The sequence below is a fragment of the Aquila chrysaetos genome, chromosome 9 (assembly GCF_900496995.4).
Source record: "Aquila chrysaetos chrysaetos chromosome 9, bAquChr1.4, whole genome shotgun sequence".
NCBI lineage: Eukaryota > Metazoa > Chordata > Aves > Accipitriformes > Accipitridae > Aquila > Aquila chrysaetos.
The window spans coordinates 3,727,972-3,862,622 of NC_044012.1; the positions used below are offsets into that span (position 1 = coordinate 3,727,972).

Consider the following 134,651-nt stretch of genomic DNA (forward strand, 5'->3'; position numbering starts at 1 on the left):
CATTGTCCAGCTAGGGCAGTCACATTACCGTCACACTTTACTTACAACCTCAATTGGTTTGATCTAAACATTAGTATGTGGTGGAATTTGTTATGATTGTGAAAAGTCTCATCTTTTGTTAAAAGTGCTCCTTAAGCTGGCTTTGAGAAAGAGTTAACGTTGGTGGCACATACAGCATTGGTGCCTTGTTTTTCTTTGTAAATCAGAAATGAGTATTCAAGCAGAATCAAATTCACCAAGACACAACTAGAGTGGTTTTTGGGGGGGAAATGCCTTTTTTTCACTGGGGGGAGTGAGTCCTTTAAATTTCTACAGACATTTGAAGTGAAATATTTCCAAAGCATAGAACATTTTTTTGTTTATTTGTGTTTTAAAAGTACTTCTATCTGTGTGGGGTTTTTTTCCCCTAACTAGTTAGAAAGTGTATTGATCCCTGGACTACATTCTACTCTATTGCAACTCCGTCAACTAAACAGTGGAGACGTGATCCAAACCCACTGGAACTGAGCAACATCAATGCGAAAACAATGGTAGATACCAACTCACTTGGTAGTTTGACTATTCAAACTGGATTAGAAAAGAAAACAAAAAAGAAAATGTCATTTTCAGTCAGGCCACATGATCCTGTATCGCACCAGTTTCATTCTTCCTCCCCAAATATATAAATGTTTGCAGCACTTTACTCAGATTATTAAAACTGCTTTCAGAATGTATAATGAGTAAGTTGGTTTCTGGTTTACCAGATAAAAACAGAGCAGAAAGAAACCCCGTCTTTTTTAACCGACTAACATCCAGCCAGACAAAACTGGATTGGTGGCCACAAAATACCATTATAATCAAATCTGATATAAACAAAGATTTTTTTATTTGCTATATACCACTGGTAATTTTATGCCCACCACCAGATAAAAATTAACAACAAATATCTAATGTGTCTTGAAATGTGTTTTTCCACTGGCTCATGGAATATCTGTGAGCAGTTTCCAATGCCCTTGAATTTATTTGTTCTCCTGCTTTGTTTGATGATGATCTATATGGATATTTTATTTCATCAGACCCTAAGTTTGTTCAGAAATGTTGGAATACAGAACTTTGTTGGTCAGTTTTGACAGACCACATAGTATTTTTCACCGAAAGAGTATAGCAAGGATATTTGAACCTGCAAATTTAAGGTCTGGTTTCTATAATACCTTGCAAATTGCTTTCCACAAATGTTGTCCCAATATACTTCAATCCTTATAGTCCCTTATAAAGCAAAGTGCTTAAGGATTTATTTAGATGCTGAAATGTGTTGATGAGCAGGAGATGGACTTAAGAACATCCTTAAAGTTAAGTACATAAGTAAATACTTTGCTGAATAAGCCCAAATGATTGCAAAGTGTGATTCCACCCGCCCTTAAATTCAAATGAATACTCAAGGAAATATTTTGCATTAATTTCCCATATGGTATTTGGACAAGCAAGCAGGGAGGCAGCACGGTCTACTGTAGCCACAAGTAAATACTGCAAAGAAGGTTTCACGCTCTGGACCCATCCTTCCCTGGGCAGACCGTTTGGGGAATGGGGCGTCCGGCAGGTTTTGGCACCCGGGAGGAGCAGCAGCCCCAAGGGAGCTGCCTACATCACTAATTACCTGGCAGTTACCGGTTGGGGAACATTAGCATGATCCAAAGAAGACAGATGCAAAGATTTCTATTTATATTAAAATGCAAATATTTAAGAAGACCCATTTAAAATAATGGTCATATGCATGAGCATAAATTTGCATTATTTAGATAGCTTGCTTCTCTGGGAGCTAATTGTATAGCTAATTATCGTATTTCCTAATGCTGCTATGATATAGTTTCCTGGACCATTGCACAGGAGACGTAACACTGTGACCTTGCTGAAACAAATCTGTTGGTCAACAAACTCGGTTCAGGCTGTAACTCGATGGCCATGGGCTCACTAATGTCGTCCTTATCCAGGTGAGCTTTCTGCTGGCTCCCGAGAGCGTTTTGCCTTGGTGAAAGAATAATTAAGAGCTTCAGGATCAAGCCCGGGGCTGCTCCCAAACAACACAGCGAGCCTTTTTCGAATGACTTTGTCTCCTGTACTTCCCCTGCACCATCATTGTGTTTTGCAGCCCCTTTGTGGAAAGAGAGCAGGAGGAAGGATTTCTTTCCAGAAGATGAAGGATTTCTCTGATCTTTAGGGGGTCTGTCATGCCCAAAGCAAGGTCAGCAGCTCGTGTGCTCTTGCTCCTATGACTGACCGATGGGCATGCACTGCTTTCCTTTATTAAACTGGAGACCTTGGTGGGCTGCTGGAAAAAAAAAAAAAAGATTGGGAAAGGGGTACCGGGGAGGGCGAGCGCGTGAGAGAACCACATGTTAACATTGCCTGTGTATGAACAGCAAGCTTTCTGGCTTGACATTTATTGAAAAAATAGATCTTACACTGTATCCACCCAACACCTGTTGAGAAACACTGACCCCATTACAGAGGTTGGATTTACACTGGCTCTGTATAACACCCTATAAAGGAGGCCACTGGTGCAAAAGATTAAAGAATGCTGTTAAGTAAGTTGTTTTATTTCTTTTGAGACTGAAAGAAAGCTGCAAAGTGAGAGAAAGCTTTCCTCGGTTATTTACTCTTCATTACTGGGGATCTTGAAGGGCCTTGTATAAACTGCTCTAGTCGGGTCATGACAACACTTTATAAGGTGCAAATGTTGAGGTGGAGCCAGTGCTATACTGCCGGGGAAGCAAATGGAAAGGTCCCTCCCGACTAAATGGAAAGTTAGTGCTAATAAAAGCTCATGACTTTGGCACGGCTTCCCAGGCACAAGGGGCCCATGAACACGGGTTTGCACCAGGACTGCCGAGCCCCGAGCAAGTGCCCCAGCCCCGCGCACGGCCGACGGCGGTCCGCGCTGCCCTTGGTGAATTTTCTCCACGTGAACTTCGTAAAGTCCTTGTTGGAGCTAAAAATCATATGTTTAAGGGCTGGGGGGAAAAAAACCTTCTTTTTTACTAGCTGCTGTATAATGAATAGCCCATTTCAAGGAATGTGTGAGTTCCTATTAGGGCTGAGTGAATGCTGCAAAATATTTTCAGGCAATGTGTGTCCCAGTTTTCAAACAAATGGCTTTCTGTGTATTCGCTGCCCTCTGCTCTCTGCCTTCCCCAGTCATTTGTGGTATCTGGTTCTACCTGGGCAAAGGCTGACGGAGACGGCTCGCCTGCGTTCACCAGCGGTGAGATAAGGCTGTGCCTGCCTCTCACCCCCTTTTCGTTCAGTGAACTCTTGCTGGTGATGGGAACCTCCAGCTTTTTGGGGCCAAGCAGACTGGAAGGTGAAGCAAGGCTTGCGAGGGGTCATGGACATTGAATAGTTACGTCCAATGAGGGCAGTGGAGAATTGACCTTGACCCAGCCATAGACTTTTGGGGCTTGAATATATTGCCTAGAGACATCCTGAAATATCTGAGGCACCTACAAGGGGCTGCCAGATTTGATTCAGGACCTGTGGGAGATCCATATCATTTGGGAGTAACTGTTGGGGCCAGAGAGACCCCTGAGGAGCTCCCAAACATTAAACAGGTACATGTGGGTTGATAACTCGATCCCTTTAATCACCCTCTGTCCAAAGACTGGCTGGAAGTGTGGAGACTCAGAAAATCCCCAGCCGAAGAAGATAAACAGAAAAGAGATGAGTCTACTGCTCAAAAGAGGAAAATGCGAAGGAGACACAAAGGCAGGAGGTATTTGCTTTCATCAGCAAAGATGAAGACTCCTCAGAAGGGTGAGGACCCCGGTAGGAGACTGTTTTGCTCTGTCATCATTTGGTAGAAACCTGCAGCTCTTCCGCACTGCCTCAGAATAAGCCCTTTGCTTCGGAGAAGGTACAATGCAAAGCCTGAATTTCTTCTTCTATTTTCCCATGTGTCTGAAAAAAAATTGAACCACAGCTACAAAAAAAAAACTCTGGAGAAGTGGGCAAAGCAGGACAGAAGCCTCCGGAGGTTCTCTGCTGGCTTCGGGATGTCTCATGTTTGAGCTGTGACACGTTGCATCAAAAGGGCCACTTTAGGCAATGAGTTCCTGTCCCTCCCCCAGTTGCTCCCATCACCAAGCTCTCTCTCTGGGCAGGGATGGACGGACTCTGGGCAGCAGATGTCAGGGTGTGAGAAAGTCTCCCTTTAGTCAGCAGGCCTTTGAGGCAAGCTTCTTTCTCACCCCACCCTTTCCACAGCTTTGTTTGGACACAAACACAATTTTTGTGTAGGAATAATTTCTTCATAGCCAGGAAACATACTCTCAATGAAACCTTCTCTTAAAAAAAAAAAAAGAAATATTTTTTTCTTTTAGTCCCTCCGGGCTGGGAATAGTCCCTTATTTCCCACGTAGAGATGTAAGGCTGGCATGTGCTCTGCATTTGCAATAGGCAGAGCAGCTGTGTGGAGCTCGCAGAGTTGGGCTCCTTGTGTGTTAGGAGAACTAAGCCCTGCAGGTTCAATTAATAGACTTTGGAAATGAACCAAGGCCTGACGATCCCCAGGCTTGTTTTAAGTGAAGGAAGGTGGCCGTCGGAGAAGAATTAGACCTGCCAGGATCTTAATGCAGCTGGGACACACAGCGAGAGCCTGAAAAGCCAAGAGTCTGGAACCTGTGCTCCGATGGCTGCCGAGCCAAGAAGTCCCATTGCTGGGACAATAAACAAACAGGAACGGTCTGTGCAGATGAATGCCTCGTCTTTCGGTTTGCATGGACTGTAAAAGCCATATGCTTCCCAAGACACAAGCCCCAGCACTTAGCTCTGAGGTCTTTAGTGAGAAGGATGAATAGAAAGCAGTTTCACAAAGTGGGAAAAGGGTGGGATTTATATTAAAAAAAAAAAATCCAACAGTGCTTTTCAAACACTTAAGGGCCCATTAAGTTAAAAAAATCTTTCCATTACTAATTTCAGCTAATTACCATCTTAAACAAATAAAGACCTTGGTGACTAGGATCAAAGGCTGGTGCTTCAAACTAAGGCAAATTCTCTTGAAGTCGCAGATTTGGAAAAGCGCCTAAACACACAGCGCGGAGCTGGTGATGCAGAAGGCCAGGGAAGGTGAGCATCACGAGAGCTGATGGGGAAGACAGACCTGTCCCCGCCAACCCCCCCCCCCTTCTCCTTCACCTGGAATGTGGGCACGCTCCCCTGCTGTTTCCACCATCCAGATCCAGAAGAAATCACGGGGCTCTTTGCCGGCTGCTGGTCGGCTGGGTGTTACTGTTCCCATCCTTCTCGTTAAACCTCTGCCTTTTGGCTCTGGCAAAGCCCAAGGTCAGAGTAAAATGTACTTGGTTGTTGATGATTGATGACTAATTTGGGGTGAAAAGTCCTGCATAAGGAGTTTTCCACCCAAGAACCTAAATTCTCCACTCTGACACTACTTCTTTTAGAAGAAGTCCATTCAAAAACCAGAGTTCAGGATGAATCAACCGAGCAAGAAGAAACTGGCATGCCGGCTGAATATTTAATTGTTGTATCTGTGCAAGCAGTAAAAGACTAGGAGGGGAGGCAAGGAGGGAGGAACAGAAATACTCTGGGACGACTGGGAAATGCACAAGTTTTTATTTATCAACTCTGTTTACTTTAAAATACATCCAACTGGAACACTAGGTGCAGACATAAAAATTAAAATAGAAAACATCCTGGGCCAGGCTCTTAGAGGATGCAAATTGGCATGGGACTTCCCATGGCTTCCAGCAAAGCCTGCTGCATTCACACCAGCTGCACTCAGTTGCTCTCAGTTAAGTCAAATAAAGTCAGCTCCACCACTGCAGTCAATTTTGCAAGGAGAGAGAGGGAGGGGAAAAGAGAGGAGGTCTTTGAGGTACCTGTGAGCTGAACCATTCGGGGCACGGTTGGTCTGAATGAGACCAAAAAATGAAGGGGAAGCCAACACAGGTCAAGGAGCGCAGGTGTGCTCCAGATACGAGCAGGGCTACGGCTCGCTGCCATTCCTGGGTGGTCCAAAGGTGTAGTCCCACCGAGTGCTTGTTGCAGTAAACCAAGCCCTCGCCTCCTGGACTTGCCATGGACTCAAGGGAAGGAAGTTCAAGTGAGGTCAGCAGAAAGAATACAATCATTGAGTGGTAACAATGCATACAAATTACCAACAGGCTGTGAAATTCAGCCTCAGTCTGTTAAAAATGCTGGAAATTCAGAAAAAAACAGCACAGTTAAACTTCATCTGCCCAAAAGGTGATGTTGGGGCCTTTCTTAAAGTCTGGATGATACTTGTTGCACATTATTTATATGGCATTGATAGGAATAATCCCATGTTTCTTTATTGCATGGATTAATCCCTTGCTGCAGCATCAGAACGGCTGGCCCAGGCTCTGATGGAGCTCTGTGGGGCACCAAGATTTGAGTGACTACGAATGGCCAGATCTGCAACTGGAAATGCATTTTCCGTCACCTCAAACACGCAGGAGTCTCCAGGGAGAGTGGAGGTGCAGAAAGACCATTTTCTGCAGTAGCCTGGACTGTAAATCATGCGTTAGTCCCTTCTGGGCATTTCCCTCAATTTATAAATACTTTGCTCTTCTCCTAGCAAGGACTTCACACTTGCTGTGGTGTACTGGAGAGCTTTTTCACCAGGAACATATGGACCTTTCTGAATTACCATTACCATTACCATTACATTGGTGCTAGTGGCTGTGAAGAACTGACACAGACACTCAAATAGTCCTCAAGTTTTTAGGTAGGGAAAGCAAAGCAGAACCATTTAAAACTGAACAAAAGAAGTAAGAAATAGAATCTTTACTTTACAGAAAAAGCTCAAATGAAATTATGGTCAATGCACATTTGATCAGTTTTGCCTGCTTAATGCACCTTTATTAGCTGAAGATAAACAGCCAGCCGACTGCGCTTGCAATAATACCGTCACAGAAAAATGCCCCAGTGAACTCTCTCTGAGATAACATCTTCAATAATCTTTCCGGTGTTAAATAAACAGCCAGAAAGGAAAACAAGAACGGATCCAAATATTCATTTCTCCCTAGCAGTTGTGTTTTTGGGAGTGGAATGGTTCTGGATGGAGGATCCTACATATGGCTTAGTTAATGGATCGTGATATGAGTGAAAACCTTCCTAAAGAGGAATTTAAAAATGAGGGCTCAAAGAAGAGCCTTTCTTGTTGTAATTTATGGGCTGAATGCTTGCTTAAGGAATGCAAATAATCCCTAGCAGACATGACTGCCATTGACATCTATGGGAGCAGGCGCTGCAACAAGGGGAGCTGGGTTTGGGCTGCCGAGAGAGATTAGAGAAATGTGGCGGCATGTGGTAGTGCCTTTAAGGAAACTATTAGCTGAGGAAGCGAGTCACATTTCTCTAATTTTATTAGTATTGGCCAAATCTGGGAGTTCTCACCTAGACTTTAATTGGCCAAAATTTCTCTTGAAGTCAGTTGGAATTTGCCTGAGTTAGGGGCTCCGTAACAGCTCAAAAAGGTCTTCAGGACTAAAACCCACTGCCCTTTCTTGTACCAGATGCTCTGATTAAGTGTCAAGAAGTCTCCACAAGGCAGTTTATAGGCAAAGTATATGGGCTTGAAGCTGTACAACCACTGTGGCTGACTGAACAATATTTTCCCTCGCATCTGAACACTATTAGAGAGAGAAAAGAAGACCAAACCGTACTTGAAAATGTGAAGCACAAGCAAAAATTTAGATGGCGACATCTCTGGGTCTGCCAACACCATTAAGAGCACATATTTTGCTGTTTCATCTCCATTTCTACCATTTTCCATAAAACAGCATGTTAACTTATTCTGGTCCTCAGGGGTGAAGATAGAGAAGTAACTTCCATGAAAATTAACCACTTGAGGAGCAAGGTCAGTAACACTTGCTTTGGGTTTTCTTAATGGGCTTTCAGATTTTTAATCTCCATGATGAAAAAAGTTACTTCTCCAAACAACGTCTTCAAAGAAGAAGGGTCAGAGAGTATAGGGGAACTAAGCTATGCCCATGATCATTTGGGCACTGCAGATGGAGAACAGATTGCTGCTTCTCAGGCACATTTGTAGAAGAGGACAACACATGAGGTCCATGATACACTCAGCGCATTCAAGGATTCCCTCTGAGCTAGATCTGACAAAATTATATACATTTATTGATGGAACCAAACCTTCAGCCATTTCTCTAAGCAAGATGCTGAAGACTGTTATACATTTGTAAATGAAGGCTCTAAAATCAAAGCATGAAGATAAAAAGCAATTCAAAAGTGAACAAAACTAATCATGAAAAGTCTACCAAAGAGAAATCTTGACAAAACCCAGAGAAAAGATTGAATGAAAATTATCAAGCTTTTCTTCTTTTCTCCCTGGAAGCAGTTGTAATTTGGTGTCCCCCTGGAAGCCACTCACATCTGAGATTTGGAAGCCATGGAAAATGATCAACAATGAATCCAAATGAATGAAATTTGGAAGGAAAATTCTATGGGTACGTTTGGAACTTGCAACGGAATTTTTTAAAGACCTTTAAAATAATGATGGGCGCAGTTTCAACTCCATTGAGCTATGCTACTTATACCACTTCTATGCTTGACCTAAACAGCTGTTTGATAGCTTATATTTCAGCATGGTTTATCCACTCTCTATTTTTTTTTTTCATTTCCCCATAGATTTTTGTTATAAAAACATCAGTGCATGTGTTTTGATTTAAACAGCTAAAATGCTGGTTAACATTGGTTATTTTAAATGGTTGAGGCTTGTTTAAATACATGGAACTTTCCTTTTCTATGGAAAATTGTAGGAAATTAAGAAAATGTTCTTACCTTGGACTCTCTAAGCTTATATATGTTAAGATTTGGGTGATGGTCTTGTATGAGTGTGTAGGCACACACATGTATGTGCCTGTACGTATGCATGCATGTATGTGTGTATGTGAACGGAGGAGAATAACCTTGAACATATCGGGTATTACCTAGCAGTAGAAGTGGTAGGCCATTTTTCTTAAGACTTTTATTGGGATCTTTTTTTGGGCTAAGGTGTGAAAATTGGCAGCTCGTTGCATTTTCTGACAGACTGCTGAAGATTGGCTAATTAGAAATCAAGTCTGATTCCAAGTCAAACAAGCTGAGGCCACTAAGACTTCATAGGATGTTTATCTGAAACATTTCAGTGAGCGCTAACATTTTCAGAAAGAACAATATTGTTAACCCATGTTCACAAGTGCAGTACAACACTTGTTATAAAGCAAAACTGGGATAAAATTTGGTTTATGTGAGTGATCAGTCTTCACGCTCCTTCCAGCCAGGAAATAGAGCCCAAACCATGTGATTTGTTTGTTATTTATGTAAGTGATAACACCGATTTAAGTGCATAAGCTGCCTTTTTAGCTAGGGTTTGATGGTTTATTCGATTTCCCAGCTGGGGTGATTAAAGGCAAAGGATTTCCCAAAGGTCACAAAATTCAGTGATGCACCAGCCCCCGTAGAAGCCCCCCATTCTCCACCCCTTGTCATTCAGCCGGCTCCTCTGCGCTCTAACAAGCACCACACCGGTGAGGCTGAAGACAGAATTTTGGCCCCGTTTCCTCAACCTTATTAATTTCAAAGTGCTCTTCTACTAAATACACACCGCAGGCTTCACGAATCCACATTCTGGCCTGAGAGACCTGGTAGACAGTGAAATAATTTTCCCCAAAGACATGATGGAAGCTTCGTAACTCAAATCACGCAGAATTGGGTCTGACAAAGCATGGGCGAACACGCTAGTGTGAACAGAGTTACTTTGGCAGAAGGAGCAGGAGCGGAGGACTTAACATGCAATGTGCTCTTGTGCACCATTACTCACCCTGTGGTCTGCAAACCACTGGTGGTCCATAAGGCATCAGCACATGGCCCAAGACATGATAGAAATTTCTTTGTTGTGTTTTTTTTTTTTTAATAAAAAGGCATATTCTGAAACAAAAATAAATGAAAGGGGAGAAAATGTAAGCCCAAAGTACTTAAAACTTAGCCTCATTTTTATTTGATTATAAAGGAAAGCCCTCGCAGCAGCACCACACAGGATGGCCCTTGGATTTCACATCCTGCAAAAGTGAGGTTGTCCATGGATTTGAGGATACTGAAAAGCACTGAGGCAGCAGATGAAGACTGGCACGAGAGAAGCCTTCTGCTCTCGTTCTGCACTGGGAGTGATAGCAAGCTTTCCAAATGATTGGGTCATATAATTCCTCATTTCTGTGTCATATCGGGGTGTTGATTATAATACTATGTCCGCTTTGGGAGTCAAGAGTTCTGCTTTCTTCCCACCACATCTGCTTTTATTTGGCTCACCACTCTACGTGCCTTCTCGTACCTCTATTTGCTTGTAGTAAAATCAGGATCATTTTAGCGAGGGTCACATCCTTCTCCGGTTTTGAGGACTGAACTGTGCAAACCACCTGCAAATGCCTGAGATGCTGTTGGAAAGTCTCTTCCAATCGTGCTGCCTGAATCTCTGGTCCATCACAGCCCTTTAATATCATGAATGATGCTGGCTGAAAGGTTTGTGATGAAATTCTGGATTTGGTGGGCAAGGGACGGGTACTATGAAAAGTGAGATTATTGTGAAAAACAGCTTTGACAATTTGCATTTTTCCACAAACGGACAAACTAACAATTTCATTAATTGTGATGCTACCTGCATTCACAACTGCAACACAGAGGGGGTTATCCTAAATTATTTTAAGGATGAGACAAGGCTTTAGGAGAAAGCAAAGAGGGCAATTCTTTGTCTCTGAAATCAGCTATTTTTATTCATTCCACGTTGAGACTGAACCCACACAGAAAGAAACATCCATTTTTTCCACTGTGAACAGTTAGCCAGAATAATGCCAAAAGAATGGGAGCATCCCCCATCCTCTCATATCAGAACTGTTGGATTCCTTAGGCTTTGTACCTCAGCGTGAAGTTAAAATGATATTAAAGTGTCTGTGATTTCATGGCCACCACGGAGCCATGCTGAGGTGGCCTCGGAGGCGATCTACATTCCCGAGTTGTGTGGTCTGTACCATGCAGGCTTAAGAATGCTCTTTGTGGTACAAAAGTTAGCCTTAAGCCTGTTTTATTTATTCTGACCATTTAAACCACTATCTCTTTTTGAACATGGCCATTTTTTATAGATTGTGGAGATCATTATTTGTGCAGTTAACTGCTCTCTCTTTCGTTTTTAACTGTTTTTCTTATATACATATGAAGTACTGTGAATCCAGCAGAGTTCATAGAGTACAAAGACTTGTGCTGGAAAAAAATATTTGCACTTCACTAGTATTCAAGAGAAAGGTCAATAAAATAAAGCAAGATGAGAAATCATGGGGTGAAATGCTGGCCCCACCGTAGTCAATGGGAGTTTTGCCATTGACTTTAACGGGGGCCAGAATTTCACCCGTGTTGCCTCAGACATGGTGAATGACTCCTTTTTGTCCACATATTTCAAGCCTTAGGAGGCAAATGGAATAGAAATAAATCAATATCCCATCAGAAATGCAGATTTCACCTTGTCCTCTATGTTTCTGAATCCATAAAACATAAATTCTGGGCAAACTTTGATCTCTCTGGGTTTGACTTAGAATTTTGTTATTCCTGAAGGTTGACTATTACAGAGGTTGCCTGGATGGGCTCTATAGGTGGAACAACCTGACCGACAGAAATGCACAGCATTCTTATAAGATGAAAGCATCCCTCGTATAGATCCAGGACCGGACAGGCTGTCTGCTCCACACAGTAACAAAGACTGAAACCATATTGGCGTGGTGCCTGATACAACACTAAAATGCTTCCCTGTGGCTTTCTACTCCCAGGGAGAAAGAGCAAAGAAATCAGCGGGGAGACCAGTGGAAGTCATGGTTTGACAACATCAAAGAGCAGCTTGGACCCTATCCTTATAGAGAGAAAAAGGTTGCCAGGATCCCATGAGTTGGCTGACTAATAAGTGAAGTGCTGCCAATGCTCCGATTCAGGACAACTTGGGGTGACCCAGTGAGTGATGGCCATTGCCGGTGGAAGAAGTTAACAGAAAAAAGCTGGGAGATAAAGAAAAATAACCAAGCAAATACAGGAATTGTGAACGCAGAGGAGCACAGGGGGAGTCGCCTCTTGAATCAGAAACGTCTGTGTAGTAGTAAGGTCAACAGTGACTTCTGAGAAGGCATTTGCAGCCTTCGTTACCGCTTCCGTCCTCTGACAGAGACACATTGGTGTGTGGTGCTATTTGTCTTGTCCACGCTGGTCAGGATAACGGGCAACGTTGTGGGGGGAAGGAAGAAAATACATCATTTAAAAACCAAGGTGGCCAGATGTACATTTGCACTGGGGTTTCACATCTTGCATGTGGATCAGCCCCTGCTTGTTATTATAAATGGTTCTGTGCTCCATTATGAAGACCAAGTCCCCAGTGAGGGCTGAGTGACTTGATTTGCTCGTTTGTGTGAGAGAAAGCAACTACAGAGTGTGGTGGTCCAAGGCACGCTGCTACGGACAAGGGACAGGCAGCTGCCTTTGGGCAAGGAAAGGCTTAGTGACTGTTTATTGGGTGAAGGACTGCTCAGGGTGTAGAGAAAATGTTTCCTAGCTCTCCAAAGGTTGAAAAATCCATAAAATGGATGAAAGGTATTGTAATCTGCAAGTTCATTTTCTGAAATGAGATATTCAGAGGAATGTGATGAGCAGGGTGGCTCCCAGTCTGCGGTAAATCATTTCTCCTTCTGCTATATGCCAATATGCTCTGTCCCTGCAGCTCCTGAATTTCAACACGGTGAACAACATTGCAAGACCTTGTTTTCTCCAAAGGGGATCCCAAGGCAGTATTAAAGTCAACATCTAAGAAAGAGGAATGATTTTGGCTACAGCTACACCTGTGGCAGCTGGGTCTTGTCTTTAGCTGGACCATTGGGTGACCAAAGCAATGGGGAGGGAGGGCTGCTCCCAGCCTCCTTTTATTTGTGGCAGATCACTTCCCTGTATTTCCATACCTCTGATTTTTGCCTTAGCTGTTTAAATTGTCAGTTCTTCAGAGAGGTTTTGTACAGCACCTATTGCAACAGGACCCCAATCTCTTCTGAGGCCTCTGAACACCGCAGTAATATAAATAATAAGAAAGCATTTATCAAAGCATACAAAGGAAACTCTCTGTGCTATGATTTAAAGCATGTAAAATGAGGCTTGGAAAACATTCCTCCAAAGGAGTGGAGGATTAATTAACACTTGCCCAGCCCATTGTGACCACAGGCCATGCTAGGAGCCCTCAGCACCCGCTGACTTGCCACCAGGATTAGCTTTAATCAAGATGGGATACAGACCGGCACTGGATCTTACGGGGCATCGCAGACATAATGGCATCTCCTTGCTTTAACTGGGTTTGCTCTTCTGCACAAAGAACTCAAAGGAAAATAAAGGGGCACAAAATTACATCATATTTCAAGAGATGAGAAAGGGATAGTTTAGCATCCTTGAGGCTTAGAGTGCTTATTGCTAAACCTCGATAACCTGCTGCATATTTGATCAACAACCGCCTTCAAAAACCGAAATCAATGAATCTCCTCCTGGCCTGAGGTGTGCCCACAGAGCATCCAGCTCTGCCCCCCGACTTCTCCACCGCAGGTCTGGAGGAGCCGTGCTGTGACACCGAGCAGCATCCGCGGGGAAATCGGGAGTCCTCGCAGCTGCTGAGAGCCAAAATCCCCAACGCCATTTGGTCCGAGTTCATCAGACTTCCTCGCTGAAAGACTCAAAGTTGGGCTTTATTGTCTGAGCTGGTTCAAATTGCAGAGCACAAGAAGGGAGAATGGTTTTCCAGCTTTTAAGCCAGGATAATTTGTTTGCTTTATTTTTTTTTTTTTTTAAATTGTAAAAATGGTTTAAATCCATCAAGTCACTCTCCAGAGTTATAGAGCTGCAATAAATCCTAATCTGTTTGGACTCAGTTTCCGATTAATTTTTTTGCCAAGCACCCTAATAAAAATGGATTAATTTAAAGCTATGCGGAGAAAATATATATAGAATTTTACAGCAGCCATTTCTTTAGCTGGACTATGCTTTTTTTGTATGCATGTTTGAATCATTATAATAGCAATAAAAAGAACTGGTAATTACATTGCCTGTAAAAAGTCATTAGACAGGAATGGAAATTTATAAAACCCCACAATTAATGGTAGATGAGTACATACACACACATACACACATGTACTTGAAAAAATATTAATATAGAGGATAATTATGGGATATGGACAGGAAAGGAGACTGCTCTGAGGTTTAAATGAGTTATCTTCTAGGTTTGTGGGACTCTAGCAGTCTTGAGGAGCCTCATACGTTACTTAAAAATGAAATTCATGCCGTACCACCCCCAAGCACATCCCTGCAGCAGATTCCTGGGCAAGGAGCCATGTGGGGTGCAGGGGGATGAAAGGAGGGCACCCCATTCAAGTGTGAGGAGCATTGTACCCTGAAAAGCTTGCTGGATGGGAATGCCCATGTCCACAGCAGATCCTGAGAGCTGGACAGACGGGTTAAAATGAGGAGGGACTGCGCCAGTTCTGTAGCCAGCCACAAAAGCAACCTGCCCTAATTTCTCATATGGACTTTGTATAAAACTATGAATGCCAGGGCTTGACATTTATTGTCCACAGTCCCAATCGCTGTCTCAAATCAGGGACAGCAAATAAACACTCCTGGCTTGAAAGAATCAGTTGTCTGCAGAGTATTTCTCCCTGGGAGTATTTATGAACCTCAGTGTGATAGCAACTGCCTGGACAGGCAAAAATCCTCCTTTGGATAATCTGGAAGCAAACACAACCTGCTGCAGGCTTTTTTAGCCTAAGGGAAGCGAAACGCTGCTGACCCCGTGGGACCCCTCCACGATTTTGCACGGGTGTGATGCTGCAGCGGGATCTTGCCAAGCCTCCGCTCCTGCCCTGCCACGGGGTGTTGCTGGGATCCTGCACGCGCAGATGATGGGAAACCGCATCGCGACATTTCGGTTGCGGTTACGAGGCAGCCACCCCCCTGTTGCGGGAGAGGAAGGTGGGAGTGAAGCTACGGGTCTTGGGAAAGAAGAATCGGTGTCATCTCTGTTTAACTACTCAGATTCCACCTCTCCAGAGAAACGCGTTCAGGAAAGATAGGGATATGTGTTTCAGGGAGTGAAACCGTGGAAAGAGATGGGATCTCGTCACCTGGGAGCAAAGCAGGGAGACCTCCGGGTTACACCTCACGTAGGTGGTCTGGGCCAGTCTTAATGAATACATGGGAAATGAAAAGGAAAGGCCAGGGGAGAGAATCATCCCTCTTTCACTCAGCCATCACACTACAAAAGGATTATTCTTAAACTTATTCTTTAAAAGCAATGTCAGTCCTTGAGGCCATTTGTTAAATTTTAAAAGGAGCAGCAGAAGCTCAAAAGTTGAATATGGGAGTGCATTTACATGCTCAATTCAAAGAAAATTAAAAAGAAAAACCAAACTTCAAGAAAAATAATCTCAAACAAGTGAGATTTTCTTGCCAAATTCATTCAAAGAATTTTTTCCCTCCTATCAGTTGCTCTTGTATCCAAGGACAATGTTCTTTTCCTCTTTTTGGAAAAGCTTTGGACTGACATTTGTTTATAATATCTTATTAGAATTTACTAAAATATTTTCAGCATAAGACCCATGGCGTCAACTCATCTTTCCTCACTAAACCAATAAGCAAGCATTAAGGCGCAACGCGTTGGGCTTCCTGTTTACTTCCACAGATGGCAAATTAATGCCTGCTCATTCCTCCGATGTATTAATCTCGCCTTTTCCCACATAATTGGTAAATGAAGCCCAGATGGAAGGAATTAGCTTGAAATCTCCCCCTCCTCCTGCGCCCCACAAAAAATGTTGGGAGAAGGGGTTTTGGTAGCACTGATTACACTGCAAAATTGTTCTGTGATTCCTTAAGTTCTTAAGCATATTGCTATCTCCCAATAGCAATATAGGATTATACTGCTGGTATAATATAGCACATGATGTATTATGGTTCCTATGCTACTTCTCTGCTTACAAGACCAGGGATATTAAAAAGAAACTATTGAAAATTTATAAAGCAAGTAGCTAGAAACTAACAGACACTAATGCGAGCTTAGTGAATTCAGTGAAGAGACTTCCAAACAACAGACATGGGATTAAACTTTTCCAAGTCTTACAAAGCTAGGCTTGGTGTGGCTTGTAAGATCTTACATTGTTTATATGCTTTTGACAATGGTCTTGCTGGATATAAGATTGTGTTCTATATTCCTTATTTTTCAAGGGAAAAACTTTTCATGGCTGTCTATGATGCCTTTTGTAGAGAGCTGCTTCAAAGGCTTTGGATGGCTGTTTCTTACGGTAGCTTTGCCAGGTGACAGACTATCAAATCAGTATTATCAGTTGTGTTTTAATCACACTGGCATTGCAAATTGGTTCACAGTGTATATCTATGCGGTAGTTTACAGGACTTAAAGCACAATCTCATGATGGATGCCTTCCCCGTGCAGTTTGGAAGTGGAGGAATTACAACAAGAGCTTGTGCCCTAAGAAAATGGACCGGGAAGAGAATCGTGTCCAGCACCCTCTCCTCCATACCATAAATTTCTTGTGCCTGTTAGGACACACCTGCCTTATTAACAATATTCACCACTTTCCAGGCTTCAGAGGCATTCCTAGACCCCTTGGTATTCTTTCCGCACCTACTCCACTTGGTTATCTCCAGCTCCAGAGAAGTTGTGTTGATCAACACTTTATGGGTGGGGATACCCCATAGAATTCATTTTCTGCAACCACAATTATGTCATGGCCAATTCCTGATCATCCTGCTGGGAAGAGCTGAACCTCAAGTGAGTCTGCGCTTACATAAAGGTTTTCCAAACTGACAATGAATTTTACCTGGCTAGTGCATACCATGGGAAAAATTCATCAAAGGGAATTAAAGAACTGGTCCAGCTACACATTTATCTCATCCTAGTAAAAGCAAAACCACAGATACATTATTTTAATCCTCAATTATTAAATTGCTTAAAGGAGTTTACTGCACTGGGGAACTCTGAAACATTTTAGACACGACTCCAGCAATTTGTTTGAAGCCCTGCATGCCGCCGCATGCACTGAACTACCCATGAACTCGGGGTGGCTTCAGCGTTCCTAATACCCAGGTCATGCAGCAGCATCAGCTCAGACCACAGAGGAATTTGAATCCCAAGCGGAAGAAATTGCTTTGTAGAGAGTGCAGGAGCAGGCACGGCTCCGAAACTGTGTGCCAGGGGTTGAGCCAACAGAAATATAAGCCAAGAAGCCACCTCTTTTTGGTTTTATACCACCATACTGACCTCAAGGCAGGACATCTTCCTGCAGAAGTTGGTAAATTCGATGGAGAAAGGATGCTTTCTTCAGTAGCTAATGAATAGGAAAAGCTGAAAGATCGGAATTCATTGCCATGAAAATTGCAACATTTGTAAAAGGTTTTTTGTATGGGTGATTTTAGAGTTCTTTGGAGTTTTTATTTTATTTTATGAGCACTGTAATAGTCAGAAATGTTATTGTTCTGTTTGAATGCGAGTGTTTTATTTCAAAACATTTTTTTTAACTTGAGAAACAACCCCCTCGGTGAGGAAGCTGAGAAATCCGTGCAAGCAATGAGGAACTGAAAGCCAAATGAAAAATGAGAATCAAAACGAGCAAATGAAAATTAACAAAAATATAGAAGTAAACCCAATTTAATAATGAGCAGTGAGCTTTAGCCTTCATAAAGGGGAAAAATGTCTAGACAAAATGTTTGCAAAAAAATTTGCAATAAAAATACTCACCTGTACTCCACTAAACATCAAGGTAGGATCCAGTAGAGCGTTCATTAGTTCTCATCCACAAACGCTCTGAAAAAAAAGGAGTAAAAGAAAAGAGTTATGCAACTTTAGTCTGAGTAGTTAATTGTTCAAGGAAACAGAATTTCCTCCAAGACTGATAAATACCATAGGCTATTTCAAACAACCGAGTAGTAAATCAAAGAGAAGTGCTGTTACATTATACAATGAAATCAAAGTGATTTGCAGAACCCTGAATGTTTCTTCATTACCCTTAATCCTATACCATTAAAGTAATGAGGAACTCTGATAAGGTTTTCAGACAGTGACGAGGGAACCGGAAAATTATGGGCATTTTTATTTAAAGCATTTTCTTTCAGCGCTTTTGCTTTAAAATGTAATGAAATATTGCAAATACTTTTATGAGGTTGTAATATAAAACCCCTGTAATTGAACCTAAAACTGTAAGCTTTGTCAAAGTTGAGAACAGGACCGAGTCATGCTGCTATCCTAGATTTAAAAAAAAAAAAAAGAGTATTTTATATCTTAGTATGCTTTTTGCATGACAAAAATTCAGAATATTAAAAAAAAACTAAGCCATTACTGTTCAGTGGCACAGAACACGTCTTCACAATGTAGATAACTAAACCCTAGGTTTTTATAACCAGTGTAGAGAAGACAAGTGAATAATGAGTTATTTGTTTCCTTAAATCACAGATGTCGTGTGTACTTTTGACACAGTATATAACAGAAACATATGTTACACTAGATCTCTGTCATAGATAGACATGTACAGAATGACTTGTAGAGATATGATATAGTTAATACATGTAGTGGACGTGCTAGGATAGAGATCATACCTATTTTTGTATAATCAAACTGTGTGTACAGTCATAGTGGAAATAAATATGTGTTGTGCTCACTTTATGCTATAGACGTAAGGGCATCTGTACCAATATCTGCATCTATATGGCTGTACACGCATATGGAAAGAAATTCAGAGCATCAGGCGTTACTCTACTTTCCTTTTCTCATGAAGTTGGCCTTACCTCCTTGGCAGGAGAAGGCATTGCTTACTTTCTGGTTCGGTTTGGGCTTTGCCAACTCCTTGGAGATTTTCACAATAAACAGATGATTTTCTCCATCAGATCCAAGTGGGGCCGCACGTGTGATTAGGTCTGAGCATCTCCTCTGCACGCAGCGAGAGGGGACCGCGGACAAACCCTTGTGACTATTTACCGGCAGCAAAAGGCCGCCTGGGCAGAACTTAATCTGGATAGTTTATAAAACGCCACGCTCCCCAATGCAGGGAACACTGCTTTAATTCTTCTGAACTGGATTAAAAGAAACATATGCTAATAGAGGGGTTGCTGTTAGTGCAGCTGCTGTATACAACCCTGCGTAGCAGTGACAGAAAAGCCATAACTCACTGCTACTAGTGAGCTTTCTGCTATTTATTTATTGAGTTCAGCCAACAGACTTCTAAGTGATTTAGATGTTCCTCAAGATAAAAACAGTATAGTAGTCAGGATTTTTTACAAATCTAGCATTGCATCAGCAACGGAAAGGGAGCAGGCGGGAGAGCAGAGAGGGGGAAATGACTTGGGTGTAAATGGGCATGAGACTTTCTGCTGACCAGCATTAGCAAAGATCAGGAGGTTTTACTGCTCTTCAGGCATGTCTTTTATTTGTTTTTAGTACAGAAAAGGAGACAATATATGTATGAAGGGACAGAGCAGCACACTAGTGGAATGGCAACACTTTCCCGAGATGCCAAGCGAAAAGAAAAGTAATAAATGGCAAGAATCAAAATAAGGGAGGGTCTGGAGAAAGGAAAGAAAATCAGTTACTAAAGGGAATAAAAATGTCACTGTCAGAGGATGACAGGAATTCCTAATGTAAGGGATTTAGCAGTGAAGGACAGATTCCTTTTTTTTTTTTTTTTTACTTACAGGCAAAATATATGTTAACTCTGACGAGCATTTTTGAACTTTGAACTCTCTGACCTTTAAAGCCTCCAAAATAAAACCCAGCCAACTCCGAAGAAATGGCAACAAACAGCAGAGTCGGTCCCTCGGGCGGCTTTGGCCGCACACCCGTGGCATCGTTTGGCTGCGTCCAGCACCACCGCGGTGGCAGCGGCTCCTGCAGACGGACAGACAGACAGACAGCAGCCAAACTTTGCTCCTGTGTCCCAGCCTCCAACCGGAGTCACCCGGTGGATTTTTCCAGGATTATCCCGGCATTACGGCAGCGGGTGAAAGAATTAGGCTGGGGAGACAGACTGTTATTATCTCTGCTTTACAATGGATACCAGAAAAGTCACATTTTGCCCCATTTTGCACCTTTCCTCTCTCCTCCAGTTTGCCTAAGTGAGGTTACAAGACAGTATTAATCATAGAATAATTTATGCCAAGGTATAAAACACCCAGAGCCATTTTACATTAGAGAGACCCATAAGTCCTGCCCAGCTGAAAAAAAAGCTGTTCTCAATCACTCCGTAAGCAACTCTGGGCCTCAGAGGAATAAAAATGTCACCCCTTTTAGCCCACTTTGAGCAAGTTTCTGGGAGCAAAGGAGATCATCTGCAGCCGTTTGCAGTGACGCGAATATTTTCCGAGCAGAGTTAGCTAGAGATGTTTAATAAGCAAACGAAAACCTCTCTGCCTTCACGTGGCAATGGGAGCTTAGCATCCCAAGAACCATAAAGGACAGAGATCATCCTTAAGCCTTAACCTTTGCAAAAGGCTCAGTACAAGCAAAGGGCAGAGAGGAAATCACAAACCCCTCACCTCTTCTGCACTGATCTTCGTGGAGCATTTTTGCACTGAGTGAGAAAGAGAAAATCTGCGTTTCCAACATCTCCTGAGCTTTACAGCTCCCTCCCTACCTGTACTGGGTCCTCATAAAGTATAAAATAGTGCCATCTACTGACACTGCATTTTAAAAACTCCTGTGTACTCGGCACAGACCTTGAAAGCTGATTTTTCTATCCCTTCATCATCCTATTAACTCTCTAACCGGGGCATGCCGCTCAGATGGTACTAAAGCAGCCATAAACTGATACTGGAAGCAAATATACTAGTGCTAGCAGGGCTGTTGCAAGGGATTAAATCTCCTGGTGTCAATCCAAAATCCTTAGTAATAAAGCAAAGATACTGGGCTATTGGATTTTTTTCTGCAAACTGCAGGAAGAGGGAGCGAAGAGTAATGGGGAATGCAAGGATGGTTAGTTGTCTTCAGCAGTGCTCAAAAGGCATGTTGTCGTGCGAGGTGCACGTGAAATCCCTTTTCACGTTATTTAAGAGAAGAGGAAACACCTGAACGGAAGGACCAGAGAGAAGGCAATGTGGCAGTAACATGAGCGGGGCCACCGGTGTCTTATATATGGGGAAAAAAGCCTGCTTGGGAGCTGCAGACCTGCGGAGGAGGATGTGTCATCTCCTGCCATCCACTGCCAGTCAAGGCACCTTACAGAAAGTTACATCACAGAGTTAATGTTTCCCATATAGGTTTAAAAAAAAAAACCAAAGAGGAAAGGGAGCGTGTTTTCCCTGGTTCGGAGATCTGTGGTTAGAACTGGTCAGTGTTGATATGAAAATTAGTTTCTGATAACACCAAAATCACGAGGTAAAAACGAGATCGGCCCCAAACGTAGAAATAGTCTGTGTACTTTCACATTGCTCATAACCGCTCTACACCCAAATGCCAGTCATGAGAGAAATACAATGTGCCATGTGCACATCTAATACTGCTGAGGGGGGGGGGTATTTTGAGACATATGTATAACCCAGGTTTTCAAAGCATATAAACTGCATAGAAAACATGTAGACATCTCAGGACGACCTTGATTTGGGAATAACTTTAGCCTGCAGCACCTACGGTAGCACGTCCCAGAGGGTGGTTTCCCATTTCCCGACAGAGTTACTTAAAACTCGGCATTTCCCACATCTCCCTGTGCTGGCTGAGGTGCACCCCACGCCTGCCGGCACGCAGTCCTCCTGCAAGCCATCCACATTACTGCTCCTCCATCCTCCCACCCATCTCATTGCAACAGGCTTTGGCTCCTTGTCCAGAAGTCCCCGAGTGACAAATGAAGCTGTGTAATTTTCCATTTACCAGCCTCCTCAAAGAGGATATGCAAGCGCTTGATTACAGCACGTTATCAGATACCAGCACTGGGATTTTTCCCTCTCCTGTTGTTTTTACGATGACGATAAGTTGTTACAATCTTTATTTTACAAGACAGCGCTCACTGGCCAGGCCGACTGAGCGGGGTCGCTGATTGCCATGACTTCCCTGCAGGTATAAAGGCTGGTGATTTATGGCAGGGGAAATTCATATTAACCATAAATATCTTAATAACTAGCCATCTGGGAGAGAGAGCAGGCTATGCATCCAACACAGACTAATTGCTGTTTAATGGGCAGCATCTACAGCACTCTGTAAAACAATGCTTTTGGCAGCGGGTGTTGCTGAGGTTATAGAAAGGGCTTTTAATCTGCAAGAGGAAATATGCCACAGTGGTGCCGACTGCTGCCCTCGGCTCAGCCCTGCTAGCCCGCGTCCCACAAGAGCTAATTATCTCATACGTAACAGAGAGACGCGTTCTCCCACCCCCGGCCGACAACGGGACCCGAAACACCCAGCCACAGCCTGGTTTGCCATCAGCGTGGCTGTGGCCACCCTCCAGCTCCCACGTGCCCAAAAGGGGACTCGCATCTCCCAACCTCGGGATGAGGGTTGTAAACTCAGCTAAAGGCTCGTTAATATTTTGGATCTCCTTCATTCAGGAAGGCGTACAGGTAGTTTGGTGCTAAGTTGGCAGAGGAGGTGGAAGGTGGACACTGGGACACCATGGTTTTCTACGTGAACTTCCCGCACAGTAAGATGGGAGGTCTGGAGAGCTCTCAGCTCTGCGTGACCACCCTGTGGGCCCCGTGTCCAAAAAGAGCTGCTTCTTACCAGCTCACCCATTGCTATTTTGTTCTTAACCCAGGAGAGACGGCTCTTTGGATCAACGCCTACCCCCAGATATCGACCTCCCTGCTCCTCTCTTAACTCGGACTTCAAAGGAACCAAATCCCTTTGGCACTTTCACTGCAGGGGGAGATAAATGAGTCTGAGGATAGTTCTCATTTTTTTAAACATAAATCCCATAGCTTTTGGTTCACAGGGTCTCTTTCAACCCATAGGGAGGTTTCATCTGTATCGCATCCTCCGCAGAGGTCTAAGCCAAAGGACCTCCTCAGGGTTTACACCCAACTAAGGTATTAATGAAAATAAAATGACTGCGATGCAACCCGTGGTTCTGCCTAGATGTAGGATCATTTACAACTTCTTTGAGATCAGCTAAGGTCCGGCAGGAAACACTGCTCATGTATTAAATATGTCTTCTGCCTTTCTATTCAGAATCATTGTTATGAGAGAGTCCTGTGCAGAAGTGAGTGATGAGGAGCCACAAAAATAGTTCAAAGGTCTGGCCATTTCCCTGTTTAGCCACACTATTTGATGGAGTGTAGCTGAAAACATTATTAAAGAACTCTACTGTTTTAGCAAAACTCTTCAAAGATCCCTGGACCAAGAGGAAAATAGCTTTCCACTGATCTTCCCTTTCCTCACTTGTGATGAATTTAAAAGCAAGAGCTTTGAAATACTCGTTATCAAATTTTTTGGACTTCAAAAGGAATCTAACGTTCTGGAAATAGTCTACAAAAAGATTGTCTGGGTTACCTACGGTACATGAACAGTAGACACTGAAATAACTAAATCTCAGGGTGACTAGGAAAGTCCCCATACAGGAAAAAAAGGGACGAGAACCAGCGTATCCCTGGAGAGCAGAACATGCCCATCAAGGCATTCACGAGGCATCAGGTTTCTTTAAGCTAACAGTCAAAACAAGATGTCGCCAAGGAGTAAGGCAGTTGGTGAAACACTTGTGGAAGGTGACAAATGCTCCGTCGTGCTGTATTTATTTTCCAGCCCTGCAGCTAGTTTGTGTACGCTGCACACAGCTGTCCTGAGCTCCTGGAGAGCACGTCCTCAAACACACCCGAGCAATAAATGTGGGCTGCAGATGCTGCTTTACGGGACATATGCCCAACAAATCCTTTCTGATAAGTACAGAAGGTGTGGACATGTTGCTCCTCCTTCTCCATGCCTCTTTTTTTTGCTACTTGTCGCTCAGTTCTCACTCAACGCTTTCGCTTTGAGCATTAGTATCGACAGGCCAGTGTGTTGGCTGCAGATAATTTTAATTGTTTAGGTGTTTAAATCCCCTCATAGTCTCCTCAGAGTCACCCAGAAGAGTTTAACATGTCAGAACCTGATAGGAAAATTGCCACATTCATCACCACGACGTACAGAACCAGCCTCTTCCACAACCACCTGGAAAAATAAAGCCCAGATCCGTTCTTCCCAGCACAAATCAGCGTTTCCTGCAGAGATATTACTGCCTCATGATGCACTCTGCAACTCTGGCACATGGGATGGCAGATGCTGCCACACCTCGATGCTGGTTTTTATGGACTAAAAAGCAGATTTTTCAACTCTTCTGGAATGAGGATGCAATGCAAAACCTCATCAAGCTCTGACTTCGCTGGGTGAGGTGACTTGTCTGTGTCGAAGGTTGGTTACCTGCATGAACAACCCTCCCTTCAAAGCCATTTATTGGAAGTGAACACATTACTTTCCTGCCCCTATTTAGATGATCAAACTGGAAATTACTCCAGTGCAGTTGCATATTTGCCTTTTGGAAGCAAAGCCACTGCAAGAGCACCAAGAAAAGAATCAAATCACCCGACGTGTGCAGGTTAAACATGCTCCTGCACCACGGTGCAGACACTCATGTGCCAGGAAACAAAAGGGCGATGAACTCATACCGGTTCATGTCATGACTTTTTGGCTTAGCGCTCCTAGACATCAGAGAGGACGTGTGGTCCCACCCGGCTATAAAACGGCAGCAGTGTCTGTGACTGGGAGGCGCAGTGATTGATGTCACACCCTGCCCCAGTGCATCGCTGGGAGCGGCGGGTGGAGGACACACAGCAGCGGCACCTTGGATCCACCTCTTACCTAAAGCTTGGATGAAAACCCAATAAAGCACAAGCAATGGGAACAACCTGCACCTTAGCAAGTACATCCTCATCGTTTTGTCTTTACAAAACTACCACAGACCTGGCACCGAGCTGAGAGGAGAGGAAGTCAACGCTGCCCGTGAATATCCAGCCTGGTTGGGGTGGAGGTTTCAACCCTCCATTACCTGTCCCCCTCCTGCCTCCTCTTGGTCCGTTTTGTTTTCAAACACTAACACAGGCATTATCACACTGTAAAGTCTGAAATGGAGGTGGAGGAGGTAGGGTTTGTGGAGAGAAGAAATGGATTTCATGAGATCAAGCGAAGACAGGTGAGGCTCCAGGTGCGCTGACAGTGAGCTCCATCTGCGAGATGGACCTAGTGCCACCATAGCTGAGTTTACTCTACTGAAACACTGAATTTTCTCAACTCCATTATGGTTTTGCAGTGGGACAGCTAATGTTTAACCCAGGGGATTGGAAAACCAACAACCCCGTCTTCCCTAGGCAAGACAAAGACTGAGAGGTGGAGGTTTACCAAGCTGTCGTTGTTAGATGTCCTCCCAAATCCGTGTTGTCTCAGCAGGTCTGGAGACTGCTTTTCAGCACGTTGCCTGAAGTTACAGCACACCCCAGCTGTCTTCACCAGCTTTTCCTCTGTCCTGCAATCAGTGCCCAGTAAATGCACGAGGCACTGCCATGCCCACGCAGGGTGCCCGGTGCTATGCATTAACCTTCTCTGAAAACCTCACCATAATTTGAGCAATTTCTAGCCCACGCCTTGTTTTCTTCTTTGAAATAAATCTGACTTGAAGAATCACTATGATAAATTAACAAGTAGATTCATGGCATGGAGGGTAGTCCCTAAGAGGAATGGAAAGAATACGGTTTGGCAGTAAAATGGTGGGCAGTTGGTACATAAATTTCTCACAAGCACGAAGACAACTGGCAAGCAATGTCAAAGGCATTAACACCTACCATTGAGTGTAATTATTTCAGTCTGTTACCAGTCTTGGGGTTAATATGCATTTCAAAAACTCTGCAAGAAATCAAAGCCTGGGAGGTCTGTGCAAGCCATTTCAGGAGGCTGTAAATTTTATTTTAAAAGGATGAATTTAGAATTGCATAAACAGTGAACCTTTTTCTACCAAAGAGTGGAGCATTTTACAGCATCAGCTTTAGCCAATAATCGAGTCATCTTTTGTATTAAAAAAACCCTTGAAATTCAAAATCATATGCACATTTCAGGGAAATATACCTACAGTAAGACTAAAGCACTGACAGAGAAACCCTCAACAAAATGTCTCTTCCCACATACATGCTTTGCCCTTTAAACGCAGTGTGCGGATTTTAATAAAACCCATTTGTAGATGCTTTACTCACGCAAACCACTCCTATTCCCAAAAAATGTTATCCTCAGATACAGCCACTTCAGCTACTCATGACCACCAGGGACTTCACGAGCAGCCAGCTCATGACCATGTCTTCTTCCAAATAAGAGCAAGTATAGTACTTTAACAACAGCGGCAACAGGAAAAAACCTCAGTTGATGGCTGCAGGGAGGATTATCTACACTGAAGAGCCGCGCTGCAGGGAAGAGTTTGCTGTCAGTGTTTTGCACTAGTGTTTTACACCTGCAGATCAGCTATACTTAGCTATGGCGATGTGAAGCTCAGGGCAGGCTTTAAAACTCCTCTGAGATGTGGGGCACATATTTTGGAGCTTAGCTAGTGACCAGTTCAAAGCTGATGTAGTTGCGGCTAACTACACCATGGTCACATCCCAAGGACTTCTTCTGTGACTGTGATCTCAGGGGACTTCAGCATCCATCTCTTGGCAGACAGAGAAATGCCCTGCGGAAATCTCATTTCCAATAAGACCTTCTTTCGTCTCCTTGCATTGTTTTTATTGATATTTTGAGATTTTTAAAGACTGGGGATATTTTCTCCCAGGTTATAGTCAACCTTATAAGACCATTCTGCCATTGCAGCAGGTGTGCAGGGAAGAAGGACTAGATGTTCATCAAGTTCAGATAGCAATAGAAAACACCTTGTTTTCTCCAGAAAAAATGGAAAATAGAGACTATCCTTTACTCTGAAGGACAATCCAGGATGATTTCTGAAGAAATTTCTACTTAGAAGTGACACAAACCCTATCAGGGATGCGAGCGGAGTACAGGAGCTCCAAACAGCAATTTCAATGGTGTTTAATAAGCATACACATAAGGGAAGAATGGCCGGTGGTCAGAGAAGATTATTTTTTTAAATAGGGGATTAAAAAAACCCAAACTGTCACTATTTTTCCTTCATGAATTTGCAAAAAACAGCGACACCTTTGTTGTAAGACACACTGCTCTTCCTCTCTGCTGTAACAACAACCTTTTTGTACGCATGCGGGAAAATCCATCAATCCCCTAGCAGTCTTTCTGCACTTTGTCCTTTTGGAGTGAGGAATCACAGAAAGGAACATGAGAAATCTTTGTCATTCTGCAAGACTCTTATCTCGGTTTCTCCGCTTCAATTCTGACACATCTTTGCCCGTCGGTACCCGCAGCCCCGGGGATGCCAGTTCAAGGCTGTAGCACTACCAGTTGCAAAAATCTATATTTATTAGTCTCCACAGAACTTAATTTCTCAATGCCAAGCACATTTTTACAAGGTTCAGAGACCACTTTTCCAAATACCAGTCTCATTGTTTTTTTCTTTTTTCTCCCCAGCCTAGGACAGCAATCTGGCTGCACTTAAAACACTTCTCTTCCCATCTTTTATCCCTTGGAAGGAACTGGGGAGGTTTATTGCATACTGTGATCTTATCACCAGCTACTCCAGCACAGTCCTTGGCAGTAAATGGGGAGGGCGTCTGGGGTGTCCCACGGCAGCTGCGATTGCACCCTGGCATCCATGCAAGGGATCCCTTCCCACCACAAGCTACTGCAAAGTACCTCTGCACCTATATATATATATATATAATCCTTTATATATATATATATATATATATATATATATATATATATATAATCCTTTTCAAGCAATGTTGGCAGTTTATTTCAGCTCCGAATGGTCACTGGAAAATTTTGATGGGATATTTATGAGGGCTTTAAACTACTTTGTCATAGTAATGGTGATGTTACACGGCACGCTGAAAGCCCTTCTAGTTAAAGGCTGTTCAGCACTCGTAATGCTTATGGCAGTTACAGCAGAAAGAAATTAATCTCATTTTTACGTTATCTGTGTCATTAATTGTCTGTATAGCCAGTGGGTCGGGTAGCCCTAATGTATCAGTTACCCATGAAATAGCTTTAATATCTGAGGAGAAACACTGAGAAAGGAAATAAAGCGATCTGAAAATTATCTACTTTCAGTGTGTTCAGCACCTACCAGGATCTGGGGAGGATATAATTTCATGTTTTCCAGCATACAAATTCACCAAGATTAAAGACCACAAGCTAAACCCTTGTCTGACGGAAGCCAACTTCTGTGGGATAATGTTGATTTACACCTGCCCAGGAGCTAATCCTCTGAATCCAGCCAGAAAGCTTTTTCAGATCTTTGAGAAAAATAAAACACACAACAGCAATTTGTTCTATTTAAAAAAAAAAAAAAAGGATAAATAGATTAAGTGATACACGGGAGGAGAAAGAACTCCCCCATGCAAAATCAAAGCTCAGGCAATAGCCAAAAAGAAATGGTATCTTTTAGGGGCAGATGAAAGAACATGTAAGTTCAGCATGATGTCATGGCTGTTTATGCAGTTAAATCGCTCTTTATCATATACCAGACACATAATGACTTTCTAAGGCTCCCACTGGACGGATGGTCCGTCTCTGTAATAAATGTTGACAAGTTTTATATAAAACTGTATATCATTTTCAATTCCCAGTGTAGCCATTTGAACCTGTGATTAATAACCTCGCAAATCTTATCTGTTTGAAAATAAGAGGAGCTGGGTTTGTTTCCTTCAGATTAGGGTTCAGGGCTTAACAACAGGAAAATAGCCTGCTGAGATCACTCTGGTTTTCATGGCACATAAAAGTAAAAACCAAGAAAATAGAATTTAAAAATACGCTAAACATTCATATCACAAAGCAAATAAGATACTTCACGAGTCGTGATAACATTGATTCATGAAGTCTGTAACCGAACAATTGTTTTATATCAGGCAGAATAACTGTGAACGGAGAGATAGGCACTTGTACATTTAAATTAAAACACTAATTGGCCGATAAGATGTACCACAAAAAATAATATCCAGACTCAAACTTCTTGGTGGTTTGTCAAACTGAAATGAGAAAGCTTTAGGCAAAAATAGAGAGCAAAATGGGGCAAGAATTTGGGATTCCAGATCAGTGTCTGGCCTGGACACAGCTGACATCCAGGACTGCGATAAAAGGGAGAAAAAACAGAAAAAAAAATAAATTAAAAAATCCCACTACCACATTGCTCCAGCCTTTCCCTGATGTCTGAAAAATACCCAGAATTTTATTGTGAGAATATGCTGGCTTATAGTCAGCACAGGGACAAGAATAAATTAAAAAGCGGTGTTAAAATTACACAGGTGTAGGGGCTGACTTGAGCAACCCACTGAAGAGAGACATTTCCTCTAAAATCCACTTAAAAATCCACTTAAAATCTGCTTAGAGCACAGTATATAAAGCATTCCTAGCACGGTTTGGGAAAAGGGGAGCTAGCTCTACACCTCAACAGCTTTATCCTCTTCTTCCCAATTGCCCCATTAGAGCTTTGCACCTACAACCAAAGCCATGGAGGACAATGAAAAAATATTGCTGGGTCCTTTCTCCTGCAGAAAAATGGCAGAAAAGCATTAAAAAGGAAGCACCCAATCTGTGTTTTTCCCCTGGCAAAAATCAAAGTGTATTCAGCTGAAATATGTCCCGCTAGTTTGGTTTTCAGCTCTCCGGTACATCGAAATTTTCCTGCGAAATCAGGCGCTTCCTGCCAAGATTTTAATTTATTTTTGAAATGTAGCTTTCTGTCCAAAATTGTCAGCGGATTTTCTCTTAAAATAGCTTAGAGTTATTGCAATATTAAAAAGAAAAATTACCTTGCCTTTGACTTCCACACAGTGGGCTGCTCACAGAGGCTGGAGATAAGCACTGAGAACTGAGTGCACTCCTTAATTATATCTCCTTAATATAAAACTTTTTGTCTGCCTTTAATTTTACAGCACTTTCATGCAAAGCCAGGGCAGTGAAGAAAACAGCCATTTCTCCTTATGCTTTTCGTTAAGTGAAAACATCAAGGGTCACCAATAATTCACCTAAGTGAGGAAAGGATGGAACTGGAAAATGAGGCGGATTGTGGAAAAAATTGAATAATCTCTGGAGAAAAAGCAATTTATCCCTGCATTGGCAGATGGGTACAGACATGTGGATTTTGGTATAACATTCGTCTCATGGGACGCACCTCCCGGGGCCTGGACCCAACCAGGTTAACACATTTCTCAGGGAAAAATTTTGAATTTTTTTCATCAGTAAATAAAAATTCAATCACTGATTTATTTCTTGTTCAAGAGTGGTGCTTTTCAACCATTGAACAACTCCTGCCAGCCTGAGAAATGCTTGGTAACCCCAGATTTCTTTCTGGTTGATGGAAATTTTCTGCTTTGTGACAGAGGAATAAATTGTCAATAAAAAATGGGGGGGGGGGGGGGGAAGTCAACAAAATTGATGAATCGTGATAGGTTTTTAGGATGAGAAAAAATAGCACATTCTAAATAATTTCTGGTCAACAATATGTACATAGGAATAAAATTTAGTGTCACCGTTTTAATTCTTCCTCCCACAGAATCTATATTGTCTAACAAGTAAAAATATTAAGAAAAAAAACAAACCCATTTTGGTCAAGAGCTATAAGGCAGCTACGTGAATTTGAATGATTTTCACTCTCGTATACCACTTCAGAATACAAAGATCATAACATACAAATAAATTGCAGAACAAGGCAAAGTGAGAAAGTAGATAAAAAGTATTCAAAGTATTATTTGCTTGATCGTCACCATAGGGCCAGAATCAGCCTTTGCGTCACTGTGGACTGCTAATAATACCACACTGGGTTAAGGCTTGGGAAATAAATGCAACCTATCTCTAATGCAAACACGTAACATGAAGGAAACAAATGTGTTTGTCCACGAGAGGTCTCTAGAGCCTTGTATAATCTCAGGATATTTCCATATATTCCTCTTCTCCTGCTTTGAAATGAGAGGGATGTTTGGATGCTCATGTCCCTTCACCGGCTCATGAGGATTTCCCCATGTGTGCCCCCTCTGGATCCGGCACATTTTGGCCTTCCTCAGCCAGGAGGAGGAGGAGGATGGATGGGGCATCTGCAGAAGGAGTGGGCAAATGTCTCCAAAGGGGAGGAAGAAGTAATTTGGGGCAGCAAGGGTTTGCATCCATGCTCCCCTTTGATAGAAAAAGTATACATTAGCCCCTGGCTTATGAGAGCAGCTAAGGCAAAGAGCACGTATTGCTTGCTTGACCCGTAGATAAAGAGGGGAAGAGGTATTCGTTCTTGTGAAAACATCTTATTTACTACCAAACAACTGGTCAGTCAACGGTGGCACTGCTGGCACTGCAAGCTGTGGGGAGGACAGGAAAAGTGTCAAGTACTTTTTTAAGTTTTAACTGGAGACCTCTAATACGCTGGAGGATATTTGTAAAAGATGCTGTCTTAGCAAATGAGTGGTTACTTTAGCAATTTCTCTGCTGAAATAATGGGAATTCCCTACAAGCCGTTGACCTTTCTAGATTGTCAACATCATTAAGGGTTTGTACAACTTTACTATTGAAACACTAATATCGATTTTGACCTCCTTACAAACATTTGTCCTATTCTTGCAGACTAGTTAATAAAAGGTACATTTTGATTTGGAACATTCAGAAATCAAATGAAATTACATTTTGGTTGTATAATTACCAACTATTTCTGCTTTAGTCAGTTCCTGACCAGGAGACAGAAGAATTACCAAATGTTCACAGCACAAATGCTTTTATATGTAAATCCCACTGCAAGAAAACTTTGTAGAACAAACATATTCTGAAAGTATTTATAGATGATAGTGGACACATTTGGAGAATCCGTTCTCACAATTTCACAAGAAAAGATTATGCTTCTTTCTGTTTGTCTAAACAGTGAGTTGTAACTTGTTGGCCAGTACCACCATTTACTTCCTGTGGGACATTGTTTCTTCAGTCTCCGTAACTGTTCTGAGTACAGGTGAGATTAAATCCAGTCTCTGCGTATCCTTCCCACAAAATATATCTCCTTGCTGAAGAGCTGGAGCATTCTCAGCACCTGGCAATTCCTCTTACCACCCTGTGACCAAAGACTAAAGCAGAAGACACATATTAAACAGCTCGCTTAAAGACAGCAGACTTTAATTTTGGAGCTCTTAATTTTTCTATGTCAGTAACAGTGGCTGGGATTCGCAGAGGGTACGAACGGAGAACGTGAAGGGAAGACAGAAGCTGCAATGCACTGAATTAACGCTGGTTTTACCAAGCACTTTTGAAAATCCCAGCAACCATTTTTGTCTTGGCCAACCTCGGTAACTGTTAAGTCTTATCAAAGGATGTCACGAGGAGAGTGGAATTCTGCTCTAGGAGTTTTAAAGAGGAATAAAATAAGTCTTTACCTCTTCTAACACACATTTCACCAAATCCCCGTTGGCTGTCATAAGCAGGGCATAAATCTCCATAGCTAATACCTTCGCATATTCTTCCTTGGAAATATTTTTGCTTGCTTCCTTTACCAAAAATGGAAACGTATCCCTGAAAGATAAACACTGTGTGCCTGAGAGCGGCACCCCCACCCAGCCCTGGGCGAGCGGGGTCTCGGAGTCGGATCTCAGCACAGACTTCCTCAGATCACGGCCCCGTGGAGCTTTCGCGAAGACGGCGGCCCCCAGAAGATCTGGGCTTTGAACAATGAATGCCTTAAGTGTGGTTTTCAACTTTTTTTTTTTTTTTTCCCCTGATTTGTGGACCATTAAAAATGTTCCAGCAGGGATACAGGATACCCTTTAAAAATATGGAGATTTCTGTGTAGCATATGTGAACTCTTCTTCCTTACTCCCCTTTCATGGAGCCCCAGGGAGCTGCTGGAAACGCTGGCCCTGGGAGATCAAACAAGCTCGGGCTCTGTGAATCAGACAGGGGAAACAAATTCAAGAGACAAGGTCCTCCCGGAAACACCCTCCGGCGTCGTTTGAGAAGACAAATTGGAAGTGCAAGTCCCAGGAGACTGAAGGGGGAGAGACAGCAAAACCATCCCGAACTCATGAAAAGAGAAAGAAGCAACCTGAAGTGAGCAAAGAGACGGCCAGGGTGATGCTTTCCTCTGGGACGGCATTGCCAAGAGATGCGCAGGAGCTTTCCACCACGACTGACTGTGCTGTGGCAACGCAGCTCCAGCTAACGTGGAAGACAACGAACACATCTGGGTGCTTTCCTGCTCCCGGCACCCGTTCGTCCGTGCACTTGCACAAAATTGCCCAGGGTCCTTGCTCCTCAGTCAGTGAGAACTAATAAAGTGCCATAAACTATATTGTTTTCTATGAAATAGTGCATTTAAATCATGTCTGGTGTGAGTGAGGGAGGGTTTAAATAAAATAAATGCAGAAAAGAATCTCCATGTAATGATTTGATATTTTTCCCTTGAGACAGAGTCAGTTGAGTCCATGTAAAAGAGGGTGCAGAATCACAGCTCATCAATGAAGCTGAGAAAGCCTGAGGGAGAAAGAGATGGTTAGAAATGGGTCTTCATCATCCAGCTTATACCAGTTACAGAAGAGCCTCAAACATCAGCAGAGCTTCTCTGTGCTCCAGCACTTCCCAACTGTTACATGAGCCTTTGAAGGGCTTAGCGTTGGCCAAAGTCAGGATCCAAGAGCTGAAACCAAACTCCATAACCACTTCCTACAGCAGAAACATTTGGTATTCTGGTTATATCAGGACTGCCTTGTCCATGGGAAACTACTGTGTTTTGGAGATCATAAGTGTGAACACAGATCCCGAGTCTTCTTGTGAGCATCACTCCATGCTTGTTCATTTGCGTGTAGAGCTGCACATCTTTTGCATGCTTTGCCACTATGTCCTTTTCTCGCTGAGACAAATGTAAAAACATGGAAATATTGTTTAAGGAACATTTCATCCACAATTCATTAAGGCAAGGGATAACTGAGCTAATCATCACTCATTTCAGTGCTTTTCCATCATTTCCAGAATACCAAATTATCCAGGAACAAGGTGCTCCACTAAATATCCTGATAATGCTAACTGTGCTGCTTGAGCTGATCCAGTCATCACTATGAAACCCAAAGACTAGCAGTGATCTGAAGGAAAAACTTTGGTATTATCATCATGGTATATTCACACTATATATTAAAACTGAGGATTCTTCATAGCCATTGGGCTCTCCACAGTCCAAAGCAACTATTTCCAAAAGATAACGTGCAACACAACTTCTGCAAAATTATTTCATCATTCTTTGCAGTCACAGTTTTAACTATTTTACTGGGAGCGATTGCACAGCATTTATGTGATGTAACACACATCAGATATCTACAGCGGGTGCTACCTTGTTTCGCTCACGGGTTTGACTGCGTTCTGTTTCTTTTGCAGACTTTCCCCCCCTTCTTCATCTTGCCTGCTCCATGTCCCACCCCAAAAGGCGTGAAGGCTCCTGTAGGTCTGGGCAGAGCTCACAAGAGGCTGCGAGGGCGTATGGGAAGCTGCGACGAACGTAAAGTAAACTCTCGGGTTAATATTTAAAGAATGCTGCTATAGAATTGGCCAGACAATTTCTTCCCCCGAGTTTTCCCATGGGTAAAAGACAGACCATAGCTCTTCCTTCCCATGAAAGGCACTTTGATCTCCCTTGATGAAATGCTTTATGTATTTTGGCAGTTTAGTGTAATTGGCTCTGATGGCTCAAGGCTCTTCCCCATCCCCAAAATTCTTCTATGTCGGTGTTTGTTCTGAAAGCCTCACACAACACACGGCTCTTCTAAGTGCACGACAGATCAAGAGCAGCGTATTTATGGCTTTGGGAAAATCTCATTAGAGATCATTTAAAAAACTCCTTCTTCATTATGAAAAGCATTTTGTGTGGCTGCTTTGTCTTAATGGGAGTCAAACCCCATGTCGTCAGAAAGCTGCCTGACATGTACAATTATGAATTGCTCAACAGCAGCTGCAGAAGGACTCGGTCATGTCTGATGGGACTTATTCTTAGATATTTGAACTAAACATTATGTCACCCCTCCTGTCACGGCTGAGGGTTGCCAGCTCAGCAAAGCAGTGGTGCGATACCGGGGCTCCCGCGAGAAGACCGCCGTCAGGAGAGGAGAACATTTCTCATCAGCATGGAGATGCAGAGATACATCTCACATCGGCATTTACACCGAGCAACTCTTATTTTCTCACCTCTCCGTGAGTTATGACATTTATTCACAACTATTGTTTTGGTGTAGAGAGTATGGTCAACAGGGCTGTATCTGAAAAGTCACTTATTTTGTTAATCTAATAGAGGAAGGAAAACATTCCTGGCATTATGGTTTTATCAGCTTATAAACATGTGGTAGAAGCCTGCATGCCTTAGAATAACAGCAGAAACAAGACTGGGAAAGGAAACATTGAGATCTGGATGCTTTAGTAAAGACAACCAACAGCACAGCACATTGTGTAACCTCAGAGCTTTTCCCACTCCTCATCTCTGCAAAACGCTATTAAATATTCTTAAACTTTGGGGGCCTGTAATTAATTTTTTAAATTCCTTATCAACTGATTAGCCAGCCCTTACTCAAAGGACATTTATGATTGACAACAAAAACAACAAACAGTGGAATTTCCCGTGCTTCATCCAAAAGGAAGGTTTAAAAAGTTAATCAAAACGTATCAAGTGTGCATAATTTGGGTTGTTTTGCCGAAGGAAAAAACTGAGATTTCCACTGAAAAGGGGTGACGGGACTAAAAACCATCATTGTCTCCTTGCCTGAATAGTTGCTACTTTCACGGCCTTAAGAGCAGAGAAAAAATACAAATAGCATTTTTGACCTGTAGAAAGGTGTAAGTCAGTCAGTTTCCAGATGTCCTCATGGTCACTTTTTCTCTGTTTATAGATATATACACAACATTGGCTCATGTCACCACAGACGTGTGCTTGCTTCCATGCCTTCAACCATGACATTGCCCTTGCTCCTGCCCCAGCTGCTTCACCCTGCCCTGGCACCTTGGTTTACTGGGATTTCTAGGGAGCTGAATTTTTATCCTACTGGTGCTGAGCTGCATAGTCCTGTCTGGATGTGTCGTATCTTATCCCCCTAGACATGGGATGTGACCAAACCTGGTGTCAAGCAACTTAGATTTTATGGTGGAACTTCTGAAAGAGATGACGACCGCTTTCACTCACACTGAGATATCAGCATATTTAGGCACCCACAACAGCACTTCTTCTGCACTGGATGCGATATGCAGAATGCAGGTCTGTCCCTTCAAGGTGCAAACAGGATGAGACCAAAGGCCTTTCATCTTTTTCCCATCCTTTTCATCCTCTCATCCAAAAGCATTCATGCCTCCTGACACATGGAAATTTGCTGGGTTCGGTGAACAAACTCAAACGACAGAGTCATATGAGGGTTGAAATCAAGGCAGCATCTGTGCTGAGGTTTTTTTGCTTATGAAAGTCTCCATTTGTGATGGTTAAAGGCACCAGCTTAAGGCTACTGTAATTATTGAGGGCTGTCTTCTCCTTATGTGGGTGTTTTTTTCACCAATAGTGGAGTTCATGCTTTGGCAGAGATCGGCTAAGAGCCCCTTTCAGCTCTATTTTTAAAAATCAAACTTTAAAGGGATATGGGCAGTCTATTTATCCTTGCAATTGAAAACATCTAATTAGCATTTTATAACGCCAGTTTTATGGGGTGAGGTCTCTACGTGCTGCAGAAGATTCCTCCATAATCATAAGACCACAAAGGCTGGAGATCTACAATGTATTTCAGAAAAAGAAAGACAAACAGATGACAATTAAAAAAAATCCCCAAACCCAAGAAGATGCTTCAAGCCAACGGTACAGGTAGGAGAATTAAGGTCATCTCTCAAGCAGAAGGGAAAAATGAGGCTATAGAGTTAGTCAAGGTGGTGGGGCCCAGATGTGCCAGAGATGCCCCTGAATGCAGAAACCAAAGTCACTTGGTCACATCCAAAAGAAATTTCCACCTTGTCGAGTCTCTCCAGACAAATAATTGCAGAAGAGACACTCTGTAGAGGTAAAACTTCTCTCCCTCACGCCCCAGCCCTCCAGGGCTGGCACAGCCATGGGCTGCACCCAGACCCTCACTCCTGCCAACATCTTCTTGCTCAAATGGCATCTGATGGACCTCCTTCTGCAAATCACATTTCTAACACCTATAGGAACCAGAAGTCCTGCACAGGTCTCAGATGTCCCAGGAGATGTGACAAGGACTTCAGCCATGAACCATTCCCAGGTTTATTGTGCACGGGACCATTTCTAAGTTACTTTGACCAAAGCATTTGGGGTCAGCACTTAAGAAATGCTGTCCCATGCACAGCTACCAAGCAATGTAGGAGGACACTCCAGAAGAGCATGGCACTCCTACTTACCCCTCTATATCTTTCCTGGAAAACATGACAAATATGTCAGCGAAGCTGCTGGGATATGTCAGCTATGCATCTCCACCCCCATGCTGTGGATCAAGAAAAAAAAGTCATTCACCACTCAGCGTATTTGGAAAGTCTCTTGTGCACAGAGCAGACACCTCCAGACGTCTCCATTGGTGACGTTATTTATAAGTGGACCAAACAGCTTGTTAGGCTAATTGCTCCTGGAGGGATTTAACCCTACTGAGAAAACTTGAACAGGGCTCAACTCTTCCAGAGCATTAGCTGCCACTCCTCCCTTTGATTTACATCCCTCGTAAAATTTTATGGCCAGATTAGAATGAACTTCATTTGCACTGTGGTTTTAGTAAAGCTTTTTATGCTGAATAAAAGCAAAAATCAATGCTGTAACTAGTTACAGCCTCAACCGGGAAAGGAAAATGCCTCAAAACAGGGGGGAGGACGCAAAAAGCCCCCCAGAACAGATCCCTTTGGAGGCCCTGCTTCAGACACCTGAGCTCTGAGTCCAAGTACGTTAGGAGAGCAGCAACAATAAAAAAGCCACAGTTTAGGGAAGAGCAATTTTGGATGGAGAAAGACTGATATGGCTTTTTATGGCAAACAAGAGGGAGCTTGAGGCAGTCGGGGTTCCAGTACATGGGAGAAGGGAGTGGGTTGTTATCAGTCATTTTGTCTGGAATGTCTTTGAGTCATTTGGCTGCTGAGCTTGTTCTTACGGAGGGAAAAGTCTACTTTTGAAATAATTGGTTGCTTTGCAGAGATAATTCAGCCATATAGCACTTTTTTTTTTTAATAAATTACAGAACTCCCTGGGCTACATTTTGCTTCACCAACTGTAAAGCTAGGACATAAATCCAAAGAGAAAAAAAGATTTCTTTTCACCAGTGAAATACAGTGTCACTGAAAATGGCCTTTACATCTATACTACGAATACATGAAAGATTGCAAAAAGGAAGGAGAATAAATAAGCCTAGTAAAATATTTACCATTCTAGACATCAGTAGCCAAGGCCAGATTGATGGGAACTGCTTAGTTTGGGGCTGACAGCCTTTAAATGACCTCTTTACAAGTGCCTGAGTCTTGAAATCCAATGTGCATGTGAGCTCCAGTGGGACGCACAAGTATTTTATGCAAGTATTTTGCCGTGTCAGGCGCTGGCCCATTGACAGCAGCAGGAATTACAGGTGTTCAGTTCCTCCCAGACGTGCAAAATGCAGATGCTGGAAAGCAGCTCATCCCGACAAGGCTCCAGCTGCCTCTCTTCATGCCGGACGAGAGCAGATCATATGCTACATTTCACTTCTGGCCAGGACTTGCCTCCATTTACTGCTTTTTTTTGCTCAAAATTAATGCTTTTGGGCTGCAGAAGCATTTCCCAAGATGGATTTTTCCACCGAGAAAGGAGCCACAAGAGAAGGACCACTTCATATGGTCAAAGCGTGGGGCTTGGTAGATTTATTTTAAATTAAATAAGTTATTCCATGTGTCCTGGACACAAGCTCACTATAAACTAATTTGAAATCCAGAGAGAAAACCCCCGACAGTCAATTTTTCAGTCCTTCAAGCTGAAATACCGTACCAGTAGTTCATCACCTGGCAAATAAACCTGCCAGCTCAAAACTTTATTAATCATTTTCTGTACCCTGCTTGAACTTTTCCAAACTGAACTCAGGAGTGCTCTAATTCTCCATCCACTGGTACCAAAAGAAACAAGGGGACAAAAGGAGAGATATGAAGGTTACATCATCCTCCTCTGCCTCCTCCACTGCAGGAACATGAACTTCAGAGACTACAATTCGGGGGAGATACCTGCCATTTGCCCCACAGCATCCCCAGTTGTAACCCAGTTTCTGTGGGTCAGAAACAGCCAGGTCAATACCTTCCTTGATGGGATGGATTTTTAATTTTTGGCCTGGACAGGGAATTTTTTTACATCAATTTCTCAAACTATCATTCCAGAGTAATAATTAACAATTTTTCTTATTATCTACATTGTCCAACACTTCCAAAGAGGCACCTGATTATGTGCCTGTATTCCTTCTTCTAAATGGTAATGTTTCAGTCTTCAAGAAAAAAAAAAAAAGGAAAGAGATGACCAAAACTCCACAGAAAAAAGGAACAGACATTCCTGGGATCATAGCAAAACAAGCCACATACTTAGTAGGAACAAACTGTAATGTATAACATAGTTATTTTTCTAACCTTTCTAAAATTACCTATTTGACTGATTTCTTATGTGTAAAAAGAGGCATAAGGCCTTCCCTTCTGTCAGAGTACCATTGTCTCGCGTAATTTAGAAGCTCCCTGTTTTACCAGCGCACAGACAGATTGAAGACATCTTTAAGTTTATGCAAGACTCACAAGAATGCGTTTCTTAATACCACTGTAACTAAGGAAGTATTTATAGAAGTCCAGCTAAAATCCAAAGGTCTGAATCAATGACTATACCGAAAGAAATGCAATTGTAAGTCTGCTTTACCCATACAGCTGATGGTTTGGGTTGCAAGGAGGGGCACGGCACTTGGACCACAAATCTGTGCATTCGGTGGGGTACAGCTCACAGGCACAAATGCAGAACAGGGACAATGTTATTCATCAGGGAGTGGGAATCTCTCTACCCTACTGCACAGCTGTAGAAGAGACTGCTGATAAAATCAGCCTGTTGCATCATATCAGGCTGTTGCTGGCATCATCCCAGCCTTGTTCAGTAATGCATCCCAAATTTGAACATGCAGTCATTGCCATGATATATATAGGCTGAATAATTTTACATTTGTGCACCTATTCTGCATATAATGCTGTTATAGTAATAGTGTAAGGACTATCTCAGAAAGGGGAAAGTCTTCTTTAAAGTCTGTTAAAGTCTCCTCCAGTGTCAGCCTAAGCAGAGATTATAAATATATATATACGCGCCCAGATTTCACTACATTCTTAAATGGAGTGGAGGTACTATTACAACACATCCTCATGATGCTCCCAGCAGTTGCGTAGCGTTGCTGCCTGGTATAGAGAATGAGGCATCTTTCCTTAATTCCTTCTATCCAGATCTTCCAATATAACCATTTTTTCTTGACATATCATAAGTATTGTTTAATTTTCAGTACTTAATGGCAAGATGCATCTAGGTGGGGAATACACTGTAGGCTACCTTGGCCCAGCAGCTATCAGTGACTAACAGGAATGTTGTGATCAATATGGCATCTAAGTTCAAGAGAATGATGAGAAATTCAGATCTTCTAAATTGGACTACCAGGCCCTTGCTTTCCTTCAGACCAGGGAAAAATACGTTTGTACCACTTATTTAATTGGCCATTAATGCTACTCCTAGAAGACACTTCATTTAGATGTGCTTTCTCCTACTTGTTCCAGTTCAGCTCTCATACAGTCATAGAGAAGACTATCAAATCAGTGTCGTTTCCTCTAATAGCTTTTTCCCATGTTTTAACGACTATAAAAACCAGAGTTCAGAAAGATAGAGCTTTTATTTCAAAAACAAATCTGAAAGAACAGAGGAACTGCTAAATTGGGTCAGAGATCCACGTAGCCCAGTGTCCTGGTCTTCACGGTGGGGAGCAGCTGGCAGTTTAGGAAAAATACCAAAAGACAGAGCATAGAGCGATCCCTCCTAGTGCACTCTTCCTGCAATCGGCTGTTCAGAGGTTTCCTTTAAATTGCCTCCAGACCACCATGGTTAGCAACCACTAAAAGCTGCACAACTAAAAATGTATATCTCATTTCTCTCCAAATCCTTTTATACCCTTGACCTCCACAGCATCCTGTGACAATGAGTTCCACACCCAAAACTGTGCATTTTGCAGGGAGTAACATTTTTTTTTTGAAAGCTGCTGCTTGCTAACGATGCTGGGACAAGCTTGCAAATGCTCACGGGGGAGAGCTGTCGGTCGCAGGGTGCCAGGAGGAAAGGTCGGGTCATTTGGCTTTTGAACCAAGCTGCAAATTTGGAACCAGCTGGGCGGCTTCATCCCTGTAAGAAGAGCAGCGATGGTGAGTTGGCGTCCTGCGGCGAGGGGGAAGAACCAGACACCCACTCTTTAATTTCTAACATGGTTTTGATTTGGAAGCAGATATGAGATGGGAGCCTACGGGAATTTTGTCAGCGTTGCCAAATTAAGCCTTCCTGGGGCGGACCTAGAAATGTCCAGGACTGTCCAGACTTGCAGAAGGTGCCTTGTTTGGGTTTTAGCTGAGATTTTTTGTGCTGGGTCACTTCCTTCACCACGCAGGTTTTGACAGTCAGTGAAGGGAGTGGAGCAGGTACCTGGCAGCAGCTACAGCCACGGTTCTTAAGTTCAACCAGCGGGCATTTGGCAGTTTAGTGGCCTATTTGATGTGCTTCAAATATGTCTGGTTTTCAGAAGAAGCTGAGCTCTCAATCTCCTGAAAGTCATCTATGGCACTTCCTCTGACAGCCAAGAATTAGTGTTTATTTTAAAAAGCAAACTGAATGTAAACAACCAAGCTTGCCTTTTTTTCATGAGAGAAACAACTCAATAGGGAAAAGGCTCCAGTAAAAGACTGTGACAATCACGTGGCAGGAGAAACAGCACTTCACTGAGAAGCACATACTTTCTCGATATAATCCTTTCCCCTAAAAGAGGCATTCCTGTATTGATTTTCTGAACATTTATCTGTTCTGTGCTCTAGTCTGACAAATACTTGTGTGAGCAAATTTCACCCTGTAAACAGTTAGCCTGCTGTTTGGGGTAGAGGACTCATTATTTTTATAATGTGACCGATTGCCTAAATAAGAGTCTCCAGAATGGGCCATCCACCAACTCATGTATGGAGACCTACACAAAATCCTACATAAAACTATACCACAAACAACTGAACAAGTGCCCAGGGTTTGTCTGTATATATGAAGTGCTTGCACAATCATTCTTTTTCAAATAATATATAGAGTGTTTGTCAATTTAACTAAGTGAACAACATATCTTTACATCAGATAAAAAATCTGTGCATTTATGCTTCAAATATCTGTGGAGCTGTAGCCACATACATCAATATAGGAGGATGGGAATTCTTTACCTCTTCTTGCCTGTCATTATTTTACCTGTAATAAAATTCGACCAAGCCCCAGCCTTGCGTTAACCCATTCAGTCGGAAATCTGCAATGCACTCGTGGAAAACGCCGCTTCCAGTCAGGCCGTTATACACCATGGGGCAAGCTTGCTTATCCAGCGTTGCAGAAACATCAAAGTGCTTGCCACCTTTGATAAGAGTAAAAAGGGAAGAATGTCTCCAACCTTCAGGAGTATTTTACCTCAAAAAATCCCAAGATCTATTATTTTTGCATGTGGTTTCTTCTTATGCAATAAGAATAAGAGCAATAGTTTTCCTGTCTGCTTTGTAAATTAAGTAAAATCTTTGATCAAGCCGTATTTCCAGAGCAGCTGAATCCGCCTCATAATACACGTTTTGACATCCAAAAAAGCGAAAATCACATCATTTATCTGGATTAGCATAAGCAACAGTCACCACAAATAGAAACTGTAACTCTCCCTCTGGTACAACTGCCTGTGGCCCTGATCCTGCAGTGGACACAACACCGTTTCACCAATGACACACTACATATGACTTAACTTAAGCACAGAGGTAAATTTCTCAGGGTGTAGGATGATGCATTTAGCTTTCCAATTTACTCCAAGGATCACATGGAATTTCACTGAATAGTCTTTCCTCCAGCAAATTAGCTGCATGCCAAAAAGCTGAAGGCAGATATAGTTGGGCTACATTTAGCTTACCGGCAGTAAAACTGACTCCATATTCATCCTTGATAACACCATCATCAGCCATCTCAGCCAGTGAGGCATTGGACCACTCGATGCCAGCCTTCCTCCCATCGGGGAAAAAGACATAACCTACAGTGAGGCTGAAGGGGAAAGAAATGGAGCAGATTTAAAGTTCAACCAAAACTCAAGTGGACTAGCACATTGGCCTTCCAGGGGAGCTCAACGCTGAGCATGGCCTTCATCCCTGGAAAGCAGCAGGAATAAATAAAAAAGGTTATATTGTGGGATATTGCAAATGCTGAGCGGGGGAAGCCACGCATGCGGGAAAGATGAGGCTTGCAGGAAGGATTGTGGTGGGCACGTGAGACAGGCAGGTGACTTGGTCCCACTTGGTCCCACGGCCATGAACGCTGGTCTTTAAGCTTCTGGATGCAGAGAACACCAGTCAGCGAGGCAGGGCTCCCTGCATAATGCCCCACTACAGAGACACACCTTCTTAAATAGCTGGAAGTGCTCAATTTGTACCTCTAACTCATCTAGACAGAAAGACAGGCAGCTGAATCAGCCAAATAGTAATTGAATGGAAAGGAAGTAATTGAACGTAAAAGCTGTCCTTGTGACTGATTTCAAATGGAAAATTGGGTGGAGGGAGTGGGGAGCAAGAAGGTGTGGATAGAAATCGGGCTGTACAGGTTCAAAGCAAGAATGTGCATATAAGCATCCTGCAAAGCAACTTCTGCCACCTTTAAGACATATGTTTTTAGCAGCCTAAACTTCTGTGGTTACTTACTTAGTTGTGGTAGCTGGCATATTAATAACTGTTAAATGTGCCGCAGTCCCATCCTGTAAGAGAGCGATAAAGAAAAAGCAGTCTAATTTGACCGGACTCATTTCTGTGGGTCATACATTGACTTGACCAAGACGACACTGGATATATCTCAGGTTATGCAACGTGCTATGACTTTATACTTTTAAATCTTCTCAATACATCATCCTTGAAAATCTGGCTGCAAATGAGAGTCCAAGAATATAAACCAAACACATTAAGGACAAATTAAGGACGTTAAGGACAACAGAGAGTCCACAGCAAGCAGACATAAGAGGAGGAGGGAAACAATACCTGCATAGATGTCAGCTAGCCATGTTCAAAACTGATGGGCAAGCTACCAAAGTTGGCCCTGCTTTGACCAGAAATCTCTTTTAACCTATATTATTCTATGCCTGAGAGCAGCATACAGGAAAAATGTTAACTAAGAAAGAGGAATCTCATGTTTTTATTCATTTCTCTTCCATCCTTGAGTCTGAATCTCATCATGCTGCACTTGGGCTGCTCTGAGGCAAATAAAAGCCTAGGCTGTGATGTTATATATGTACAGACACTCAGGGTATGAGGACTCCAAACTTCAATCAGCAGTAAACTTTAATTCCTTCTTAACAAACAGTCAGATAGCTTTTAATTAGGAGAGGAAGAGCCACAGTTATTTTGAGTCCTGAATAACTATGAAGAAAAGGGAGAGGTTACTACCTGATTATATACATCGCAGTGCAAAAGCACAGTCTTATTAAAAGGTACACAGGCATATGTTCAATCACAGCAGCTACCGAATTTGCACATACGCGGGATTTTCCAAGGTGAGTTTTTGTGCTGGCCACCACATATCTGGGAAAAGCACTTTTATTCTGAATTCAGCCTTAACTCCTGCAATGCTGCCTATAATAGAGAGTTCAGATTTCTTTACGCCTGTGTCGGCAAAGGAAGGCCTTTTCAGGAGCATCTGTTTGGTTTGCTTGCCAGCTTGTAAGGTCAGCATTCAGCATTTCCCCAGGCTGTGTGCTCCCAGCAGCCACAGCGCTGACTCTCCTCCAGCATAGCCACAACGGCAAAGCAGAGAATTAGAGCTCAGCACAGGCAGAAATATTTGCCGACTGCTGTCATGAAGGCTTAGGATGCCTTCAAACACCTCAAGCTCTCAATCAGTGTGAATCAGCACTGCACCAACTCCACAGAGTGCTGGATATTTGTGGCAGCTGAGAATCTGTCCTGTAAAGCTGCCTGTCTAATTTTTCTTAAAAAAAGCCAAAACAAACAGTTGCAAGTTACCAAAACAACTTTTGGTTCAACCCGTGCAGCAAAATCTCAGTTTTTACAAACACGGCTCTGCTTTTGAGAGCTGCTCCCAACACTGATACGGGCTCATGATGGCACCAGTTAGAACTTCTGACTGCACACTGTGGATGCTCCCAATGCCTTATTTCTAGTTATTTAAATACAACTGACAAGCTCAGGAACATCACCATTTTCATGGTGAAGAAGCATATTGGCATGTTAATACCCACCTCAAAGTGTGCCAAAATCATGACGTAACGGTAAATCTCAGACCAGTCCCGGATACCTGCAAAAAAGAACAAAATCACCCACCCCTAAAGTTCACCATTGCTGGAAAACATGAACTAATAGTACCTGACTTGACGTTAACTTTGGATAAAGAGATATCCAGTAATTGATAACACGGGAAGCATATGCATGTCCCCAGAACAGTAATGGCATTTCCTCTGAAATGTCTTAACTCCAAGCCCAGTCATGAAATTGGTTATTTTTAAAGATAATCTTTAGTCCCACTGTCCTACCAGTACCAGCTATAGGGAAGGTAACCAAGTGAGTGAATTGCTTCTGGTACTGTTACCGTAAGAGTGGCTCCGAACGCCTTTGAGGGAAAGTTCGGTTTTCTCATGATTTTCTATTTCAATTTCTCCAACAGACTGGCCCCACTGCTCATGTCGGAAATGTTGTTCCCTTTGCCTGGAAGAAAGAAAAGAGTGAATTGGCACAGGCAAAATCAACAGTTCTCCTATTCGAGCAGCCTCAATGCCAATCTGATGGATTTATATCCCAAAATGAAGGAGATAGAGCATCTGGATCATGGCTATGCCAGATTTTCCACATTAGTAACCACTTTTACATTTCCCAGTTATCACTACATATTGTCTATGAGACACCTGAGAATGAAACAGCAACAAATTCCCACCCTGACAGACTACAAAAATGCCCTTTGTTTGAAAAAGTGCTGTACTACCAAACAGTTGCTGCTTAGAAGTCATCAGGTATCACCAAAGACAACACACTATTGGTATACGTACTCTCTGCTTGTATTTAGACAACATTGATACTTATATTTTCTTCTCGTATTTTCAGCTCTCTGAAGCTTGTATAGTAATTAAAACACCCACTTTGGCTCTCCTTTCACATGATTATATTCAATCCTTTGCTTTGATATACCTGTACCATTGACTTTGGAAGCGACCTAAATCAGGTTGTTAGCAATGAAAAAAGACTGAATAAGAAATACTCCTTAATGCTCAAGGTTTTAGAGACCAAAACTGTGGGCAGATCCCTCCACCCACATATTAGGAAGATTCTCCTTAAAGGTTGCCAGGTCCGGTGTGGTGATGAATCCAGGAGACACCTGACAGGAGCCATGTTCTTTATTAGCTCAATTCAAGTTAAACTCACCTTCTAAAATCACCTAAAACAACACATGACAGACCCTGAAGAGATCCGTAGAAAAATTATTATTAACCCCAGAAGAAATTAATCTCGCCTCTCACTTTTTGACCCTCTGGAAGAACTCGATGGTCCACGGTTCCTGGGCAAATGCATGTGCAAATGTGCTGGGGTGACTGTCGACACTAAAGTTAAAGACTTCTGTGAAGTTCTCCCAACTAGGAAAAGAGGGGAAAAAAATAAAAGACATTATTAGCTTTCAGGTCATACTAGGCCAAATTGTGCACTTGCTACCCTGACAGTGGCACTCTTTGTATTTTATGATTATTGGAAAATTCTGATTTTCATCATTTTAAATATGTAACTACTTTTCAAGGAGGCAAACAAAAGGAAACCGAGAAGAGCAACAACGGCCTACAAGAGTCAACACAGATTACCTAGGAAGGGAAGCCGGCAGGGCAGAGCCCCAAGGAAAAGCATGCTGCTTTCTCTCATGTAGTCTGTTCAGAGGTACAAATGCAGCATTACTCCAGACATGCCATACTACTTTGACAGCAAATAATTTTTTATCAGACAGAGTCCATAAACAGAAAGATAAAGCAGAGGCGAGGGCTTCATGTGTTACTTTGTGCACTTGACTGTTTGAAAACTGTAACCAAATCTCTAACCATGAACTCACTATACATCCCAAAGCAAATGTGAAACACTCTTACTGGAAAGAGAATTTAACTGGTACAAGTTCACCTTCCTCTTCACTCCACTGCTGTCGGTAGGGTCCTTTTCTGTAAGGCAAAGCACTATGATTGCGTATCATTCCTAAACAAACAGCAAAATGTTTCTTACATCTTTGTAAATGGATGCAATAGGAGAGACTGCAGAAGAATGATACTGTTGTGTGCTAAGGTAGAATAGTAATGCTATGTATTAGTAGTTGTATTTTCATTCCATAAAAAACAATGCATGCTATTGTTACCAAATAGCTTTTGGTTCAAGTCGGTTAAATGTATTTCCAGACAGTGTTCAAAAAGCCTTAGTCTTCAATGTAGATAAATGAAACTATAGAGTGCTGCAATACCTGAGTAATCCATCGAAGCTTATTTTCCAGCATGTTTGGGGCTCTAAGTATTCAATAGTAAGCCCTCCTCCACTCCAAATCTCTTCAGATTCATCACTCACCATCATGTTTGGATGTTGTGGGTGCTAAAAAGACATTTCAGGAAAACATTTGCTTAATTCAATTGTGAGGATGCAATGTGGGTCAACTCCTGCTCTGACAGTCCTCTGCAGGAGGAACATTTAGTTGAATTGGCTTTTCAGTTCTACCTGCTTTCTGGTAATCAGATTTTCAGAGAAGGAAAATTGCATCTAAACCACCTGAGTTATAAGATAACACATTATTGTTTCAGATAATACAACTGAATTACCTGTGTGACAGGAGGTCACTGCAAGAACTCAGCTCCTTACGCTAGTGACTGTCAAGCTTACAGCCAAGCTGATACAGGGCTTTGGGGGAAAATTTATTTTTAGACTGAATCTGATGAAACTCTAAAATGATTTAAATTTCTACTGCATGCAAGCTCCCCAAACTCTTCAGCCGCTCTTTGAAAACCATGTCTTGTTTCCTTAAGCTGCCACCTTACTAAAAGAGAGCTTATGCCTGTTGCTGTAGGGAAGGATCTAAGAAGGTCCTGAACTTGGCTGGCAGTTCTAAGTAACAAAGCCACAAAGTAGTATCGTTATACTAAATATTACTAGAAAACAAAATAATGCATATCATTCTTCTCTTTTATTATTTTCTGCAAATAGGATGTCTCTTGCTTTTTCTGGTCATGGCTACTCAGCGAAACAAATTTGTGAACATAAACATAGTTGAATGAAAAGGGATTTATGCCAGATCTTCCCTCCTTCTTTACTATGTAGTCAGCTATTAAGAAAAAAGAAAATCCACAGTCAAAATATATGATTAACACTGTTTTCTTTTTAGCAGGAATGAAGCAGATGTACATATAACTCCCTAAAAGCTTTCCTTTCTCTTTTATGGAGGCAATTCCACAACGTTTTCTATAGCATTCACTCATTAAAAAGGGGGAAAAAAATCAACCATAACCATACAACGTAACTTATTAACCATGTGCTGCACATTATCAGAAAGACTGAATGCTCGAATTCTTCCTGGAAGACTTACCAAGACACTTTTCAGAAAATATGTTTTGTGCACATTATGGGAAAAAGGGAATGAGTGTCAGGTACCTACTCAAAAAATTAGACATAACCAGTAATCTGGCCAGTTCTACACTGCCTTTAGACACAGCACTGATGCACTTACTGTTAGGATGTTAATGTAGTGAAGATGCAGAGGACATGAATTTTTGCTTGGGATCTTAACATGGCTTCAAGATAGGAGTTAAGCACTGCTCTTGAATGTCATCCCACATCCACCACTTACTTCAAACTCTCCTATTCCATCCACCCGCAGGAAGAGCCACATCTCACAGATCCCATCGGGACGTTTCGCAAGACGAGCAATCACAAAGGTCTTGTTGGTCTCTGCAAAGCCGGTGAAGTAAACCGAATCAAGTGCCTAGGGAAAGGGAAATGGATTTTAGCTCCAGGTGGAGGCAGGAAAGGAGGGGGAGAAGATGAGTAATTCTTTGTTTTCTGTAGGTTTCTTCTCGGGAATCAAATTTTACTTTCACTTTTTATATTTAATAGCAGGCAGCCCAGCGAACGGCCAGAGAGTTTTGCTAGCAGCAGTGAAGCCTCACTCATAACACAGGACAGTCCATGGGCTCAGAAAATGACAGAGGTCCATAACATTTAGGCAATCTGGCGTACAATAATCACATTGACACAAAAGCCTTTTTCCTTTCTCATTTGCCCATTTCCTCATAAGGGCAGACACAGAAAGCAGAGAGGGAGCAGATGAGAAGCAGTTTTAGAGAGGGAACATAATTACTGCATGATAGCCACGGACAAGGTGAAATATTATCCTGAATTAAGATGATTATTTTGCAATGAGAAGTTCCCTTGACCAAAATCCTTATGAAATGTGCCCTCTAAAAAGAGCGTCTGCGAGGATGAAATTGAGCCACAACCATGCTGTTTCCCCTCCTAGCTTCAAACTGTATATAGGACAACTTATACTTAGGGGAAATGTAGAACTAAAATGGGAAAAGGAACAGAAAGAAAGAAAATCAGAGGAAAACCAGCACTTTACTAACATGATTAGCAGCTGGGCTGCTGTAGGGCCAGTTAACACCACGAATCTCAAAAACTATTAGGCACAGAAGTCCACAACTTCAAATGCAGATGTAAATCTTCACGTATTTGTGCAGAACTCGCTCAAAGGGATGTTTTACAAGCTGGAACATGGAAATTAAGATTTATGAATGCGTCTTTGGGCATGGATGAAGTTCTGCTTCTGAAAAATTATTCACTGTAAAATGCAAAAAAAATACTAAAATCAGATTATTATTGCCCTTATGCATACAGATAAGGTGGGATTTTGAGGGCACAGAGTCTGGAAATACACACAGAGTGAGCCTGCTGGATGCTGGTGCAAAAATTCAGAGACATCATTTCTGGAAGTATTTTCCAGATCCATTTTTAGACCTCTCTTGTAAGTGTTGCTCCAGTGCTGCTGCTTGGAGGAGCAGAGAGGAAAGCACAGAGCCCTTGGCTATATCTCAAACCACCCTGGATGTCAGTTTGATTTGGAAGGTGGTGTCACTCCTGCCCTATCAAATCTGGTCAAGACTGGCAAAACACTTCAAAACGCTCCAAGCAGCAGCTTAATTAGTAGAAAGGAAAAGCTAGAGAAGGAGCTTCTTTTTTTAAATGCTAAGCAGAAGCCTCAATGCATTTGTTAAATAATATGACTTAAGGATTCCCAGAAGGCTCCAGGAAATGTTAGCAAGAAGTTGATTTTTCACAGAAATTACTTAGCATCCAAAATCTCAGCTGGCATCTGCAAGCTGAATCTTGATGAGGCAAGGAAAACCGAGGGAAATCCTGTCTCATCAGCCTTTCTGCTTCCCCCTCGCACCAAATAATACAGCAAAGCCCACCCAAATCTCCCCGTTAGGCACAGTGAGTATTTTGACGGGATGGTACATGAACACAGGCAAGGTGCAGGTTGTAGGTAGAAGGTTTATTATTTATTAAGCAGAAAAGTCCACCTGGAAAATTAGATTCAATTCACTTAAGTGTGCTAAAATCAAAGGCTTCTCTGTCCCGCAGTGTGCCTGCTTTTTCCCATCGACATCAGCTGGTCTGATTAGAGATAACCCTTCTCCCTGCAAGGGACAGCCAAGGTGACATCCCCAACCTGCCCTCCCTGGGATGTGTTGAAGCGACGGCGGGGGGAGAAAAGGTGCGGGTCCCAAGGCTTCAGGGGTTGGGCAGTGGGGGTGCCAGGCACCAGGATGCAGGGAATGGGGGTACCCGAGGGATGCAGGTCCCAGAAGGATGCTGGGGCGCAGGGGGTGCAGAGGGCTGCAGGTCCCTGATGGTCGTGGGTTCCGCAGATGGAAGTGGCGTGGCTCCAGGGGGGTGCAAGGTCCCAGGGGATGGGGGTTCCGGGGATCGGGGAGGGGGGGAGATGCTGGGGATGGGGTGCCAGGGTGCAGGGAGATAACAGGGGGGGACCAGGGAAGGGAGTCCCGGAGAGGGGGGTCCCGGGCAAGGGGGTCCCGGGGAAGGGGGTCCCAGGATTGGGGATAGCGGGGGGTTAAGGGGGGGTGGACGGGACACTCACGTGGGGGTCGGGGCGAAGCGGGCGCGGCCGCCGTGGCTCCGCGGGACCTCCGCCGGCCGCCCGCTGCCTCCCGGCGCCGTGGAAAAGCAGGAGGCAGCCCAGGGCCCAGCGCTTCAGCGGGGCCCAGGCGCCGCCGGGGGCGGCCGCCCGCCGTCCCCCGAGCAGGGCCAGCAGCACCAGCAGCCCCAGCAGCCCCAGCAGCCCCAGCATGGTGGGGAGCGGAGCGGAGGAGCGCGGTGCTGGGTCCCCGGCAGCCGCCAGACCCCGCCTCGGGGCCGCGGTGTCCCGGGACCGGTCGCGGTCGTTTCCGCGAGGGGGATTGTCCCGGCTGCCGGAGCGCTGAGGTCATGCTGGGGAGTTGTATTTGCTCCTTTTTTTTTTTTTTTTAATTTTTTTTTTTTTTTTTTAACTTTTTAAATTTTTTCCTCCCGAGAAACGTGATGTCGGCGCGCGTTTTGCTCTCAAAGGGAAGTTCAGGCAGTTCCCACTGGAGGGGCACGGCCAATTTTCTAGGAAATCCTCCGGGTTAAGTGTTGTGGTGCAGGAGAGGTGGGTTTGGGGTCTCCCCCCTGGGGCTATCATGGGTTATGAGGGCAGTATCAGCAGCTTTTCCCCGAGGCTGAAGGTTGTGGATGTTCCCAGCTCTTTGATTCGGATCCCTATTCCAGTTGTAGATTTTTATTGGGCTCTCAGCGTAAGGGGGTCCTTCGCTTGCTCCCACTGCCAGCTCTGGCCAACGGGCAGGGAAAAGGCTTGGCAGCCCATTTCATCCAACGTACCAAAAAAAAATTAAAAAAATAATCGCAGTGGGCATCCCTTCAGCACCTCTTGTAGGTACCATTTCTACAAGCTGTATTTTTGAAGGCTTTTTTTTTTGGCTGGCTGCACGATAGATCTTTTTATTCCTTTTGCAATTAGCAAGCATTTAGTCTCATTTCCCTGCACTAAAATAAACCCAACCTCTCAGGAGTGGTTGAAGTGTAGCTGACCTCACTTTGGAGAATGATGGGGCTCTCGGAACCCATGCTTGCTTTTGTTTTCTGAGTGTTTTGACTCCCTGTTAGCTATACAGAGTTATCAGCGGACTTCCTGTTACTTGAAGAAGCATTTCTTGTACATTTTTATGCCTCGTCTCAGTTGTCCCTCAATTTGGTTTTAGAGCCACCTCTGCTGTGGTTTATGTTTAACGGATCAGTGCCTATGGTTCTTTCGGTTTTCTTCTTTGAATGCAACTTGCTTTTAATAACTCCTTGGCTCTGCTGCTTCTTCTTGCCCTTTATCTAGTCTTTTTTGATACTGATGCGCACTTACTCTGCCTCTATGACCATGTTTCTATCTATCCTTCAAAAGCTTTTAGTGTCTTAGATGTTCCTTTTACCTTCTTAAAAAGCTTCCTTATTTTTACACAGTTCCCCTTTTCTGAGACCAGGCACAACTCTTCTGTATTGCTTTATTGCTATCCATGGACCACATCAAATCAAAAGCTGAAGGGCAGGGACTAAAAAGCAGAAGGCACCAGAGATTAAGACAATGAGGCTCAGAAATTTATTTCTGTAAATCGCCATTGCTTCAGTTAATATTCAAGGGGTAGGTCTTAAAGTTAACCGCAGACAGTAGGCAGAGAGCCAGAGAGATAATAAGGTTGTTTTCTTACTTCAGATTGTGTCGTGGAGGGACTGAAAACGGTCTAAAAATAGGAGATGTGTCACAATGTTATCACCCTGCACCTGCAGCACAGCAGATATGGTTCAGTCCAGAGAAAGGCTGCAAAGGGAATGAATTATGAAAAACTGCATTTATTTTTAGTTAAAATTTAAGCACAGCATTGACACAAAGCAATATTCAATGGGGAAAGATCCACACACATGACAAACCTTTGGGACTTTACAAACATGCCCATAATTAAACCCTCAGCAGCTCTAGTCTGCTTGAGATGTAAGGGCCTATGGCAAATGAGAGATTCTTGTAAACTCTTCCTTTTTTTCCTAATGCAATCCACCAGCAGCTTTACTGCCCTTTGCCAAACTGTTGGAGTCCTTATACAAATCATCTGAATTTCAGTGTTTGCATTTCTGAGCGGAGGATAAACGGGGCATGAATATTTCATATGTTCCTCTGATATGTGAAGTATTCAAAAACTCCCATAGTCTAACCAACGCATCGGTGAAGGTATTGTGGTTGTCTCTATGGAATTTGTAACAGAGATAAGCTTCGTTCCTTCCTATGAGGACAGGAAGCATGGAAACAATTTGCTTCATGCAGCATTATGTTTCAACATTTCTTAGGTAATTTGTTTGAGGACTTGAAGTTATCTCTGGCAAACAATTTATCTTGGCAATATTGTTTGCTGTGGAAATGGGTTCCAAACCAGCAGGACTTGCAGCAGAACCAAAGTCCTGACATGTCTGGTAATGTTTTTAGCATGGCAAAACCAGCACTGTGCATATTAAAACAAGTCTAAGGTCTGCTCCACACACTTAGCAAAAATGTGGGCAGGACAATATTCACCCGATTTGTTTAAGTTCAGGAGGAATGAGGAACCTGTGACTGGTGCACAGCGCTAAAAATACTGTGAACAAAGCAAGCTGAATTTAACCATTTCTGGTTGGCATAAATTTGCTAACTTGCTCTTAAGCATCTGCAATATTGACCGTCAAACTTCTCATTGCATAGTGAACACCTTAAACAGCACTGCCTCTTTTAAATCCATCTGCCTGGCAAAGGAAATTGGTATGTTAGGACTATGTTCCATCAGAAAAAATACTTTGGCACCCTCAGAAATCAAGGGCCAGCAAAATCAGATTAAGTGTAGCTCTGAGGTCCAAACTGGTTCTCAAGGTCTTTGCACTGCAGTGAGCACTGACTGTAGTTCCTGTGCAAAGCTATCCAGTCTCTCTAGCAGTGTCTGCACAGAAATCAAAGCCAAGAGAAAAAAACTGCATCATGGCCTCTCCTCCTCAGAGAGCTGCAAATATAACTGGATTTTCAGAACTATGTCCAGAAATAATGGCTAGACTCACATCTCTAATATATACAGGAGAACCAGACATGCCTGTATTTCAAGAAAGCTCAGATCTGGGAAAGAATTTCCCACTTTCAGCCTATATTTAAGTTGCACGTCATTGTATGTGATGTTTCTTTAAAAAATTGTCAGATAACTGCCTTGTCTATAGATCTTTTCTCCCTGCATTAGCATCTGGAGATACACTGTTTGCCAATATGTCATATGGCCAGTATGACTAACACTATTTAGGCTCCCCCAGGGCTGCAGAAATAAGTGATGCACCATCCAGTGGACAAACGTGCTAGCTACACTGCGGTGACAAGTTACTAAACATCAGTTCCGCCAAAATCGACTGCAAAACCTCCACTGAATTAGAAGTTCTCACTGATAAAGTGGGTGTGGGAACTGCTGAAGTATACAACCTCCTGGGTATGACAACACGCAGAGTCCTGTCTAGCTGACAGGGCTAAAAAACCACAACACAGTACCTAACTTTTTTGTAACTTCTGGGTAACTGTCATCTATCGGCCATCCTGAGATAAAAGCACAAGGAAGGCAATGCGTTTCAGTTTTCTCAAGGGTTAAGCTCACTATAATCAGCACTGCACCCCTATAAGTACATACCCAAGAAAAAATGCTTTTCTTCATTTCGTTTTTATTCCTGGGTAAATGACATATTAGTTATATTAAGGGAAAACATGGAGGGAGATGGAAGTTTTAGAAAAAGATCAGCTGTTGTGATTTTGTATCTACAGATGTTCACATACTTTTATTTGAACAGCAGAGACATTGGCACCGACTAATTTCTTTTAGTATGTAAAACCCAGCTATTGGGAAACAGAGGACTACACACAAAACCCAAGCTTTTCTAAGTCCCTAGTATTTCAGCACAGAAGCAGAAGGAAATGAAAAAAAAAAAAAAGTAGAAACACACCTAGACACGTGGGCAGCTGTATTTTATTGTACTTATCAGCGTACACAACCCCTTATGTGCTTGCTGCCCATGTCCCACTAGATGGTGTTCATGCTACAAGAGAAAAACAGGATGCAGAAGCATGCCCGAGTTATCCTGATTTGTTTGTCACCCTTCAGCTTTTTTATCTTTATGTTTTAAATGTATCCTCAGCTCACACACTGCAAGGTTTGCTATTTTGCATCTAATTTTTAAAGCTACTGGGTATCTATTTTTCCCAACAGGCAGTGGGAAATTCTGAATGAGTCTCATGCAGTAGTATTTCCATCTAAGACAATTTGTCTAACTTCACAGCTGATGCTGAAGCCTAGGTTGACCAAATTTAGTAAACGGCCACAGAACAGGCTCTTGACTTAGGTGCCAATCACCCTCCTGAGACTCCCTGAAGCAACGAGGGACTGTAATGAAGCAGCACCATGAAACCGTGTGTAGATGTAAAGCAAAAACCCTTCACGGAAGGACTGGAGTAAACGCCGCTGGATCTGTATTCGGTTATCGCAGGTGCAGGTAGACGTGCTGCCGCTGCGACGCTGCTGGTGAGGAAGACTCGAGCGGGATGGAGGCAGGACTGTCCCTCGGGTGCCTGCTCCCCAGGGGGACACAGTAACGCGGTGGCTTCGGGCAGGCCGCGGCCCGTAGCCCACCCTCACGGCCCCGGGGCTCTGCCTGGGGAGCGTGAGGCAGAGGCCTCCCCGTCAGCAGGCCCCGCGCCTTTGCTCTGCGGCCGAGGCGTCACCTCAGAAGCCTACGAGGCCACTTTTGCCCTTGAATCGTCATTCTCCGGAAAATCTGAGAGAAAAACGTCCAGCCACAGCGGCCGGGGAGGGTGACACACACTGGACATAGGCGACCTCCCGCCCACAGGCCCCTCAGGCCAAGGGTGCTCGGCGCTGCGCGGCGCCCGGCGCCGCACGCATGCGCACTGACGGTCCGTCCCCCCCCCGTCCCCGGCCGGACAGTCGGCGCCAAGGACGTCCAGCCTCGGGCGCGCATGCGCGCAGCGGACTGCTCCCCCCCCCCCCGCGCCTATTCCTCCGTCCGCGGGCGCCTGCGCAGTGCGCGTTTCCCGGTTTCCGCCTCCTGCGGCGCTGCCCTTCCCGCTTCCGGGAGTCCTCGGTTCCGCGGAGCGGCCGGCGGCGGGCACGGTGGCGGCGGTGAGGGTTCAGCGGCGGGGGGGCTCGGCCCCGGCCCCGGCTCCGGCTCGCCCCACCGCGCCGCCGGTACGGCGCCAGCCGCAGCTCTGAGGGCAGCGGGGCCGCCGCCGCTGAGGTAAATCCGCTCCCGTTCCTTCCCCGGGCCACCTTCTCCTCACCGAGCCGGTTCCCCCCCCCCCTCCCCCCACCACCGGCCCTCCTCAGGGCGCCCGCCGCCGCGGGCCTTCCCTGTTCTCCCGGCCCTCGCCTCAGGCTCCTCTTTTGGGGCAGATCGGGCGGAGGGGCTGGGCGCCCCGTCGGTCCCCGTCCCCGCTGGTGTTTGGTGCCAGTTCTTAACGGGGTCTTTCCTAGGGTTTGGCTGTGCTCCTGCCTCTTTTCGGGTTATTTTAAAAAAAAAAAAAAAAAAAAAGATGGAAGTCATCCGTGGAAACAAGTGCGTGGAAGTGTCCCTGTGCCCCAGCACCGTTGTGTTGTAGAGTCTCAGCTGCCGCCGTGGGAAGCTGGAAGGGAAGGGAACGGCAACCATTTGACACACCGTGCTTTTCGGTAGTGCCCTGGCACTTGCTCTAGGGAGTTCTGCTGATTTATGTGGTGCTCGTTTTCCTTATTTCCAGGAGGGAAGAACAGCGCTGGCAGGAAGTGGGAACGCAGATAGTTCACGCTCTGAAAAACGAGAGGGTAGATTCGTACAGCACAGCACGTATGTGATCCGTGCCGTGAAAAAAGGATTGGGAAATCATTGGCTGTTTTTTGTACTACATATACAGTTGTATGATGGTATCAGGATGCTGAATTACAGTGATGTAACTGTTCGCTGTGCTGAAGACATAATTAGGTTGAAGTCGCTGTGACTGTTCACATTAACAGACTTAAATTGGATCTTTTGAAGTGGATGCTCTCGGACTTTGGAAATTGACAGATAAAGTAGAGCTGTACTGATTCGTTAGTAGATGAAACTGATGTAAAATTTTAGTGGTTTTAGATTAGAGTTAAATAGCTGAAAGCTCTTTGTGGCTAAAAGAAATTGATAATATTTTTCATCTCTCTAAAACTTGCTTGGTTTTGCTCTAACGTAGTGTATTTTGTATCATGTATATCTGATGGATTTCTTTTTTATGCCTTTTATGAAGACATAGAACTTTTGAGGAAAGTAAACTGATAGAATTCCGCAGCGGTTGAAAGGCTGAAGATGAAGAATATAGAGGAAATATGAGGCTTTACATGCGTCTGATGTGAGGAACCATTGAAACAAAGGCCTTAACACTCCTTTAATCAATATTGAAAATTGCTAGTGAAAATAGTTCAGCTTTGGTCTGTGCTCATTTTGGCTGGCCTAGAGTTAATTAGCTTGTATGGGACTATGGTTTGGATTTGTGCTGAAAACAGTGTTGATAATACAGAGATGGTTTTGTTACTGCTGAGCAGTGCTTACACAGAGCCAAGGCCTTTTCTGCTTCTCGCCTCACCCCACCAGCGAGTAGACTGGGGGGCACAAGGAGCTGGGAGGCGACACAGCCGGGACAGCTGACCCAAACTGACCCAAGGGATATCCCAGACCATACGACATCATGCTCAGCATATAAAGCTGGGGGAAGAAGAAGGAAGGGGGGGACGTTCGGAGCGATGGCGTTTGTCTTCCTAAGTCACCGTTACAGGTGAAGGAGCCCTGCTTTCCTGGAGATGGCTGAACACCTGCCTCCCCATGGGAAGTGGTGAATGAATTCCTTGTTTTGCTTTGCTTGCGTGCACAGCTTTTGCTTTACCTATTAAACTGTCTTTATCTCAGCCCACAAGTTTTTCTCACTTTTAGTGTTCTGATTCTCTCCCCCATCCCACTGTGAGGGAGGTGAGTGAGCGGCTGCGTGGTGCTTAGTTGCCGGCTGGGGTTAAACCACGACAGTCTATGACATTACTTTTTGGAACCTGGAAGGAAGTCACATGTGGATATGGATATAATAACTGACAGAAAAATGTGCTTGCCAGCCTGATATCACAGTGCAATCAGTGAATGTGATACCCAAGCTATCTTCAATTGAGTGTGAGGATATAGCGTATATTGATGAATGCAAAAATTAGAATTGAAAAAGTATCCTCTAAAGTAGAATGTGATTCATCCAGTTGCCGTTGGCAAAGGAGTAAAACTTTCAGTTTCCACATAACAATACTGATACTGGTTTAAGCATCTAGCTTTCTGGAGTCTAATCTGAATTTTACTTTATGGCCCTATTCCAAAAGCGCTAAGATACAAAGCCCAGCCATAGATTGTGTTCATGTCCTTCTCTCAAGTAAAGGTTGTTCTTTAATCTAGAAGTGTTCCGTCCTTCCTGTTGTAGCTCTGAACTCTTTGTGTATTGGACAGTGTGTATCTTTGCTGGGCACCAAAGTCTTGTGAAATATGTTTTCTTTGACTTCCACATCTGTGGGGGAAAAAATCTGTTATCAAAAAGATACCTTGCTGAACACCTCGGATGTTATTTTTGTGCTTATGGAAAAGTGACTTGGTGTCACAAATCTATCGGGTTTATTGCCGATAGCAAAGCTCTTCAATACTTTCTCTAAATATGTGTTCTGAAGACATGCCTAGTTTTTTTTCTTTCATTTTGCATAACTTGTTTTACCCTGCATTGTCATTGCTGGGTTTTGAGGATGTTTATAAAGATGCCACTGGCATAAAGACATAAATAATTAGATGACCAGCTTCCTAGTAAGACATCCATAGTTATGCTTAAGTACTTCTTCTATATACCCTTTTTCTGAGATTATTTAGAAGAAGCATATCCCTTTTCAAAGCCGCAAAGAAACAATTCCAGTGTTTTTCTATGGTCTGGCACTTGCTGTATAATAAGAGACTGGCGTAAGGAGAATCATTACAATAGCTTGAAACTTGACTGTGTTAAATAGGTACTTACTGAAGATTGTCTCTTGAATGTGTTGCCAGGTGTTTGTGTATAAACAGCATCACATTAGTTATGTGTTTCCACTGTAAATTATCACTGTATGCCTGCAGTAGAGCAGGTATGGGTCAGTACAAAGAAGGGCTAGAAGGCATAAACAGGAAATTCTTGGGATAAATATGGTACAAAATATATTAAGTTAGAGCAAAAGCAACAAAGATTTAGAGAGATAATGAGCTATGCCACTGAGGGTCTGGGATAGATTTGGGGATAAGCTGATGATAACACTTTGGGGTTGTATCATGGGTTGCCATCATAAGCTGTTTCAGCTGCTCTTCTTCGGAGTTACCTATGTCCCAGATTCTTGAAATTGGGCCTATCTCTTTGTAATTAGAGATAAAAAAAGTTGAGTCTGTCAGGGCTAAACTGGGATTGTAGTTGATGGACTGGTTCTTCTGAATACTTGCTACTCCAGCCGTTCTTGCACATTATGGTTGCTGAGAAAGGTCAACCTTGAAGCCCTAGCGAAGGGCTCCTTGTACAGAGTTAGGCTGTTGCTGGGGCTGAGCTAAGGGGTTTTCAGTGCAGTTACTGGTTGATGTAGTTATTGGAGTAGTTTTATTTGTTTGCTGTGAAGTCATTGAGAGGTTGAAATGACCCACAGTTTACTTATTAAATGGCTTTGCAGTTTGGATTGCATGTATCTGTAATAAAAAGTAGGTTATTCACCTAAATTAGGCGTGATTATGTCTAGACATTATCTGATGGATATTTAGCTGTCTGCAATGAATGGTCCAAACTGCCCATGGAATTGGATGTAGTAGTAGGTGTGCCCATTTAGTTTACTTAAAATTTTTGCAGGTTTTGAAGTTAATATTTACACTCTAACCTTTTAATGAGGCTACAGTTCTGTGATTTTGATTTGCCACCAATGGTGTGCTTTCTAGGTGGGATTTCAATCCATTGTATGTAAGTGCTGTGGGATTATTATTCTACTGTGCAGTATCTGTTAGTGTCCCTACAACTATTGACATATCAGTACACAGTCAGAAATGTTGAAGTAAAGGCATTCTCTTTATTGCGTTGTAACTGAAATATGAGGAATCTTAGGAACTTTCTGTTGTATAGCTTGAAGGAAAAAGTGACCAAAAAAAGATTTAGGCTTTGACAGCTGATGGATTTTTAGCCTGTATAGAAATTCTTATCTGTATATCTGTTTAAAAAAAAAAAAAATTAGATTTTTTTTTTATTTCCCCCTACAAAGTTTTTCCTTTCTGCCTCAAAAAAAATAGCGGGGAAAAGGACTGTGCTTAACCGTGAAGTGCCCTTTTTTTTAATTTAATTAACAGTGCAGGGGCCTCCTGATACAATAGTTGTATGGTAACATTCGTCTTCCTAATGCCCTTGGTAACCTTCTTCCAGTAAACTTAGAGAAGGGAGATTTGGTGTTCCTGTGGATCTTCTTTAGCCCAACTGGAAAACTAAAAACATCTTAGGCACAGTCATTTTACAAGACCATCTTTGCAGTGATCATGAGTTTGTAATGTAGTATCTTCAAAAGTTGTTGGTTTGGGTTTTTTTATTCTAGTAATACATCTGCATTTTGGGCCTACATTTTGTTAACAATGAGGTGCAGGTCAGATGAGACATTCTCAACCTGAGAATTTCAAATAACACCTAAGAGTGGAACTGCATTGGGTTAGGTTTAATACAATCACCTGTGCAAACATGACATTTTGCATGAAACATTGAATAATTTAGTGTTATCTTCCAATGCTAGATAAAGATTTTTAAAAGGTCAAAATAAAAGCTGTTGCTTGGCATGTTAGAGGTTGAAGTGTCATTCTTTGTCCTGGTGGTTTGTACTTCAAGTATACAACAAGGACTCAATGTAAATTTGGTTAGGACAGGCATTGAAGCAAATAAATTAATAGTCTAGAGGAAAGCTGTGAGCATCTCAGTGGGGGTGCTTAGCTCTTCATAAAGTTTAAGTGCTTTTCAAACATTGATCTTCTTCCCCTTGAAGGGGACCAAGGTGGGGGGTAATGGTGTAGGCAGCTAGAGAAGAGAATGACATACAGGAGCAGGGGAGATGGAAAGGGAGGGGGAAATCACATGAGAATGACTAAATCTATTATTCTTGCAAAAGCTGAACTATGGTGGCACTTCCACATAAACCAATAACTGATGAGGCTACAATAAACACTGAAATTTTGCACAGAATTGCATCTACAATTAGGGAACTGACTGAACAAATAATGTCCCTGTCTGGTCAATAAATTCTCCGTTAACAATTTCAGATGGTTACTCTGCCTTTAATTTTTCCCTTGCAGAGGCTTAGCATGTCTTCTTCTACTGCTTGTCATCTTCACCTCAGAGAACGGGTGGGTGACATTGCAAATTAATGTGATACACTCAACCTGTCGTCTTTTTGTGTGTTTGTACTTAGCTTCCACAAAATACCGTGTCAATGACAACTTAATGATTGTGGATTTCACAATATTGTGAAAACTTGTTTAACAAAAGTATAAAAGCTTATTTGTAAAGCAAAAGTGAAAGCAATCAGTAGCTTCATGCAGTTATATGTGCATAAAAAGCATTTGCATTACCTTTTAGGCTTGCAGTGGAATATATGAGTTTAAATAACACAAGAGGCTTCTCATTTTCAGGGGAAATCTGCATTGGTATAATTCCCCTTGAATTGGGAAAATTTGAAAATGTATACTGAAGAACTCCATCAGTAATGTTGTATTTTGAGTATTTTTTCTAAGAAGCTAGTTTCAGAAGCTTTCCTTTACAAGTAAGTGGCTTCATATTTTCTGTAGCTGTTAAATGTCAGAATCCTTACATTACTGTCAAAATATATTAATTTAAATTAACCTTCCAAATAAAAGAATGAAGCTTCCGTGTCACAAACCTTATTTTAAATACTAGAAAATAAAACAACTGAAGAAATAAACCTAGGTACTTCTTTAGCCAACTTTAATCAGACACAAATTTGAAATTCCTACTGCGAGCTAGTCATTTTATCCCGTAATATATAAAACAAAGCAAGAAAATTTTCCTTGATCACGTATTGGGGATTTAATTGCCAGACAGATGTTACAGTTGGCAGCAGTAGGACTGAGTGAGAGAACGGCAATGGCAGTCAATGTTGTTGTGCAGAACAGGGATCCCAACTTAATTTGTGAGGAACCAGCGCAGCAGTGCTTTCTGTGCAGTATGCATGTGATCACTAACTTTACCAGTCAGAAATTCAGGCCCACACCTCTTCTGTTCTCTTCCCCAAATAGACATCTAACTCAAGGGTTTGTGCTGCAGTCCTGCTCCAAATGCCATGTGGTGATTTCCAAAAGTTAACTGCTAAAATTTTCAAGCTTTGAAGTATCTGGTTTTCTAAATAAAAAAAATTTTTCCTCCTCTTCTTTCATTATGAAAAAAGGAAATCTTCTACACTTTTAAAACTACTGATGCTCATTTACTTTACAGAATCTGTGTTGGATTTGAGTATTATGTCCTTGTGAAAAGGAAGGAATGTGATTCAAGATCGTGGAACATTCATACTGTCAAATCAAGCATGGTTAGAACAGCTTATGCTAGCATTTCAGTCCTTATACTGATTTGTATGTCATAAGTTGTATGGTAATTATTTGCCTATGTGGTGGAATTCTAGCAAGGAGAACTTGTTAAGTGTATATTCTCTTTGGCATAGTTGTGGGTCATTTTCTTTTATATACAGATTCTGGAATGAGTAGCTTATTAAAATTTATACTAAATTGGCCATAGCTTGGTCTAATAATTAGAGTTAAAACAATTTTTCTTATCTTACAATTCTAAAAATAGTGATAGACATGTATACTTGTTATTAATAAAAAACCAAAAACCTTGCTGTAGGCTCTGAAGACAATCAAGTAAGATTATTATTTTTTGCACATTCTTAGTCATACAGGAGTGGCAAACAGGAAACAGGAGTAGGTCTTTGGATACATTAGTTTGTAATGCTAAAACCTGCATATCCAACTCATCTTAAAAAGCAATGAACAGGACAGATGTAATGTTACTTGAAACACTGGTTAGAGTTTTTTTGTTTGTTCTTTGATAGCTTAGTCTAAAAGGTTTTTTCCTCTTGGTCAGAAGCTTGTTTGCTGTAAGTACATGCAGTGTATTTCAAAGTACTACTATCTATGTATATTATTTGTGCTTAACATTATTTTCCTGATGAAGCAAGAGTGCTTTACTAATCAGTTCGTTGATGATGTCTTTTCAGATTACATCAGATATGACTATGTGAATAGCCTAGGATAGCCCAAAGGAAGGACATGATGTCAGAATAACATACAAAACGTTTGTGAGGTATGTGGGGTTTTTTTCTGTTGCATTAAAAAATTTCTTGGCTGTCTTATACAGTTAAACAAAACGAATACAATAATTTTGTGCCATTTCATTTGTATGCTAAAGGAGTTGCTTGCAGAATTGATTTACAATTCACATTTGTCATGACATACACAAATACTGAATTTTTATTTTTTTTTTCAGAATCTTGAAGTCTGTTCTGATTTAAGGTAACTTGTTGATTTGAGCAGCTGAAAACTTGCCTTGATTGAAAAATAATTGTATATTTCTTCTTCTGAGGTATTGCACCTTAACTGGAAGGAATTCCAAATTTGTGTTCTATAAGAAGTTTCAGAATTGGGAGGTTGGTTTTGATTCATTGATTCCTCTCAGACACTTCAAAACATCTGTGCAGCAGGAGGTCTTGAAGGACTAGGGTTTCTAAATAGTCCTTTGGTGGGAAAAAAAACCCAATCCAAACATTTTGTTTGAAAAAATGTTCCAAATGACTTATGTATTGACTTATTTTAAACAAAAAGAAAAAGGGGGGAGGGGAATACTTAAAAAATGGCAAAGTTAGTACTTTTGCCATTGTGAATTTGGTTGAATTTACCCTAAATGTGAATGCACTGTATTTGACTGTTTCTGCAGTACTGCCACTAGATCCAAGCACCAGAGCTGTATTTCAGCTTGTTCTGTTTCACAACCAGAGAATGTAGCCCACACTTAACTGTGTCCTATGAGTATCTCAGCTAGCTATTTTAACTGTTGCTCTGGGATCCCTACACTGCAATCTGCATATACTTGTTTTCATTTTTAGTCTCTTGGATTATTCCTGCCTAGTTCTAGCATTAAGGCTTAAGGATCAGAAAGATTTACTGGGCAGAATATGTTTATCTGATTCCTGGTAGATGGGACTGAGAGTTTTTTAAAGGGTTTAGAAATACATAGCTTCATCTGAAAACTATCTCAGTGTGAGTCTCTTTACCTGGTAACGGTCACTTTGACCATTTTAGATTAACAAAGTGATCCTATATTCAAGGTCTTGGGATGTAAATTGAAGTGCCATATTTCCTGCCAGTCATATATGCTACCATTAATAAGGGTAAAAAACAGAGACTTCTGCGTGGCTGTCATCAATCAATATAAATGCTTTCAAGTTTCTCTCAGACATGGCCTTTAATAGCATGAATCAATACAATTTTTAGAACACAGTATACTTTTAAAGGAGCAAGCTATTCCTGATGCATAATGTTTCAGCTTTAATTTGTCTCCTGTTTGTTGATAGCACTTCAGTTCTGCCATTCCATATCTTTGCTTGTTAGGGATGTCTGGAAAATAATTCTGTTTTCATGAAAACTATTAAGGTTTCAAGTCTTGTTTTGGTTCCACATTGGAACAACAACAAAGCCCTAAAAGAGTTTTCATGAACTTAATTAATTAATGTGTTCTTTGAAAATCTGATTCGTGTAATCCAATGCCATGCTAATTTAACCACTGCTGTTTATTTCCCTTAAGCTTGGTCTGATCTGAGACCATTTTGTCAGTTATCCAATATATCTTTGTAACAGGTTTGTGGTTTTTTCAACACAATAGCACTTTTGTCAACAAATTTAGCTGCTTTCTAACTTGCTGTGTTTTTTGTTGTGAACAATGTACTAGAACGGCTTTATTTCCATTCTGTTTCTTCCTTCTGCTCTTCCCTGGGTTGCTGGAGCAGTGTGAAAAGTCAACAGTCTGGTGCCATAATTTGCTGTTTTCTGAGAGACATGAGCTGTAATTTAATGAAGACTTTGCCATTTTAGTTTGAGATAAAAGAAAGAAGTTGCATTTTTAACAAAACAGGAAGAATGGTTTATGGGCACAAGAAGATGGAAATGAAACCATTCTAAAATCCCTTTGTCAAGCACTGAAGTTGCATGATTGTGGTGGGTTGACCCTGGCTGGATGCCAGGTACCCACCAAAGCCACTCTATCGCTCTCCCCACCATCAGCTGAACAGGGGAGAGAAAATATAGCGAAAGGCTCGTGGGCCAAGATAAGGGCAGGGAGAGATCACTCACCAATTACTGTCATGGGCAAAATGGACTTGACTTGGGGAAATTAGTTTAACTTATTACCAATCAAATCAGAGTAGAATTACAAGAAATAAAAACCAAATCTTACAACACCTTCCCCCCACCCCTCCCTTCTTCCCGGGCTTAACTTTACTCCCAATTTTCTCTACCTTCTCCCCCTGCAGAGGGACAGGGAATGGGGGTTGCAGTCAGCTCATCACACCTTGTCTCTGCTGCTCCTTCCTTCTCCGGGAGGGGAGGACTCCTCACACTCTTCCTCTGCTCCAGCATGGGGTCCCTCCCACAGGAGACAGTCCTCCACGAACTTCTCCAGCATGGGTCCCTTCCACGGGCTGCAGTCCTTCAGGCACAGACTGCTCCAGCGTGGGTCCCCTGCGGGGTCACAAGTCCTGCCAGCAAACTTGTTCCAGTGTGGGCTCCTCTCTCCACAGATCCGCAGGTCCTGCCAGGAGCCTGCTCCAGTGCAGGCTTCCCACGGGGTCACAGCCTCCTTCAGGCATCCCCCTGCTCTGGCGTGGGGTCCTCCACGGGCTGCAGGTGGAGATCTGCTCCACCGTGGACCTCCCTGGGCTGCAGGGGGACAGCCTGCCTCACCAGGGTCTTCCCCACGGGCTGCAGGGGAATCTCTGCTCCGGCGCCTGGAGCATCTCCTCCCCTCCTTCTGCACTGACCTGGGGGTCTGCAGGGCTGTTTCTCTTACATGTTCTCACTCCTCTCTGCCTGCAGTTGCACAGCAACTTTTCCTCCTCCTTAAATCTGTTCTCCCAGAGGCACTACCACCGTCGCTGATGGGCTCGGCCTTGGCCAGCGGCAGGTCTGTCTTGGAGCCGGCTGGCATTGGCTCTGTTGGATATAGGGGAAGCTTCTAGCAGCTTCTCACAGAAGCCACCCCTGTAGCCCCCCCCCCCGCTACCAAGATCTTGCCACGCAAACCCAATACAGTGATATATAAATAAAAGTTACGGGTTTATAAAACTCAGTAAATGGCTTAACAATTGTTGATGAAACTTTAAATTAGTATCTTTTGATTATGGAAATATTTCATCTTTATGTAGTCATAGAATTGTTCAGGTTTAGATCAAAAAAAATCTCAGTAATCTATTTTACACTTGGATATGTTTTATCTTACAGAAATAAAAAACAAGAGCCACCTATATTTCCAGTTTCCTCATGCATAATAATGGTATCTTTACTTCCTGCAGGGCAAGGCCAGAAAACCATGCAGTCATCAGGGCACAGATTCCGTGATGTTGAGCACCACCCGCTTCTTGCTGAAAATGACAGCTACGATTCCTCTTCCTCAGAGGCCGACATGGCAGAGAGGGTTTGGTTCATCCGAGATGGCTGTGGTATGGTCTGTGCTATAATGACATGGCTTCTGGTTGTCTATGCAGACTTCGTAGTGACTTTTGTGATGTTGCTGCCTTCCAAAGACTTCTGGTACTCTGTGATCAACGGTGTTCTCTTTAACTGCTTGGCAGTACTAGCTTTGTCATCGCATCTGAGAACTATGCTAACTGATCCAGTAAGTATGCGATCGTTCCTTGACGTTGGATTGTTCTCTCATGTGGCTCATCACATGCAGAGAAATTATATCAGTCTTCTCCTGCTAGGAAAAGTAGTGTTAAATTCAAAACCCTCAAAGTGAAGGGATGATATCTGTACTTTTCCTGTTGTTCTGTTAATGAAACCATAAATAATTTTTGACTTGAGGAGCAGGCAGTATAAAATTAATTTATAAGGGAGAGATAGGGTCATGAGAAATACAGTTTATTTGTAAAATATTAACCCAGGTTCTGAAGAAGCTAATAAAGCTTTATTCTTTTCTGTCCTAATTTTTCTTACTTTTTTTTGTCAGATATATTTTCAAAACTTCATAAGAAGTTGTAGCTTCATCCTGTTGTGTCGTTTGAAATGTATCTTCCATTTATGGCACATGAAAGAACTTTTAGAGGTAGACATGGTGAAAAACGTCAGTCACATATTGGCCTAAAGTAAGAACTACTGTCCTACATGATTCATGCATTTTTGTGTTTAGGTATTTGGAGTCAGTGGGAAGGGAGATTTAAGTTGAACCCACACTGGAACGGCGTAGGCGTAAGAGGTCTTGAAAGTACTTATTTCTTAGGACTTTTCAATTCAAGAGTTCAAGAGATTAATTTGTTTATTTTGGACTAAAATCTATTATTCTTTTTAGGGAATAGATCTGGGGAGAGAAGGGTGAGGGGAAAAACATCTATTTTCTCCAGATTTTTGAGACGCTAACAGTGTATGTAGAAGTTATGGGAGTGTTCAAAAAAACAGCAGGGTGTTGTAGTTAATGGTTTTCTACGTGTTTGATTTGCTTATGAGCCCACACCCAGTGATGAAATGTTACGACTTCTACAGACTGTGACAGCTAAGAAAGTTAATGGTTTAAGGATAGATTGCTTAAAAATATGTCCTGGTAAAACTATGTGTCTTTCTAGACCTATGTTGTTCTTTATGGATAAAACATGATAGAAATTGAGATGAATCACTACCTTTTTTCCTCCACTGCTTTCCTGCTGACTCCCAAAATGGAAGACATGACTGTGTGATAGAAACTAAGATTGAAGGAAAAAGGGAATAAACTGCCTCAAAACATACGTGAATTAAATTTCCTCTTATAACTATAAAAATAGATTTTTAATTGAAAGGAATTGGTGACTGTCTGAGATGATGAAAGATGTTTTTGAAGTAGAGCATATTTTTATCAGCAAAATGCTAAAAGCACGGCCTGAAGTTAACATCCTTAGTGACAGATGAAGAGGTGAATGTGAGATGTGTTTTATAAGCATAAATTTACTTGGAACAAGGTAAAATTGTGCTTCAGGAGTTCTCTCTGAGATAATTCACCATGTTTATACCAAAGTATTAACTTTAATGAGAACATTTATATTGCAAAAAATACTTCAGCAATACAACATGAGTGTTTAAGAAACTCTTTCAGTTCGTACCCCTGCAAAGGCCAGCTGGCTCAAGTTTGAAGCACCACTTAGCCAAAGAGTTCATCTGGGGCAGAACTTGGTCTGTGTCAGGCAATACAAATACAAACACAAAATTTATTCGGGTCTGTAGGCAACAAAAACTTTCTGCCTAAGTAGAGAGGTATTTTGCAATTAATCTGAAGTGCCTGCTGGTTTCTTGTTTCTGTCCTGAAAACTTCCTTAAGGTGTCTGTGTAAAATTATGATGTTGCCAGTGGGCTTTTTTGAATGAGAAATAATTATAGAATGTTGCAGGTAATTTAAGCCAACCTGGAGAAGGCTATCCCTGTGTGAAGTAAGTGCTGGCCTGGAGGAGTTGGTACAGAAAGGCAATTGCACTTTCATTTTGCATTACAGTTTATTTCAAAACCGATTCCTGTCACAGATGAGCTTTTAACTCTATAAATAAGCAAGGTGACAGCTGTACTGTCCATTGTTTTCTTCTTACTAATCCAAAGTTAGATTCCAATCTTGCGAGGTTCTAGATTAATATTGTTACTGGAAGAAGCAATCCTGCCTACTATTCCTGTCTGTTGATCATCTTCCTCATTGTGTTGAAACAGCTGCTAATGCGGCTCTGTGGTGAACAGCTCAGAGAACTAATCACTAAGAAATAATTTCTTTTACTGATGGATTATTTTTCTTCTGGATCAGTGCCTTCAACTGTTCACCATGTAGCTACACTAACACAGTAGCAGAAGGCAGCAGAGGATAGTAGATGTAGAATAAAGAAGCCAGTGGCGGTTCATGGTGACAGTGTCCAAGCTAAAAGCTTAAGTATAAAGGAAAAAAGGATGACTGTTGGTTCTCAAAAAGTTGTGTATGTGGGGCAGGTGGCTAAATCTTGGATTCAGAGAGTTAAAATAACATCTTTCAAGCAGTTGTTGCTAATTTAACTTTTGTGGCTGGCTTGGCCTAATAATCGAACATCACAACAATTAACATATGCTGCTCTAAGAAAGCACGTCTCTTTTAGTAGTGCTTGTTCAGAGTAACTTCTCAGCAGATATTGTACCTGTAGTGCTTGTATCTGCATGTAAAGATGTGTCTTCCTCTTCATTTTATGTATGCGGGTGGCAGTAGATTCCATCAGAATTATGCTAATACTTGGCCATAGATGAGTCTTGCTGAAATGAAACTGAATTTGAGGTCAAGCAGAGGTAATTTATTCTTTTGGAAATGATCCTGGCTTATGGCAGACTAGCTTTGAATAAATGAACTTATTTCAGCAATTATCCTGAAATTACTGGTGTGAAGTCTATAAAATGTATTTTTAAACACTGTCATACCATTTAAGAAGCTTTCTGTCCTTTAATGGAAATGATTTCAGGGGGCTGTACCCAAAGGAAATGCCACTAAAGAATACATGGATAATTTGCAACTGAAACCAGGAGAAGTGATCTACAAATGTCCAAAGTGCTGTAGTATCAAACCTGAACGTGCACACCATTGCAGGTATGCCATAGTTTTCTTTAAAGCAGTTACGCATATTGAGTCTTGGACTAATGTTCCTAATATTTATGTGTCAATTATTTTCCCACAAATTTCTTCTTCTTTCAAATTCATACATTGCAGAGTATTCTATAACTATAATATACTATGGCCAAAAATGAATGTGGTTGAGGGGAAAGAAGCAAGAGACTTGAGAGTTTTTAAAAGTAATCATACTGTGGTGTCTTAAATACTTTTTGATCTGTGAATATTTTTTCCTGTGCATCATTCTAATTATTGTGCCATAGTGTTGATAATGGAGGGCAAAGGGAGGAACCTCAAGGAAATTTCTGATAGAAGCTGATTTAAGAAATGACTCCTGCAATCTTAAATTAAGAAAATACAGATTATTTTTAAGCTATCATTTTAATTTGTGTCATCTTGTCTTTGTAGTGTGTCATTTGAAGTTATATGCGAATTGACAGATTATTTTACCAAAGTTGTATGCATAATTGGTTAAATGCACTTCTGCTTATTGAAGATTCATTTTAGTAAGGACAGAAGTGATGATAATTTGAACTAAACATGCTATGGAAGAGACAGTAAATGTATCCATTTTTAATTAATTCTCAATCTTTTGAGTTTTCAGGAACTGTGGATATGCATTTTTAATGTTTATTGTGTGAGAATTCAAACTAGATATGCCTGCATAATTAAGACTTACATAAATATGTAAATGTTTCTGGTGGCTCTCTCTAGGTATGAGGAGTGATGTGTATTGAATTGTGTGGCGTATTAAATATAAGTCTCTGAGTGAGTGCCCGTCAAAAGAACAGAGTGAAGTCTTGTCAGGACTCTCAAATTATTATGTAAATTTGTGGTTTCTAAGTTAAATGTCTCAGTGTATGTCACTTATCTGTGTGAAAGTTATGGCTGAGAAGCTATTTCCATTATACTCAGCCTTGGCACTGAAATCTTGTTCTTCTCTCAGATGTGAGTGGGTTTTTGTATCTGGAGTGTGAAGGGGAAAGTTGCATGTATAAATAGTCAAGTATAGAATTATCTTCAGTTAGTTTATGTGTGTTGTAGGTTAGCTTTTGCATGGATCCAGATACCAAGCCTGCCTTCCTGTGCAATGAGTTTGGTTCTGGCTGGCTTTATTACCTCTGGTAGAGCGTTACATGAACACAGCTGTACCAGTTGCTCCGTGGGCCTGAGGGTGGAAGCGGTGCAGCTGCTTTCTTGTGGCAGAATATAAGCTGTTAATCTCTGGTGATCCAAAACAGCTTTGTGCAGTCTGTTCAGATTTCCTGGCACTGTGTTCATGGGATGCGGTAAAGGGACACCTGAGAGCCTCCGCTAAGTGTAGGTTGGATCTCACTAATTTTCTCATCTCAGATTTAGACTGGTTCCTACAGAGACTTTGCAGGTATCTTTAAAGTATTTCCCACATCTTCGGTCCCTGATAGGATTTACTAATTTGGAAGTAACCCTGAATGAAGACATCTTATGTTGCACTGTGCGTATGAGCCAAAAAGCTGGAGTATTGGACAGCCTAGAGCCCAGGCAGCTGCGTGGCTCTGTGTGGGCAGTGCTTATCTGTTAGACCTGGAGCTAACACCTATATAGGTTTCAGACAAGCCCTGCAGAGTCCCTTGAGTACATCTGGGCCATCATCCTCAGCAGGCACTGTGTTATCTTGGATGTTCCAGTAGCCTGTGATCCCAGTTAAGGAGGTGTTGATTGAAAAATTGTTTCTTCCTGGAAGATGAATAAAAATAAACTAAGTAGGGACTTCCAATACATTGTTTATAGCAAGAATTTGAGTGACATTTATTGTTAAAGCAGAGCAAGAATGGGTAGTGTCTACAGTGAAGGAAATCTGTCATACTTTCAAAGGGTTTGTTTTCACTAACCACTGGTTAAGGAACCGAGCTTTGCATGTCTTGTGAATTGTTTTACTTTTTATACCTTGGTAAAATACACTGTGAGATGTTCCACATAAGGGCAAAGGATGCATTTTCGTGCTTGCACAGTGCGTAACTGGCTTTATAGAACATCTGAAAGAGAAAGCCAGAGCCTGAAAGTGTACGCGCTATCCTTTAAGCCTGCTGTCATGTTTTTCTCAGCAGTTGGATATCTGGTTTGTCTTTGTCTCTGTTACTCGTACAATAGGTGCTACTAGTAGTTGCTGTTAACTTTTCTTAAGTGAAACAAAGGATTTTTTTTGTAATTTCTTGATTGTTGAATACATACTGCATAGACAGGTAAATGGGCTGGAAACCAGCTACCAAAATCTGATTCTTTGCTATAGATTTAGCACTGCAGAAGTGCTAAACCAAATAGAAAAAAGGTTTGTTTGATTACACTGCCAACTTTTTATTGGCTTACAAACCCATTCCAAGGACATTAAAAGGATGGTCTAGTCCCAAGTAGTCAAAGTGGCAATTTGCTGATAGAAGAGACTTGAAAATGGAAATTGATGTTGGTTCCTGTTGGGAAATACTTACACTCAAAGCCACAGTGCATGTTTTGAGTAGTAAATTATTAACAGAAGAGACTCTTATGATGTAGTTATGAAAATTGTTGTGCAACACTGCAGCAGAAGTTCTTTTAAGGAAGAAAAATAGTTTCATAATACACATCAGTGATGGGGAAAAAGAACAAGAAGCTTTTATTTGCAGCCAAATATCTAGCCTCAGTGAAATACATTAAACTGAGATTTTACTAAGCAGTTAACATTTTCAGCATAAGGAAGAGGTTTATCCTGAGTGAATGCTATTTCATTTTCACTGAAGGAGCACAGCTGTCATTATTTCTAGCATATTCTGTGCTTGTGTTTGCGTGTGGGGAACTGTTATTCACAATCAAGTCACTGAGATGTTTGCGTCAGTCTTCCTGGGAATTTCTGTTATCCAGACCAGTTTCTCTTCAGCCATTAGCTGTGTCTTTCTGAATGTTGTCCTTGGCATTCAAAACTATAATTGCACCTGCAGTTGCCTGAGTGCATTCAGCAGCAGTGCCAAGCTGGTAAAGACCTTCCTTTGTCCACAGCTGCTTGTTCTCACTACCGTATTGCTCCTTCCTCTTGTGTAAGGCGTGAGTGTTTGTGCACAGTGAGATGACCCAGGTTGCGGCTAATGGAGTGACTTCCCCGCCAAACTCTTGCCACATGAACATCTGTGCTTGGACAGGAGAAGGAATAGAATACAAGTGACGGGGTTAGGAAGAAGGCAGAACCACTGTTTTAAGCATTGCTGTGAGTTTGTTGGCTGGAAATTGAATCGTGGTGTGAGATTAGAAATGAAGGCAGGGTTCCAGACATCTGATGTCTTGGAGAGCTCTGCGTGGGCTTGTGAGAAATACTGAATGAGCAAAAATGAGTCCTGCCCACCTCACAACCTCCAGTGTTTGGCTTGATTGAGGCTGGATATGATTTTACTCAGTACTTCACATTAATATTCCTTTTAGAGTGACAGTATGTATTCTGTGTTACATTAGGAGGCTTGCATGGCTGTGGTAACTGGAGTTAGCTCCCCTTCCCACGGAGCTCGGGAGAGGCTGAACTTATAGGCAGCAGGCTGTGAAATGAAAACCTTTTTGGAGAGCCTTCTGAATGCCTTCTCGTGAATGATACCTGTTTATTCTGCACTAGAGAATAGTTGCGGTGTTTAGTTATGGTATCGGGATTTTCATGTGTAACTGGCACTATTTAAAAAGTAATTTGCATCAGAAGATGAATCATCTTTAATGTCCATAAAACAAGAGGCAGTGGGAATGTAGGGGCTGGGTTATGATAGCTCAGGACAAAGGGAGCTTCAGAGAAGCAGTGAGAGATTTGGGATTCTTTCATATAACCTGCACAGGAGTATGTTCCTCCTCTTGCTGAATTACCTTATAGTCATCCATATGTGATGACTTAAAAATTATTTTGTGCCTCGGAGCATTGATTCCCCCCCCCCACGCATCCCTTTTCTTCACTTTAGTGACAATCATCTAGCTTTGCTTTGTAGCTTGTCACTGCAGCACTCATAGATACCATACATAAATAAGCATGCATTAAAACCAAAGGATTTTGAATAATAGTGCCTGCATTTTTTAGGTTTATTTGGCTTTTTAACTGCTGAAATGAAAATGCTTAATATTTTGAATGTTCTGCAGGAAAATCTGGAACACTTTGAGTGTGTGGCTATCTTAAGTACAAAGCTAGGAAAATGAAATACCAGCATTACTGAAGCTATTGATTTATGGAAGAACTTTAACACATGTTGCAACTGTTCTATTTCTCTTGTATAACTGTTCATGTTTGGCTGCAGATGGACCTGAATATAAGAGAAATGAGCCCTCTGGTGCTGTATGGCCTAGCAGATGTAGAATGAAGTTATTGAAATATTTGACTTTTCTTTTTGGAAATAACCTTGGCTCAAAACTGGGCAGAAACTAAGCATTTAGTTGCTGAACTAGCAATGAACAGTAGTGTTTAAATACTCATTAACAAGCAGGCAAAGAATGCGTGCTGCTTACAGTTTCAATATTTTTGTTTTATGTTGAGGAAGTGAGGTGTGACATTGTAAGCTGTTCTTTAGTTGAGATTTTGATTGTGTATGTTTAGAATTGTGTGGCTAGTTGAAACCTCAGGAGTGACAATTTCTCACTTGAAGATGTGAATTTCTTTTTTTTTTTTTTTTTTTTTTTTCTGATTCACAAACTAAATTTTACAACTTGGAAGTCTGTGAACTTGAAATAATTACTTTGTCTAAAAAAGCTTCTCCAGAAGGAAAAGGTGTTTTTTGAATAATAAATCTAGAAAGAACTGAAGCTTTGCTCATGCCGCAAGTGTCTAAAGTTACTGGGTTCGCCAGATTGTGTGTTTGGATATGCAGTGATTCTCATATTAATACTGTTTTTCTTATGTGAAGAATATCTTATGTACACAGTCAGTTTTGTAACAATCAAAAACGGAGTTGTAAGTGAGCAAATAGTTTCTTTAAAGAAAAGTGTACAAAATCACTGTTTGCAGTTTGTCAAGAAAGATTTCAGCACATCATCTTATGACCACTGGATACCCTTGTTTCTACATTAAAATGCAAAGTATTGTTTCTCAACAGAAGTCTCTTTTCATTTCCTTCAGTATTTGCAAACGATGTATTCGAAAGATGGATCACCACTGCCCGTGGGTGAATAATTGCGTGGGGGAGAAAAATCAGAGATTTTTTGTTCTGTTTACGGTAAGTGAAAATCAACAGCAGCTTGATCTCAGTATGAGTCTACCTTGATTATAACAATTTTGGTTGTGCTTAGTAGTGAGTAATGGCTTAAGGGCACAGTTGTTTTGTGTTGGGTTTTTTTTTTTTTTTTTTTTTTTTTCATTTTTCCTTCTATGCAAGATATTCTCCAAGCAGGAAGGTATTTCTACTAATACTCATTTTAATCTTGTAAAGTGCTGTTATTTTAAACTACCTTAATTTTGCTGTGGTTTATGTAGTAACAATTAATGAAATGGTACTGTGATTTAGGGAGTTAATCCTTAAACTTTCATTGTTGCCCATGTTTTTAGGTTCAAGCTTAATTAGAGTTTGTTTTTACATCATTGTATTGAATTAAAAATTGAAATAGGAAAGTATATTTGCTGTGCAGTTGTGAAGGCTGGCTGAAAGGAATATCTGGTTTACTACCTGGCAGCAGTCAAAAGTAAGCACTCTCTCTTATTTCCAGATGTATATAGCCCTAATTTCAGCTCATGCGCTCATACTGTGTGGGTTTCAGTTTTTCTCCTGTGTCCGAGGGCAGTGGACTGGTAAGAAAATACTTAACTTTCACTATCATAATCTAGCAGATACTAAGGGAAAGTCATAGCGTTCCACCTATTTCAGTCCCATGTATGAAATATTACAGAACTTAGATCTTTTTGAAGTGAGGTCCTGAAAATATTTCATACCTGTTTACCCATCTCTCTCTTTTTTTTTTTTTTTTAATATATTTTTTTTTTCTTTCCTTTAGTCATTCACTGTAAGAGCTGTGGTTGTCACGGGCATTCTCACTCCCTTTCCACGTAGTAAAATTTACTACCTCTGTAATAGGAAGGAAACAGATTGCTGGTCGTCAATCACCTCAGCGCTATATTACCTAGAGCTGCTAGCTGGGCTTTTTGTGTCCCACCACAGTTCTGTGAATGACAGCTGAAACTTAAACAAATTTCTCCCTCATTCTGTTACTGGAGCCAACTGTGGGGCTCCTGTAGAAAAGAAATTTCCTAAACTGTCCCAGTTGTTTGTTTAGGCCTCTGACTTGCATTTCTTAATGTTCCAATGTGCCAGAGCTCATTCTGATCTTGTGCTTTTGACAGAAGATGGTTGATCATATGTTCTTCCTGGTATCTGAAGCAACAGGGGAATCCATGTGACTGGTTTTTGATTGAAATTCCGTTAAATGGATGGAATCTTAGTCCTTTTTTACTTAAAGCATTTTGCTTCCTGTGTACTATCCCATTTCTTCTTTGTCTAACTATAATTGAGTTAATCAGTTGATCAGAGGATCTCCAGAGATGTGACTTTAAGTGTAAGTCAGAACCTGATTACTTTGTGTGGTGAATTAAGAAAAAACAATAATGCAATCACAGCAAAATGGAACATCTGGAATAACTAGCAAGTCAGAACTGACAGTGATGGTAGTTTTTACAGTGTTTGTCATGCATGAAACTTCAAGCTGCTCTCATCTTTACATATGTGCAGTTCCGAGTACTTAAATTGTCTTACATGCAAATGTTTATTTGAGCATTTAGCTCTGGGGCCCCAACATAAGGAGGACATGGACCTGTTGGAGTGAGTCCAGAGGAGGGCCACGAAGATGATCAGAGGGCTGGAACACCTCTCTGATGAAGACAGGCTGAGAGAGTTGGGGTTGTTCAGCCTGGAGAAGAGAAGGGAGACCTTAGAGCGGCCTTCCAGTACTTAAAGGGGGCCTACAGGAAAGATGGGGAGGGACTCTTTCACAGGGACTGCAGTGATAGGACAATGGGTAACGGTTTTAAACTGAAAGAGGGTAGATTTACATTAGATGTAAGGAAGAAGTTCTTCACAGTGAGGGTGGTGAGGCACTGGAACAGGTTGCCCAGGGAAGCTGTGGATGCCCCATCCCTGGAGGTGTTCAAGGCCAGGTTGGATGGGGCTTTGAGCAACCTGGTCTAGTGGAAGGTGTCCCTGCCCATGGCAGGGGGGTTGGAACTAGGTCATCTTTAAGCTCCCTTCCAACCCAAACCATTCTGTGATCCTTGAAATACTGAGGCAGGATTGCAGTAATGCAGTACCAAATGCTGTATAGGAAGACAAAAGTGTTACTTCCTGAAAACTCTTTATTTCTCTGGGCAGCAAATAAAGCTGCTGCAGTGCTAGAAATTAGAATTTTGTTTTAATTGTGAAATATTGTTTCAAGTGTCAGATATTTAGCTTTTATTGCTGTTTGTTGAAGAGGGGATGAACATGCTCTATAGATTGTTTTAATTTATTTTTTTTTATAACTACGTATGTCATTTTCACAGAATGCAGTGACTTTTCCCCACCTGTAACTGTGATCCTGATGATCTTCTTGTGCCTTGAGGGTTTTCTGTTTCTCACTTTCACTGCAGTCATGTTTGGCACCCAAATCCACTCAATATGCAATGATGAAACGGTAAAGACCTCTACTTTTGGATGCTGTAATGATTATTCTGGGAAGATGTGTTTAGATGTTTTATTTGCATGAGGGGAGGCTCTTATTTTGGACAAAACCCCAAATCTGAAATAGCTCATCATTTGTATTTTCTACAGTTGTAAGGACTGAAATACTTTCTTGGGGTTTGCTTTCTAACAGAAGTTCTTGCATTATTTGCTTTTCGGACATGAATTTTATAATTAGGTTTTTCAATTACAAAGATTGCACAGCTTCTGACTTCAGTTTGGACTTTCACTTCTCAGCTATCACTCCTGGTTTGTGTCATGAGAAATGTCTGCTTTTCTCAGGTTTACACTTAAACTAGCTATCTTGTATCAACACTTCACACTTTCCTCTACTTTTATACACTTTATTAGAGTGTAAGTGTAGTTGGGACCTTTGGCTCCCTTGCCCTTAGATCTGCAGCGTTAAGCCTTGAGAGGATGTTTTGTGATGGATAAGTGACAGGAAATATAAGGAATTTGAATCTTGTGGCTGTTCAGAATTTTCTCATGTGAGGCTGTTTAAAAGTGTACTTCTGTACTGAAGAGTAACTGTGAAAAACAATTGGTAAATAAGCAGCCTTCGTTAGTGGGAAGTACAAAAAATGATCATCAAAATAATGTGTTTGGGAGAGTAAGCCTAGCTTCAGTAATTGCAGTACAAGAGCCTTCTTGGAAGCCTTATTGTCTGGTTTCATTAACCGAGTAAACAACTTCTAGTGCAGGTACGTTGCGTGCAGATCCTCTACTGTAAGGTCAGCTTTTCTGGTCATTTTGTCTTTTAGTTTGAGGGAGGAAGAGGTAGACCAACCTTCTTGTACACATTTTATGTTCTAAGTCTTCTGCCCTGTACCCACAGGGCTAAATCGGCCATTCTTATTTCTTCCTTACTAAATAAATAACAGTAAGAAACTAATTGGCTCACTAGCTATACATTAAAAGAATGCAAAATCATCATCAGTTTTGATAACTGCTATTAGACTTTACTAAACTTTGGACTTAACAGTGCATCACTGCATGTCTGTTTGTGTACAGGAGATTGAAAGACTGAAGAGTGAAAAGCCAACATGGGAGCGGAGACTACGTTGGGAAGGAATGAAATCTGTTTTTGGGGGTCAGCCTTCACTCCTGTGGATTAATCCTTTTGCAGGATTTCGAATCAGGCGACTTCTACTGAGAGCAAAGAAAGGAGGACCTGAGTTTTCTGTTTGAGTCTAATTATGCTGGAACTTGCAAGAATACTATATAATATTTATTTGGGGCCAGAGAAGGCTGTCTACATATAATCTGTGACCAGGTGAAACTGATATCAGACATTTGCTTGTAGCAAGCAGTTTTATACGTTTATCGTCACAGACATCTCATTAACTTTCAGAGACGCGAACTGGATCTGTAATGGTCTTAACAGCAAGGTAAGAGGAAAAGTACATGGTCACACTAAAGAAGCCAAATGTCATGCTACTGTAATTTATTTTATGAGATTAATTATCCATTTTTGTTAAACCCTTTTTATTTGATAAAAGTTTGGGGAATTACCTGTGTGTTTTTATAAAAAGTATATACTTAGGTGCAGTTGTCAATCATAAGGAGGAGCATTATGGTGAAAGTTGATCTCAAATGAGACCTAGCCTTCTAAATCCAGTTTTCAGGGAATAGTGGTTTATTCAGTTTTAATTTATATTTCAGCTTGTCCTAATAAACAGAGCTGTACTCTTGTGTCCCACTTCAGACACACATTCCTCATATGCAAGTGATTCAAAGGACTGGTGCACACAACAGCATAACACATCAGAGGCACTGTTACACCCCTGCCAAATGTCTTCCCAGGCTCACAAAAGCATGTCTTGTGTTTGGCAGTATTAATCTCATATGGCATTTAGGTAAGTTCTAAATCTTCAGTAAACAACACTTTTGACTAACAGCTGTGGGCCAAATTCTGCCCTCAGATATGCATCTCCAATTCTTAATGCATTGATTCTAGAGGAACTTAAGTGTACATGTTTGAGGATTGTATCTAGTCCTCTGCAGCGATGAGTAGGACCAGTGACTGTATCCTCCTGTGTGAGATTAAAATGTATGTACTGCAGATTGGAGTTAATTAACTGAAAACAGTTGTCTTTGTAAGGTCTTGCTCTGCCCCTTTTTATTGTACAGACTTTTCGTAGAAGGAAAGCTGTTAACTTAATGATCCCTTGAACAAAGACATCAGAGGAATGAGGGAGGTTGCCTCTTTCTCAAGTACAACAGAGCTTAAATGTGGAAAGATCTGTAATAGAAGGAATTATTTTGAATTTAACCATTTTCCGACCAAAACTACTTTCAAGAAATGAGAGCAATATAGATCTAGAACTGCTTTATGTGGGCCTGACAACAGTAGTGCTAAGAAATGTTTATAAATCTGCAAGTAATGAAATACAAGCTGCAAGTAATGAAATTCAGCTAAAAGTGGGTTCTTTAAAAATTATATTTAGACTATTTTTTGTATTATTGTTAATCTCTTCTATATAAATTACTGACAATATAAAGGATAAAGCAGGAGCCTTGATACATAGCTTGAAATTGTGCCTAGAAAGTAAATAGCTCCCTGTTCTGGGACTTGCCTTAAAATTGTCCTGTTCTTGCTTTTGCTTTGCCAGTAGCACTGGTGATCTGTCCCACTTCAAGCAGTTCAACGTGCTGAAGAATCTTGCATTATAAAGTTTACATACTACAGATGCTATACATTCTTTTTTCAGTGACCTGCTTCTCCATTTCTTTGTAATTGTTTGTGGCATCTTGATTCCAGCTTCATCAGGTTTTATACCATTGGGTGGGTGAAATTGCTAAGGGATCCGTTTATTACCTGTGGCCCCACGAACCAAAACGTACAATACTATGTAATATGTTCACTTTGCTTGGGGGAGATGGTGTGTAACACTGGACAGTTGCTAGGTGGACACATCCAATGAAATTGCAGTCAAATGAACAAAACTATGTCTCATGTAACTGAGGGAAAAGTTGAAAGTTCCACAAGAATCTTTGCATATTCAGTTGCACATCTTAAAGATTGGGAAAAAATGTGTCTGGCTTTGTCATGAGGCTCTTAATGTGTATATTGTTTAATAAAATATCCTGATGAAAATCAGAAAATATCACTTCAAGCGGTTGAATCCTGTGACTTAGCAAGTGTGTGCGTGTGTGAAATCAGGTTTACTTGGCTTTTCAAACCCTTGTTACGTTGTAATTTTTTTAATGTAAAAAAAAAAATAAAGTAATGAATTGAAGTCTTAGTTGATTAACTTCTGCTCTATATGTCACTTTTTTTGCACATATACGTGCATATTCACATATATTTAGATTATAACAACTTCAGGGTAATGATCTTGCATCCTTTGGCTTGTAATTTATATGTACATGTGTATCAAGTAACAGATGATATTGCTCCAAATTAAATGCTGCTCTGCTTATTAAGGGTTTTAAGCTGTGCTAACTGCTTAGCTGCTCTTAGGCATTTCCTTTTCTGCATCCTCTGGTGTAACTGTTTATCTTATTAATACTTGTTTTTCTAAGACGAGTGGGAAAACACATGGTGAATACTTCCTGCTTGAAAACTCTTTAACAGAGTATCTCAGGCTTCGCACTTTCAACGTATTGGTATAAAATACACGTTTGGACTCCCTAGTTTCTCTGCGCAAATGTTGTCTTTTGCCACTAGTTCTGTAGCTTCAGATACAAAGCCAATTATGCAGCCTAGAGAGCAGCAGTTCAGGTAGTTGTCAACAGAACAGCTGACCCAACAAGGGTGAGGGCGAGGAGGAAACAAGGTTTACAAAGGCAGTAAAGGATAGAGAGACTGGAAGCAGTTTACTTCTCGTTTGCAATAATTCTAAAAAATACTTCGGTACCTTTCCTGGGTATAATATCACACTTTTGTACACTGCTGTTTCCAAATACATTCATACAAACTCTGTGCCACTGCTTCTTGTATTTTTTAAGCAGGTTAATGATTTCATTATATTTGTATGCCACAACAGTTAGTCTGTGCTATGTTTACATATATTTTAGGGAAGAGCTTGTTTACTCTCCAAAGGAACAGACATCTCTGCGGATGGATCCGGCGAATTTATCTCCTTTTTATTTTCGTGTTTAATTTCTAGTAGTAATGTCAGGTTGTTTCATGAATCCTTGCTGAATCATAGAATCAGAATCATTTATGTTGGAAAAGACCTTCAAGATCATTGACTCTAACCATCGCCCATGCCCACTAAACCATGTTCTGGAGTATCTCGTCTACACGCTTTTTGAATACCTCCAGGGATGGTGACTCAACCACTTCTCTGGGCAGCCTATTCCAATGTCTGACAACCCTTTTGGTGAAGAAATTTTTCCTGATATCCAACCTAAATGTCCCTTGCTGCAACTTGAGGCCATTTCCTCTCATCCAATCTCCAGCCACCTGACAGAAGAGACCAGCACCCACCTCGCTACAACCTCCTTTCAGGTAGTTGTAGAGAGCGATAAGGTCTCCCCTCAGCCTCCTCTTCTCCAGGCTAAACAGCCCCAGTTCCCTCAGCCGCTCCTCATAAGACTTGTGCTCCAGACCCTTCACCAGCTTGGTTGCCCTTCTCTGGACACGCTCCAGCACCTCAATGTCTTTCCTGTAGCGAGGGGCCCAAAACTGAACGCTGTACTCAAGGTGCGGCCTCACCAGTGCCAAGTACAGGGGAACAACCACCTCCCTGCTCCTGCTGGCCACACCATTTCTGATACAGGCCAGGATGCCGTTGGCCTTCTTGGCCACCTGGGCACGCTGCTGGCTCATATTCAGCCGGCTGTTGACCAGCACCCCCAGGTCCTTTTCTGCCGGGCAGCTTTCCAGCCGCTCTTCCCCAAGCCCGTAGCGCTGCGTGGGGTTGTTGTGACCCAAGTGCAGGACCCGGCACTCGGCCTTGTTGAACTTCATACGATTGGCCTCGGCGCATCGATCCAGCCTGTCCTTTTTCTTTTTTCAGAGGATGTGAGAATGTGTGGGGCTGCCCGACTGAGCCTGGGCACCTCCCTACATAGGGCTTCATCTACACCCTGATCTTCACCGGCATGGTCCTCAAATTCCAGAGCCCCGTACCTGTTGTGTAGGGGCAACTGGGAAGGTGTGGGAGACCGGGAGGGGATTCTCCTGCCTCCCCAAGCAGGGACGTCTATCCATTCCCCTCCATCCACTGCCTCTGCCTCAGGGATGGCAGGGTGCGGGTCCACCAGTCTATCTCCCTCTCACGCTCCCTGACACTCCTCAACCTTCCCAAATCCTCCTTCAGCTCTGCCACCAGGCTGAGCAGATCCTCCACCCGGTCACACCTCACACGAGAGATGCCCCCCGCTGCCCTCCGTCACCAGTGACAGACTCGGGCACTCCCCGCAGCCAAAGACCTGGACAGCCGCGCGTTTACACGACAGCTCCGTCTGCGTCGCCACATTTTTCCTAACAAAGGCTTTTCCCCGAGTGGCAACCATACCTGGGTCTCCTTCTGGGCCAGTGCCCACCACTTGAGTAGCCTTCTCCAGCTGGGAAGAAGCGGGGTCGGGGCGGCTGCACCCTGCCCGCGCAAACTGTAAATGATTCTTGACTCTGCTAATAACACTGAAATGAAATACGCCGGCATTACACTTCTGTATTATTTTTTTCTTAAGTGTTATTCCTCTGAACAGAGTAACAGTTCAATTCATGCAACGTACTTTGCGGTTGAATATGGATCGGTGATTCTTCATTGATGAGATATTGTTACATTTTTTTGCTTGGGTCACTTATTCTTTCTTTTTATTGTGTGTGTGTTCTGAATTTCTTCGTGGAGGAATCCTGTCATTCAGTTCTTGCAGTATTTCTTGACTGTATTGCAGTAGCATATATGCTACTGTGATGCACATTACTCTTGTCATACCCAAATAGAGCTCTGGAAAATAGCCAGCATGAATCAAAACAATCACAGTCTTAGTTTCTTAATAATGTTAAGTGTAACTTTGCACCTCTGAAATATTTCTGCAATTTCTCTTAATACTGTCGTGCAGGTTAAAGTTAAGCTAAGACCTACATTTGACATTAATAAAGCCAAATGTTATAATTTGCAAGGAAATGGATAACTTACAGAGAAATAAGTAAGACTTTATTACCTGAGATGCACAATTCATGTTGTTCTGACAAAGAAGCTGGCATCTTGCCAGACGACTAAAATATTTTTAAATTACGGCTATGAACCTCTTTTGTTAACAAAATCATGATTCCAATAAAGCAGAAATCTAATAAAATAGTCACTTCCAAGCTATGTTTGCATAAGAATATTGGTTTAATTTAAAGTGGAGTTTGACATAGGGAAGCCAGGAAGAGATTTTTGCTATGAATCTATTCTAGCCCTTAATACAGGCCCCTTGTAAGACAGTAAATTATTCTTGCTGTAAAACTTCACCAGACTAGCTGAACGCCGGAGGCTGAGTCTGGTATCTGCTTGTTCCTGGACAATTTTATTTTCTTCTCTCAGATAATGTCTTAGATTATTAATTACTTCAGTCTCGAGTGAAAGCTGAGCTTTGCAGCCATGGATGATTCTTTTTTATGAAAAATAAATTCCTATGGTGAAAATCCCTAAGGTACTTGCATTGGAAAAATCGATACAGAAACTTGAAAACTTAGCTTTGAATTAAAGAAAAAAGGTAAACTGTCTATATGAAATATGAGAATATGGCATTATTTCTGCTATAGATTTATTTTCTTACCATTAATGAGTATAAATGTACATTTAATTTCTAGAAAAGTAATGTAACCTACATCATGGAGGAACTGGAAGCAATGTTAGGTAAGTACAGTTGCATCTGTCATGCAGCAGGAATGCTTGCAGTACAACCTGGTTTCCAGATATAGCTGTTTCAAATCAAAGTTATCAGCATAGAATGTCAGATCAAATTCATCACAGACAGTAGAAAAATAAAACGTTGTGATCCTAGGTGAAATTCAACCCAGTCTTCAATGGTTTTCAAATATCTCTCGTGCTGTAGAATGGCAACTCTAAAATATCTCCCCAACGAATGAAAGGTAGCCTGAGAACAAAGTATTCCCCTTTGGGTGAAGGTTCAGATGCTCTTCCCAACTTCTCTTTCAGTCAATAAGATTGCATTTTCATAGTGGGCGTCCTCCATCCGAGGATCTCAAAGTGCTTCACGAGCGTTAGTGAAAGAAGCCTCACAAAGCCGTAGGTGGGCACCGTCATTTCACCTTTGCCATGGCGGGGATGCACGTGGCTTGGCAGATTTGTGATGTGTGACAGAACTAAAAATTCCCCATCGAGCCCTGCTGCTCAGTACGGCCGCCTGTAACCCCTCGAGGTGTCTGATGGAGGTGATTGGGCTTTTATGCAGATGAGCATAAGCTCTGTAGAAGTCCGGCAATCTGCTTTCTAATGAAGTCCAATTCATTCAAATTAACACTGTAACACAATGACCGTGCTTTAGGAATGTTTGAGGTTGTATAGTCATCTATTGGGCTTATTTTAAATAGTTATAACATGGTTAATAGTTGCTTACCTACTGGTGATTAAGTTTTACATTAAGTGCAGAAGAACCTTATGTTTTAAATGCAAATATTTTTTATAATACACAGCTCACAGGATACCTGCCTCTTTTTTTTTTTTGCCAATTTAGAGCCTTGAAGTTTAGGTTGCAAACATGATGTTACGGCAACGTACAAAGCTACAGGAAAATCACATCTGCGTACTGGGAAAAGGGGGTTTTTGGCATTTTTGTTACAGGTGTTGCCTCTTCCAAATATGGTTGCAGTAAAAGTTTGCAGAAGATACAAAGCAGTGATTGGGTAAGTAAGTCAACAGCTTCTTGAGCTTCCCACCAGTAGTGGGTTTTAGCAGACCCAGCAGCCACGGTCTGATGCAGAGATCCTTGCTGCCGTCTCGGAGCTGCATTAGGTGTGCGCACAAAGTAGAGGATGCATCAAATGACTCACAACTGGACAGTAGATACACTGGAAATTACAGAAAATAACAAAATATTGGCATTCCTGCTCACAAATAATAACTGACCAGCATTAAATGTTAGCTGGGCTGTGTGGAACAAGACACATCCATGCGGAATAAGAAAGCGCTGGCCTGCTAAATGTTATGAAGATACACTTCCTAAAGCTTAACATGCAGCAGGAGAAATGGGAGTGTATTTACATTTTTAATGGGAATAGACCTTTTCATACTGACAATTCCAGACACGCTGTACTCATTAACGATTACCAGGAGCTGTGCAAGGCATTTGGGTTTATGAAGATAGCGGCCGAAGGCCGTAAAAGGGTCGTGATCACACCGAGCTAGGCGATAACAAATGCAATCAGAAGCCCTGCTCCAAAGAGCTTACAGTCTTGGTCCTACTGAAAAGAGCATTAACCCCAATCACTTGTGAAATGAGGGTGGCGGTGGTGGGAAGACCCGTGGTGAGGCTCCTGCTGCAGTCTTGGTGCTCGACTCACGGACGGGAAAGAGTGTGACCGACAGATCCGGCTACAGGCAGGGGGTTGCTGTGCTTTGCCTCTGCAAAGAGAAAGGGCCCGTTTCACTTTCAGCACCTTTTTTTTTTTTTCACATTGCTCCCAGGTTCTCCTTCCACCTCTCCCTATAAAATCTCCTGCTTGGGTATCACTGTCTGAGGCAAGAGCTGCGCTACGGCGTTGGGTCCTGCGCTAGAGCCTAGTTTATAGTCTTCACTGCCTGTGCTTGTAGAAGGAGATGGAAGGGATGGTTCAGGAGATGCTGTGGGAGAGAAAAGAAACAGAATTAAAATGGACTTGGACACTGTTCAGTGGAGCAGTGCCCAAGTAAAATCAGCAAACCATCCTATGAAGCAAGGAGCAGGAGCTTCGGGCATGGGGCAGGGAAATCCATCCCAAATCAGGCATGTTCAGGCTTATTCTTCCTTCCTGTTTGTGACGAGGACTGATAGGCACATACCAACTCTTCTCAGTATTTTGCGCTTGGGAAATGCCCCCAACTGCTTTTCAATCCTTCCTCTCCTCATCAGAGGAGACCTCAACCTGCTAGCCACTATACTTCATTTACAGAACACAGCACCTCTCTAATCTCTCTTGCTGCAGGGTGGCTTAAAAAAAAAAAAAAAAAAAGCAAGATCAAATACGTGATGCCAACATTTATATGGCTGAGAAATAGCAAAATATGCCACAAGAGGTAGATGATCGTAACTGGCAGAAGCAGACTGTGTGCAAGACATCGTGATTACATGGCAGTGGCTGTTAAATTGCAACTCATATTCTAATTTTTTTTTTTTAATAGCATGGTCCGTTTGCTACTACAGCAGATAAATGCCTTAACAAATAGCCATTGCCTAGCAGCAGTGCCCAGAGCAGTTGAAGATGGTCTTGTATTCAGGTCATATTGTGTTCTGGTTGACAGCAACCAAGACACTTTACGTAGGGAAACTCTTGCCACTAATAACTGCGTGTGCTTCTTTGTGGTATTTCCCAGCACTGCCTCTATTCATAGAAAAACAGTGTCACCAATCTTGATTTCCTTTTTTTAAATCTCGTAATGTTTAGTAGCATCTCAAAATCCCTCTGGATCATGCTAGTACATGAAAATCTCAGCTTCTTTTGGGAAGCATGTTTCCAGACTGCATAGTAAAGGGCGTCAGCAAGGGGGGGCTGTGAACTCTGATTCAAGTATAATGCTTAAACATATAAATAAACTTAAAGGTCTTTTTCTTAACTGCTTTTCCTATCCAGTCCCTTCATTATGCTGACACTAATAGCGTAAAAATGGACACGTACGGTCTGGAGCGGTGTGAATCACAGAGCTCATGTTGCTTGGGAGGACATGTCCTGGCAGCGGTTCCAGGTTGAGGTTGGAAGGTCCTGACTGGTACTGGAGATCAATGGTGGTTCCTGCAGGGGAAGTGAAAAAAGACATCATTCTTTGCATAGTTACTGAGAAGCCAGATGCTCTGGGCCAGATCTCTTTTTTTCAGAGAATGTGGAAGACCTCTGCGGGTGGGGGTTAATGTCCTGGCTTGTCTTTGCTTTCTTCCTGCTCCGGCTGTCGTCTTTGCTCTCTGCCTTCTCACTGTCTAGGCACAACCTCCCACGATGGCTGGGGTTTCGGCTAATATTCAACTGCACTGTTCATCTGTCTCTGTGTGTGTCCCAGTTACTGCTCTTATCAGGGTTTCCCATTTATTTATAACTTTTGCATGTTGCTAACAAAAAAATGTATTTTCTTCTTGCAAACCACATCAGTTTGGTAGGTTGCCTAAAAAGTCAAGTGCCCCGCTGGTGTGAAGCACTGCAAAGTGTACCCATTTCTATAAAACTGATCCTGGGTCAAATTTTCAGAGACAGGCTGGAAAAAAATGGCTTGGGGATTGGACTGGAGTGAGAAGGACCCACATTCAAGCTACAATTCAACCCGAGCCTTGACTTCCCTCCTCCCAAGACCAAGTTCTCTCTACCGTACATCCTCCAGAGAAGGACAAAACCCCAGACACGAAGCCTTGTAATGGCTTTGAAATAAATCAGCTTTGCTGTCCTTTCTCAGCCGGGGTCATACCTCCCAGCAGCATCTCCTGCAGCAAGCTGTCGATCCTGGCCACACCAAAGAGCTTCACGAACTGGACTTGCTCGATCATCTGCCAGGTGATGCTCTGCAGCGGGGGCAGCAGGAGGAGGATATCGCTGAACCGGCCTCGGGAGTCGTACTGGCGATCGTTGATGTAGTCTTCTAGGTTGACTTGGACCTGGAAGCGCATGTTCTTCACCTTCCCGGGCTCGCTCAGGCCTTTGCAGTCTGGGAGGGGAAAAAAAATGAAGTTAATTGCTGGCCTGTGTAACCAAAAAGTGTTACCCTGTCAGTCAGGTTCTGTAGAGGGAAAAGGATGAGGTGCCAGTGATCCTCTGACAATTATCTGTCAGAGTCTGCAAGTTTATCTGACAGATTAGCATTGGGCTGCTACTATTTCCTATTTCACATGGAATAGGGAAACCGTAAGGGGAATTTGGGGGGAAACGGGAATTTGAGGGGAAATAGTAAGAAAATAAGAGCTTGCTTCAGGTGGATATGTCTGGCTACTGCCATTAGTGAAGAGGAAGGATTTAGATGTTGAACCGTATTGGTCCTTCCAAGGAAATGGCCTGGAATTTTCCCCTGAAAACTTTGAGTCCCAACTGCTGCCACTAAATCCATGTAGGTTTAGTGCCTATATGAGGTAATTACACCCACTGCAGCACCAGATTCATGTCTTTGACCTGTGGTCGATTCGTTCTTCATGGTCCACTGGTCCAGTTTTGCTTAAGCAAGTAAATGTGCACTCTGGGTAGGGTGAAGGGCCGGAATTTACAGCTTTCCACTCCTGCCTCTCCTGGTATCTAAAACTGAGATTTCTGGCTCACTGGACCATTTCCTTCACAGTCTACAAAGAATCCACAAGCACCACATTTTAGGGATCACCACGCCAAGAGATTAGATGAAGTGGTTAAGAAATTATTGTATGTCAGCATGTAACTCTATGACATGCCCGCTTGTTAGCATGAACGAATTTCACTTCTGTAGAGCTTTGCACTTTTTCCTTTTAGATGAAATCACAGCGCCTCACTGTCGCAGTGATCTAAAGCTTCACTGAGATACTGATCAGCCGAGAAGGTAATTTGTAAAACTCAATTTGATAATACCACCCTTACTCAGGTTTACAGCAGGCTCTTTGGCGAGCCAAAGTTCATGATGTTTGTAAAACTCCTGTATCTTGATTTCAAATCAGCGAACACAGCAAAAAAATAACTAATGGAAGATACTCTAATTTCTCCATGCTAATAGATGCCAAAGACAAAAAGGCATTGTTCTGGACTGGGGATTGTTCCCCCATCTCTTCTCCAAGCTACAGGGCAAGACGCACTAAAGGGACTCAAGTGTTGTACCTGGAGGAGGTGTTGTGTTTGCTGTAGGCGTGTAGAAACAGGAGTGTTTGGGGGGAACCTGGGCTGAGACAGAAACCCCCGTGTTTGTGGAATGAGAATACAGCAACGGTTGAAAACAAGCTTTTGTTTGCCTCTGTGTGTTTTTGCCTGTTCATCCTGTGCGGATCAGCCCTGCCCTCCAACAAGAGCCGTTAACAGCCATCCTTGATTTTTCTGGGTACTCTGAACAGTCCAGCTCTCTGTGGTTTTTAATGCTGCTTTCTGAACTCCGGTGGATGCTCCACACTGCTGCTCAGTTGACTCACTTTGCTTATGCATAATTCAATATAGGCATATATGTCCTTAATAGCCATCTCCTTCATTTCAGACTGACGGGCTTTCCTGAAGCCAAGCTACAGAAGCAGCAAAACTCTTCCAGGGTCTGCAGAGTCTTGCACATCGGTCTGGCTGGAGTTAATACTTGCTAAATAGTAAAGTGTTCAGGAATAGGGCACTTCTAACATGTCCTTGCTGCACTGCAAAGTATTGCTCATTACAGCAGAGGCAGGTGAAATGTAGAGCTGCCGCCGAGGGGTTTTCCTCATTTTCGGAGAGCCCTCAACTCCTTTTCAAGCCCCGTGCTTGACAATCGGGAAGGAAGCTTACCTGGATCAAAGAAGATGATGGCTTTAAGGCAAGCGTACTCATTGTCATCGATCTGGATGTCCCGCAAGGGCTTCACCAACTCATCCAAGATTCTGGTGGCCACACGAGCGATTTCGAGTTCCGGGCAGTGCATTGGAATGATGAAGTCATTCCCTGGGGAGACAAGAGAAATTCGCCATCAGATTTTCTCTCTAGCTCTGCGGACACGGTCTTATCCAGAAGTTACCCCAAGGCATGTTGCCAGATAGTCCCAGTGCCCACGTGCAGCAGATTTCCAGTGTGCAGCTTCACACTCAGATTCACGACTGAGAAGCAAGCCGTCGATCTCATTCTTTGGTCCTTATTTATCTCGTTTGCACATGTCAGTGCACCCACACTGTACACAAAGCCTGCTCCACGTTCTGCTCTGGTTTACCCTCTGTTATACCTAGCATCTGTTTGCAAGTGGTGTTGCATCTTTATTTTTGGTGTGGTTTTTTTTAAATAAAGTTCTCCCTCCCTCTTTTTTTTAATGCGTGGCTTTCAAGGTCAGTATTCTCATTTTTCCAAGAATAATCCCACCTGTGTTTTTGGTGGCAGAGAGCTACATGAAAAGGAAATACCTATGTGCACTATAATTTTTAATAGACCTTTCTGCTAAGATTTTAGGCACCGATACCCAAATACCTCATTGCCTGTGTCCTGGCAATTGCAGTTACAAAAACAAGGCAACGCAGTTTGAGATGCCATTTAAATACTGGGGGCTTTCTCAACAACAATTTCAAAGCAGTAAGGGAGCACTTGTAAAAGTCCCAGTGAATTTGCTTGCTCTTTTTTACACTTCTCCAGAAACCTTCTCAAGCACTTAGTCGCAAGCCAGATGTGCAGACCATGCCCAGGAGGGCAGAGAGGATTTCAGGGAGGCAGGATACTTGGCAATGACACGGGTGTGCAAATTATAAAAGCAGGAGTGTATTTCACTACTTTACCTAATAACAGAAAATCGGTGTATGGTATGGACCGCTTGGCTACCCCGAGGAGCAGGTGTTCTCCTGCATGGGCTCTGAGCAAGGCAACCTGGAGATGGCACAGAAGAAAGAAATAATATTATGTTTGAAAAGCAGAGAACAGAACGGTGAGCTGTTGCTGTTTAGATTAAGCCAAATTTGATGTTTGCTTAGATATGTCAGATCTACAGATAAAGTACTATTAAGAGCTAGAAATTATTAGTATATCTTCACTTTGCAGAAGTGCTACATTCATGGCAAACTAAACAAAAAGGTGTTTTCAATGAAAGAGCAAAGAGGGGCTTGAGTAATTTCAGTTCTTAGGAAATAAATGGCTTTTATATTCAACTATCAAGTACCAGTAAAAGGAAAACCAGTCTTTTTTGACTGGGTCCTTGTGCAGACTGGAGTGACCAACTCTATTATATTTTGGGGGACTTTGGCTACTTGACTTATTTTTAATCGATCCCTTGTCCTTTATTATTCTTTCTCTCCTATTAGTTTATGGCTCTGCGTAGGGTGATCTATAAGTTAATGTCAGATTCTCCTGTTGAAAAGTATGGCTGGGAGTTCCTATCGAAGGCGGTGGGTTTGCAGGGAAGAGGCATTTGCATTTTACCTGGTCATCAAGTGGGAGCTCACAAAACGCCGGGATGTATTTTGCCCATTCAACCAGCACCAGAAGCTGCTGTTTCATGGATTCACACACATCGTTGATGGTTGCAACCTTCTTCATAGCAATGTCCGCGCTGTGCGCCGGACTCAGCGATGAATACTGAAAGAGAAACAACCCAGTTGCATTGGGACCAGATCGGTGCTGTTTTGCCATCCTTGATAGCAAGGATTCATTGATAACACGAGGAGCCTTCGCAGACATTAACCTCATCAGGTCATTGACAAGACGTTTGCCGTCGTGGTTGCGCACTTATTTATTTGCTCAGCAGCGTATACTGTCCAATGTACAGCCCATGGGGAAGCCTCCACGAGGTGGTGCTCGGTCCCAACAGACACCCCTCCCTCCTCCACCTTCTTCCCACTCTCCAGGCTGGCTCAGGATAAAATCTGATTAATATTCCCATTCCTAGCAGTAGCCAGCAGCACTGGGTCTCAGCTTCCCATCAATCACTTAAGCCAGCCAAATGCATGAAATGCATCCAGCCTTTCTCCCCTGAGTTGCTGTCTGGGACACAAACCACCCATTGCAAGCTCTAAAAAGCTGCGTGGGGGACGAGAGGGTTAAAACCTCGTAATTTTTTAAAAGGAAGTGGACGCATTGCTGCATGTAATACGCAACATCTGGACCATATGTTTCAGTGGAGAAAGGATATTTGCATAAGAATTTAAAGGATGCGCAGGGTGAAATTCATTGTGGAACATGAAATAAAAAAGCAATCAGCGTTAGCTGAAGCCCAGCGATTTTATTACCTTTATTTTTCTCTCCTAAAATTGTTGCTCCGGTAAAGTTACAAGAAAAGATATAATTGACCGTGACGGGAACATTGTGTTCTGAGCAGGACAGAGTGTGCAGCAAGGAGGGATAAATTTCTGCATGAAATGCAACGGATTTTTAGGGATGCAGCAACAATTTAGGCTGGGGGCAGAGGGGACCAGGGGTCTGCAACATCCCTCAGCCCTTGGAATTTCAGCTTTGCATCTCACATGCCAAAGGCTGCATCTGCTTCTTGCAGGACTTGTTGTCTTGATAATGCACCAAGGATTTTTACTGTCTGCTTTTGGATACTTCTAATGCGTTTTCTTCCCTGTGGCTTTGCGCAAGAGCCATCCAAGGGCAGAAAAAGATCCAGCCCTGGATGGTTTAGTGAGTTCCTAGCCCCATATGGAATAGCTGAAGGCCATGTACTCATTCGGAGGGCTGTCCCTGCATTTCATACCTGCTGCGCCATGGCCTCCGCCTGAGTGAGCACGTTGATGGAGAGCGAGCCGTTGTCCTCGTAGCTGCTCCTGCGAATGCTGATCCTGTCACGCTCATTCTGCACAGCTGAAATGAGAGCGAGCAGCGGTTGTGTTAGCAAGGAACTTCCCACACAACCGATGGCTGATGTTACTTTTGGTCCCCAAACGGGAGTGGATGGGGCTTTAGTGCCTGCAAGACCCTCCACTCTTGCTGGAGGCTGGAATAAGATTAAACAGGCCCTGGGGAAGGGAAAAAAGGCCACTAGAGAGGGAGAAGACCAGGCACAGGAGCAACAGAGGGCAATAAGGCCATTTGGCAGTCAGAGCATCCCCTGCCAGAATTTAGCTGGTCCTACGGGGTTTGATGCAGCTCGGGGGGGTTGGGGATTTGGTGTCGACCTTTTTCACTTGGCAATGCACCCACGCTGCTGGAGTCCTGGCCTCCCATACCCTTTTTGCCACGTCTGCACCGAGGACTCCTCTCCTGAGCTCCCAGTACAGCAGGATGCTCTTGAGGTTCCATCTTGTCTCTACGGCAGCACTGGAAAAACCATCCTCTGTTCCCACCTCAAAGCATCCTCGAAGCGTGCCCTGGCCCTGCGGCATCGCAGGCGGTGGTCCCCAGGGGACATTGCCACCGCTCACGGAGAGCAGGAAGAGTCTTCTCATTAAGGAAGCTCCAAAGAAAGGAAGCTTAAATTCGCTGATTCCCCCTTAAAACCATTCCCTCAGCCTTGCCCATCACACTGCTGATTTCAATGAGTCTGTAACCCTGCGGCAAGGCCAGCACGCAGCTGAGGGAACAAACCAAGCCAGGGTTTGTCTCCAGCTCTGCCGGCATCCTGTGCAAATCACTGCTGCAGATCAGCTCAGACCGCCCTGAACTGTTAATAACAGTGATATAACGCACCTTGGACACACTATAGTGACCACAGCAGAGTGAAGATCAGCCCTGGGCTTTTTGCAAACAGAAAGATATGGCCATGCCATGGTGAATTAGAAAAAAATGCTGATTTTTTGAGGTCCATTCCACCCTTTAACCATCCTTTTCCCTGAAGCACAAGCCACATCTAGCCCCATGCTCTGTCAACCCTGCATGTTGAACATAACAGATTTACTGTGCTTCGGCAGCTTATTTTTGCAACGCAGGCTCCAAGAACTGACTCGCCTCCACTGCAGCCATCAAGTAAAACAGCAGCAGGGAAAAAAAGCAGAATTTAGACTTAGTCCAATGTTGTTTTCAGTGTTGATTTCTCCCCCAAGCCCTATTGCCTCCATTCAGCAGCAGACAAGCCCACATGGGGCTGGAGGAAGGAGCCTGAATGCAGACTCAGCATTTTCCTGACAGCTTGTACATCTTGGCTACGTACAGCTCGGCAAGGCAATTGTCAGGTCCTTAAAGCAGAGGGAGCAGGAAGATTTAGCATGTGGTGATAATGCAACACATGCCTCCTCCTTCATAGAGCAATTCCAGGCTCCTTTTGGTTTTATTGAGGGGGAATGACTTAGGCATAGCTGTCAAAGCGCAACTCACTTCTGTGCTTTAACCCCTTGGATGTGAAATAGTGTGGTTTTGTCTCAAAAGTGGCCACTGGAGAAGATTTTTCCAGCAGCAATTTTTTGCAGAGTCAGCAAAATCCTTTTCCATCACTCTTTCGAGACTTTGCCTCGTTGCTGGGCCTTGCTTTAGAGCAAGATTCGCTCTTTGCACGGGGCACGTTTCTCTGAATTCGTGCAAAGGAGGAGACGTGGACACCGTTTCGCACACAGGGTGGGAAGGTGGGGGATTTTTTTTTTGTCAGCTCAGGTCCAACCACTGATCTGTTTTCCTAACTGGCCTCTGATGAGAGGCCAACAAAGTGAAAGGGGAAAAAAACAAGCAACAGTGACAAAAATCAATATCTCCCGTTATCGGCAGGAGCGTAGTATTTATTTTCCAGGATTTGGGGCTCAGCCTTGCTGTCAGCCGGCACCCGTTCGCCTCTGAGCTGGGGGTGTTTGAGGGGGGTCTGCTGGGATCCAGCCACCAAAGCCGTTTTGCACCTCGGAGCTAACCTTGCCTGAATGGCTGCAAGGGGCTGGAGAAGTAAAATACATCAATTTGTAAAAGATGCAATACAAATACATGTTACTGGAGCCTTTTCAGGCTATGGATAATACGCAGAGGCAATTAGACATCAATTTAGAGAAAAAAAACAACTACAGCCCTTGGGAGGCTCTGCTAACCTACCTTAGGCAGCAGCATACATTACCCTAGGCATGGTGGGGGGGTGATGGAAAAGACTGTTCGGCCGGGGATCCCTACCGGTCTGAAGGTGAAGGTGGTTATAGGAAACATAATCTATGATTAATCTTCAGAATAGATTAAGCCTTCGTGGCTTTTTTTGGTACACCAGAAAGATGAGCAGCAGCATCCAGCATTGAGTAGCAACAAGCCCTCCCGAATCCATGTCATCGCTGACGTCCTTGGAAAGTTCCCACCCAACCTTCTATGCCTGGTTTCATATCAGGTGCTCCCCCACGTAGCTCTCTGGGGGTGATGGGGCTCTTTTTTCCTATTGACAAGAAAAGATACAAATTTTGCCTTTCCAACTGAGTTACACATTTTATATAAGTCCTCCAAACCCATGCAGACCTGGTCCTAGTCCCTGATGACAGACTCCTTTAAGAAGCCTCAGCCTGTTTTTGTCCCCGGTCCTTTTATAGCACATATTTCAGTGCTTCCCTCATGCTCTGATAAGCTCAATCTTCAAGTGTAAGTGGATGGTACAGACCGACTTTCTCAAGGTGATTTGGGTGTTATCGCTGAAAGTACCCAAGATGTGACAGAATTAGATACAAAAGGGAGTTAATGTTTTACCTGCCACAAAATTAATCTATTACTGTGTGGTAATTATATTGCTATATTTATTGTGCTTGTAAAAGGGAAGGGATAGGTCACTCGTGGTGAGGCATGGGGAGTGCTCGAGGGGCGTGCTGGCCCTGAGGGTGTGTGGGCTCAGACGTGATCTTGGCTTTGCCGTCAATAAAACTCAACCAACTTGCAGGAAGGACTAAAATCCCAATGCTGGATCCCACTGCCTCCCTCCCAGGGACTACTATTTCCAGTATATGCCTGGCAGAATTTTGCTCGTCCATTTTTTTTTCTCTAATCCTGTCCTCTGCACAGCGCTCCGGTTCCCAAAGCCAAAAAAACACCGGGAAGGGCCACAGCAGCCCGGCACGAGGGGACGTCAGCGGGAACGAGTCCCCCCGATGCTGCCGGCCAGGGACAGCGTGGCCCTGACCCGGGCTTTCCCTTGGGGAAAGGGCAGAGAGGGCGAGATGGTGCCCGTATCTCCCTCCGGGGAATTGTCCTGACTGTGGGAAGCGGATGGGAAAACAAAAATATTCTCCATCTGACACAGAGGAGCCGTCGGAGGGGTTTTGTTATTCAGAGCAAGGCTGGGCACTTTTGCCATGAGGGCATCAAGGATGCCGGCGGCCGGGCAAGCTGCGGAGCACGCACAGCGGCTCTTGAGCAAACAGCGGTGTGTTTGTGGGATTGCAACAAACCCGTGTTTCCCAAACATTTTGTCCTTGCTGCCTTGCCACATAGGTACAGAGCTTGTGATGAGGAACCTCTGGGGAGTCCAATAAATACAGGCACAGGCATTGATTGGAAGGGGACAGCAGCAAACCAGTAACTTTCCATGGCAACCGCAGAGGTTAAAGCCTACATGGGAGTTACCGTTTCCATTATTATTCCACTAAAACCATCCTCATTTAACGCCGATGGAGTTGGAAATGTATTAATAAATGGCATAAAGAGAGAGCAGGAGGAGGGAGGTGTGAGTGCACCAGTGCGGTGCTGGCATTCACCAGTGCTCACAGTGTTTCTCTCTCCGCTGATAGATTTACTCCTGCTGCTGCCTGATTAACTTATATGCACAAATAATTTTTTTCCCCAAGCTACCTCTGATTTTGTAGGTGTGGTGTATTTTTTTGCAAATAAATCCAAATGGTACATGCACATTTAATCCTTTCATGGGCTTTTGGCCTAATTTATGATTATCACAAAGCAGGGAAGATCCTTTATCTTTTCCATCCATCTTTGCAATAAACCGCAGTCCCAGCCTTCTGAAAGCTGGCAGAAGAGATGTGCAAGCAAAAGGTATGAAACAAGATAGAGGTCCTGTGAAACACTAATAAACCTGTCCTGTAAACCTGTCCAATTTCACAAAAATAAATAAAAAATAGCCTCAAATCCTCCCACTGTGTTGTGGCAGTAAGTGATACAATAATTCTTTTTACTTCTCCGTAAAACTAAAGGAGTTCACGTACATTCATAAATTACTTTAAAGGGGATGAGAGGTTAAATATTAACCCCTCTTTTTTTCATCAACAAACTGAATCCTGACAGCGCAGTGCTGGCAATTCAAAAGGCTTCCAGGTTTTTAGACGCTCAGCTCCATGTGAGTAGATCACCTGGCTCACTTTAAAAATCACACCCTGCTAATTTATTCAAGGTTAAACATAATCTCAGTAAGATGCTAAAAATAATATCCTGCTGTTTTCTTTGGGTGTTTAAGTATATCTGGTGCACTCCTCATCCACTGATGCTGTAGTGACCAAAAACCTGTCTGGTAGCATTGTGCAAAACAATAGAAATCAAATCTTCTCCTGTGCAAAGAAAGAAAATCAGAGGGAACAGCCAGAAAATCCCCAAAACACCCAGACTACCCTGCAGTGGTCCCAGCCTTAACCACAAAACAAGAACAAAAGAGTGAATCTCCTGTAAAAATCTTAAATCCTGATCATAGTGGTGTTTCACGAGACAAGAAGGGCTTTGCCTTCAAGCAAGCCTTTTCTCTCCCCTCGTCCCAACTTTAATGATTGTTTACTTGTAGTTATTAAAGGGAATTATTGACACCAAAAATGTAATTGGGATAGGAGTGTTTCTGAAAGAGCTAATTTCTAGGAAATCTGGGGACTGGACCTCCCACAAGACTCCAGTTTTGGCCCTTTCTTGCTCTTGCTGGTGCCGATGGAACCTGGATCCCATCTCAATGCACGAGCCTGGAGGCATAGGGCTCGTGTGTGGGACAGTCCCAGTCCTTTCCGAAAGCAGGATCAAATTCAGAGTGTACACACAAGACAATCTAAAGGACCCTACTGATGCTTTTGTCAACAACGTCCATCCAGCTGCCCCAAACCCGTAGTGAACCTATAGCCCGACTGCGCTGTGCTTCCAGCACCAGCCCGTGCTGAGACCCTCAGCCCTGCACCGACACTGCTGCCACTATAGACAGCCAGTTTAAAGCTAGCTGGGATATTTGCATTGTATGGCTTTTTCTTTAGGCAGAACTCTCCCTTCTACCAGGCCAGATAATATAGCCCCTCTCAATCTGTTACAGACTAGAGTTGTTTCCAACAAGGGAAAAGAAGAGAAAAAGAAAGATCCAAATGTGTCATGTCACTTCTTACAACACAGAAAGACTGGGAAAAAAAAAAAAACCAAAACAAAAACCCACTCTGGATCCAAAATTCCAGTTTATCAGTTAGTTTTGCTGGGATGAGAACATTCGGGGAACAGCAAGTTTTCCGATATTGCGCGCACACCCTTGGAGCAGTGGGTCAGTGGGGCGCCGGCGGTGGGGAGCGTGCGAGGGTGACACAACCCTGCTCACCCCACCCCAGGTGTACTGTCACAGACAGGCTGGGAAAAGGATCGTTTCCAGCTTCTTCCCCTCTACTGTGAACAAACAATGCTGTTACCACACCCTGGAAAGTCTGATTGCTATTATATGGGCCGGCTGCAAAGTGGTGTGCGCCAGAGAGTGACAAACTCTTGCGTGCCAGTGCTGGGACAACGGGACACACTGAGTGTGGATGTCACAGCTGTGGTGTCCCAACACGAATTGGTGCATGCCGCCAAAAGATTTTGTACTAACATTTGTATCCTCCTAATACTGCTCTATCCCAAGACATGGCTTCTCTTTTTCCCTAATGCTTCGCAATACTGTTTAATATTAATCTAGAACCACCCTAAAGCAAATAACTGTGTTCTTTTTGTGCACACAATTGTGCAAGAAAATTTCGTTCGCAGTCCTGCACACATGCTTTGGATATAGCTCTGGTCAGCTAAGCTAATTTCCGCAAAGCAGTTGCTCAAGGTGCTTTAAAACCTTCCTTACCAAACACATGAGCAGTTTGTGAGCACACAACCTGACTGTGCACTCATAAAAAAAGTTTCAAAGAATGTGACTATGTGGAGCTTGAAATGAGTCATCTTCCATCAAGCTGCAATCAATAATGAAGACATGAGCCAAGGTTTTATAACTTTTACCATAAAACCAATAAAAATCATGCTTCAGCTAAAAGAATGGATCTGATAACCAGATTTCAGCCTTTCCAAGCTGTGGAGCTTGCTGCATCGGCAATTGGCTCCATCCCCATGTAGAACTGACCAGATATGCTTTGGTTTGGTCTTTACTACTCTGAGGGCTATTTTTTTTCCATCTGCTGTATTTACTCCATTTCTCCTAAACTAAACCAGCAGGCATTTTTGCTACATCCATGACTTATGCCAAATTGCAAGACACCCTTGTTCTCCAGGAAAACATATGGTCAGAAGGTTGGAAAGATTTTTTCATCACCAGTGAAATCTTATGAATTACCAGAAATCAGTGACAAATTTCCCCTTGGTTTCAGTGGGACCATGATTTCACCCCGTGGGTAAAGGGTGTTTAACTCGGTGGCATGGAAAGAAACTCTCAAGTTCCTTTCTAGCTCCCTCACCCTTTAGCTGTCAATGGGTTGGAAAATAGCACAAATGAAGGGTGAAGAGTGCTGAAACCATCACCCAACTACCTGCACATCAGGGGGATGTACCATCTCTCGTGGGCTGGGCCCCCGCTTTGCTAAGCACTCAGCATACAAAGACAATCTTCTGCCCGAAAAGCTTGGAGTAAGTAAAATAGTATCATCCATGCTCTCCCACTATGCAAACACTGAACGATCAGAGCTCAGAAATGCTATGATAGGTCCCAAACTTTCCCAGGGAAGCTGGCTGGAGGGAGTTAAGGCATAGGTTAACAGAAGTGGGTTTTTCTCTTGCTTAGCATTAGGCACTGTAACACTTAGTATTTCCTTTAGTGTGTTGGAAGGGCACTTCCCGACGGTCACTGGTACCCAAACGCTCTACAACGCTCCACCTCCCTCTTAATACAGCCAATGTGAAGTGCAACAAAAAGCATCGGCCAACATTAGGTGGTCCCTTCAGTACTAGTGCTAAGAGTAGCTCTAGCGTGGTGCTATACGCGCCACGAGGACAGCACTACCTACAGAAGGGTTTGGCTCTGGCTCAGGTCCCAGCTCAGGGGACGCAGGAGCACTCCCGGTGTGCCCTGTGCCGCGGAGGAGCAGCTCTCGCACCGTAAGGCATCGTCTTCACGCTGTACTTTGCCCTAAGGGTTGCACCAAGCTACTTGAGCATCAGCCAAGTCAACCACCAAGCGCTACTCGGCAGTAGTCAGTTGTTGGCATTTACGAGACGGAGGACGGCAGGTCCTCTCTGAGATTGTCCCAGCTGGGGTTAGGAGTCACACTAGCAGGTATTTAGCAAGGGAATTTCTGTTGTGAAACAGTTAGAGGCTAAATAAAGCCTGAGGAAGCCCATCCCTTTCCCAGTATAAATATATCCTAAAGAGACCAGCCTCCCAGGATGGGTGAATACTGTCACAAGGCTCTAATTGAGATTCCCACCTGATAAGATAGGAAATGGGGCTTTCAGCTTCAACAAGAAATCTCTCACTGTGACACACGAGCATTATCTCCCCAGGCCAGGGCTGCCGCTGCTCTCCATCATGCTCTGCAGCGGGAGCAGGGCCAGAGCCAGCAGCAGGCAGTTTTGCAATGTCTCTTTGCACCTACCTTCTTTCTTCATGCCAGCTCTGAAGCACTTCTTCAGCCTGCAGTACCTGCACTGGTTCCTCTTGTCTTTGTCTATCACGCACTGTCGGCTGAACCTGGGAGGAGATGGGAAATAAAATATGGAACAACCGGCCTGGCACCTGCACCCCACTCGCCCTGAGCAGCCCCAAATACAGTCCCAGACCTCACTGAGCTACGCATTGCCTGAACCCAGAGAAGAGCCAAAGGTTCGCAAGAAAAGGATTGAATCAACGTCGGCTTGGCCCAGTTCCTCATCTTCCCCACTGCCGTTCCTGCCAGCTGGGAGCGCAGCAATTTCAGACCACCCACCCTGCGAGGACTGTGATGGTTTTGGCTGTGAAAGCGTGACTGTGACTCAAGTTGTGCTGGTGCCTGGTAGTGTAGGAACTCCATCTCCCCCTTTCAGACAGTTATTGGACGTCGGGCGTCAGGACTCGTTTGATCCCGTTCGTTAACGCTGTCCTGCTTTGTGGAGAATAGTTACACTATGGACCACAAGCTCTTTTGTGTCTTCAGCCTAGTTTTGAGGCAAGTGGCCTCCTATTTCCTATTCATTTCAATGGGGGATTTAGGAACCCATGTGCTGTTCAAGGGGTGGCCCATGTAGACTTGGCAGTTCTTGCCACGGTGGGAGAAGCGATGGAAGAGGAATCTGCCACACAGAGAGGAGACTGCGTGGGTTGCTCTGGGACCATCATCAGGTTGTAAAAGCTGAGGCATTTTTCCAGACTGGTAAAAAGCCAAAGGTACAAAGGCCCGAAGACTTTCCAAAGAATTCACGCCTGCGATAAACAACAGAGCTCCGAGCTGGGCTAAATACAGCGCGGCTCACCAAATAAGGATTTGCAGACAAGCAGGCATTTGCCATTTGCTTGGCTTCAATGCTGTGGATCTTCCCTGAGCTGCCAGATATCACAGAGACTCATGGTTTCCTGGGGAGGGGCAACACCTCCACTCCCAGGAGCCTGAGAGCCGAAATTTCAAAGAAATCAGTAGTAGCTGTTGCCTCCTCTTGCAGGGATCCCATGGTTCCTGGGATTGGCACCGTGTGGGTGGATGCTGCTGTCACCCTGCGTGTCTTTCACGGCTGGTGTGTCCTGGAGTGATAAGGACCCCAGGAGCGTTTTGAACAAACAAGGTGACTCACGTTGCAAAGATTTGGAATGCCCTTAAAGGAGGAAGAGTTCTGGAACAGAAAGAAAACTTCCAGGTTTTAATTAGAGATGAAGGGCTTGAGTGTATTTGGGTTTGTTCTCCCCTTCCTCCAGTGCTAAAATAAACACCATTTTTCTAAGGTCAACCAAGATAGCTGCTGTATAATTTATAGCCTCCTCCTGCTAAAAAAATTCTCTCAAATGTATACCTGTGCGCCAAAGTGGACATGAATCATCACTGGTCCATGCTAGGTTCTCAGAATGATTGTAAAATCATCAGCGATATGTCAGCGCACATAGTTTAATGATTTAAAAACAAAAATGGAGACACTGTGGGGGAGGTGGAGGTTTTGGAGGTGGCAGGTTCTTGGATGCTTGCTGCTTTTTACAGGGAAAATCAAGAAACACTGCATTTGAGATGAAATCTCTGGAGCTTTCGTCCTTTGCCACCTTGGCTTTCCCTTGCTGGGCTGTGATAAGGTTACGGTGTCACTCCACACCCAGAAGCTGTACTTACAGATTATACACCCCAGTCAAACCTCAGGTCTATAAGTTTCCCTTGATTTACACCGTGGGTGAACTCATGAAATGGATTGCTCGGTGTCACAAAAGGCGTCAGGGTCCAGGATGAGATAGGACTTGGCTTACTCCTTAGCTCCCTGTCTTCCAGCCAGAAACTAAACTGCAGTATTACTGTTAGCATTCACGGCATGATAATTCCGCATATGGGATAAGGGCCCCGTTGTACAACCTGATCTCCACCCCAAATTATTTACAGCGTCAATAAATTGTATTTATTTATTGCAGAAGGGGCATGTACCTGCAGGAATAGACATGGTTCTTGCGGACGCTTCTCCTGAAGAAGCCTTTGCAGCCGTCACAGCTGGATGCCCCGTAGTGTTTGCCCGTCGCCCTGTCCCCGCAGATGGAGCAGAGGGAGCCGATGCCGTTGGTGAGCAGGTTGGTGTTTGCTGATTCAGCTGCGATGGCCTCTGCGGGCAGAGAACAGGGACCGTTAGACCCCTCTGTGATGGAAACCAGAATCAGCTGACGGCAAGTTGCTTTTTTTAAGCAAAGCACGTGCTGACCCAGCCCCACACACACACGTGTGCACAGGCAGTATGTGTTGCTAGTAAAACCTCCAGATTGATGGCCGTGCTCTTCTCAGCCTCAGCTGAGAGTAACTCAGTTGCTTTGCTTCTGATATTGGTGTTTTCCTTTGCTGCAGTGAACAGAGAGATTTCAAGCTGCCTAACCCAACATGCTCATGAGAATGTAACAATTACCACTACTTTTCTTGACAGATGTAGAAAAACCTTACCTGGATGTGAGATAGTTACATGGTTTTGAGGGATGGGGAGCCACCTCCCCAGTTACACACCTGGAGAACATGGTTCAAAGCGGGTGGCCATAGAAGACAGTGGAAAGAACATCATTGACTTGAATAAGTAGAAAGCAGAGAAGAGACAGCAGAAGCAGGAAGGACAAACTATTTCATGCACATGATAGAGGTGTTGGAGATAAAAGGCTGCTCTTGAGAGCTCCTCTGCAGCTGGAAGACAGAGCCAGCTGCTCCCACAGGGCTTACTTTAGTTCTCCTAAGTCTGGTTCTTGCTCTGAATTGCCCTCTGAAGAGGCTTATTGCTTTCCACTGGAAAGCAATAGAGGTGTGCAGGAAGATTGACCTTCTAAATTAGGGACCTAAAATTAGGTCATATGAATGCCCTCTGTCATGTCCTCTGTTTGCACCCACTCATTTGGGGCAGGAATAGCTCTGCCCCTGCCTGGCCTGTGTATACACTGCTGAAAACTCCCCTTTAAACTTCTCCCTTGGCCTTAACCACCAGACTCGCTGCCCTCTTAATCCGCCTAATTTGAGGCACAGCTTGGGGAAGAAAAAAAAAGGGAAGGAAAAAAAAAAAAAAAAAAAGGAGACACTTGAGAAGACGCAGATGACAGTGTTTACATCTCGCCGAGAGGAGGAATGTTTGTGGAGTCTGTCCTGACCTGGGCACTCACTGCAGGTTGGTTTTATGAATTTGTCACACCTCTGGGAGCATGTTCTTCACGCCAGGGGAGCCGATCTCATGGTACAGTGACATCGGCAAAGCCTCTGGGACAAGATGCATCCTGCCTCGCAGAAGAGATGAGCGGTGATGAGAAAAGCTCAGCTGCTGTTGTTTGGAGCAACAACAAATCTTAGGGAAAATTACTCAGAGGGGAGGAATTGGCATCTGATCCGGACAGTCTAGAGAAAGTTTTCTAATGCATAATACATAAAAATAGCTTTGGGTAATTCACACACAACATGTATATATACAGAGCGAGAGAGAGAGAAGGCTATTTTTGTATATGAATACACATCAAAAAAAAAAAATAGTGAAAATATTTGCTATGCAATGAATATTGTAATCAAAAGCCAGGAAAAAAAAGCCAATAAAGCTTTCGTTTTTCAAAAACTGCGAAGTTTTTTAGCTAAGGCTAAGACATTTTTAGCTAAGACTTCACAAATGCAAAGGTCAGACTTCCTTTCCCTGCCTCAAAACCCCCTTTTGATCTATATTTCACCTTCTAACGTATGGATGAATAAATAAGTAGGCTGTAGCAAGATGGGAACAACATGACAAGAAAGAATGACAGCATCAAAATCATTCTTGGGTCATAATGACGGGAATTGAGATTTACCTGTTCCCAAAATCCATGTAAGATGCTCCCAGCTCTGACAGTTGTCAGTAAGTGGCACTTGGGTCCTTTGGGAAAATTGTCTGCATCAGTGCTTAATGGTAATTTACATTGATTTTTAGGTTTTTTTACATTGATTCTTCATTTTATTTTGCTTGATAACTCAGTATTAAATGAGCTGTACTAGAACATTCCTTCGAGGGTCACTGTACTACCAAACATTCGTGCATCTGTTGCTCCATCTATTTTTTTGAAGGAACACATGACCATAAACAAATGTGCCTACTGTGCTGGATTCCTTTTAAAAATTTGCACAACAAAAATAAAGATAAGAAGGCCAATTTTCTCTTCGCTCCACTCATGCTTTCTCTACTGACTTCAAAGGAATCAAGTCAAGGTCATACAGCTGGGGTCTCCAGTGGACATTTCATCCTTCAGCTGGGTCCAGGTTGCAAAATGTTCCTAATGCTAGAAAGCATTTACTCACCAGAGAAAACTTTTTTCCCCTTATGTGAGTAAGACATGTGAGGAGCTACTTGCTGATATAAGGAAGAAATTAATAATCTGGCCCTAAACCAAGTATTACTGAAGGAAGGACCATCAGCACTGAGTATGTGAGGGCCCATGGAAGTTAGCAAACCAAATTTTGCTCTCACTTGTACCCATGAAAACACAGACAAGCCCATGGGCTACAGTTAAGTTGTGTGGCTCTCTGTTAGGGGAGATACATAGCTAGAAGTTTGGTCCCTGTTAGGTAGCCACGTGTCATTTTCAGCTTGGTTGAACGTAAACAGAAATTTTAAAAGAAGTAAAGAAAAGGAAAGCCCTAAGCCAGTATGCACATGTTAATTATGATGATAGATTTTAACTAGAAAATCCTGTCACCAACTAATGATGAGTTCCAAATGAGAATTAGCTCAGAGAAGAGCAAAAGCGCAACAGATATCGCGTGTATCAGCAGTCTGTTTTGATGTGACTTTCAAACCTACCCAGTATTTGAGGAATGTCTGGGTTTTCCCCGGACTGATCACTGCTAGGAAAATCAGAGGAAAGCCAGGATCCCTGCTAGCACAATCGCCTGCCTGTGAAATCAGCTGCAAACTGTAGACCGTTTACTTCAGTGATTCAGCTTCGTTTAACCTGTTGTGCCTCTCTAGAGAGGTTGCTACCTGGAGCTCAGCACCGCACTGAGGTGGGCTCAAGGGCTGCTAGGATGGATCTGGTCAGAGTCCAGCTGGCTCACGACAACTGAAACAATCTCACAGCTGTCCTCACCACCCTGGAGAGAGATGCTCGGAGACGTGTATTGGTTATAGACACTCATCACCGTGGTATAACAAAAGAGTTCCTAAGCCATGCCACAGTGCCTCTGAAATTTCTCCCAGAGAGAGATGCAACTGATGATGTTCTCCAAGAAGAGACCATAACTCATCTTGACCTTGTGTGGGTCCCAGGCTGAGCTGAAGACCTGTGGTTGTGGTCAGACTCCTCACTAGGGCTGTCCCGGACGTTCACTGGCAGAAAAATCTGAAGTTTCAACCATCTTTTGCGAGTTATATATAAGCAGCGTGCAGTTTGGGAACTATAGACTAGCTAATGCTGATGAGAGTATCCCAGTGGCTTCACCAGCTTTGGGGTCAACCAAGCTCACAACTGGAACACGTACAAATTGTTGTTACCTACTGCCTCTGCATGTAAGTCATTAACTAACCAGGGCTGAAATGAAGATGCCAAGTTTTACAGTGATAAGAAACGTCAGGGAGGATGGTCTCAGGGAGGATGCTGCTGGGGAATGGTATCTGGCTTCCATTCAGAGCTGGAGCTCTGCACAATATCTGACCACTGCAGACCTCTGCTGCTTCTCCTTTCAGTTACGTTTCTGGCTACATCTCTTCTAGATGCACATTGGATACAAGAATTACCTTGCAATACTTTCCAGAATGACTTTTGCTTTTATCTACCCAGAAATCCAAGCCAGTCTCGGTGCATATAATTTGCAGCTAACAAATCCCCAAATTACATGTGCTGGGCTAGAATGTAAAGAGATCATAAGTGAGGGTTTAAGGCGTGCACATGCAGTCAAACTTGGTGGCCAAAACCAGCGTTGCGAAACCTGTGCATACAAGGGTTGTAGGGCTGGACAGGGGCTAGCACTGAAGCCCTGGCCACGTGCAGGTCAGCCGCTTTCTACATCAGCTTTTAGCAAATAGAGGAGGAGTTTTTGAGATAAAACATAGCTTTGATTTAGTGTTCCTACAGTAACAATGACGAAGAGGCCAGCCAGAAAGGCCAGAGCTCCTCGCAAGCACGTGTAAGCTTGAGGGATAGTCAGGCACTGTCAAAATATCTTTGATGGCTTTTTCATGGTCCAAGTTGGGTCAGACCGCAGCGGGGCTGGGAAAGGTGTTTTGCCAACCTTGTGCCAGAGTCGCAAGGATCAGCAAGGTGTTTGAGTGCTGAGACAGGAAAATGAGCACCACTGTGGGAGAAAGTGTTCACCGACACTTGACTAAAGAATTAGTGCAGTATTTCAATAATGCTTCATATTTTAAGCAAAATGACAACTCTGACAAGAGCGTGAGGAAATGTGTATTAACAGCACATAAACCCCAAGTGAGAATATGGCTTGTAATGCCAGCCAAGGTAAAGGAAACAAATTTGTACAGACTCGAAAATTTCTGCAGTTACAACACATATTTTATAAAGGAAAGACAGGATTAACATTGATTTTCGTTCATTTCCTTTTGCCATCCTTTCTATTTAAAACAGACAATTTTTTATAGTCCTTCTCCACTCCCATAATGGATTCTATTCTTTATTTTGAATTAGTCTCAAAATATTTGGCAAATTACGGGTACTTAGAGGTGGAAAATCCAAAATATATATCTAGGCAAATCTCAAAATTACAGCAGCTTCCTGAAGCAGAATGCTTAGCACCAGAAGTGCTGCACATCATTAATCAACCCAAAATTTTCATGAAATATTATTCCAAAGAAGGAAAGAGTCGGTTTCAAGAAAGCATGACCTTATTTAAAAATATTCTAATTTTTGCTTTTAAAATTGTTCAGAATGTAAGAAACAGTCCCGAGTCCATTAAAATAAATATTGTACCGCTTCCTGTTTGTGTTTATAGAGGGCAAAACTGCCATTAGATTTAGCTGGGGAAACGACACAGACAAATCTTGCATAACGAGAAAGATACAGCTTAAAACAATCCAGTATATTTTTAAAAATACCTAAAATGAGGTTATTTCTTGATTCTAACAATTTTAAAAATAGTTCTGCAACTACATAGTAGCTCTGTGAACTGTTATTGGAGTTACATATGGGAACTGAACTCAGCTGGTTAGCAATGTATTTCCATGCATGGACATTTCAGGTCTTTTTTGAAGTTATTTTTATAAACGGTAGAAGAGGACACTTACCCAAGTCAAACAAGCTAATTTCAAAACAGCTAGTTCCCGAGAGCAGTTACTCATTAACAGCTAGACAAATAACACAATACTGATCTAGATAAACTTCAGAAAAAACTCAACCTGTCAGTTCCACTGTGTGAAACAACAGAGAGCCCCAAACAGGTTTTGGTAGTTAACTTGCCAAATTATCTTGAATTTTGAGGAAATTTGTACCACTCTAAAAAGTAAAAAATATCTTGTTGTTCAGCAGCAAGTGACAAAGAGAAACATCTGTGTTAAATAACATTTCTGGAGTAGGATGGCAGATGGAAACCTTTCTGCAAGAATAAGAAATAAGATCCAGTCTATCTGGAGCTGGCAAAAAAATATATTGAAAATCCTTTATTTGGGGACAGACAGAACTTTTCTTGAAGTCAAATTTAGATTCCAATTTCTTTGGGCCTTTTGACTTTATTTGTCTCCTGACATCCCTCCATGTCCCACAATAATAAGTCTAATCATTTTATATTGTAGATGATAGCCCTACTGAAACTCTGATTTCTTTTGATGAGACAGCTAATGAGCAAACGTGAGACCCTGAAAATCCCATCTTAATTTCACTAAGCTTCTTAACAAATTAAATGAAATGCTGCCAAAGCTCTCCAAAGGCATTGCAAACATCAGAATCTCATTCAGTTACATGATTGAGTTTGTGCTATATGACTAAAATGTCCTTTATTTTTCACACAGTGAACAGTTAATTTCATGGAATAGCGTTCACTTTATGTCAGAGTATTTTTGGCTACTCAAAACCTAAATGTATGTCACGCAATACGCTTTATTTCTGTGAACAAAGCGGAAGTCTTGGCATATAAACACTCACGCCTCACAGCCAAGTTCTTCGTGTGCTGTAAAAGCTTTTAGACCATCTTGGTAGCCAGAAAAAAAATGTAAGGCAAGTAACAATTTGGATATTGCTTCTCGATCTAAGTGCCTCGGAACAAGTTAAATTGGACACATGGTGTATTGTCTGAATAATAGACAAACGCCATTTGAGATGGTTTTTTTTTTTTTTCCCCCAAGGATTAAATATGAACCTAGGTCATATATGGGAATGAAACACACATTTTAAGGAAGAAATATCAGTAATAACTCCTCTCATAAGTCATACTGAGGGACAAACCTATGGCGTGCCATGAAGAGCTCTACCAACATTTGCAATACCTCGTGGGCTCTTCAGGACATGACGCTCAGCCCACCAAGGAAAAGAATATCTCAAAATAGCACCGGCAAGTGAAGGGATCCCATTACAGCCCAAACAGAACTGCAGATGCAACAGAAGTTGACAGGTCAGCTGCTTAAATATTACCCCTTCCACCCTTTGCCCCACACCTCCTACCTGCCTTTCCTAGCTGTTCAGCTTTATAACAAAGGTAGTGGAGGTTATTCAAGAGGAAGCGAACAGAAATCTCACCGGTGTTATTGGGGAGCACCCGAAGGTTGTCAAATTCCAGCATGGTATAAGAGGAATCCAAGGAGTCGACGTAATCTGGCATATCCATGTCCATGATGGACTGACAAAGCTTCATTATTACTTGTCAACAGCAAGGGAAGCGGCGAAAAAACAGCCCTGCTGTCAATCACGGCCAAGGTTTCCTCTGCAAAGAGAGACACCCCAGCCCTTGCGATGACAAATCATTACCCAGCTCTGCCCGCAGTCCCCTCCCCGTGCCAGGAGAGAAGGGACGAAGCCGTTCCCTCTCGCGCACGCAGTCCCCTCCCTTCCCGGGGTGCATCTGTGCTCTCTCGGTCCCGATAATATGATGTAGATAAGGCCTAGACTCAAACGACTTGGATTGCATCTTTGGGTCAATACAGCCCGTTTTATGGCTGTTCCTGCGCAAACATTTTGAAAAGGGCTGCGGAGAGGCGTTCGCGCACATGCACCGCTCCTCCAGGGCAAAGCAGTGGTCACGTCACATAACGCCCGTGCCGATGTCACCTTGCTCGGCTACCAGCCCTTGGGAAAAAGACCAAATGATGGCACTTGAAGCTGGTGAAGACCAAGAGTCGGCGTGACCACCGGCTGAAGACCGTCAAGATAGGTCAGCATTGAGAACGTGAGGCCTTGCCTCGGTGCCTCCGACACCGAAAGTGCTGCACACCGGATCACACCTTGAGTTACTACTGGAAGGGAAAAATGAGGCTTTGGTACAGCCATCCGTGGGGTTTCACCCTGCCCTATAGGCAGAGGGGAGGTGAATTCTCCCACCCACCGGTGACCCACTGTTCCTGTCACCTGCGTCTTCTCCTGACTCCAGGCAGCCCCAATCTCCCAGAGCTCCCATTGAGAAAGAGCTCGGTTGTGGTTGCGAGTTGTTAGGGCAGAAGGTTTCAAGCAATGGCAAATGATGAAAATGGAAAAGGCTGGGAGGAACTGGGCAGACTCCCTTGCAGATGTGCGGTGTTGCATTTCACGCTGACCCATGCCTGGCTTTTCTGGGAAAGGCCCACGTTATGGAAATACAATTCCAGTTTTTCCCCACAGGACTGTCCTTTTTTTTTTTTTTCATTTACTGAATTTTGCGCAGAAGTTCTTTCCTTGTTAAGACTCATGAGCTGTACTGCAAAAGACTGGAAATAAAGCACAGCCATGCAAAGCGATATAGTCTGAAGTGCTTGGTTTATTCCTGGTTTCACCTTCCAGATGCCTTCCCTGACATTACAGTTCCCTCTCCAGTGACGTTGGTTTGTGTCAGAGGGCCTTTCCTTTCCATGAGCTGTTCTGCGAGATCCAGTTCAATATCCTGTTGAATCTGGAGGAAAAGAAGAGTCTTGAGAAATAGGGGGACCTGTTGCCAGAAAAGAGGAGGATTGCCAGACCGCCTGAACTCTCACTGAACCGAGGAGCAGGGCGGCCCCATGTATCCTAGCAATCTCCAAATAGCAAGAAATATGCCAAAAATGAATTTTGAAATGTCTTAGATATACTCATTTTGATTTCATCCCCATTTCACTTTTTTTTTTTTTAAATGGATTTTTCCATATCCTAGGGACTTTGCAACGGGTTAACTCTAGATAGGCTTTTCCCCTATAAAGATTGGGTGCAGGAACACTTGGCTTTATTTTCTTATCATTTCTGGGGCATAAAATAATTTCATGTGCCATAGATATTTTTTTTTTTCCTTCTTTCCTTTTTTAAGAGCACGTTGTAACTAGTGGTACACAAATGACTCCTTGGTTAGATAAGATGGTATGTTTTTATCCTTGGACTATGCCCCCAGGCTTTCAGTAATGCCAGCATCAGCTAAGTTAGCATCTGATTAGTCGTTCTTGCCTCTTACTCAATGTCAGTCTTGATTATGCTTATTAATCTAACACATTTTTTTGAACTGAGCTATGGGCACAATCCTGCCAGATTCTCAGCACTCTGCTACTATGGCAGCTAAGAGTTCTCACATTTCTACAATTCCAGGGGTTTTCATATGGGTTTCTCACCATTAAAATAGCCATATTGGTATTTACCATGCTTTTGGGCAGTTGTGGCCCAGAGAGAAGAAATGTGGGCTCCTGTCCTGATGTTGTTGGCTTTAGAGATCCCTCAATGTTCTCGATCTCTCAGTCCGAAGTGAGTGTTAAGGCTTATTTCCAATGAAAGCTGGGAAATGAGGACGCGCTTGGAGAATTTTCATTCTGGGAACGAGAAAAGGGTATTGGGAATGAGAAAAGGTTATAGAGCAAATTTCATAGTTCACAACCAGATTTCAACATCACATCCATATTGATAATCAGGACTGACTTGTTATGGAAGGTGGTGTTGGAGTGATACTACACGGCATTTCTATCTATTTCAAACAGATGTCAGCACCCTGTTCCAAACCACTCCAGCACAAAAGCAGCTCTGAAGAGTATCAAAACTTTGCTGAGGGTTGAACAGTTTCTTCTTTTTCCTCTTCCTGCTTTCTTACATCACTTTCTGAGTCACAGCTGCAATTCAGCTGTGACCTATTCAAGGCTGGGACTGAGTTTTATTAACATCAGGAGAAATCTAGCTCACTCTGAGGTGCCCTCACATCTACTCAGCACTGTTCATTATTGCAATGAAGTGGACACCTGTCCCAGCCAAGAGCCAGAAATCTCTAGCTGGTTTCTTCATTACCTTACCATGATTTAACCTGAGAGAGCAGACCAGCTGGGGAGCTAGGGAGAGGTGTCTCTCCAGTTGACCTCAAGCAAGTGTTAGACAAAAAAATCTTCCCTTTGATGTAGGAAACAGGCTGGTGGCAGGTGGAAGAGGGCTGGTGTTTGGCTCTCAGTCCTTTGGCATCACCCTGAAGGACAGCAAACCTGCAGTTCCTTTGCTCTTCTCACCAGCATCTCCCAGAGTGTCCACAGGACATGCATCAGCCTCGGTCGGTCAGTCTCTGGTGGGAACATGTGACAAGGACACAAGAGGCACTTTGGGGACAGGAGGAATCTCAAATCCTTCACAGAGCGTGGCAACAGTAAGAAAAGAGTTGAAGGTAGAGATCTGTGGGGTTGACCAACAGCTCTCTGCTGAGACACTCTTCCCAGGACTTGAGCTCCCCATGGGGTGCAGACATGGCACCTCTCCAGGAGCTACTTCAGCTACATCTGTGTGTGGTCTGCAGGCTGTGTGCAGATGTTCTGGCCCTCCCTGCAATGTGCCAGTGCTGAGAAGAGCCGACCAGGTCAAAACAAGGGCTACGACATTGAATGCATGAGGCTTTGGGAGAAACTCCTGGCTTCTGGGGTGAGAGGAGACCTGGTGGGACTGAAGTCAGGCTCTGATCTTTCTCCACCACCTGTTTCTAATCTTCTCTCAGTGCAGAGAAAAGATGGGGCTTCTCAGGTCCTTGCATAAGCCAAGTACTGACCACAGGTAAAGGTAACTCCAACATGATTCAGAGATATTAACCCTAGTAAGTAGATCTATGGGTTTGAAGAGCTTTCACCAGAATGGAACAGGAAAGCAAAAAACCATCTGCCTGCCCCACGTGGCTTCCTTTTTTCACCCAAAGGAGGAGGAAGAGCCTGAGTGGGGACCATGTGCTCGGCGCAGATGCCCGTGCTGCTGCTGGGGCTGTGAGGGGGGAGCAGCCACCCAGCTGTGGGCCCCAGAAGAAACCCCGCTAGCAACAGCAGCAAATATTCCCCCTTGGGTTTGCTATGCCCCGCATACCAGTTTTAACAAGCGGCCTTACAAGAGGGGAAGAACTTCTATGTAAGAGCCCTCCCTCTGGGCCGCAGAACTGATGCTTACGTAGGTGAGTTGACCACAGTGCATTGCATACAGAGATAATTGCATTTTTTTGGAAAACACCTTGCTGGTTTTCCAGCGAGGGGACAGGACTGGGGGTGTCTGTCCTTTCCTTGGGTGCTTGGGCATTGGCTCACCTGCACAGGCATCTTAGGTGTATGGAGAACCAAAGGCAAAACTGGATGGTATAACACAGTCTTCCCAGTTTGCAAATTGATGTCAATCCTCCTCCATATGGACATAAGCCTCCTTTTAATATGTTTTCCATTTATTCCTTTTTTGACTCAGCGAGGCTGGATATAGCTGGAGGGTGCAGGGGAAAGGGGAGAAGGGAGAAAAAAAACGAGTTATGTTTAATAAAAATAGTATGAATGTTCAAAGATAGAGCTCTGGGAATGAATCAATATGGTTTCTCGTATGTGCTGCAGAGAGGACAGAGGGCAGGCTCTGATGAACACATGGTCCCAATAAGACGACACGCTTATTCCTAGAAATAAAATTCATATGCTTTGGGGAATGCTTGTTAGATAAGATGAAGTGCAGAAAAGGTAAGAACTCTTTGATTAATTAAGAGAGAACACAAAGTATTGCAAGCAAACCATCAGAAACAACATTTCTTTGGAGAGGTAAGTGGTGGGAGAAGATGTTTGCAAGCTATGGCAGCTGCACATCGATCCCTAGAGGCTGGCTTTTAAAGGAAAGTAACTCTATGCTGCACATAGGGAGAGGTCTCCGAGACTCTAAAACCTAATGAAAGACTTGTTGCTATGCAAAATGATGAGCCAGGCTTCAGCCACTGACTGTATTTTTGGCACAGAAGTTTTCTTTTTTTATTCTTGGAAGCACATTTAAAAGCCCTACCACTGTTTTGAAGATTTTCTCCATCTGAAATGCAGCAACAATTGCACTCTTGCCTGAACTTGCAGGGATCCACCAATGTTCAGGTGGTTCTCAGGTACCAGAAGCAATGGTAGCCATAAAATTACCTACTTGGAGAGAGGGTGTCTGGATAAAAACAATAATTGAAAGACAGAAGCCAGTAAGGCCTTTTTTTCTGGGTAATGTATAATTAGAAACAGTATGCTTCTGAGATTATAAGCAGTGTGAAATCATACCATTAGCATATAATTACAATGGCAGATGTGACAAATTTATCTAGACCAGATGTCTATTAAATCAGTTCCCTTGTTTCATGGGTGCAGTTTCTTACGGTATATATCACTGAATGATATTTATGATACAGTTAGCAGCAAAATCTCTTTACATTTTCGGGTATTTCTTATTACAAAGAACCTTACATCTCCACAGTGCTGTGGCTTTCACAGTATAGTGAGGAGCTGCTTGTTCTTCCAGCTGTATCTTCTAAAAATATTTTGTCTGTGTAGTGATTATTCATAAAATAAAAACAGTTTAAGAAATTTCTTGGGTAGTGTCTTTCTATTTTTCCAAAAAGCATCAGGCCAATTCATTTACTGTGTTTTAAACTCGCTGTACATTTAAAAAGCAGGACAGTCACGCAGATATTTATGAGGAGCATCAAAGTCATGGCAGCCTAAGCTGAAGGTCACAGGACTGATCATGGAGGATGCTGATGAGGATTAAGGCTGACATTCAGCATCCTGTGGTGCTGGGCACAGCCATATGGACCACCATCGGTTCCAGCCTCATCCACTCTCTGAATAGGTGGAAACCCAACAAAGGCAAATTACTCCACTAGTGACGTCAAAGCTGAACAATTTATTTCTTCCAGTGCTGTGGAAGAGCTATGTGAACAAGGGAGGGGAAATGAGATGTGGCTCCAGTCTTACCACTTGCTCATTCCTCTACAGTTCCCAAAAGGCCCCTCCATCCCCAGCTAATACCATTCCCATTAAAGCTAATGGCAACTGACCAAGAAACAACATGTCCCCCCCAAAAAAAATTTAGCCAAAACCCTCAACACATGTTGGGTTTGGCTTGGTGGTGGTTTTGCATTAGCTCTCATTTCATCCCCTGCTGGAAACCCATCATCATCAGTAGCTGTGCCTCAAAGACCTCCAGGCATGACAGAGATCCTTTAGAGTCCAAACCCACCAAATCTGGGGCTGTTTAGACATACCAGATTTCTGGACTAGTCATGAGTCACACCCTGAGGTGGTGAACAAAATCTGAGCAAGGACATAAGCTTTTCTCCATGATGACTTGACAGCATCTCCAGCAGGGATGACATTAACCATACAGACTTCTTCAAGTCCCCATGATGGACATGACATGATGGACAACGATGTGATGGACATGGGATAACATCACCCATCATACAGGATGATGGAGAGGAGAAAAGCAAAAGACAGGAGGATCAGGACTTTCACCTCCTTTCCCTCCAGACAAACTTATTTTGCTTTACTGCTGCCAAATACATTCATTTAGCATGTACTCATTTTGCTTTTAGATCAATTAGATTCAATTTTCCATAGCAACTCTTTGGGGAAAATAGAAAGTTAAGCAAGCTCCAATCAGTATGCTGAAAAAATTCCTTTAGGATGATTTAAAAAAAAAAAAAAAAAAAAAAAAAAAAAAACAACCAAACAAAACAAACAACAAAAGAAACCCACCAAAACACACCAAAAAACTTATTCCAACAGGTTTGAATGATGGATTCTGGTCTTTCCGAATTATCAAGCACAAATCGCACAGAGACCCTACTGCCAGCAGTGATTTCAGGTTGGTTAGTTCATGAAATTCCCAGTTATTTCACTGACTGTTCAGCACAGATGAAAACTGAATTGGACTTGGGGAATAAATCTAAGAGTTTTTACATTCTTCTGATGGCTTATTCTTTCTGAGTTCATATAACTTTCATTCTTGGCTACAGTGCGTTTGGCCAAGGCCAGAATTTCAGAAGTGCTAAGTGCTCATTTAGGTTTCTAAAAATGAAACAGCCTGAATTTCAGATCTGTTGAGAAACAGGAGCTCCCACTGGGACTAACAACTGAATTTGCAAAGATATCTTCATGTAGCCACAGGTCACTGGTATTTCAGAAATAAATCCCCTTTTTTTGGACACCTGAGTAAAATCTGAGCAAAACCTCATTTCCCAGTCTACATGGGGTCTCCTGGAGCCCGATGCCCTTTGCAAAAACTGTCCCTTGCTGGCAAACACTTCATGGAAAACACCTGATGCCTGCATGCACCAGTTTGAACTTCTCTGTTTTCCATAAGGAGGAGTAAGTTCCCAGAAAGAGGAAATGTCTGCAATATTTTTGAAACGGCATATTTTTCCTCACATCAACAAATACCTCTATCAGTGGGTATACCTTGGGGATATTTCAGAGGACTCCTTGGTTATTTTCCTTTCTTGAAAGAGATCAGTTGATCAACATTTGAAATAATTATGAAAAAAAGGGAAGAAACTTCAGTAAATACTTTTTGGGGAAAAGAATATTTGTTGGTTTCAAACTGATTTTGCATTTGTAATTGAAATTCGAAATTCACAGAAGAAGGGAGGGAAGTTAAAATATTTAGTAATGAATAAAATGAAAAGTACTAAAAGGACAGGAACAAAACATTTTGGTTCTTATTTTTGTTTGCAAACGTCAATCATTGTACCAGCTTCTGACTTGAATTTGAGACCCTTAGAAACTTGCTTTCTGCTCAGTGCATATGGCTGAGATTTCAAAAGTCATAATCAGCTTTATTTTACATTCTATAACTAAGAGGAAAGTCATGGCCCAGGTAGCAAAACTGACAAATTTGGGGGAACAACACATTTTGTCTGAAAAGATAAGAAATTCAGAATAGATCATATCTGACACCATCAACTCATGAAAGCGTTAACACGTTTGTCAAACTCCAGCTCACTCACCAAAATTAACGTGTAACTTATTTCAATGAACTTATTTTAGTGTCTCACAGGTGAGACTTTTCACAGTGTTTCACACTCTGGCAGGGAAATGCTCTGTTTCCCCTTGCTTCCTACGAAGATGATATCCACTTCTTTTCCGTGGGAGTCTTTCCTAGGCTGGGCTTACATCAGAAAATCCATACTCGGATAAATGTAAGAGTTTGGGCTGAGCTCTGCTCTGTCTTAGACCAACCCAGCCCAAACTCCTCCAAACTGTCAACGTATTCAACACTGAACAAAAAGCGGAAAACACAAGCATGCTATCCAGAGACCAAAAAGATATGAAGAAAACCAAAAGAGAAGTACCCAACCTTCCAGTCCTTCCCTCATTCACCCACTTCATCGCCCTTGGGATGAGCTGTTCCCCACACACTAGTCCAGATTTATGCCAGTCAGAGAAATACGGGGTTGCAGCAGACCGCCCGCTCCAGATCATCGTCTACCATACCGAGCAACTCGGTTCTCCTAATTTTCACCATCCCAGACTAAAGCTTCATATCTGGAGCAGAAATGTCAGTATCTCTACAGCCACTAAAGAAAAACTGGCATGTCACAGAATCATAGAATCATTTAGGTTGAAAAAGACCTTTAAGATCATGGAGTCCAACCATAAACCTAACACTGCCAAAGTGCCACATGTACATGTCTTTTTGAATAACTCCAGGGATGGTGACTCAACCGCTTGATAACCCTTTCAGTGAAGAAATTTTTCTGAATATCCAATTTAAACCTCCCCTGGCAAAACTTGAGGCTGTTTCCTCTCATCCTATGTCCAGAGGGTGATTCATCCCAGACTAAGACAGGTCTCCGAGGGACCAGGGATGAATTGCATAGCGATGCCAATCTCTCTAAACAGAGCACGTGGGGAACGTAGGTGACTTACACTCAACCTGCAATTTTTTGGGGAAGGTGAAGTCACAGAAGATGAATTCCCCCTGCCAACAGAGAAAATGACATACAGAGCCATCAAGAATTCGGCTGGATTCCTCAGCTGCAGGTGACATCAACCTCTGACTAAAGCAAATACCTCAGCCTGAACCGGGGCTGGCAGCGGGAGAGGGAAGAGGAGCCAGGGAGAGGGGAGCAGCATTACCTCACCCGCTGCTCCTTGGAGTAGGCATGGGACCCGTCTGGAGCACTCCGCTGCCTGTGGGCAAGTTTTTGGCTTTTCTTGCTGAAAACGACATGCCATTAGTCAGGAGTAACCAACCTTGAAAAGAGTATTTGCTATGACTCCCATCTCCCCTGCGAACGACATTCCTGCCGCTTCGAGCTTTTTCGGCTGCAGTGTTGACACTTCTTCAGATCTGTCATTAGCTCAGCTGAAGAGAAAACAGTAACGCTATTCAGGACCCAGATCCAATGTGGGAGGTTAGGAGTGCAAATTCTCACTTCGCACTGAAAGCACGATGAGTGGTTTATGTTGCTGTTGTTCTTTCTATTTTAGGGGATGCCTTTATTATTTTATAAGCCCTTTTCTATCGTATAAAGCACCCTTTTTAAGGTATTCTTCTCTCAAAGTCATGCTCATATATCTTAAAATGTAATCTCCAACATTCCCCAAAATTAACCCAGGGCTTACTTAGGGTTTGGCTTGTATCTTACAAATTCCTAGTTCTGGGTCTAAAAACATTTACCTTGTTCCTTGGTTTTCTTTTGTATTTTAAGCCTTCTGTGGTGGAATCTAGGTCCAGCTTTACCACTATGAGGACCAAAATTTCACCAAAGTCCAGCTTTTCCAGTTGTAAGCTTTTTGTAAATCATTCTCCTCTGTATCTTCACACTATATTTTTGTTACATGACATAAACCAAAAGATTTTGGCTCAGTTCCAGAGAAGCATCAAGAATGAGTTGACCTTTGGCTGTGATCATATGAATCGTCATCTGTGTTACAGTAAACAGCAAAGCTGAAAGCAAGGTTCCTAGCAGGGAAATTGTGCAACATTTTGTTGGGTAGTTTTGGTTTCTGTTCTTGTCCCCTAGATTTTCAAGCTTTGCCATTCTTCAGATAAATTAATAGTTCAGGACAAATATGGAGTTCCTCCAAACTACTCCTTTCAGTGTTGTCTTCTATGTAAACCAAGTGCAAATATAAAAAGCTCAGAAAGGATAAAAGACATACCACTTCAAAAAAACCCCCAAAACAGGTCAAGTCCTCTTTAGCTGCAATAATCCGTTATATATCTTCAAGTCTGATCTTGCAGCTCTTGCACACACACAAAGATCTTGTTGGAGCTCAGCGTCAGGGTAAGAAGGAAAGATCTTCAGCCAACATGTGTTGAGTGCTCTAGAGAAAAAAACTTCCAGTTATGCAGGGGACTGGAAAGCTGAAGCAGGCACAAACCTAAAGAAATATTAATATTTTTTTTTAATGATGGATTATCTGAAATGGTTATCGCATCGAAATTAATGAGGCTTTGGGGACAATATCTATGAGTCTTAATGGATAACATCAAAGGGATAAGGCAAAAAGAAAAATGAGAAAATCAATAGGAAAAGATAGCTTAGTCTAGAGAACTGAGGCACAGGAGCAGCCCCCATTTTATCTGTTTTTAAAACAGGAGATGAGAAAACCCAGTAGTTCCTAGGAATCACTGCATGTCTCTGTTCTACAGCTACGCATGCAGAAGCAGTCATTATAAAACATCCATCACAGCTAGACATTGAAAGATAGAAAATAAGAATCATCAGCAAATATTTAATCCAGCACTGTCATTCAGTAGCTTATGCTGCGGTTCCTTCACAAACCAAAGCTCTGAGTAACACTAACGGCACTCCAGTCTCTGTGAATGTGGGAAAGAAATGCTGGTATTGGTTGGGGTGCATATTTGTACCCTTACAGTCTTTATCTATCATCTCGAACAAGCTATCAGTTCTACATCCCATAGGGGCTTTTCCTTTTTTCTTATTTCTAGTAGACATATCTTTTAAAAATGCCTTAGTGACCATGAAGAAATCTGATCTAACATAGTTAGTCAACAACATCCATAAACCAAGAACTGGTTGTTCATCAAAATCAATGCATACCAGATGCCTCTTACTCAACTCCTGGAGTTTCAGGATTACTGCATTCATCTATAGGAGGATATATTCTGCCTTCTTCATCCAAAATGAGAAGCTATTTTAAAGGTATTTGGGGCAAATTCAGACAGATTTTTCCTTTTAAAAGATTCTCCCACAAAAAAGTGGTAAGTAGACATATTGACGTGTTGGAAAGATGCTTTTTATGACTTTAAATTGGAGAAATTATTGTAAACATCAAGCTATATTTTCCCCATAATATCCATTTTTGAACACTTCAGTCTCTTCCGGACTGCCTTACTCATAATTGCTGCTCTCTTAGACTAGTGGGTATAGTAAAAGAAAGTGGCTGTTTACTGAGTGACAAATACACACATATACAAAACTCCTAGTTTCATAGATGTTTTCAGGAAGCTATAACCCCTGATAAATCTTTGCAGACCACTGAGATGAATAATATTTGTGGATGCATTTTTGAGGCTACCAGACTGGAGAGGTATTTGTGGCTGCGGGCTTTGCCACTCACATGGAAAAGTATGTTTTCCTTATATCCATCATATAGGCTATATTTTGCACATCTGTCTTTAATTAGACCGATTTCATATCTTAAAGAGTACATGACATCAAATGAATCATTTAGAAATTGGAGTTAATCAGCAAATGACACAGTCCTCTTTTTTTTTCATTCATGAGTAGCCACGGTGTCAAAATTCCCTCAAAGCAGAGTTTTTAGCAAATCTTCTGAACCCAAATATGTAGTAAATGTCACAGGCTCAAGGACAGATCTGACATGCATTTTTATGCCATAAACCAATTTACATGACCAGTGATCACACTGAACTAGTCCTTTTATTAGGGAATAGCACTGAAATGAGGAGGGTTTCGCAAATCATAATCTGATCCACTTAGTTCAGTAAGACTATACGGATGCAAAAAGTATTAGGCTCCAGTCTAAATCTAATCGAAAGGGACACACTAGCTGGCAAATTCCACAAAAATCTTCATTTTATCAAAATGACCTCATGGATCTGAACCAAGTTTCTCCATCGTCTACTTCTCAGCCCTGCGCCCAGTCCTGTGACAAGCAAGATCCTTCCTAACCCGGAGACCCGAGCCCGTTCAGAGGTACATCCTTACCGTAACGATACCTTTGGGACGCAGCTTGAGAAAAGTGCGACAAAGGAGGAAGCTCATCTCTGTTCTTCACAGACCTGTTTGAAAGGGATTTTTTAATTATTGGAATGAATATGACCACAATGATTTGGGCTGAATGAAATATGGAACATCCCTCAGCACCCTCCAGCTGGTTCTCTGACTCAAGAGTGACTGTCTGCAAGCTTCCAGATGCTGAAATCGTTCTCAACCTGAATCATTGCACGATCATTTGCCTTTGCCTGAGAGTAACAGGGGGGCGAAAAATTACGTCTCACACCAAACTTCAATTTCTGAACGCTAACGATGTTTTGGAAAATGTGTCTGACAAAGCCGAGTCGTGCTGCTAAACAGTGAAGAGCAGGAAACAAAAAAACCCCAATTTTTCTTCTTTCCTTTTTTCCTCCTCCCCAGCTTCGGTTGTGCACTTGCCCACTTCAACAAAAATTTCCTAGAAAGCTCGGGGCTTGCTTACCTTGACAGTCAGGGCAGTTACACTTTAGCTGTTGGTAGTTCTGCCTGTGCAACAATAATCCCAGGGGAAAAATCCCACCAGTCTCACAGAAACAGTGTCACTGGTTTACCTACTGCAAACGGAGGAAAAAGGGGAGAGGGGGAAGAAAAAGCACAGTGGTATTTACAACACATATTGAGAGAGAGAGAGAATAGATACCATGTTACAGAAATAGGATTTTGCAATATTTTGAGAATTAACTACTAGTTTATATATATGTGTGTGTATATATTGTATATAATATATATAATGTGTATATACAGTGTAGAATATATATAACATGTATATTATATATGTATCTAAGTACATACATGGGATATGAAAGTTATCTGTCCCACCCTTGCTTTGCCTACTGGCTTATCTGATGGCCCAGAGCAGAAGGGACAGAGAAGTCCCTCCTTGCCCTGTCCTGGGTTTACCCTGTGGCTGCCAAACTCAGCGACAAGCTGGCACATCTCTCGTTTTCTTTTCTGCCTAACCTGCATCGATCCTGCCTCCTCACATTACACAAAATTTTGAAAGAGTGAAGGAAAGATTTAACAGAGGAAAAAGTGATGAAAGATAAATGGAAGGTCTTTACCAGCTCTAATAATAATTACTTTCAGGAGCCCATGCATAGGGAAAAGGAGGGGCAGCATCCACACTAATGGGATGATCTGGGGGGGCACAGCTAAAGTGCAGTACCAGATAATGCGCTCAAATTCCCAGTACTACAACTATTTTTCCACTGCCATGTGGAATAACCTCATCCCTGTCCTTCTGTTTGTTTGGGTTTCTTTCCCCCAGATATTTCAGGGGGAGAAGGGGGAAACCAGCCTTAAATCCTGGAGGAGCTCTCAAACCCAAGCTTCATTTCTGATTTCAGTTATGTTTAGAGCATAACATGGGTTTGTTATTTTGTGGTCCCTTGATGAAATAGGTCAGTGTGGCCTCCCCAGTTAAAAGCTGCCTGCCAATTATACTTTGCTCCAGGCCAAAATTCTGCATAAAAACACCAATGAAATATTAGCACAGGGAAAAGGCTTTTTATTGCTTTTATTTATATTCCAGCAGCACTTCGGGGATGGATGCTTCTAGACCAGGTGTTGTTCAGAAATGCAGTAAGAAACAATCTCTGCTTATAATAAATGAAGTAGATAAGACATAGGAAGGAAAACTGAAGAGTGAAGCAAGTTGTCCAGGCTGAAAACAGAGGCCAGATCTGCTCAGTCCCAGATGCATGTCTTTCCCACTGGAAATTTAAAAAAATTTAAAAACTGCAGCATTATGAGATGTACCTGAATCCGGATCTCACAGCGTGGGAGGGAGTTTAATCATGCATCTAATTATTTTAATTTAAAGAGGCACCAAGGAGCTGATCCACAGTACTGATTCCTTTATGCAAAAGAAGAGAGACCGGGGCAATTACTGAAAATTGTTTAGCAGCGTCTTACGAGCCAAGAGACTATCCATGAACTTTGAGTGAAACACCATCACTGTGGACTGAAATCAGTCCATTTGGGCCAGAATTTAATTGATGTGTATAGAAGTTACCTACAAAAGAAGACAACTATCACTACCAGGACTCTGTTTTCCCAATTTTATAGAACAGGTCATCTCACATTTCTCCAGGACATCTCCAGCACCTCTGCATGCTTCCAGTTAGGACTTTCTAACTTACATCGGCCCTCATGAATAAACAGCCTGACAGTAGTAAGCAATTTACACTCCATACTTGCAATATTCTGTTTATACAAGTAGGGTTTTGGCCCATTTTTCTACTTAGAAGAATATGCAACACTAATTACATTGCTTTTTTTTTCCAGGACAGTTGATAGAAACACATCCAAAAGGCATATTTCCCTAGGCAATAGCGTGCTTTAATGAATTCTTATTGCACTGGAAATATTTGTATTTTAATCTGTAAAACAGAGATTAGGCGAAGAGAGTTTTAATGTTGCTTAAGCACTTCATGCTAAGAAACAATTTAACTGTACTTTAAATTAAAGAAAGAGTGCAATTTGTTACTTTTTTGTCATACTAAAGGGAGTTGGATACATTTCTTCACCAAACTGAGTTTTTCCAGTTTTATACTGGCATAACTGATAGATGAGTTTAGTTCAAGATACTAAGAAACCAACCAACATTTGCTGTACACACAGTAGATGACACTCTGATATGCACTGCTAAACCCCACATTTCTGCTCAAGTATATTTAATCTTTTTACAGAAATTTAACCTAATCCCTGCTTGAAAAATAAATCCCAGACAAGTAATAATGATAAGGGGCTTTCAGAGAAAGCAATGCTTACTCAGCCAAGACCAGAAGTTGGATAAATTAAAGAACGAAGTCCACGCCTTCAAAAATTATTTTTACGTCTATGTTCTGTTAGCAGTCAGATCCCTACACATCATGATAATCTATAGACAACTAGATTCAGGCTGCTGGCTAACTTACCCCAGTGAGAAATTACCAAAACTAGGGGGAAAACCATTCTCTTAACTATACGCATGTAGATCTACACCAGCACTATTGAAACCGGCTGGCCTAAAGCAGGGTTATTCTGGATTTACCACAATTTTGAACAGAAAACAACCCAATTAAATCCATTCAGAGCATAAAGAAGTCACGCTTGTAATAATTCATGAGGTGGACACAAAAAAGCATGCAAAGTGCAGCATTTACATTTCATTTGCTATTAGTTTTCACTAGCAAAAGGACACTCAGCCTCAGCCACGGATACCCTGAAGCACTGCTGACCACGGTAACGTTTCCTGGTGCAAACAGAGACTTTACAACACATCGCACACCAGGTATCAGTTTGGCCTGGCTAATTTAACAAAATCCACTTTAAGCAACTTGATCAAACAGGAAAAGTTTGATCTGATGCTCAGACTTTCCTCTTACTCAAGATGGCAGCAGAGATATTATGAGACACTTAGCAGAGCCGGCTCCTGGATTTATTTTCTGCAACTCTAATAGGTCTGTTCTCAAGTCATTGGAAACAGATCTGGTTTGGATTGGAACAAGGCAGAATCCAATAGAAAATAAAACAAGAGAGTCAGGAGATGTTTCCGGATGTTACTTACTGTGTCCTGTTGCTCCTGGCCATCTCCACTTCTTTCCACAGAGGAACACATGATGTTTGCACAGGCTTATTAGAGAAATGACTTGTCTCCAGGTTGCAATATCAGAGAGACAAACTGGAGGAGTATCCTGGAAAAGAAGAAATGGATGATGTGAAACAGATGTTCCCCTTTAATTGCTTATTGCAGATGCAGCCCAGTAAGTAATCCACCTGCTATCTTCCCATAGGGATAATTACTCACCCCATGATCCCCGCCAACTGAATTTATGTTTTCCATGCCTCATTATACCCATCTCCACTTTGCCCAACAATACAAACCAAAGTACTGCACAAGTGCAACACTTTTATAAACACCTATATCTTTCTGCATTTCTAGGTACAGTTAGGAAGCTTTTCCTAGCTTTCCTCATGTCAAAAGTAAAGCCCCTCATACAGCTCTTCTCCCAAGGCATTGCACCTGATTGGACCTTCTGGGTTCATGAAGCTTTCAAAAAACCGAAAAGGTCTCTAATCATAAAGGAAGTATCAGTAAATACAGCATTTTCGATGTGGTTACTTATGTACATAGATTCAGATGGAAAGTAGGGTTTTCCAGAGAACCTAGAGATGTTAATTAAAAATTATAGTGGCATCAGGATGGTATATGTGAGAGCAGAGCTTACATGTCACAGCAGTAAATAGTTCATGTCTGAAATCCCTGTTCCTTCTAAGACCACTTTTGTCATAAGAACTAACCAGGAAGACACAGTGAAGGTTTCTGAATATCCAGGTTAAGTTAAGGCTGATTTTTAATTTGCTCATATGTTGCTATTCTAAAACACATTTAGCATAGAGCAATGGCCAATGTTTACCTATCACTTTCCCCATACATTTCAAGACTTGCACTCAATGATGCTGGTCAGTGAGGACAGAAGCACTTGGTAGCAAGTTCTGATTGTACTTAACACATAATTAACAGTTAAACCCAGCTAATTGAATCAAGAACAACATAAACTTCAAGGGATCCCTGCTTGCCACCTACACTAAGCCACCCCTGGAAGCAGGAGCAGCTCATGTCTCTGATGCTCCAACGGTGGGACTGGCTGTCCTCCTCACTGCCAAGGAAATTTGGCTTGGGTGGAGTGGCTGGTGAGCAAGTGATGGGAGCCGAGAAACTGTCATTGACTGAACTTGATAGGACTGGAAAAAGAACGTGACCCGAGGTACAAGCTTTGGTATGGTCCTTGTTAATGCAGCCTTCATCTTTTCTTCTTTTCAAGGGAGCTACTTATTTCTGTGCCTCAGGCGAGAGTCAGAGCCAGCTGGAGATAATTTAGTCCTACTTCACTAATGTTGATGTCTCTGGATTTAATATTGGCTTTTCTGGAACCCTACTAGGACTCTTTGGCTTGGCGAGGTGGCTCAGGTAGTTATCCTGAGCATAATATTTTGTTAACCAACTGGCTGCAGATCTATTTCAAATATGAAAAAGGAGTCTGGTCGTCCAGGACTAACAAAACTCGTCAAGCTCTTCCACTGCTTGATGCTCAGCAGCCCCCAGCTCTGGGGAACATCTTCAAAAGCCTTTCAGTGAGCAGCTTAACTAATGCCTGCTGGAGAAACACACAAAAGCAAAACCAAGTCTTCAGAGAGAAAACCCGGTGGCTGGAGAGGCGGGTGGATGCTGCTGGGAACGGTGGAGAAGGAGCTGCAGAGAGCAGGGACGTGTGTTGAGCCCTATCAACGGAGGTCACCATGGACTTTGCTCAGCAGAAACAACATCCAGATTCAGCCAGCCCAAACCCCATGGCTGTCCCCATGCCTCATGTTTCCCAGCACCCCTGGGGGCCTGTGAATACCTGATTCAAAGGATCTAAGCAATAGCCTAAGGAGAAGCTGGGAGAGAGCCCAGATACAGCAAGTCTTAGGAAGAACAGACAATAAAAAGCCGAGGCACGTCACGACAGCCTTTGTTCATGCTGTCATGCCTGGGGACGGGCATGAAACCATGAGTTGAAATCCCTGCCAAACCAGAAAGCCAGAGTGGGATTAAAAAAATGTCCAATGCAAGACTACTCAGGTAATATTTACCTGTGCTGTTGCTTATCGGCACTATCCAGGGATGGTATCAGCCTTGTGTTGCCCATTGTTGTTCCTCACGTGCAGGATAATTTGGTACAGAAGGACATCGGTGATGGAAAAGAGATACAAAGTGTGTCCTCATCAGTGTTATGCAGACCATTGGTGTTATCAGAGGACCAGGACAAAGGAGGAGCATACAGAGACGTGGTGATTTAGACCCTGTAGAAACCAAGTCCCTGTAAGCTTACAGTAACTTTAGCTTGACCTAACAGCATCTAGACTTCCCTCAAATGTGTTCAGCAGAAGAACAAAGCCAAATTTAAAACATCTTTTTGATTTCATTTGAAAGAGTTCAGCTCCAGTTTCGTGCCTGACTTACATACAGGTCTGGTGAGAAATGTTGGTGTGATATATATCACAAATTGAGATTTTTTTTATTCAAGCTCCTCAAAATCTCATCTGTTGTATCAATGGCTATTATTATACCCACTTACTTACGCAGTTAACTGTGGTCCCATTACTTGCCAGTTGTGTGGAAAAGCCCTGGACATAACCCAGCAGTTTTGATGTCTTCAGTAACTGTACTCTACCTTCTCTTTCACGATGAAAAATTAGCTACAGTACTTAAGATAAAAGAAATAAAACCAATATGAAAACCTACCTAATTGAATTAAATTAAAGTAGCTTTTCAGACTGCCTGTTCTGTGAATAACCTTATCTTCATGTTTACTGATTATTTGACTGAAGTCTAAATTATCCCAAATTTTATCAGAATAAATCAACTAAACAAAAAAAATCCCTTCTAAAAAGGACAGACATTCTTAATAGCCATCTGGAATACATTATTCCTTTCCAAGTAGCATTGTTGATACTGAAAGTGTTGTAACAATATCCATTTCTAATGTGGCTCTGCTGTGGCTCTGTCCATAATAAAACTAGTTGATGCCAAAGAATCCATTTAGCATGACAAGATCCCCAAAACCTGGATTATTTGTGTAAGACTCTAATTTGACCTTCTGAGTTTCATGGTCTGATGAAATTTCTTATAATATTTTTAAAGGAGACCAAAGAATGAGCATCATCTAATCTGGGGAAATGCTTTTGCTGAACCATGCACCCTCCAAATTCTTGTAAATCCTAAACCCCACTAAGGAGAGATGGGTATCGAAAATTGAGTATTTGGTCAGCTCTGCAGTATGGCTGCATTCAAAGTTTACCTGGATACTGCAGAAAAAGCATAATATACATTACTGTTGTGGATGAATGCCACCCAAAGCACAACACCTTTACACCAAGATACTCAGAAAAGTCTAATAATTTGAAGGCTCAGAGGCAGCTGAAACAAAACTACCCAGCAGAAAGAACTGAACTTTCATCATTTTTTAGCTCAGGTAAATCAGAGTGGCCTGCCAGGTTCCCAAATAAAGGTATTTCTACCATATTAATGGTGGGTAGTTCTGGGAAGGTGTCTTTTTTCCTAAAAAACATCTCTACTTCTGCCACCCTGCAGATATTTATTTGTAGCTATGTCTCATTTCCCAACATTGTTCCATCTCAATCCTTAAAGAAGTGATCAGGGCTAGAGAGATGGGTACTGTAAAACTAATTTCCCTAGGAAATTAGACTTAAATTTATAGAAGTTCCATGGACTTTGTTGCAGCCAGGTTTTCACCCTATATGTTTTCACTCTCCCTTTGCCCACTTGGTGATGCACTATCTGATTCTATCCTACTTATATAACCTCAGTTTATCTAGCTGTACACATTCAGAATTATACAAAAAATAGTTATTCTTGATACAGGCTTTTCAGAGCTTCGTGGGGAAAAACAAGGAGTGATTGCAAAAAAAAAAAAAAAGATCATCATAACAGAGCCTGTTAGATGCTGGAGATTACCAGTTCCAGCTGTTCTATCAGCCAAATACTTCCAAGCAATTTAGCCCACAGCAGCAAATCTCAATGAAAAGCTGCTCAAAAAAGAGGATGAGAAGAGTCAGAGCCATTTCAGAACCTCTTTGAAGTCTCAGTCTTTACCATCAGTCTTCTCTTCCCTGAGGTCCCTTTGCTGTGCTTCAGCCCAAATGCCATCCCCTCGCAGAGAATTAAAGAGCCCTGGGTGCAACTTTGCATTGTTGTTTGCCCACACTGAGAAACGAAGCCCGTGATTTGCAAGAAGACACAATACCAGAAAGAAAATTTTGTCCGTGTGGTTGTTGGCAACCACTGGGACAAAATATGGCTTGAAGTCATAACAGGACCTGGGGTCCCCTTCCTCCACCCCTGCCACCCTCGCTGAGATCCAGCTGTGAGCCTTTCTTCTTGTTTTCTTTATTCTTTGTGTTGCCCGATAGTAGAGGTCCTGCCAATCTACAATTAGAAACAAGAGAGCTGCGGCTTTGTGCGCTGACTGCCCAGAGATAGGGCAGTAATTTATATAGCCGACACGCCAAGGACTTGCCAACAACGTCAAAAGCAAGTTCATAATAAATGATTCTTCTTGGGATATTTCCTTCACTTGCCGATGGAGGAAAAGCAAAGAAAAATGACAAAGAGCTCCGCTCCTTTTCTTCAGACAACTGTGATTTATTATAGGCGAACCGAGGAGGATTCTAAAAACATTACTCCTATAAGGGAAGGTAACTCAATCTCCAGCAAAAATAAACAGTCATGTTTAAATAAACCTTCTGAGAACTGTTACTGCTCTTTTCCCCAGAAGCTGGGGGAGCATCTCTTTCCTCTGATATTGCGGTACTGCGCGAGATGCTGCTAAGTGACTGGTCTGAAGACCCAGGGATCTCCTCTGGTTTGGGTGGCCTGGTAAGTCATCAAAGGATAAAAGGCAGAGAACAAAGGGAAAAATTAAAGTATTATGAGCTGCAGTTGAAGTGCCTGACAGAAGTTGGTTTGCTGCTTATGGGAACTGCCTTTCTGCACCGGAGCAGAGGTTCACCCAGCTCGGTGCCCAGGCTCCTACCTCGGCTAACAGTGGGGTAGGGAAGGGTAGATGTGCAAGGTCTTTTCCCAATACACCCTCTCAGAGGCCAATGGTCAGTGGTTTAGGGACTTCCCACAGCTCTTCCATGAGTAGTGAAGTCAATAAATCGCAGTAACATTGAGGCCATGCACCTTGCCAGCATCTGGGGACTTCACAGCAGTGAATGACATCCCTCATGGAAGCCTTGGGAGAAAAGCTCAAAGCAGTGAAATAGAAATGGCAACACAAGTCTCTCACTTCACTGAGGCAGAGGACTTAGGCCCACTTTCAAAGTGCACATAACAGAGGTAGCAGCAAGCCCTACACAATAACCCTCCTGACTCGCTCAGGAAGCTGGGCACTTTCTTTTAGCTCTCTCCACAACCAAGAGACAAGCACTTCTTTCTGCCCATGGAAGCGCCACATCATTTTCTGGGCTCTGGGCTCTTCTGGTTGGCACCATGTAGGAAAAAAATCAAGCTTCACTGGGCCAGAAAAAGAGCATTAGCAAGAGCACAACTGCATATTATTAACTGAGGCACTCACTGGGGGGATAGGTGCCCTAATTTCAGGCACCACCCCCGATACTATGTGTTTCATATAGCTCCTGAGTCAAAATTCACAGAAGGAAAGGAAATATCCACATTTTCCTTTCTCTATAGAAGGATAGTACTTCAAGCACTGCTGCAGAGACACATCTCACAGTTTGGGCCCCAGTACCCTTAATGTAAGTCCCTCCAAAGACCCTTTTCGGGGTCCACACAGACTTTAAAGCTTTCAGCAATGCTAAGAAACCTGGAGGGGGACAACCTTCCCGTGGCTCAGAGGACAGGATCCAACCCCTCTGCATTGAGGCCTCCAGACCTTCTTCTCTCCCCTGTGAGAAATTGAGAGGGAGAAAGTTACATGCCACCTTCTTTCTTCCTCCTCTCCTGCTTTGGCACCACGGGGACAAATTGCTCAACATGACCAATAGCAAATGGATTAATAAGAGTTTGAAAATAAATGCAGACGTTCAAGAAAAGTCAGGGCATGGGCATCCAGCCCAGTGAAGCTTACAGAGAAATGGCATCTACCTGTCAGTAAGGACTGCCCACTGGTATGTAGGTCACGCTTTTCCTCTTATCATGCACACGTAACCCCAACCTCTGATCCCATGAGGTGTGGAGAGCCCCAGCAAATTGCCATGTTCCTCAATGCCCCTTGAACAGCCCACTGTGATTTATTGCCTTGACTGAGTGTGATCTGCTTTGCAAGGCATGCCTTGTGAATACGCTCTTACCGGCCTCGCTCTTTGCTTGGCTTTCTCTTTTCTGAACTGTTTTTTCATTAGCGAGCGATTAGGAAAACACGCTGCAGTGATGTGAATCCCATTCTCCCCGCCAAGATAAGACATAATTAATGACACGGGGAAAATTAGTCATATAGTTGCTTGGGATTGCCGTTGTTCTCTTACATGATAAGAACACATCACCTTGACTCAGGGCAGATTTTTTCTCATTAAGCTTGTTGTGCTTTATGAAGCTTATTCCTTCACAGTTCATCAGCAAGAGAAAGGTAATTACAGCAGCCCTTTTTACTGCACTTAAAAAACTAATAGGATAAAGGAGCGGGGAGAAAAACAAGTCCTCTCGTTACAGATTTCTGTGACGATGAAAAGGTTGGCAAGAATAATTGAGTCATGAATTAATAGTGAGCTGAGCTCCTCTAGTCAGCTGAGAACCAGGCTAAAGACCAGAGCTCACACACAGCTTCAGGCAAATCAGGCAGGGTTAAATCCCCTGACGAGCCGAGGCAGTCAGGACATCCTATGGTGCAAAGCAGACTGCTGCTGCCAAGGCTCCTTTTCCAGTCTGTGGAGACAGCAAGACACCTTGGCCCAGGCTCCAAAATAGCTGGCATGGGAAGCAGGGAGCTGCTGGCCAAGGGAAAATGCCGAGGGAAGAAGTATGCCTTCAGCCACAGCCCTCGCGGGGAATTGGGTGCTCCGGTTGCTGTCTCCCAGTCTCACTGTGACAACCTCCATGGCTGGATAAATGCCCCGAGGCAGACTCCTCACCCGTGTAACAGCCCTCACCTACGCATTCACTGAGCTACGTTGTTAGAGGACTCACCTTTGAGGCATGAGACATCTCTCTCATCCCTGGGCCAAGAATTACTTCAGTATCTTACATCAACTGTGTGCTGGATCCCAGACGACAGCCCTTGTCTCCACATTGGCAGGGCAGTGCAGTCATGCTGACGGTCATTCTCTGGCTCAGCACACAATAAACTTTCCACGACTGAGCTTGATGACTAGAAAAGCCTTGGGAACACCCTCCCCTTGTAGCCAGATCCCGCTGGAGAAGAAAGTCAAATGGAGGAGGACCCAAATGCGTCATGGAGGAATGTGCATGGCTCGAGAAGGGGAATGAGGAGAGACAGACATCTGTATCTCTGGACAGGCTGGATCGATGGGCCGAGGCCAATCGTATGAAGTTCAACAAGGCCGAGTGCCAGGTCCTGCACTTGGGTCACAACAACCCCACGCAGCGCTACAGGCTTGGGGAAGAGCGGCTGGAAAGCTGCCCAGCAGAAAAGGACCTGGAAGTGTTGGTCAACAGCCGGCTGAATACGAGCCAGCAGTGTGCCCAAGTGGCCAAGAAGGCCAACGGCATCCTGGCCTGCATCAGAAATGGTGTGGCCAGCAGGAGCAGGGAGGTGATCGTCCCCCTGTACTGGGCACTGGTGAGGCTGCACCTTGAGTACAGCGTTCAGTTTTGGGCCCCTCGCTACAGGAAAGACATTGAAGTTCTGGGGCATGTCCAGAGAAGGGCAATGAAGCTGGTGAAGGGCCTGGAGAAGGAGAAGGGTCTAGAGAACTCGTGAGGAGCAGCTGAGGGAACTGAGGTTGCTTAGTCTGGAGAAAAGGAGGCTGAGGGGAGACCTTATCGCTCTCTACAGCTACCTGAAAGGAGGTTGTAACGAGGTGCGTGCTGGTCTCTTCTGTCAAGTAACTAGTGATAGGATGAGAGGAAATGGCCTCAAGTTGCACCAGAGGAGGTTTAGATTGGATATTAAGAAAAATTTCTTCACCAAAAGGGTTGTCAGGCATTGGAACAGTCTGCCCAGGGAAGTGGTGGAGTCACCAACCCTGGAGGTGTTCAAAAAACACGTAGATGTGGCACTTCAGGACATGGTTTAGTGGGCATGGTGATGTTGGGTTGATGGTTGGACTCGATGATCTTAAAGGTCTTTTCCAACCTAAACGATTCTATGATTCTATGATTTCTGCTTCCACATTTCTCGAGGCCAGTGACAGTCAGTTTTCCCAGAGACATCAACAGTCAGGGTCCCAGAAGGGGACATCCTGATGCCTCAGGGTCTTCATTGAGGAAACAGAGGTGCCAATGGGCTTTCAGGGGCTTTCTGACTGGGCAGAGGCCAAAGAGGGGGAGATTAAGGATCTATACTGTGGACTGAGACATGCTGAGCTAAGCCATAATCAAGCAACCATTTCCTTTTGTGGCTTCAGCCCTAAGCGCTTAAATTGTCTGCTTATGAGATTCAGCCTATCACCCCAAGCCCCTGTGAGGCAGGGACGTAACACCTGAAACCCTCTGCAGTGCTCCTAAACCACACAGGCTGGATAAATAACTCTGCAGGAAAGCTCCATTTCAAAATATTTTGCAGTGAAAGTAAAATACTTCAGCATGAAAGTACAACGTGTTCTTCGAAGTACGTTCTTGTAAGCACATGTTGTTGTAATCTTTTTGTATCATTTTCCAGATTGATTAAGAATGTATTTATTTTTTAAAAAATAAGATCTGCAGAGTGCATAGAAAAGCCCCTTCTGAGTTATGTCCTCTTGCTTCTCAGTCTGGGCTCACTTGGTGGCTTCTAAGACCCATGTGAATTGTCTCATACTATCTAACAGAGCTTCAAAAAAACCA

The 134,651-nt window shown here is 42.9% G+C and overlaps 3 protein-coding genes across 9 annotated transcripts; 1 reads left to right on the forward strand and 2 right to left on the reverse strand.

Moving 5' to 3' along the window:
- Positions 1 to 41,009: 41,009 nt before the first annotated feature.
- Positions 41,010 to 51,895, reverse strand: LOC115346548. The gene is made up of 11 exons (XM_030026664.1): positions 51,558 to 51,895; positions 49,248 to 49,382; positions 47,877 to 48,001; positions 47,515 to 47,583; positions 46,906 to 47,019; positions 45,984 to 46,099; positions 45,637 to 45,692; positions 44,090 to 44,142; positions 43,312 to 43,439; positions 42,621 to 42,777; positions 41,010 to 41,531 (listed from the first exon to the last, which is right to left on the reverse strand). Exons 1-11 carry the CDS (start codon positions 51,765 to 51,767, stop codon positions 41,477 to 41,479), a joined length of 1,218 nt encoding a protein of 405 aa, XP_029882524.1. The 5' UTR covers positions 51,768 to 51,895; the 3' UTR covers positions 41,010 to 41,476.
- A 4,733-nt stretch (positions 51,896 to 56,628) lies between these two features.
- ZDHHC7 (zinc finger DHHC-type palmitoyltransferase 7) lies at positions 56,629 to 81,399 on the forward strand. 5 transcript variants are annotated; one of them, XR_005933190.1, is made up of 9 exons: positions 56,629 to 56,803; positions 63,850 to 63,935; positions 67,195 to 67,517; positions 70,330 to 70,454; positions 75,562 to 75,658; positions 76,146 to 76,227; positions 77,968 to 78,098; positions 79,157 to 79,533; positions 79,808 to 81,399. XR_005933190.1 is itself a non-coding variant. In XM_030025595.2 (9 exons), exons 4-9 carry the CDS (start codon positions 67,212 to 67,214, stop codon positions 79,331 to 79,333), a joined length of 918 nt encoding a protein of 305 aa, XP_029881455.1. In that variant the 5' UTR covers positions 56,629 to 56,803; positions 62,252 to 62,382; positions 63,850 to 63,935; positions 67,195 to 67,211; the 3' UTR covers positions 79,334 to 81,399. The 5 variants fall into 5 exon arrangements, 3 of the variants coding, with proteins under 3 accessions (XP_029881455.1, XP_029881454.1, XP_029881453.1); XR_005933191.1 differs by having other exon boundaries at positions 79,851 to 81,399; XM_030025595.2 differs by adding an exon at positions 62,252 to 62,382 and having other exon boundaries at positions 79,157 to 81,399.
- Positions 81,400 to 84,236: 2,837 nt separating this feature from the next.
- On the reverse strand, positions 84,237 to 110,477 carry LOC115346423 (hepatocyte nuclear factor 4-beta-like). 3 transcript variants are annotated; one of them, XM_041126323.1, is made up of 10 exons: positions 110,248 to 110,477; positions 103,514 to 103,691; positions 101,519 to 101,613; positions 93,583 to 93,689; positions 92,310 to 92,465; positions 91,673 to 91,760; positions 90,705 to 90,857; positions 88,699 to 88,935; positions 87,924 to 88,037; positions 84,237 to 86,673 (listed from the first exon to the last, which is right to left on the reverse strand). In XM_041126323.1, exons 1-10 carry the CDS (start codon positions 110,357 to 110,359, stop codon positions 86,609 to 86,611), a joined length of 1,305 nt encoding a protein of 434 aa, XP_040982257.1. In that variant the 5' UTR covers positions 110,360 to 110,477; the 3' UTR covers positions 84,237 to 86,608. The 3 variants fall into 3 exon arrangements, with proteins under 3 accessions (XP_040982257.1, XP_040982256.1, XP_029882318.1); XM_041126322.1 differs by having other exon boundaries at positions 84,237 to 86,892; positions 110,248 to 110,475; XM_030026458.1 differs by having other exon boundaries at positions 84,237 to 86,892; positions 103,514 to 103,685; positions 110,245 to 110,475.
- Between the last annotated feature and the right edge of the window lie 24,174 nt (positions 110,478 to 134,651).

Coding starts and splice junctions, on each gene's coding strand:
- LOC115346548 (XM_030026664.1), bottom strand. CDS start 51,767: ATGCTGGGGCTGCTGGGGCTGCTGGGGCTGCTGGTGCTGCTGGCCCTG. Junction 49,383..51,557: donor CGCTTCGCCCCGACCCCCAC/GTGAGTGTCCCG, acceptor CCCTTTCCCTAG/GCACTTGATTCGGTTTACTT. Junction 47,584..47,876: donor AGCTTCGATGGATTACTCAG/GTATTGCAGCAC, acceptor TTTGCCTTACAG/AAAAGGACCCTACCGACAGC.
- ZDHHC7 (XM_030025595.2), top strand. CDS start 67,212: ATGCAGTCATCAGGGCACAGATTCCGTGATGTTGAGCACCACCCGCTT. Junction 75,659..76,145: donor GATTTTTTGTTCTGTTTACG/GTAAGTGAAAAT, acceptor TCTTATTTCCAG/ATGTATATAGCCCTAATTTC. Junction 78,099..79,156: donor CAATATGCAATGATGAAACG/GTAAAGACCTCT, acceptor GTTTGTGTACAG/GAGATTGAAAGACTGAAGAG.
- LOC115346423 (XM_041126322.1), bottom strand. CDS start 110,359: ATGAAGCTTTGTCAGTCCATCATGGACATGGATATGCCAGATTACGTC. Junction 101,614..103,513: donor AACCATGTCTATTCCTGCAG/GTACATGCCCCT, acceptor ATCTCCTCCCAG/GTTCAGCCGACAGTGCGTGA. Junction 93,690..101,518: donor AGCTGGCATGAAGAAAGAAG/GTAGGTGCAAAG, acceptor CTCTCATTTCAG/CTGTGCAGAATGAGCGTGAC.